Source organism: Oryzias latipes, chromosome 2 (assembly GCF_002234675.1).
Source record: "Oryzias latipes chromosome 2, ASM223467v1".
NCBI classification, from domain to species: Eukaryota; Metazoa; Chordata; class Actinopteri; order Beloniformes; family Adrianichthyidae; genus Oryzias; species Oryzias latipes.
Genome location: NC_019860.2, coordinates 16,680,296 through 16,811,671, shown reverse-complemented (window position 1 = coordinate 16,811,671; position 131,376 = coordinate 16,680,296). Strand labels below are relative to the sequence as shown.

At 41.1% G+C, this 131,376-nt stretch overlaps 5 protein-coding genes across 6 annotated transcripts; 4 read left to right on the top strand and 1 right to left on the bottom strand.

The window, feature by feature from the left end:
• The first annotated feature begins 30,463 nt into the window (after positions 1-30,463).
• LOC111948817 (helix-loop-helix protein 2-like) lies at positions 30,464-33,278 on the top strand. The gene is made up of 2 exons (XM_023963652.1): positions 30,464-31,083; positions 31,541-33,278. Exon 2 carries the CDS (start codon positions 31,575-31,577, stop codon positions 31,944-31,946), a length of 372 nt encoding a protein of 123 aa, XP_023819420.1. The 5' UTR covers positions 30,464-31,083; positions 31,541-31,574; the 3' UTR covers positions 31,947-33,278.
• An 8,796-nt stretch (positions 33,279-42,074) lies between these two features.
• Positions 42,075-95,015, top strand: vangl1 (VANGL planar cell polarity protein 1). 2 transcript variants are annotated; one of them, XM_011484379.3, is made up of 10 exons: positions 42,075-42,185; positions 42,313-42,596; positions 54,031-54,278; positions 62,855-62,981; positions 78,891-79,322; positions 79,653-79,828; positions 88,704-88,864; positions 93,266-93,419; positions 93,505-93,739; positions 94,073-95,015. In XM_011484379.3, the coding sequence occupies exons 3-10, from the start codon at positions 54,208-54,210 to the stop codon at positions 94,331-94,333; spliced, it is 1,617 nt and encodes a 538-aa protein (XP_011482681.1). In that variant the 5' UTR covers positions 42,075-42,185; positions 42,313-42,596; positions 54,031-54,207; the 3' UTR covers positions 94,334-95,015. The 2 variants fall into 2 exon arrangements, with proteins under 2 accessions (XP_011482681.1, XP_020566014.1); XM_020710355.2 differs by having other exon boundaries at positions 42,076-42,185; positions 88,704-88,837.
• A 3,452-nt stretch (positions 95,016-98,467) lies between these two features.
• Positions 98,468-109,980, bottom strand: LOC101163627 (calsequestrin-2). The gene is made up of 11 exons (XM_023963574.1): positions 109,588-109,980; positions 108,514-108,598; positions 103,516-103,616; positions 101,779-101,887; positions 101,171-101,244; positions 100,658-100,788; positions 100,553-100,598; positions 100,417-100,471; positions 100,239-100,339; positions 100,056-100,130; positions 98,468-99,148 (listed from the first exon to the last, which is right to left on the bottom strand). Exons 1-11 carry the CDS (start codon positions 109,828-109,830, stop codon positions 98,945-98,947), a joined length of 1,224 nt encoding a protein of 407 aa, XP_023819342.1. The 5' UTR covers positions 109,831-109,980; the 3' UTR covers positions 98,468-98,944.
• A 3,375-nt stretch (positions 109,981-113,355) lies between these two features.
• Positions 113,356-117,690, top strand: poglut1 (protein O-glucosyltransferase 1). Its single transcript, XM_004066560.3, has 11 exons — positions 113,356-113,443; positions 114,595-114,685; positions 114,768-114,911; positions 114,996-115,131; positions 115,207-115,328; positions 115,413-115,472; positions 116,432-116,531; positions 116,607-116,665; positions 116,738-116,905; positions 116,985-117,041; positions 117,209-117,690. The coding sequence occupies exons 1-11, from the start codon at positions 113,374-113,376 to the stop codon at positions 117,363-117,365; spliced, it is 1,164 nt and encodes a 387-aa protein (XP_004066608.1). The 5' UTR covers positions 113,356-113,373; the 3' UTR covers positions 117,366-117,690.
• Positions 117,691-119,182: 1,492 nt separating this feature from the next.
• On the top strand, positions 119,183-126,541 carry timmdc1 (translocase of inner mitochondrial membrane domain containing 1). The gene is made up of 8 exons (XM_004066559.4): positions 119,183-119,347; positions 121,183-121,484; positions 121,651-121,816; positions 124,040-124,128; positions 124,478-124,545; positions 125,200-125,278; positions 125,761-125,871; positions 126,067-126,541. The coding sequence occupies exons 2-8, from the start codon at positions 121,204-121,206 to the stop codon at positions 126,224-126,226; spliced, it is 954 nt and encodes a 317-aa protein (XP_004066607.1). The 5' UTR covers positions 119,183-119,347; positions 121,183-121,203; the 3' UTR covers positions 126,227-126,541.
• The last annotated feature ends 4,835 nt before the right edge of the window (positions 126,542-131,376 follow it).

Below are 131,376 nucleotides of genomic sequence, written 5' to 3'. Positions count from 1 at the left end.
CGTATACCCTCCTTCTCAGTAAGAAAAAAAACTCCTAACAAAATAACGATTTCGGAAAAAAAAGAAGAAACCTCAGGGGTGCCCACATGGAGAGATCCTCCCCATAACGGACAGGCGATTTACCAGAATTAGAATTAGCTTATCTAACTCTACAACTACATGTTTAAATAGTCCAGCAGATGGGCTTCATCCATCCAAGGTTCAAAACTTGTTCAGTGTTTAGAGTCTAAAATGCTGTGTTTATGTACTAATAGCTCAAAAACCACACAGTAAAAGTACACAAATCTTTGTAAGATAACAGTGCAGGACGTTCAGACCAAGAATATACTAGTGAAGGCCTGGAATTATGCACCTTAATCATCTTCAAAGTTGACAACTTGTAGTATATCTTCTGTCAAAAATACGGCTTATGTACTAGTAACTCCAAAACTACACGGTAAGAGTACACAATTCTTTGTGAGGAGTTGGCTTTGTTGTGTTTATTAATATTATTTTTATAGGAATATATAATTAGAAAGGATAAGACGTTTTATTAAAACCTGCAGCACCCATAAGTGTTAACCCCTGTACATGTGACCTACGTGCAAAGTATTGTGGGTACAAATAAAAAGGCCTCACCAAGTTTTATAGGTTGGTGAATTGTAGTGAGGAAATGCACTTGCCCAGCAGTATGATAGACAGAGTACTAGCTCAGTTTCCTTTTTAGTGTGTTTTTACTACTTTCTTGTCAGTAGCTGCTTTTTCCAAGCAGTTTGGTTCTCTTCGGCCTTTGGTATTTTTTCACCGGGCAAACCAGATTTTGGGGGCCAATTTATCGACGTTACTTCCCACAAAACTGCTAAGAAGAAACCAATCTGAAACTAAACCTCATTTGTCTTGGATCATTCTTTTATCAATGTTTACACCCTCGTTTATACTTTGTAGAATCTCTTATTCATCTTTGAGTGCATTTATCGTTTCCCTCTCAAACCGTCACCCATACAGCAACTGCATGGGGGGGGGGGGGGGGGGGGGGGGGGGGGTCACAGACAGCAGATGTGCAACTCTCATGTAGTTAGCGGACAGCTTACAAATAGTAATAGTTCACAGCTCCCAAGCATGACGCACACCATCAGATGCTGGTATGAGTGAAACGGGCATCCATCACAGATGCTAACAACTCTGATTAAAAATACATAATCTCCAAACGGCCCCCTGGTACCACTGTCAAGCCATTTTGGGTCTAATTGCAATTGGTCTCCGTTATGATCAAAGGCAATTCACACCTGCTCGCTTTCCGCTTTCGTTCCGCTGATTATACTTTCAAATTTCATCAACGTCAAGTGGATAGATTTGAAATTGTGGCATAAACCCGTGTATTGGTGGTCAGCGCCTTCTTATTTCAGCTCTGGACTTTGAGCTCCTGTTCTGCCATTATCGTTGAAATCGAATCCAGACTTTTTTGTTTGGCGGAAAAGAATAGAGGAGGTTGACCGATAACCGTGAAAGACAGTAAAACTCGTTCCTGACACAAACACTTCGTAGAACAGACAGTGAAACTGCTTCTCCCTGTTTTTTCCCTTTTACCTCCCCACCACCTGTATCTCCTGGGGAGTGTGTGACTGACAGAGCATCAAGAGGAGCTGTACCAAGCCTTCACTTGGAAGGTTTTGCACCCAGCGCTCACCCAATTTACACCTCTCTATTCCCTGCAAACCCCACCCTGCATCCCCTGGTGTCAGTACCATGCTAACCATCACCTCCCTGCTGGCATGACCGCAAGTGCGTGTGTGTGTTTGTGTCAGAGGAAACGAGTGTGTTTGAATGTCTGTGAAAAGCAAGTGCAAGAGCATGTGTATTGTCCTTGGGGACGGCAGTATTAGACCTTTAAACAGGGTTCCCCTTTTGGGTTTGCAGTTGGACTTGCAATAGATAAAAAAATAGTTTTATTTCATAATATATTCTCTACAATAATATGTAAATTCTTATAATATTTCTGTTAAGTCTTCAAGAATTTCTTCAATTGTCTCTTAGCCTTTCATTTATTATTGCTTTAAATTAAAATACATAGAATGTGTCTTTTGGTTTGGTTGAAATAAGGGTTGTAGATGGGAACCAAGCGCCAACACCTTTTTGTCTTCCGAAAGTAACGATACAGAAAGGTACATATTGGGTTTGGCCTCTGTTTCTGCTGTTTTCGCTGTCAATCAAGTGCTGAGTACATTTTTATTTTTATTTTAATTGGGGGTTAAAGGGTTTGAGTACCATTTCTGTTCCAAAATGTCTTAGTTTTTTTTTGAAAAATTCCAAACTTTTTTCAATTTTATAGTTTTGCCCTTTTTTTTAAACACAGTGGCCATTCTAACGATTCAGGATGTCAGCATTGAGCTTTTGTTTGTTGCCATTAAAGGCAGATTGTTAGATGTTTGTTTTGTTGCTGTACTAAATGGGTTTCATTGGGTTCAAGCTTGACATGTCATAGTTTATGTTTTTAATTACCGTAAATTCCGGACTACAAAGCGCACCCGATTATTAGCCGCACCCACCCATTTTCACGTGTTTAACTAATTTTATACATACACAAGCCGCGTCGGGGTACAAGTCGCATGAATTAGGCAACATTGTCATCCTGACGGATCACTTCCTGACTCAGAGTGTAAGTGTGATTTATTAGCACACAGTGGGTGGAGTCATTTTTGCCTCAGGCTCATGTCTTTGAGTTTATCTGCATCTGCCAAACAGTATGCACCTCTATTCTGTTCACAAGTTCCTCAGTTATGGTTTTTATTTTTATTATTTTTTTTTAACTTATTGACAATCTAGGTATCATACATAAAATTACAAACAGTAACCATATAATCAACATTACATCCCTCAGTTATGATGAGGAAATTTACATCCCCGATCCCCCATTTCCCATGAGTGTTAGGGGCTAAAGGCGGGGCCAACGCCCGGCTCGCCATACTGTTGTACGTGTTTAAGAATGAGCAGCAGTGCATGGAGGGGTGAACGGGTAAAGCTCTCCTTCCGCTTGTGTCGCGGCAGCGTTATGGGAGTAACAGGGCTGTTTAAAAAACACGCTAGTAAAATAAAGCAGCGACGACTGAAAAGCGCGCGCCTCAGCGCGATACGCGCGCCTCCTCGCGGCGCGTGGGTCAGAAGTTTCCTTCCACAACAAACACTTGCTCCGCGGACGCCTCGAGTAAGCCCTGGCTGCAGCCTGCAGAATGGCTCGACGCCTCTGCGCTCTCACTGAAGTGTCTAAGACCTGAAGTCAGGTCCATGCTGTTTGGCTGCTTAGAGGTGTGTTGAAAAACAAATGACTTGTGTTTGATGTTAGAGAATTCAAACCATTCACTGTGTCCAAAAAGACGTACACGGTGGCCGCCAATAAAATCCAATAATTAGCCGCGTCACTGAATAAGCCGCAGGACTGCAAGCGCAGGAAAAAAGTAGCGGCTTGTATTCCGGAAATTACGGTACATTTTTCTTTGACCAAATGGTCCAACTAGAAGAGAACAGACTTATGGTTATGGTCAACAACCAAAGCAGGTTTCTGCTGGACGCAGGTCATTTGAACAAAATTAATATGTCACGTTCTTGGTCCAGACATGGGTGCTAAATTATATCTTTACTGTCATTCTATCAAAGTTAAAACACTAAAATTATAATGTTTTGCGATTTAGTAAAAGACTTCTAAGGGGGTAGAGCAGATTGGATGGACATTTTAAATTGGCTTTTGTAAAAACAAAACCTGAGGTCTAAATAAAACTTAAGGCGTTTTATTCAATACTGTTTCTATAGGAAACCAAAAATGGAAACAAAAGCAGCTTAAACAAAAAGAGAATGTGACTATTTGCACGTAATTTTCTAAATTCGTGCAGCCAGTGCTGAACTCTTTTCTTGGCTTCATGGACAGGGAAGAAGGGTTAGGGTTATGGTTAGGTTAATATGTACGACCAACAACAAATTAACCTTGGTCACACTTAAAATACCTACATGTATTACGTGTGGCCTACATGAATTTCCGTCGGTTTTTGTGCTTGGTTGCACGTGGATACGTGCAAATAACAGCCCAAAAAAAAGTGGTTTCAGATAACCACCCGGGATGGCGCAGGTGACACCTAAACGATGCTTTCTTTTACACACTATAACTCTGTTTTTGCAAATAATGTAAGCCAGCTGAGTTGCATGTCGGCTCTACTAATGTAAAGTGTGGCATAACGCCGCAAAGCCGCTTTTGTCCACGACTGATTTCTGTTGATTGTATGAACAAACTACTACTTTAAGGTGCTGCATATCAGTACAAAGCTGCTTTTCTCTGCATTTAAATCTGCTGGAATTGCGTTAATTCCATCAACGGTTGAGGAGTTATGGCAGTCAAAAAGGTTCAAGACAGTTTATTTATAATCCACAAGTTCACAACCCGATTTTAGGGTGCTGCACAAAAGGAATAACAAACTTTAAATAAGATTTAGACTATTATAATCCATTTCATTTCAGATCATTCTAACGAGGCCAGATTGTCTTGATTTTATAACCCATAGGTTGCATCAAATGGTTTTTGATGTATGGAATTTGGTTTGTCAAGTGTAAAAGTTATTGGTCTTGTGTGTAACCAACATGTCTCCAACATTTAATGCTGCTGAAAGAGTGCAAACCATTGCCTGTAAGGGGATCTAATTAGTTATTTCAGTATTTTTGTCAGATTTTCCAACAACAAAAAAGTACTTCCTGTACACAAAAGGAGCATATTTAAAAATCTGTTGAGGTTTTCATTGGCAAACACATGCACACCTTAAGAGCAAAAAATGAGCTCAAAACAAACATAAAACTTCAGAACTCATGAATATATCATCTATCAGAAACATTGCATTTAACCAAACAGACAAACCATAAAAGGTGCCCAGCTGTCAGCTGCGGCGCAAAAATTAAAGCCTGATTTTTACAGTGACACGGCTGAATTTTGCAATTACTCGCAAAGAATCGATTTAAGATTGGCACGTGTGTCTGAAGAGCTGAACACAGCAAAAAGAGTCATCAGAAAAGTCCAAAAAGGTTTGGACAAAACCTATCTTAACCTATTGCTTCACAGGTCACGTCCCATAAGGTCTTGGGTTAGAAAGGGCCTTTCCCTGCTCCCAGAATCCACCTCAACTCACAGGAACGCATAATAAAGCAAGCAGAAGAAAAGATAATAAAAATTAATCGTTGAAAAATGTACTGACAGCTATTGAAACGATGTACCTACTGTATGTAAGGCCTGTTTAAACATCTTGACCGGATTAGAGTGGAGTTAAACTGCTTTGCGGGCGCAGTTAATTGAAGCGGATGAGGTTTTTAATAAAGCGTGCAGTGTTAGCAGCTGACAAATGGCTCTGCTGACACACATGGGAAATTGCATTTAATGGCATCAGGTATGTGCTTTGCTGAAGCTCATCACATTACACTGGTGGGTGCACACATGCACGTTTGTACTCGCACCTGCATAGGCGCCTTTTCACGCGTACTCCCTGCTTTATTCGTCCCATCTTCGTGTGAGGAAATGTGCGTGTGATGGCCCACTTACACGCACCAACGCATTAATTTACGCTTACCTGAGCCACTCAAGGTGTTTTCCCTCAAGAATCTTGATGACGGTTCACTGGGATGGCTCATCTGGAGCGGAATGGTCATGTAGGCCGGTTGTTTGGTGCGGACCGAAAGGCTCGCGGAATAACTATTTGAACAGGCTCGGAACGAACTTTTAACAACATATTTGGCTTAATTTGACAAGAAATCCTTTGGAGATCACAGGTGCAGAGTGGAAGTAGCTGAGATAGCAGCAGAACATTTAAGGAGAAGTGTGTGGGATTTCATAACAGAATCCGTGCCCCTCATCTATGGACGTTCTTCAGTGTCATCAGATTTTGGAAAATGTTAAAGAAAATTACACTTTAAACTACTTCTGTTTCACAAAGTCATGGATTCAAATGTTTTGTCTTTCGAGTTTAGACTTAAAAAAACTTTTTTTTTGGTGATATTATTGATATTCCAGATAAGAAAACATTTGAAACATTTAACGATTACATTCATAGCATAGGATTTGGTGATTATTTATCTGACCAGAAAGATCAAGCAAATGCTTGAGCAGTCAAAGCAAAATAAAATGAAAAGCAACCCCTGATTTAATAAAAAACACATATTTTCTAAATTATCAGTGAAAAATGTTTAAAGCCCCTCTACAATAAAATTTAGTGTATTTTTATTTTTATTTAACATACTCGTGGCTTTTTTTTTTAGGATGGAGGACATATAAATATGGAAAGTGAACTAAAAATGGCATTTCTGAGTATTTCTTTATTCAAATCATTGTGAATCAGGGAGAACGTTTGAACAGACGGGTGATGGGTAGTGAGGGGGGCTAGCTCCTCACCAACAGTCGTGCTTTCATCTCAGAGGCAAATTTCTAATGAACAACTGCAGCTTTGCAGAAACTATGTCCTAGAAAGTGACAGTTTTTTAAATTGAAATGGGCACAACCATAATCAAAAGACCACTAAGGACACTTTGAAAATAGATCAAAAGATGATGGGAGTGGGACTATAACACAATTCTCAATAGTTTTATTAAATATGTGTGTCTGCATTTGTCAATTCATGTTTTTGCTGTATGACAAGGTAGGCAGTTCAAGCAATATGCACAGCAAGCTAATAAAAATGATGTGTTAGTTTTGATTTTTAGATTGTGGCTATCTTCTAAAAAAAAGGTTCAAGTACAACACATTCTGGAGTTCCTTCAAATTTGTCATAAAATATTGACCTAATGTTCAAAATCAACATCTGTAGCTACCTGAAGTCTGCATTAAAGACAAATGAAGTCATGTTGTCTACACTTGTTATCCCATTCAAATCCATTATTCCTCAATTTCCTTTTTCATTAGCCTTTGGTTTTTGTTGTAAAATAATTATTTACTCTTGTAAAATAGTGATTTTAGTGGTGTCCAAAACCTGCATTTGAATACTGTTTAGGATTTAGATTAATCAGTAAATTATGTGAAATCAGAAGTCCCCTACAAATCCATCTCCTGTATTACTTGATCCTTTCCTTTTTATGGATCTTGTTTGAACCTTACAATTTTATCCATGTCTGAAATCAATGTTTGCAACCATTGAAAATCTGGATTTGAAGGGTTTTTAGGCCATTTTTGTTTGTTTTTGAGTTCTTTGAATTAGAATAATTGACTTAAATATTATTCTAATTCAAAGAACTCTTCAAAACCATGTATTATCACAAATCAGTCTTTTTTTTTTCAATAAACTTTTTTTTTTATTTAAATAAATGACTTTTTCCTCACAAAAAAATCATCTGGAGCCATTTGATGTCTTCATGTTAGGCTGATTTGCAATTTAGGTCTCCTACCTATCCTACTTATCCAACTCTTACCTTTTCCATTGAGTCCTTTCCTTTTAGTTGTTCATGAATTATTTATCTGTCACCACAAGCTGCTGAAACAATCTGGAGTCTCCATCGGGAGGCTAGTTTGGATTTAGTGTGAAAGCTAATGTTTAAACCAATAACCCTTTACAAATCCACCTACTCTTCTTTTATGCATGTTGTAAATTATGAAGCTTAATTGTTTGAAAGACTGATGTGAAGATTGAGACAAAACGAAAGAAAATTAAAAAAAAACCTACTTATCAGATTTTCCCGCAAGCAAGCTTTTAAAATATTTTTTTTATTTTGAATAAGTGACTAACTTGGGTAATAATAAATCAGAGCTCTTCTTTTACTTACAAACTTTTAAAGTAATTGATTTAACACCTGCAACCATTCATTTGAACAACAATCAAGTCTTAGCATCGCAAAAAGAGGTTATCTACATGCAGTATTTTCTTTAAAATCATATAATTCACAACTGAGCCTTTTTTATTCCAGTTAACCCTCACTTGTGTTGTAAAATAATGTTTTTAGCTCTGTCCAATGTCAATGGCGACAGAATTTCACAATTGTATTTTACTTAATAGGGTCGCAGCTAGAGTTGTTTCAATTAAATGTCCCTAAAGCTACGTTCACAGCGCCCTCTGCAACACGCGTTCAAGCGACCGCTTCCAATGAAAAGTCTACGTAAACTGCATTTGGCGCATTCTTCAGCACGCGTCACATGCCCGATGTGAACGTAGTATATACAAATCCATCTCCTTTACAAACACAAATTTCTTTTCCCAAATATTGAAAAGCTAAGAAGAAAGACATCTTTTTTTGATTGACAAAACCAGCCACTAGTTAGGTAGACTTAAGGTATAGTCACATGGTTCTGTATGGTGGTGTAGGCCCGTATGGGTGCTGCGGGTTTTTGGGTTGTTGAAGCCTGTGGAGGGTCGTTGAGAAGATTGGCCGGTACAAGGGACATCTTAAGGGGAGCGCAGATAGAATGTACAATTTTCATGTGTAGTAAGTGTATCGTAAAATAAACGTAAGCCAAAAGTAGCACACTCTTATGATGTACAGATGATACTTTCGTACAAAGCCCTTACGTCACACTCTAGTTGTTAGTAAAGCATTAGTCACAATTGCCCGCATGGCTAGATACTGGATGTCTGCAACCAAACTATGGGCAAACCTGCATGGTACACGCAAGAGGTAGTACGCAGTTATCATGTGAACATCACCTACGGGTTCCTTGTGCAGTCCGCAGGATTTGATGGGTGGTCGAAAAGTTAAAAGTTCTGTTTGATATGGCTGCGCCCTCTACTACTTCCCCTTTATTTTTACCCTTTAGTGTTGGATAAGTGTTCACTATGACCTCAAAGCATGCACTTAGAAAAAGAATTTTCATGAATATCTTGGCTCAATGAGCTCACCAAGCAGTCTACGATCCTGCTATTTTATGCACCTGCCTGTCCTGTACAGGTTTGCCTAATTTTTGCCCACAAACAGGTCGTATCCACGTTGTGACTAAGCCATTACTAACACAGTCTGAAGGATAGTGTATTTGAGTGACGTAGCTCAAAGGGTTTAATCAATGCTTTTCATTTAAACATTATACGTTGGTTGTTTTTGAAAATTCTGGCCTGAGATCAAAGCATGTGTACATCCTTTTCCCGCCACTCTGACGGTGTTTACAAAAAAATGGGACATAACTTCTGCACACAATTTCCTGTTTTTTTTTTAAACATGAATGTCTCTACATCCTTAACCATTGTTAGGCCTTTATGTTGAAACGTAGAAATAAAGTCGACTATACCATTAACTTTAAGGTTTATCTTTAATTCAATTCAATTCAATTCAATTTTATTTGTATAGCCCAAAATCACAACAACAGTCGTCTCGATGGGCTTCGAAGTAAAACATGAAATCAAAAGGATCACGAATACAAAGAGTTCAATAGAAAAATACTAAAATGAACTAACAAACTGACTAAGCTATACTGGCATCCCTGCCCTTAGACCCCCCTTCGCGGTAAGGAAAAACTCCCAAAAAAACCGGATTCCGGAAAAAACGAAGAAACCTCAGGGGTGCCCACATGAAGGAGGGATCCTCCCCCAGGACGGACAGGCGATTTACCAGAACTCTTAGAGAAGAATTAACTTATCTAAATCTACAACTACATATATAAAAGTCCAGCAGACGAGCTTCATCCAGCCGTGGTTGTGGGGACAGTCAAAGGCGCGAGTCGAGCCGGAGACAGGAACCACAGCCAGGTGTAGGAGCAGGAGCAGAGACGAGGTACTCGGTCAGGCACAGAGCAGAGACGAGCCAGAGATGAGCCAGAGGCAGGATCCACAGCCAGGTGTAGGAGCAGGAGCAAAGGCGAGGTAAACGGTCAGGAACAGGAGCACGGATGAGCCAACTGGAGTCTGGAAGCACTCCCACTCCCCAGGAGGGGAGAGGAAAAGAGGGACAATACATGAATCGCACTGCACCAAACAGAGGCATGGAGAACTAAATGATAAATTATGATCAAGAATAGAGGAGAGGAAGGGTAGAAGTAAAAAAGGAAAGAGGACAGAACCCCAGTGCACCATAGTTACCCCAGCTTCAACTTCTAGCAGCCTTTTAAAAGAAATAGTTATTATTAAGTTTAATTTAAACAAACTAACATTAAGTTAAATAATCTCTGAATACTAACTAGTCTGACAATAAGCCTGTCCAAAGAGGAATGTTTTCAGTCTAGCTTTGAATGTAGAAACTGAGTCGGCCTCTCTTACATGAGCTGGGAGTTTATTCCATAAGGCAGGGGCTTGGTGGCTAAACGCTCTACCTCCAACCGTACTTTTACTAATTCTAGGAACCACAAGCAGTCCTGCATTTTGCGAGCGAAGTGTTCTGATTGGTTGGTAAGGGACTATGAGGTCCTTAATATAGGACGGGGCCATTCCATGTAAGGCCTTATAGGTTAACAGGAGGATCTTGAACTTAATTCTAGAATCAACTGGGAGCCAATGGAGTGAAACTAACACAGGAGTGATGTGATCTCTTCTGCTAGTTCCAGCTAACAATCTAGCTGCTGCGTTCTGAACAAGCTGGAGACTTCTTAAGGAACTCTTAGGACACGCTGCTAACAAGGAGTTACAGTAATCCAGCCTCGACGTAACAAATGCATGGATGAGTTTTTCAGCATCACTCTTAGAAAGTATATTTCTGATCTTAGCAATATTCCGCAGGTGAAAAAAGGCAGTTCTACACGCCTGAGATATGTGAGCCTTAAATGATAAATCCTGGTCAAGTAAAACCCCAAGGTTTCTAACTGTGGAATTGGGGGCTATACTTATACCATCCAGGGAGACTATCTGAGCAGACAGAGCATCTCTGAGGTTTTTAGGACCAAGTATAATGACCTCAGTTTTTTCTGGGTTCAAGAGGAGGTAATTAATTGTCATCCAGGTCTTGATGTCACTGATGCAGGCATTCAGTTTCTCTATCTGGTCATTCTGGTCAGGCTTCATGGATAAATACAACTGCGTATCGTCGGCATAACAATGAAAATTAATGCTGTGTTTCCTGATTATGTTTCCTAGGGGTAACATATAAAGCGTAAACAGGATCGGTCCCAAGACTGAGCCCTGTGGGACTCCATAGTTGACTCGAGTGCACTGAGAGGAATGGCCATTTACATTAACGAACTGATACCTATCAGACAGATAGGATTTAAACCACTGGAGAGCAGATCCTCTGATCCCTATGTCCTGCTCTAATCTATGGAGTAAAATACCGTGGTCGATAGTGTCAAAGGCAGCACTGAGGTCCAACAGGACCAGAATAGAAAGTAGTCCCTTTTCTGAGGCCAATAACAAGTCATTAGAGACTTTAACTAGTGCAGTTTCCGTACTGTGGTGAGGTCTAAACCCCGACTGAAAGTCTTCAAAGTGGCTGTTGTCCTGTAGGTGGCAGTAAAGCTGCTTAACTACAACTCTTTCTAGGATTTTAGAAATAAAGGGCAGGTTTGATATCGGTCTATCGTTGGCCAAGATGCTAGGATCCAAACTGGGCTTTTTCAGAAGAGGTTTAACAACTGCATATTTAAAAGACTGTGGCACGTAACCCGTTTCCAGAGAGGCATTTATCATTGTTAATATGGGATCATTAATTAGGGGAAAAGTTTCTTTAAAAAGTCTAGTGGGAATTGGGTCTAACAGACACGTTGAGGATTTGGAGGACGTAATAATTGATGTTATTTCCGCTTGATCCACAGCAGTGAAGCAGTCTAATGTTACAGAGGTTTCTATGGATGCCTCCATTTCTACCGCTTCAGCCTGTTCTGGGCTGATAGTAGGAATAACTTGATTTAACTTATGTCTAATATTTGAGATTTTACTATCGAAAAATGTAAGAAAATCATCAGAGCTGAGAGAAACAGGAACATGTGGTTCTACTGAGCTCTGACTGCGAGTTAATTTAGCTATAGTGCTAAAAAGAAATCTTGGATTGTTTCCATTCTCTGATATTAAGGTTGAATAGTACTGGCTTCTAGCTCTACGCAGAGCTTTTTTATAATTTAATAGGCTATGTTTCCAGATATCCAGAGACTGCTCTGAACCGGAGCGGCGCCATTCTCTTTCCAACTTACGGGTTTCTCGTTTAAGAGAACGAGTTTCAGCGTTAAACCACGGTGCTACTCGTATTTGTCTGACGAACTTAGGTTTCAAGGGGGCAACAACATGGAGTGTACTCCTGAGGGCTTGTAAGGCATCATTAACAAAGTGGTCATTTATACTAGGACTGATACTATGGGAGCTGGTCTCAGAGTATTTTCTCAGAATATCACTAAGTACTGGCTGAACTGTGTGTTTAAACTCAGACACAGAACGGTCAGTTAAGGTTCTTCTAAGTTGTTTCTTATTCACTGGGGCAGAAGGATGTTCCAGTGTAAACTGGAAGGTAATCATAAAGTGATCAGAAATGATGGGGTTAAGAGGAAGGACACTCAGCTGGCTGATCTCTATACCATGGGTTAGAACAAGATCCAGGGTGTGCTTATGACAGTGAGTGGGTTCATTCACACTTTGGGTGAAACCAACATCATCTAATAAAGCTGCAAAAGCCTTTCCTAGGCAGTCACTGGGGTCATCAACATGAATATTAAAATCCCCTAATATTATAGTTTGATCAGAATCTAAGACAATAGTCGATAGGAAGTCGGAAAACTCAGTTAAAAATTCTGAATATGGGCCGGGGGGGCGATAAATAATTATGAGTAAAACAGGTTTTCGAGTTTTCCTGTTTGGGTGACTTAAAGACAATATGATGCTTTCAAATGAATTATAAGCATTTTTAACTTTAGGGCTGAGAAGTAAGCTAGACTGTGATATTACTGCCAAACCACCTCCTTTCCCTGAAATCCTGGATTTCTGATAGTTAGCATAAGTGGGGGGGGTTGCTTCATTCAATCTAACATAGTCATCCTGATGGAGCCAAGTTTCTGTTAAGGCTAAAAGACTAAGATTGTTATCAATGATTAACTCATTGACTAAGAGGGACTTGGAGGAAATGGATCGAATGTTTAATAAACCGCATTTAATTACATAATAATTCTGCTTGTGAGTACTGCTGTCTGTCACTTTAAGGTTTCTAAGACGCGCTCCTTTCATTTGTCTTTCAGCACATAAGCTAAAGCTTGAACCTGCTTGACTTTCCCTGCATGGGTTTTGCACCGGCACTAACCCTAAGGGAGGCTCAGAGGAGCGTTTTACACTGCTGCTCTGCGCCCGGGTCTCGTCTCTGGATTGTCAGGTTAACAGACTAAGGCTAGCAGAAATGTTTCTAGAAAGAAGAGCGGCACCGTCCCGGGTGGGATGGACGCCGTCTCTCCGCATGAGACCGGGCTTCCCCCAAAACGCGCTCCAGTTATCCACAAAACCAACGCCGTTTTCTGGGCACCATCTAGAAAGCCAGCGGTTAAATGATGAAAAGCGGCTGTACATTTCATCATTGACTAAGTTCGGCAGGGGACCAGAGAAAATTACAGTGTCGGACATCGTCTTAGCCAGTTTACACACCGAAGTTACGTTTAACTTAACCACCTCTGACTGTCTCCGTCGGGCATCATTACCGCCTGCGTGAATCACGACTCGACGGAACCTGGACTTACTCTGAGCTAACATCCTAAGGTTCCCCTCGATGTCACCAACTCTGGCCCCCGGATAACACCTGACAGTAGCCGCTGGGAGCTCCACGTTTCTAACTTCAGAAGAGCCTATAACCAGAGTTGAGTGTTCAGCGGGTGTGTCGCTGAGGGGGGAGAACCTATTACTAACGTGGAGTCTCGGGTGCTCTAAGTTTTTGCGTTTAGCACTATGTTTCCTCCCAACCGGTACAAACCCCTGACTGTCTCCCGGCTGTTGGGAGGGCGCTGGGGTGCTAGCTAAGTTAGCCCTGGTAGCGCGGCCCGCGCTACGAGTAACGACCTGGCTAGCCGGCTTAGCTTCCACTGTGCGGAGCCGCGCTTCTAACTGCTCCAGCCTGGCCTCCAAGTCTAACACAAGACTACACTTAACACAACTACCGCTATCTTCACTAAAGGAGGCAGGATCATCACTAAACATATGGCACATGGGGCAGGAGAGAGGAGGAGAGGCGGAAGGAGTGGTGGCCATGCCAGGTTTTAAGCTAAGGCTAGCGGTGTTTAAGTAAAGAGAAGTGGTTTATTTAGCAAAATGAGAAAAGTGAACAGCAAGTGGTTTAACAGTGGTGAATTCGCTAATAAAAGGTACTAGATGTGAATATTAACCCAGATAATACCCCATTACTGTCTTGAGTATTAAGAAAATGTAAACATCTAAGAGACGTATTTGTGAGGAAAAACAGAACTTTGTGGTGGCTGATATTTAATAACGAAGTGGGATTTCCAGGGGTTTAAAATGCTCATCATTTTAAAGCAACATAAAGGGAACGAAAGGGGGAAAATATGTAAAAAAACAAAACCAAAAAACATTTGGCATTAAAAATTATGACCAATAGCTTTTAGTTTTTGATGTTTATTTTTTACTTTTTTATTTCTTGTTGATAACTTCAAGGCAAGAACCTGTCAGTTTAGACAACAAAGCCACGTGAATTATTTCAAGTGATATGTCGGGAGACTACTGCGTGGATGCCCTTCAGGAGTTGTCAGTTTGATATCTCACCCAGTAGTGGTTATATACAAGCATAAACACGCACACCCACACACACACACACACATGCACAATATTCAAAATGTGGGTCTGTAAGAAATTCCTCATATGAGGACAATTAGACTGTCTCATTTTTCCCTAATATCAATCACACAGCTCATGAATAAAGACAATTAGGTCCACACCAACCCATACAATTGCATCTGCCCTTTGAGCCCCCCTCCGATCTGGGAGCGATGCCTCTCGGGTATACAGCGCTCTCATCACCGCGACTCAGTGTGAGCCAGCGCAGTCAATAATAGGAGACAAAATAGTGTAGGCAAGGGCCCGGTTTCAGACTAGATCAGATCCTCCGGACGCGTGTCACTCTTCATTAGGGAGGCGGGGTAGTAGGGGACGCCCTTAAGGTGAGGATGGCCACAGAGAGGAGTCGAGTGTGTGTGTGTGTGTGTGTGGGGGGGGGGGGGGGGTAGTCAGGGAGGGGTGGGGTTCGAGCGGCAGCTGTGGAACAATGACAGAATCTGTGTCCGAGGGGCCCTCGGGCCAAACACCAGCTCTCCCGCACCCTCAACTGATCCCTCGCCTCTAGAACCAAAGATGGGAAGAGGAAAGGCAGACAGAAATAGACCAGTCACACTCAGTGGACTTTGTATCCAGACTTGCTGTGCTGCAGACTTGCTGACATTGATGGAACACATCACATCAATGTGTCTAATGTCATATTCATAGAAATGTGATTGGTTTACCTCAGGCATGGGTGGCTTCCCCAACAGCACAGCAGCTTGGATAATGTCAAGTATTAATCTTTTATAGCCTCCATTAAATTAAGCACTTTGATTCACCTATTATTAATTTATACTGATTGCTGGAGCGTTGGTCTACATGCAGTTACTAAAGGACAACCCTTCCTGAGACTGCCATTTGGGTAGAGCCTGGAAAAAGTACAGATAAACATTGTAAACTTTCAATTTAAGCTGTATCCTCTGTACAGGGGATTACACAGAAAATTATTCAATGTAATCCGTTATTTATTTAGTGGCTATTATGTTTAAGATCACGTGACCCTGTTCGAACAATCGGATACATTTTCGACTGTCAAAATTGTGTGTTTTTTAAATATTTGAGTTATAAGAATCACATTTTTTGCTGGTATCATTGTTCATTAAATGGCCCGTTAAGACCACCTCAGTTGGGAATTGGCCCTTTCTCTAAATAAATCCCATTCACTGAATTGTGAACTTTTGTTGACTTTTTTAGAACCAGCATCGGGTTCAGTATACGTTGCATTAAATGACATTTAACATCATGCCTATAAGTCTGATATTCATGATCATCACAAATTGATGTCTAGATCAACTTTTTCCTCTTCATTGTGATACAACTCCTTGTTTTTTCTTGCTCCACCATTGAACTGTTTTACATGCCCACAAAAATCGCACGTGAGCAAATAGATATGTACAGTACAGACCAAAAGTTTGGACACACCTTCTCATTCAAATCAATGGGAAGGTGTGTCCAAACTTTTGGTCTGGAGGGGCCTGGATTTTAAAAGCAATTCAGACACCATGCTCACTTTTTTTTTTTTTTTAAACGGCTAATAGAACATCATCGATTTCACAAAGTTAAAATCTAATTTATATGTGCTCCAATGATGAAAACGTTGATGGTTTATTAAAAAATACATTTAAAAACATTTTTTTCACAAAAGTTGTTTAAATGACATTTCCATTGTATTCTATATTTGCCGATCTAGTGAGCATCGATTCACTCTGGTTTTTTGCAGAGAATTCTGGAAAATTTCTAGGACACTCGATTTTGAAATTGTAGATTCGGACCGCGCTACGAAATGGCAAACGCACTTTATAGTGCACTGTGTAGTGAGTAGAGAAGGAATTCGGATACAGCCATTATTAACACGTTAACGTTTTTTCATCCTAGTTAACAGATTCTGAAGCTTGTTAGTAAAGTGTTGCATAACTTTTGCAAAGCTGCGTTTCCCCACGTCAGAATTAGTTAGAATTACTCTGATTGCGTAAATGGTCGGAGTTACAGTAGTTTCTTAAAGCGTGTGTTGTTTTCCTGAAACGATTGGAGTTTTTTTGGAGTTTTTGGGGGGATTTTTTTTCAGTCCAACTTAAGTTTTGGACTTGAAACCCAAATTTCTAATTAATTTTTCTGAAATCTTGCAGAAATTTATTTAAGACGAGTGAAAGTTGTTGCTAGGATAGACCAACTCTACTGTGAAAAATAGGAAAGCGTCAAGATTTCTGCAATTGTAATCCAAACCCTGAGAGCTTTTGGATCATGACTGATATTTATTTGGATGGCATGTCCATTTTGTGTTTGGTAATCCATGAGAATAAAAAGCTCATCCAAAGGTGGATGAAGCTGGAGGCTGGTGCTCTCCCTCCACATGTAGGTGGCACACACTCGCCTTATTAGCCAGGTCAAACATAATCAGTGATAGACACGGCAGGGCCGCTTAATTATGGCTGGCAGCTGGCAGCGGGGGCCTTCCTTTAGGGGCCGGGTTATGCCCATGCATAAACCTGTCCCCCCTTTCCTCACCAAGCAGCCCCCCCCCCATCCCACCGCCACACACACTGCCCCAAATGAGGAATAAATCTAACCTCCCTTTTGTTCGTGCGACGCATGTGGCAGCCCCTCTGATCCAGACAGGAATAAAAATGCGGACAGAAGTTGGGATTAATAGAGGGGAATGGGGCATTAAATTAGTCTAATTGTGAGATAACAGTATGCACGTGCGCGTCCACGTGTTCTACTGCCTGTAATAAAAATACCTTTCCGACAAACTCGTCTTGAAACAACCCACCAAAGCACCTGAGCTGCCGGAGCGCCGCGATTTGTTTCAAATTTCATAAATTCTTGACAGCTTGTTTGCTGCACTTTGGGTGACACAACAGATGTATTCGCATCCCGAAAAACGGCGCCGGGGCTCCTGTCGCAAGCAGCTTGTAAATCTGCTCCTAAACGAGAGCCCGACGGCGCATGAAGAGCTACGCCCTCGTGAAGTTTGTGAGAAAAGTGCCCTGATATACTGTCTGATTAGATTTCGCCCGGCTAACTGTTGGTAAGAACAGCCTTGTGACTGAGACCCAGTTTGAAGCTTGTGCACTCTGATCCGCACAAACACACACATGCGCCGCCTTTCATACATGCGGAGCCCACTGATTCAGCCCCCTCTGGTATATTGATCCACTTCATTCTGCCTCAATGAGATGCAGACAGCAACCCGGCACCCAGACCGCTCATAATCATGATATAACGCATGGCTGTATTGAAACCTGCCATAGGAGGGGATAAATCGGATAATGCCGCGGCCGGGATAATGAACAATATCAGATGACATATCGATGTTGTCATGCTTGGCCTGTAATGAAACATAAATGTGTAGTGTGCTGCGTTAGCATTGAATTGGCACATCCATGCAGGAGCAGGGGGGACACAGCTGCAAACATGTGTTTTTTTTATTTTATTTATCATTTTGTGTCCTTTGCAGTTCCACAATGAAAGTGTGGAACTTACGAAGCAGGACCTTGGACTTCCTTCCATTCAAGCTCCAGGGCTAACTGCGATGTTACTTTCCTCCCTGCCACACCGTCGCCAAGGCAACTAGTCCAATGGATCCGTCTGATCCCCAAATGTTTTTGCTAAAACTTAAACAATCAGATGAGCGGATCAAGAGGGCTCCATCAGGGAGGTGGGGCGGGCAGAAAACCTTCCTACAAATGATTGTGTACTAGAAATGCGGACAGCAGACAGACAAGTCCTTAAGTTGTTAGGATCCGCTGCTGGGGGGAGGGGAGGGGAGGGGGGTCACACTTTCTTCATGTCAACAGCAGCGCATGGCTAGGTCAGGTTTGCGATACTTCACTGTTTTCCCAAACTCAAATGGTGCCAAACAGGAACGAGAACCTTCTGGAACCAAAGTGAAACAAACGCAGCGATGAGGCAGAATGCAGGGAAAGCTTATTACCACAAAACAGATGGCCCCCCAATTCACTGTGGCCCCACAGGGACCTGGAGGGACAACTCTTTGCACCTCCAGGTTACCAGCGCTGTGGAGAGGGGTGGAGCGCTTGAACACGGCGCTGTGTGTGTGCACTTTTGTGTGTTAACTTGTAAACAAAAAGCAAATTTGGGACATCTTTGGCAGGGTGCCACTCTCAGCGCGATTTCCCCAGTGCTCCTGTTTAAAGACTGTTTCATTTAGAGGTTTTGTTGCCTTGAAAGATGGATGGTGGAGAGGGGGTAAAAAAAAAAACGACTCAGCGACGCCACAGTGCACTCGAAAGCGTGCATGCTCAAACGTGGGGAAATAATAATTTTTTTTTGTCACAAGACCACATTTGGCGTCAACTTTTATCTCATCAGAGGCGTCATTCGGCATCATCGCCGGGCGAGCTAATGTCACAACATCCGTAAAATGAGATCTCGCACGCATCCAAACATCCGCAGCCTTTCAAGGCAGCGCGACTGTCCGAGCGGACACACACAGATGACAGGCAGCGAGTGTAAATGAAGGATTTGGAGTTCCATCCCGTTACATTATGCAGCAGATGGCGTTCAGGCCGAGCCCGGCCAGGCCTCTCCCTGGAGAGAATGAGAGAGGGAAGGAAAGAGGGCACGGGAGAACATGGGGGAGGTGTAGAAAGCAGGGGTTGAGGGACAAAGCTGTGTTTTTTTTTCTTTCCTTTTTTCTTTTTTATTTGTGTGAACACACATGTTTGTTTCCTGCTTTTTGATGGACTCCCTCTTGGTTTTTGCTGCTCCTCTTCTCTTCGTCCTCTCTTCACTCCATCCCCCCCCCTTCCCCTGCTACCCCACCTCCTGCCCAGCTGAGGCTACACCTGAGCCCAGCCACGGAGGCCCCCACATCGACTGACCCTCTGTCGAGGAGGAGGCAAAGGATAGAAGAAGGAAAAGGTGAGAGCAGGAAAAACAGCAAAGTGCAGTTTAAGTGTCGGTGTGGGTGCATGAAAGAGATAGATGATGCTTTTTTTCTTTTGCTTTAAGAAGCAGCTGCCTACCTTAACTAATTTAAAAAAAACAACTTGATCAAACGCCTCAATCAATACACACACACAGACGGATGGACACACACACACACAAACCGCAATTTGAAGTCCGCCAGATCTTTGCCCCTGGCGCTTTTTGTTTTGTGTTTTTCCGAATTAATTGAGCCAACGCTCAAGTGTGGGGCCAGATGTCACTGCAACCTGTGGGGATTATTAGAAATCTGTTTCCCCCATTGTTCGCGTGGACCCCTTCAAACCCGCAACGCCTCGCGCTCCTACAGACAGACAGAAGTCCCAAACCAGATTGCTAATGCACAAAATAATAGTCTCCGGGTTCCAAGAATAAACAGAGCCCACAAACGGACATGTGGGACATCCTCAGACTTTTCTGACTCCACTCCAATGGCCGCGGTCTGTGCCCAGTGGCCACCAGGGGCCCCCTGATGTCCTCCTGGTTTGGTCCAAACACCGCCACGCTCCTTGGCTGAGCTGTGGGCCTAATGAACTCATCAGCCAGCTGGACGCCCTGGATGGAGGAGGAGAAAGAAAGTGGGGCTCAGTGGGCAGTGAGGTATGAGGAACGTGGGGGCGACTGAAGATAGCGATCCAACACCTTAGATTAGGCAGGTGCAGCTTCAGAGGATGACTGGGGCCAAGCCATGGAGGGGGGTCAGTCGGCTGGAGGAGAAGGTAATGGAAGAAGTACAAGATAGGATGGAGACAAAGAAAAATGGAGGCAGGGACTGGATTTATGACTCTGGCTCTTACACAGAGCTCAGATGAGTAGGTGATGGTATAAAGTTCTGAGAAGAGTTGGGTTTGCCAGTCACTTTAGTATTTTTTAACTTTAGCTTAATTTACAACCTCACCTTTTAATGCAACACATATTTTTTTATAAACAAATTCACTTTGATTGTAGAGATCACATTTCCTTGTGATCAGCTGAACTTCGTAGCCTGCTTGTTAACATTAGATAGGATTTTCATTTTGTCGTCAACTGCTTAACACTGACATTAATCAAAAAGTTTGGCCATTTATTGTTCTCTCATTTGTCTCCACTGTCGCCTTATGCATGGATGATCATTGTACCACACAGTGCCATTTTATTGTTCCTTACCTAAACTACCTCTAATTCTAATTCTGTCACTTGGACCTAGATGGACTAGAATGGACTTTGGCAGTCTAAATTGCTTAGCTTATTTTTGCCTGTTTGCTTGTTGTGTAGAAATGCTTCGGATGAAAAGGAGTTACTTTACATTCAGCTATACAGAAAGATGTTACCATGCTAGTAGAATGTAAAGTCAACCCTCTCCATTTAGTCTTTAGTTTACTTTTTTGTACTTTCCTTGTCATAAGCAAACAGATAAGAGCAGAGGGCCTCTTGTGTTGGACAGATTTTACTGTTACAATTTTATCTTCGAAACCACGAGGAGTATATTTGTATAAACCCCTTTTGTATTTGAAACTAAACTTTTTATTTTATTTGTGTGCATTTCCTTTTGGACTCAATGAAAGACAAAGGGGGAGTGTTATAGTAGAGATGGTGGACATGAGTACAAGAAAAAAAAAGGGTCAAGAAGATGATTAAAGAAACGCATATCATTACAGGTAGATGTTGACCCAAAGAGCTGGACCTATCCATCGACACACAAACATACCTATTGGCTAAAAAACTTTCACACGCATGTCAATACCTACGCTGTTGTTTACTTTAAATTTACTTTCTTGGGGAATTGGAAGTTGAATTTGTACTAGTAGTTTAGTAGTAATTAAAACCTTGCATGAGAAACGTATTATTAATTAATACCAAAAGCTTACGTTGCAGATAGCTTTAGCGCAAAGCTAATGTGGTTGAAGACCCACTCCATGGAAAATGGTGTTTTTGGTGTTTTTAACATGTTCTTGTAGCATTTTGGTGCGATGGCTGATGATGTTTAATCCTAATTAAACAATTTCATTATGCAAAAATGCTGCAAAAACCTGTTAAAAACACCAAAAACACCATTTCCTTGGAGTGGTTCTTTAACCGGTACAGGTGCCATGGGGTTGTTAGGTTGCCTGGGCCCGTGGAGCGTTGCAAAGATGAGCAACCACATCTCATATCGTAAGATGCACTTCCCTTAAGGCTCTTTCCGCCCAAGGGACTTCATTATGTTGAAAATGCGATGTAAGATTATCATATGTGTATTGGGAAGTATTTGTAAAACTAATAGAAGTTGCACTTGTTTATTACGAATGGGTGATGCTGCCATTCGGTGCCTTACCCCACACAGTAGTCATTAGTAAGGTGTAAGTGCTGACCCCTTACTGACTGCACACGACTGCACCTATGGAGTGTGCACGTGATATAAAAGTGCCCGTATGACCCCCCATAAGACACCCACACAAACTACATTCTATTTTCTAACAGTCAGGCTCCACAGCACTTTCGGGCTTATTGCGCAGAGCCCAGGATTTGGAGGGGGCCATAGTTGCAGACAAGATGGCACCTACAAATCCTTAGTTGAAAATGAAAATTCTACAAGATTTCAGAATTGTAGCACCTTCTGTAAAAACTTTTTAATGTGAATAATCGGTTGAGTGTGCAGCCTTTCCTTCCACTTTCGGCTTCTCCCATCAGGGGTCGCCCCAGCGAACAAGTCGCATGGTAAATTTGGCAATGTTTTACGCCGGATGCCCTTCCTGACGCAACCTTCTCTAACCGGGCTTGGAACCGGCAGAGGTAGAGAAGGGAACAGGGAGCAGCCTGGAGTCGAACCCGGGTTTCACGGACGGAAGGCGCCGCAAACCAGCACGAGCTAAACTGGCTCTCGGTCGGTTGAGTGTGCAGCATGAGCTCAAAAAGGGGAGAAAAAACGGTAATTGTTTTATTCCTTTTAAAAAGGATATAACTTTCCTTCACAACCGTAACTTTTCAACCCTTACCGCAGTCAACGTGTATGAGGATATTCTGTTGTGTTCAAATCAATGTTAAAAGTATAATATGGTAAACATTGACCTAACTTTAGAATGAGAGAACTATAAATTAACCAAATGATGCTAAACTTCTGAAACCTTTAGGCCAAAACCTTTTGTTTCTCTACACAGAAAGATAAAAAACAAAAAAAAAGATAAAAAAGAAGAGTAACAATGACATCGGCTTTGTTTTTTTTAACACAATTAACCATTTTGGTGTTTTTTGGTGAGGTGTGTTCGCTTGTTTGGCTTCTGATTGTGAGTACAGTTGGATTCTGTTGTACTTTAAAACTACTGTGCAGATTCCACAGTAGCTTAAAAGTACATCACAACCCAACTGTCTATGTGATCTTGTGCAATTTGTTACTTTTGACTCATTTAAGCCCCACATTCACATCTGATCAATGGTCTTTTATGTGTTTTACAAACATATTCCTAGTGAGACTTCATTTCATTTATGCTAAAACATGATCACCTTACAACTCCTGTCTGTGCTTTATTAGATGTCTGAGGTCATTGTTTTTGGATACTTCATGCTTTATGCAAAAGAACATAAATTGGTGTCCCCACAGTGAAAAGATGTCATTTTGAATGCAAGAGCACAGCTGGCTAGTTTGCTGACTAATAGTGCATCTGAAGTCATCACACTTAGATCAGCATCATCACTAAGATGGTATCATCTCCTACACCGCACAATCAACAAACTCATCAGCCTGCCTCTCATCTTTAACCGTTCTTTCCGCGAGGGAGCGTGCACGCACATCCGCTGCTGCACATCCGTCAGGAGGGAGGGAGGGAGGGAGGGAAAGTGTGCACCTTTGTGTGTCCATATGTGTCTTGGTGGCGGGGAACGATGGGCGCCCTGCTGGGAGCGCAGATGGTGCAGAGGCCTGCCACGGCAGCGCTGACGATGGCCACATTCTCACATGGGACCCCCAGCTTTCTGGATCCCACACCTCCTGTTCGAGCCTGGATTGACAGCCTCTCCCCCTCCTCCCTGGCCACGCAGGCGAGGCCGGAACCCAGGCCCATCGCCCCTTTAGCCACACTGGAATAAAAGACGGAGCGCCACACATTGTCTCGTTGGGCGGCCACTCTCCTCGCTGTTTCTTTGCAAGTGTTTGTCTTTCCCCTCTTCATTTTTCTCCTCGCCGTTTCCTCTTAATTTCCCCCCCCCCTTCCTCATCCAGATGCCCCCTGTGGCTCACCATCCACCTGAGTGAAGCCTCATACATCTCCTGACAAAGTGACTAATCCCCCCCATTTCGCGGCTCCATCCCACTGCTCCCTTGAAATGTTCAAACCGGCGCGTGTGTGTGTGTGTCAGTCGTGTCTTTCAGGTGACAGGTGGGTGTATGTCACACGAGTTCAAGGTGTTTCTTTTTTTTCTGTTTTGGTTGTTGTTTTAACAAGCAGCTCAGACAGCTGCAGGGTCTGCCGAGCTCTGACTGATTAGAGAAATAACTCCATCACAGACGCCTCATCAGACTGACATCACATCCTGACTCCTTGTTGACAGCTCCTTCAAAACCAAGTCCACCTACACGCCAAAATGTTGTTTTGAAAGTCTCAAAAAACTGTCCCCAACTTCTGGAAACAATTAAAAACCCTACCATAAAAAAATATATAAAATTAAGTTCTAAATGTACGTAATATTTCTTGAAAATTCAGCTGCAGTATTAGGTCTCAGCTGGTGATATAAGCCCTGGCAAAAATAATCATAACCATAAATCATTGAACTGCTTCCCTTCCAGTGTGTCTACAAATACTGAGTGATTATAGGAAGCACAGTAAGAGGGCAATATAGCCCATGCGAAAACCTGAACCCAGAGGTTGATCTTTTTAAAGGAATATTTCCACCTAAAGCTAATAAATCAACGGAAACAACGACTGCGTGTGTGTTCTGTTTAACTTTCAGGAGTTGCAGCAACAATCATTTAAAACTGGCAAGAGCTAACATTTTCTATTTTCGGTTTCCAAGTGTGCAGCAGCGTGAAAAGAAAACCTCCGGAAAATACGGTTAAATTCTGTTTTAGCTAAACTTGTAATGCGATTTTTTTTCAAATTGAAATTTGATCCAAACTTTTTCAATATATTCAGATACATTTTTTTTGATAGATTTTTCAATTGAAGACAACTAGATTCACAAAGAGCTGAATTTGAATGGACTTTTTTGATCATAGAAAAAAAAAGCACCTAATGTTTACTTAAAAGTTATAACCTAACACCTGTTAAGTAGAGTTCAAAAAAAAATTTTAAATCAGAAAACCACATAAATATTACATTTTGTCATTAAAATTAAAAAATGGATGCTGATTGACTTAAAGTTTGAGTCAAGTTTAGAAAATAAACAAACCAATGTTGGGTCAGTTTACCAAAAAAACCACTAGATACCATGAACAAGCATAGCAGTCTCCGTGTTTTATGATAGAAAAATTTGAAATTTTTTAAGGGATTAAACATAACTTTGGTTTGGTTCCAATTTATTTTTTATATATATATTTGGTGTTACTTTTTAGAACAAATATCCAAGATAGTTGTACAGAGGATACATTTTTATAAATGTTTATTTTTGTAACAGAAGTGTGGCTTTAGCAGTTAACTAAAAAAAAACTCCCGATTTTAGCAATAGTTAGCTACATTTTCAGTTTAACCTTTTAACACGGCGATGTCGCCGGCGACAGCAAATGGCACACGCTCTTGAAACCATCTTTTCTTTGACTTTTTACGTAATTAACCTAATTTCAACGGAAGCGTTGCAACTGACGCACTTTTCCCTGCGTCAGAATCTGCTGTTCTACGCTGATAGCGTAAACACTTCCCTACTGTTAAGTGTTGCACATCACCACAAAGCTGCTTTTCTCTGCTTCAGAATCGGTTGCCATGACATTAATTGCGATTGAAGATTTAGATTAGTTCAAAGAACGTCAACACTGAAGCCAAAGGGTTAAAGGGTTAAAAAAAAGAAAAGGTAACTACGCAGGGACCCCTTTTCTTCAGCAGTGGGGCTCAAAAGTTTTTGCTAGCATGTCTGTTTTTAAGCTTTATTCGTACATCTTAACTTTTTTCTTTTTACTTAGGGGCCATTTGATTCTAAATGGTGTTACTACAGGATAAAAAAAGTTTTTATCACTCAATCAAAAATGACCACGTTCCCACAGGAATTTTTTGTTTTTTTAGGTCTATTTTTGCAGCGTTTAAACTTTCTGTCCTCAGAAGACATCCGTTTAGTATCAAGCATCAGGGGTTTCTGTTGGTGGGTTTATGTTAAAGAGCTAATAGGAAAATGTAAGCTAATTTAGTGGTACTGTAAGAGAGGAGAAGGCACCATGGCTAAACACCATCCATTATCGACTCTCTGGTGACTCCACCACCCTGCAGTGCGCTGCCTGTCTCCAAACCTGGTACATCAGCTGTGGGATGTAATTGCAGCAGGCACTAACAAAACAGCCTTGGAGGTGTCCTTCACGTCTTTGGCTGGGAGCCTCGCGGATCGAGGAGGGGTCCGGGGTGACCACCAAGCACAATCTAACTCCACTCCTCCGTCTTTGGAGCAATTAGGGAGGTGGTCCGTGTGTGTGTGTCCGTGGGCTCCAGCTGTCAGGAGGCCTCTGTCTCCTGGTCCTGACATTTCTCCAGCACGCCCCGCCGCGAGCCCCTCCGTGTCACACACACTTCATGCAGCCGACCCGAGCCCGGGGCGAGCTGTCCGTCACTTTGCACAGCCAGTTCCTCCCTCTCTGCTGCTCACACACACTCTGGCTGTTCATCGATACGCTCCTTCTGGTCGTCCCTCTCCCGCCTCGCGGCGTCTGTGTGGGATGGCAGGAAGCATGGCGGTGGCTGCGGGCCACGTCAAGTCATCCGTGCTTCCCCTTATCGTTTTAATCACCTCGTTAGGCGCAGCCAGTCTCCTCACTTACTGGCCGCCGCTCCTGCTCTGGAACAGTGCCCTCCTGACCTGACACTGGTGGTGCCACCGGGCATCGGGATGCGCGATGGGATCCAGTCAACAAACCGTAGCAGCAGCAACTACTTCCTCGCATCCATTTGGAAAATGAGAAAAGTGCAACAAATGACAGGGAGAATTGTGCAAAGGTCGTTTCACATTGTCATCATTGCTATCTTAAGTCTTTTGACCAATCCTGCCAACAGACTTTGGCTGCTTTTTAAAGTAAACTTTTTGAAGATTTAGTTTAAGGCTTTTATCTCACCTGGTCCTGAGGATCTTTGGTTAGATTTGTAAGCTGTGTTTTTGAATTTATTGTTTGGTTTCTTGTTAGGTTTAGGTTCCTCTTCCTCATACTTTGTTTACGAAGTTTATTGGCTCTGCTTCTACTTTTTAAACCTTCATATACAGTTTACATGCACTTCCTATTGTTTTATGGCATATCAAGTCAGACCACGATAGTTCCCTGGACATGAAAAACACATAACGATGGATGTTGTCAATAACACGAATCCGATTGATCTATTAGAGCAAGATTTTTCAAGCCAGTAACTGTAAGTAAGCAGTTCAAAGTTGAAATTATTATGTTAAGAAGAAAAAAAAGATAGATTAAGGATTTGAATCCAGGTCCAAGTGTCCTTAAACTCAGAAAGTGATGTTTGTTGTTGAGAAAAACAGCAAAAAAATGAAGTGCTAAAGCAGGAACTCAATCATTAGAATTTAAGTTTTATTGTTATATTGTCTTGTATTCATTAAAAGCTATGATTGTTTCTTTATATCTCTATCATGCACTTTAAAACAATTTTTTCCGACCTGTTTATCCATTTAAAAGTTGCATTACTCACGTTATTTTTCTACTTTTTTTTAACACAATAAAAGTATTCACGCTGTCAATTCTTTTTTTCCATCTTGATTCTTAGTTCCGTCTCTAGAAATGCCTGATCTGGTCTGAGTTCAGAAACTAAACGCGGTTAGACCAGGTCAGAACACCTGGGACTACAGACGGCTTTATGGTACTGCAGCCACACTCCCTAGCATTTATTGTACACATCCCAAATCTGGGTAAACGAAGGGAGTTTTATCAAGACAGACGTGCTGTACAAGTAAATGGAAACAAGGTTTTCCACTTTAATTAACTTGATGTTCTTAACCCTTCAAAGAACAGTAGTAGAGAGGTCAAATTATCACTTTATTCTAGTCCCAAATGATGACCTTTATGTGTTTTAGTCCTGCACATCTGAAGAACCCTCTGGATGAAAGGGGTTGGATGATGTGCAGCATTTTCTACTGCGTTTCGCAGTAAAAACATACTAGCGGGTTTATTCAGAATGGGGCTTCATGAAGCCTGAAACATTGGTTTGGTTTCACAATGCACAAGAGAGGACTTCATGTCATTTTTATTTCTTACTTACTTTGATTTTTATTACTTTTAACAGGCTTTATAAATAAACTCAAATTGAATTGAGTTTTTTTTATTTATTTATTTAGACTTTTCTTTTCCAGCAGTTTAGAAAGCAGATATGAGCAGATGCCTCAGCTGTGACTGTTACAATAGGGGGTTATGATGCTTCAGACACACGTGGAGTATATTTGTCTAAACCCCTTCAGTGCTAAAGGCCAAATTTTATATTCTATTTACATGCATTTCTTTTTTGGACGGATGATGGGGGGGGGGGGGGGGTATCAGGGATGGGGCAATTGTACATGAAAGAGGTAGGATTACAAAGAAAAAGAGGTAACAAGATGCTCAAAGTTAATGAATTGATTAAGTTTTAGACTTTAAGTTACATCAAAATGTTAGTTAGCGTTTGAGCAGTTACTTTTTTCTCCTAATTAATTTGATTGTTTTACTTGATCAGCTTGATTAATCTTTTTCTTTTGCATTAGTAATGTTTTTTTATATTTTCAGCTAATTTCTAAATGTTCAGTTCCTTCAGGTTTTTATAAGGCCCTTTTATATCGCAGCAAGTGCGTTCTTCTGGGTACATGACACAATCGTGATGGATGATTTCATCTTTGGGATCCATCAAACTGATGTAATGCCATCACACTTCCAATATAATCCACTGTTTTTAGCACAGTGACACCTTGCATAACATTTTGCAGTTTGTTCCAGTGGTGCGTTCGTCATGTACGGTAATAAACGCTTAAACGTGAAAAATCAAGGAAATCAGGGGGAAAAATGAGGTGTTACTTCAGTAAAAACACTTACTGAAGCATGAAATATCACAAAAACACATTAAAACAGGTAAAAAATTATACAAAAAAACGAGGATAAACATACTTCACAAGATGCAACCTGTTAGGTGAAGCGTCTTTTATTTTGGAGGAAAATTACACAGCCTTAGCTCCAGTGTTGACTACTTTCGACTACTGTACCCCTTCACTTGTTGACGCAATTAACTCGGAAGCGGAGAAAAGCAACTTTGAGCTGATACGCAACCCTTACATTAGTAATGTGTTGCATGTCGGTGCAAAGCTGACATTAAAAGTGGCTTTTCCCCGTGTCAGGATCAGCTGATTTGTGTAAACAGTTGAAAAGTTACTGTACGTCTGTGACGGGATTCTTCACAGCAGCCAATAAATAAATCACTCAGAAGCCAGCAGACTCCAAATTTCAAGTGATGGGATTTTATTGATCCCAAAACAATAATCAAAGAATAAATTTAACTGATTCCAGGAGAGCCCGTCGCCACCACTGCAACCAAGGCTGCTCTCTCTCAACTGGAAAAAGGTCGCTCATTATAAAGGCTTAGCCCCTCCCACAGGCAAACTAACAAAACACGTCCTTAAAACGAGTCACTGGGGGATTCTTAAACGTAACTCTGAAATTACAGATATTTAGCAGAGAGAAAGAATAGTAACAATTGAAATACAGAAAGATGTTTGAAACAAAATCAATTAGAAAGGGGAACAAACAATTCTGACATGTGAAGTCACTTCCTGTTTCCTGTGGATATGTATGCTGATGTGTACAATGATCTGGTTTGGCTGTTTGTGGAGGGAAACTTAGATGGCGAGTTAGATTCTGTTCAAAACCAAGTGTGCACCCTAAGAATGAAACAAGATGGGAAATGTGCGTGATTTTGTTTGTCTGGGCGTGTGCATGTGTTCGGTGAAACTACAAACTGCTACTGGGCTGGGAGAAAAGGGACAAAACAAAGAATTTAGGCTGGTGTTCAGGCACTGTCCTGCAACCCGTGACGCTACGTCGTCACAACGTCAAAGAGCGTGTGTTCTATTTAGGGGTCACCGCTGACATCTCCAGCAAAACCCTTGACAAGTTGGGGAAACAACACACAGGAACAGAGACAGACAAACACTTATGTCTTCATCTTTTGGATGGAGCTTCTTTTAGTTTGGATGAAAAGTTGAATTTTTGTGTTTGCATGTTTTTAATGATTGAAGTTAGTTTTGTGAGGCTGGTGAAGGATCTTTATGCTGCTAAATCATTTAGAAGTTCTTTTACTTTGATTTAGTTTTGGGCGACTTTACCTGATGGAGCTGCCTTACCTCCACCTGCCACGTTTATTACTTCATTGACATTTCTTTGCACAGGTTTATAACTCAGATTAAAAGTCTTTTTGTTAAACTTTATTTCACTTCTTTTTTTGTTTGTTTATCAAAGAGTTTTCGGGTAAAGTAGACTTTCTGAAACCTGCTGCTCACCAAACTGCTTTTAGTTTTTTTGTGGGTTTGAGGGTTTTTCTTTTGGTGGAAAATCTTATCAAAATATTTTAGCGCAAATATGTCGTTTGCCAATTTTAGTGAGACTCTTTGACAAAAATTTGCATTTTCAAATTTTCTCTCACCCCCCCCCCCCATCCCTCTTGTTGATTTGACAACTGTTTCTGTTTTTAATCGTCTCCTCAAAAAGAAAACGTGCATGAACATGACCCCTCCCCCTTCATCACGCACATCCCTGCTTTCCCTTTTGCCCACTTCTCCCACGGGGGGCAGAGCGCTCGAGGGCCGTGGGGCGTGAGGAGGGGAGGAGGAGGAGGAGGAGGGAGGAAGAAGGCGGCGTTAGACAATACCATTCCTCCAACACAACCCGTCCCTCCTTCCCGTCCGTGGAGTGAGCCTTTATTAGCACGGACCGCTCAGATCCGATCTCGCATATGGATGGAGGAAGAGGAGAAGGATTTACCCGTGAAGCTGCCTTCAGAATCCGACACCCAACCCGCCCCCACCACCCCATCATCCTCATCCACAGGCGGATGGACGCACTTTCTCCGCTGTCTCCCCATCTTTTGTGTCTCCCGGATCACGCAGCCTGACTGATCCTCTTCCTCTATCTCTATAATCTTCATCATTTTTAGGCGCCTCGGCTGAGCTGACCAGGGTTCAACAGCACAGGAGAGTGGCAGGGGGCGGGGGGGTGGGGGATCTGATATTTGGCACACTTTGGCCCCCCTGCTGAGATGTTGCAAGCAATAAAGTGAAGGAGCAACAATTTATTTTTATTTTTTCATGCCTTTTTGGCTTTTTGGAGTTGATCTGGAGTTAAGGCTTTGCTCAAGAGCACTTCTACATTTCACTGCGAGGAAAACCTGCAACACCTGTCAAGGTAAGAGTCAAATAAATCATTTATTTACTCTTTTGAATGTGCAAAACTTTATTTTTCGTTTTTTTTTTTTTTTTTACACAAAATGGCATCTTACTAACAAAATATTTATACATTTTGTGTGTTTTGAAATTTTTTTCTATTTATCGCTAATGTCAAGTCACTCAGGCCTGAGCTGAACAGATGTGTTCATCACACATTGACAGATGGCCAATTCTGATTATGTTAATTAGTAATGGGTTGTTTTTAACTCAAAAATTAGATTTATTTGTGAAAAGAAACAGAATTCTTTCAAAATGTATTTATTAATAGATTAAATTAATGGAAATGTAATAATTTAGGTGTTTTTTTAGATGCAGAAAGGTGTGGAACTTTTTTTAACATTTCAAAATAAATCTCTCTTTTTTTTGTTTTTTTTTAATTGTGGGATGACTTTTGTGGAATTTCCTCATTATTCCAGGTTCTGGAAAAAGGGCCAACTCCAAAGCCTGAAGATGATGCTGAGTCCGGATCAGACCGAAACGGACCTCTCCTGGACTCAGTCCGACCCGGAGGCGATGCTGAACGGCCTGAAAGCGGCCGGCTGCGCCTCGGACGAGCCCGCGGAGGGCGAGGACAGGGCCAAGTGCAGAGCCGAGCAGCCGCTGAGCCGCGAGGAGAAGCGGCGGCGGCGGAGGGCCACGGCCAAGTACCGCTCCGCGCACGCCACCAGGGAGCGCATCCGCGTGGAGGCGTTCAACGTGGCCTTCGCGGAGCTGCGGAAATTACTGCCCACCCTGCCTCCGGACAAGAAGCTCTCCAAGATCGAGATCCTCAGACTGGCCATTTGCTACATCTCTTATCTCAATCACGTGCTGGACGTCTAGAAGCGCGAGGCTTTCTTTGGACGCGCGCGCGCCTAGTTGTGTGTGGTTTTGATTTTTTGCGCACACAAGATTCGCTCCTCTTTTAAGTTACTGTTTTAAAACGTGAACGGATGAGTCATTTTACAGTCTAAAATAAAATCTCCTAAAAGAGTTTCTTTTAAGAAGCCCTGTGAAAGCGTCAAGAAAATGTAAGGCCAAAAGCACAAAAACACACCTGTAACGCCTGCGCACGTGACGCATTTTCACCTGATTTGGGCACAAAAAAAACCAACAAATCTTTCTTATCTCCGAGCCCTCCAGAGGAGTCAAGCTGAAAACTTCCTAATATCCTGTTTTTCTCTGCGATGCAAGAATAAAGAAATCAAAGCAGTATTTTTTTAGACGCATCAACTCAAATGTTCAGTTTCTACAAACAGAGGAGCGTGGTTTTATTGATTTATTTATTTATTTATTTTTTACTAAAAAAAAAGTTAAATTAAATAGCTGCTTTAGATATAGTTTAGATTTTGTTTTCTTTTGATAAAGAAAAAAAATGCAGGAGGAAATTAAAAAAAAAAGTAAAGATCTACTGCTGTAAGTGCCACTTATGACATGAAAAATTGTGACCTTAATTTTTTTTATTGTAATAAATTATTTATTTAATTGTGTTAAATATTTACTGCTAATTTATTGCTGGAGCCCCCCCCCCCTTTTTTTATTTAAAAAAAATTTTTTTTTGTATAAATGTATATGGATTGTTGCTTCTATATTTTAGGCTGTGAAATTGGAAAGTGATGGTGTTTTAGTTTTATTTTTAAAAAAAAGCACTTTCTGTTAGATCCATATTTATTTGTTGTTTGCTTGTTCTTATTTTTCTAATGTTTACTGTTGACTGATGGCAACAAAAGCACTTCGAGGTTGGGGTCAAGTGGCCTCAGTAATGTTTGCTTCTCTAAAAGGTTTTCAGTTGAAAAAAAAAGAATTACAAAACAAAACTCCATTGGCAGTTTAATTATTTATAAATTCCTTTTGTTGTTGATTTTTTTTTTTGCTATGACCAAAAAAAGTCAAAATTCTCCTTTGGTGTATCTGTCATTTTAGAAAACGCTTTTTTATTTTGTGTTTGTATCTCGAAGGTCCAATAATTTTCTAGTGAAATGGAAGAAAAAAAAGGAAAGCATATCCTCTATCCAAAGATTTTGTCGTCTTTTCAGGGTTGTGTAGGCTAAACTTGTTGCTTTATGCAGATCTTTGTAGTAGAGTGTCTGTGTGACCGCTGGTTTCTAATGGACAGAACTTTTTTCATATTTTTTCTGTGTTTATTTTTAATTAAAAAGCAAATACCTAAAAGGACTCCTCGTGCCGTTTTGACCGGCACCGTTTGTCGGGAATCCAACGTTTCGGGGTTTTTTTAGGGTGGGGGAGAAAAAGTTACCTTCAGGGTATGACGCCCCTGTTTGGGAAGCACACAAACCGATGGATGAAGCAACCAACGCGCAGGTCTGTCTGCACTCTGTGGTCAGCAGCTAAAGGCGGTTGTAGAGGAGGCTGGATGCCCGCTCCTGGCTGAAAGGCTCTCCCCAGAGAGGGGGCAGGTGTTACTCCAGACGAGCCACGACAGAGCCAAGACAACCAAATTACTGGCCGTCTGGCACCTCCCGTGGGAAACCCGGCAAGGAAGAAGGGATGGGAGAGTTATGAGCAAGCAAGATGTAATATTGCCAAAGCGGTATGACCAGCGAGGATCCAAATATTTATATTCGTTGGTGGCATATGCTGCTAACTATTGACCGCTCCATAAATGGCCTGTAGTTGAGTTACAGAAATAGGAGGTGTGTGATCACTTCTCGTCCAGACCACATCAGATCACCGGGATTGAACCTCTCCTGTGTTGTGAAGCATGTTTGGCCCCAGCGAGAGTTGAACCCTTAACCCTGGAAATGCCATTGTTAAGCCGTGCCAATGGAGCAACAGAATGCATCAAATATGCATGATCAAAACATTAAAAAAGAAAAAAAGCTGATCCTCCCGACCGTCTGTCTGTCCCAAGGAAGCAAGTAAGGTTTTATAGCGTTTGTGCCCCCAGATCCGTCTGTAGATCGGAAAATGTTTCTCTCAGGACCCGAAAAAACAAGAAAGTCGTGACCTTTATCAGCATTTAATAACCTGTCCTCACCAACACTTCTGTAACCTAAATCAAGTCCAGCTCATGCCCTTTAAACCACATTTGACCTTTTAGGGTAGAAGCAGTCCTTTGACAGCACACTTAACACCTATATGTCCCAACATAAACCCAGAGGGTGCCCTTTTTAACCTGGTTATAAACTGTTTCACAAAATCCTTATTTTCATTCATCTTCTGTTCTAGCAAATTTCCAATAGACCCTGCTATTATTTTGTTTCGAGTTTGATCTTTTATTTTGTAAAATCGTAACAGCGAGTCTAAGCTAGGTTCTTAATAAAGAAGACGAAACAATATTATTTGGGGGCAAAAAGCAATTATGTATTAATGCTGTCCTGGTAACTTGAACGACCAAAAAAATGATGTTTTTTGTAGGTTAATAGGCCCACAAAAGGCTTGTGCTAGCCACCAGTTAGCCTAACAAATAGGAACATTTAAAAATGTATGCAGACTAAAGCTGACTTTCAAAAATCTTTTTAAAAATTCTAACTCTAAATAATCTTAAATACTAGTGTGCAGCTAAAATTTTAAGAAGATGACGCTGTTGCGGTGTGCTAACAAGAAGTTAGCATTAGCTAATCGGTTAAAAATAGGATAAAAAAAGGTTTGCATTTGGATAAAAAGGAAAATCTTTCACATTTTTAGGTAATACCTGACCAGTCCATTGACAGCACACATAAATGTCACAACATAAACCCATACGGCACCCTTCTAGCCTTTTTCTTTAGGTAGTTAGAAACACCGCTGTCCAAAAAATATGATCGTTACTTTTGTTTGTCTTCAGTTTTGGCGAGAAATTTCAAATTGAGTTTACTCTTTTACCCTTTAGTCTTTTATTTTGTAAAAGCAGTAGCAGCTAATGTAAGCTAGGTGCCCAATTAAGACAACAAAACTATATTCAGTAGCATCTATTTGTAAAAGCAAATAGACGTTAGAGGTTTTCCCTGTTTATAACAGGAGTTGTAGTCTAAAAATAACACCCCAAAACGGGAAATCTGTGAAGTGCGATTCTAAACGTTTGAACCCTAGAACACTTTCGCTATAAAAAGTTACACCATTACTTTTACCGGATAATTTTTTTCCCGATAAAACATACCCAACAAAAAGTACTAGTCAAAAATAGTGACAAAAATAGTAATAGTCAAAAATAGATCAAAACATGACAACACATGATAAATTAGAGTGGGTTTCTTTTACATTGAACTGTGGTGTGTGTTCCTAAAAATAACTGAAAAATTAAGAATTTGAGAACAAAAAATTCCTAACATAAAAAATGAAATGATACTAGAAACTTGGTCTTTGGTTCACCCATTCCTGGGACATGTGAGACTTTCCTGGTGAAGGCACAGACTCATGGACACGCGAAATATTGAAATTCATGTGAATAGTTTTGCTCGAGTGAAAATAGGACTCTAGGGTTAAGGCAGTAAAACCCCTCACTACACACTTTCTAGACTTTTCTCAGACAAATATGGACTTTTTCACCCTTTTTTTGTGTGTTTAAACTCTTGTAGTTCATACCTTCATAATGCCAATATTATAGAATGAAAACAATCGCAATCAAACATTGATTTAGCAAGGGAACCACTGTAATGTTAGCCTGTTTTTGACAAAAATCTTCCTTGAACGATGCGCTAACACGAAGTAAAAATGACTGTTTAGTTTAGTTAATATGCTAACTAACAACTAAGCCACCTAGCCTGAAAAAGATAATTTAGCAGACTAAATCTGAAGGGGTTAAACACTGGTTATTTTTGGATTTTTAACAACCATAACGTGAAACGATCTCAAATACTGGTGTGCAGCTCAAACTTAAAGAAGAAAAAAGAACGCTCATATTTAATGAAGTAAATCAGGGTAAAGTGATGTTGGCTCTCCTTTAGGGGGCCAACATTATAGCCAAGTTTGACATTGACAATGCTATCTTCATACAGCATTTTGAAAGATATCCATTTGTGTTTGGTCCCTAACAGGGAGTATGTTTCCCTTTAGGCTAATGGGTTGAAAATAGACGGAAAAAAATCCAACCACATTATTTGTTTATGCACTTCTCTAACAACTTATATGAAACACAACCACTGGACATGATTTCAACAGAGAAGCTGTTGTCTAAAGCGGTGAAGTTGTACAGATCCTTAAAGTTTTTTTGGTTTAAAAGGTCATTTTCTTCAAGAAAGAGATTGTAAAAAGAGCAAAAACAGTCATAGATCAAACTATTTACTAAAGAGATGTGAATCGCTTTCATCCATGGAGTCGATAATGATTTATTTCCTTAGTTTTTACCTTTAAAACTACTTCAACTTCAATCATCCTATCCCTTTTAATGATTTCCTTTTTATGTACGACATGTTTTTAGAATTTAAAGATGTTTTCCTTGTGTTTTCTGGCAGTTTTATTTCTGTTTTCTAAATCTATTTCTCCAGGATTTTGACAAATCCTAAAAATCCATCTGTCGGGAAGTTTCCTTCTGGCTGTGCATCACATCCAAAATTTCTACATGTGATTCTGGCAAAAGACGCTTATCCAAACCTGAGAGTCCCAATATTTCAGACAGAGCTCCGATCAAAAGGAGCGTCCGGAGAAGACAACCAATATGTTGCATCAACAGATTGCCCTCTTCAGAAGACAAAACAAGCTCTGTGGTTCTGGCATGGCGTGGGGACGGACAGGCTTTTGCTTGAGCTTATTGAATGGAGGGGGTCCATCTGTACGCGCAGAAGCGAAGCGCTCTTCATCCCAGAAGCTCCCAATTTATTCTTTACAACCCCCTGAAGAAGGGGCAGGGCGGAGAGGAGTGACGGACGAAGAAGCCCTAACTGCTGAGAGCGCAGAGCAGTTGGGCCCGACAGAGCGGCCGCTCTGGGTGAGAAAGTGCCACATTTCACTGCAACTACCCCAACCCCTCCTCCTCCTGCTCCGCCTGCCTCCATCCATCCATCCGTCCTTCTCCCATCTCTGTGGTGCTTACGTAACGACATGGGCTGACGAGTGACCATATGTCAGGAGGTGTGTACAGACGGCGGGGGATTATACGCCGGCCATTAGCAGCATTCGGGCTCCTCCTCATCATCATTCAGGTAGAGGCCTACTTGAAGCCCACAGCTCACTCGCTCCGTGTAAATTGGACAGGGAGGAAGAGTATGACAACAAACAGCCATATGTTCACAGCACGAGGAACAACATTTGGGCCTTTTTTGTGCTGCCTCATTTTCCCCCCACCGCCTCCCTTTATCCTCCCGTCGTCAGGCATTAGGAGAACTCCCCGCCTCCGTTGGGGCGTGTGTTCCCGCAGTTCTGAAGGGGTTCTCGTGCTGCCGGAGTACAAAGCCAGGTCCATGTGTTGAAATGCGGCCCCCGGGATGGGCCGCATTATCCCGGCCTCCTTCACCAGCAGGGTCCCGGGGCTCGGGCTGGCTCGTGGCCCTTTGTCTGCAAACAGATGGAAATGGGCAAGAGGGTGGAGAGTGAGGAGAATCTGAGAGGATGTGTGTGTGTGTGTGTGTGTGAGCGCATGGGGGGGGGGGAGTCAGTCTGTTCTCAATAAGTGCACCCTCCCCTCCTCTGCTCCCAAAACAATGCGTCAGCAGCCACGCTCTGACCATCTGTATCGCCTGTCAGAAGGTGCGAGTCCAAAAAAAAAAAAATTATTTTTTTTTTAAATGGCCCCCCCAGCCCGTTAAGACAGTCAAAGTCACTGGGTTCAAATTTGGTTAAGATTCTTTAAATCCAATTGTTGGGCTTTTGTGGAGGATGTCCCACTGGAGGTGTGAGGATGCATGGGGGGGGGGGGGGGGGGGTTCACTCAGCAATGTCCTGCTGTCTCCCTTTTTTGGAGCCAATTTAGAAACAGTGATTCATGAAAACATTAAGGAAGCATTACCTCTGCTTTAATCCCCTGTTTTTAATAGCCGGGAAGAGAATTATCTTCTTACGTCCGACTCGCTTTAAGCCTCTTAAGCTAATGATTCACAGTTTTAGTCTTTTTTTATTTGTATTTTCTTTTCTTTTAAAAGATCAAAAAACAATTTTAAGAAGTCTATCACAACCAAAGACGAATATGCTCAGTTTCTTTTCATTAAAAGGGCAGAAAACACTGTTAGTCAAGAGTTTTTACACGACCAAATACAAAATAAAAGTCATAAAAAGCAAGTTTGGGCTTCACAAATGCTGTGCATCTTTTCATTAAAAGTTATGATGCTCTAAAAACCCACTTTGATTATCTTTTGAGCTCATTTAAAATCGTTCTCAGTGATCCTTTCATTATGATTATTAAATGTGTCGTTTTCTAGTACATAGTTTCTGCAGAGCGGCGGTAGTTCACTAGAAATTTGCCCTCTGAGTTGTGGGTTGGGCCTCCCTGAGCTTCCTGTTGCTGAGAGCTCTCTGTTTACATGCTGTCCCGCTAGCTTACAGCCCCTCATCACCCCCACCTAACATTCCTGGTGCAGCACAATTGTAGCTATCCAGCCGTACAGTTTTCATCCAAATGCCAGCTCAGACGAGGAAAACAAAGATGTTCATGGATCTAGTCGTCTACAAATGAAAGCATCAGAATGGAGCAGAGCTGGGAGCTCGTGGGACACCGATTATACTTTCTACGTCACAAATACGATCTTTTTCAAACTGCATTTTTTCGTCTGCTACCGATTCACAAAAAAAATACTCAGACATAAAATGTTTAGCTTCAATTTCTTCCTGTGTCCTCCATCAACAATAATACCTTTTTTTTCTTTTTAAACTTGTCTGACGCTTTTTCAATTATTTTTCCATCAAAATATTTCACCTTTAATAAAAAAGATTTAGCTTTTTCTAAAAGACAAAATAAAAACTTCATTCTGGTAATGATTTTTCTTACACAAAAACATCCGACTTTTAAACAGTAGAACTTTTGTAGGTATTTTTTTCTTTTCTTCCAAACATCTCCATGAGAAGTTTGGCCTCTCTGGCTTGTGGTCTTCCTCCTCCTCTTCCTCTGCTCCCGCAAACTGCATCTCCTCCCACTTCATCTTCATTTTTTTACGCACTTTCATTTTTTTCTCTCACCATATTTACCGACACCCCCCAACCACCACCACCACCAACACCCTCGCCGCCGCCTCTAAACTCATAAAGTCCGTGTCTTTGGGGAGGGATCCATCCATCTTCAGGACACCAAATCGAATTGACCCCCCCACCCCCCACCCCCACCGCCCCGCTTCCTCTGTGCGGGACCATCTGGGTGTGCGCAGTCAGAGGAGGCGCGTGGATGAAAATGGGGCTCATTTAGATGTCACCAGGTTTAGATTTTTATCCAAAATACAACTTTAATTGATCCTAATCTGACTTAACACCATCTTTTAAAACTTTAGCAGAAAAATGAAGTGATATTTAAGACAAAACCCCTCAATGAAGTAGTTTAAAATCTTTTGTTTTTGGTAAAAGTGGCCTCTGTTTGCCAAAGCTCCTCGCAAGCACTGATGGCTTTCCGCCACACGGTGGCACTATAACCTCAAACTACACTCCTTGTTTGTTGGGATAAACATGTATTCAAAACGCAGCAAAAAAAAACATTTTTTTGGGAAAGTTTTATCCCAACAAAACAAAACAACAACTTTGTTGACGCTAAGCTGGACTTGAGTACGCACCTCCCACCCCGCAGATCGGTGTTTGTTTGGCTCTTTACAGAGTGAGAGGGGTCGTGCCCCAGTCATGACCCCCTCAGTGTTCTGGAGGGGGTGAATTATTGCTCACGGTGCGTGAAGTGTGTTACTAAAGATGCATTTCCAAGGCGAACGAAATATTGATTCATACACAGTTGTGTAATTTGCTGGGGGGAAGAGGGGGGTCTGTTGCTTTGTTACAGAGATGATGATGAGCTGCTTTCGTTTTGTGGCACAAAAGGATGAAGAATGGCAAGGCAGCGCAAACCGGTTGGTGTCAAAGCATAAGGGGAAAAAAAAGAAAAGCCATCACATCCATGTGCAGCCAAAGGTCACGTGTTAAAAAAAATCATCAGCGGCACAAAGAAACTTTTTTTAAATCTAGCATTAAAGTGTCTGAGGACTAAAATCCCAAATTTTTCAAATCGCTCCATAAAAGTCTTGATCTAAAAGAAAAACAGTTTTTTTTTCTTTTCTTAAAAATAATAAAAATGTAATCTTTTGCAGCTATTATACTAAATTCCAACCAAAATATCATTCCCATTGTAATTCATGGTGGTGGCAGTATCATGATATGGGAATTGGCATAAAAGTTTCCTTTTTGTTTCAAAATAAGATGGCACGGATAGTTATTTTTATTTTACCTTAGCTGCAGCAAAATGCTAAATACTTTTAACCCCTAACCTTACAAACAAACCAATTAAAATGAAAACCAGGTTGTTTATTTTTGATGAGTTTTTACTGTCAGAATTGTCTGATTTGTTTGCTAACTTGCAAAATTAGACTTAAACTATGGTGTGAACCAAACAAGTACAATTGCTACGCCTGAAAACCAGCTTCTACTGTTCACATGTAAGTGAACCCTACTGCGGGTCACTAAAATGTGAAAGCAAGCGCACTACCTGATGTAACACCAGCAGAGTAAAACAAAAAAAGACTTTTTATTATTAATCTATGTGGTAAAATGACGAAAAAATATATTGGTCAGAGAGAAATGATTTTCCTTGTTGATTGCCTCAAACGTGTCTAGCAAAACCGTAAAAAATTTGTTCGTCAGAAGTACGACAGTGGAAGGTATAAAAAGCTGTTCTCTTTCCAATTTAGACTGTGTAGTGTGCATGTGGTACAGTGGACCCTCGCTACGTCGCAGTTCATCTCACAGATTTTTTTCAGTGCACTTTTGTTTGTTTTTTTTGCTTTTCCACTGTCCACTGTGTTCAGCGTCGTGATTGGCTGTAGATTATTGTCAATCTCTATGCCGTTTGTCTTGTGCAGAATGCTTTCAGTTTGCCAATGTTGTCTAGATCTTTGATCGCAAGCAGATCCTTTGTTTCATACTGTAATACTTGATTTATTTTTGTAAAATAGGTCGAAACTTTGAAAGAATAGACAAAAGAAACAAATGACAAAGTGTGTGATGAGGAGATTTAGAGTTTTCAAACATCTATAATCCTATTTCGCGGATTTTACTTATCGCCAGATATTTTTGAGAACACAACTCCAGTGATAAATGAGGGAACAGTAGGGGTCTGGCGATACGATGCGTACCGCGATATGACCGTCACGAAATAATATGTATCGCAATACATCTCAAGTGTCACTTGTCATCTGGAGCCCACTACAAAGCATCACAATCCGCGTTTTCATATGGTACTGGCCGCAACGTGGCACCGATGTTTCGTTTGGTTCCCCGTCCCAAGCAAAACCTAAATAGTACTTGTTTCATAGTAACAAAAACCGCGAGGCTGACTGAACATTTAGCATTTAACACAAGCTGATTTTCGGGAGATCTCGTTTTGCTGCTCACAGAGGCTCAGTGTGCGGCGCTGCCAACTAGTGGTCAGCGGTTCAAGTGGAAAACGAGAGTCAGACGCTGGTAAAATATATATTGATATAAGTTTATAAATAAGTATCGCGGTATATCACGGAATCGCTTAGGGAACACTGTATCTGCACTCTGCCCTCCGATTGTTATGGACAGGTAGAAGTTGGACTTTTATCACGGATGGGTACAAAATATGGGGTGAAGGTTACAAACAGAATGTGGTTTAATTACAAAGCAAACAAAAACACAGTCAGATGTAAAGTCAATCCACAACCATAAACCTGGCTGTTGGGTTTGGGTTTGGTGTTGCTTTTCACACCAACTTCCGACCTTTTTAGAGAAGAGCTGTCTTTGAGCAAACAATGGATTTTCAATTGTGGTTGCCTTCAGTATCAAAGGAGGAGGAGTGTTTGTTTCCATTCTCCTCTCAGGAGCTGTCTCAAGGCCTGGTTGGCCTTATTGTGTGTCTTTCAGTGACTGCGTCTGCAATCGCACCACCCGTTTGTTTAGTTCCAGCCAGCGAGTAGCAACTGTTTACCTTGTTCGGCCTCGTGGACCGTAACAAAAACACTACCTTGAAGCAAGAAAAAAAAAGAGTCACACTGAAATAACAGGGTAAGATGCACAAACATGTGTACATTGGGTTCAAACAGGGAGTCGCAGTTCTGGATAAAATCTAATTGTTTTTATGTTGTGCATAAATACTATTTTATATATGTTGTTTATAACCTTTTGTGTGCAGAAATTCCTGTAAAAGCTACAGTTACCTGTAAATTCCTGAGATGAAATATCTCCTGCAGCATGCTCACTTTTATCTGAGCTCACGACAGCCCCCTAGCGGATTGTTACGGCACTGCATCCGGGAAGCTCAGCCCCCCCCCCCGTAGAAATTCCTCACTGCCAGGGTGATTCCTGCGGTTTCCAAGGGCTACTTCCTACTGTACCTAATCTGGAGCTGTGGAGGAACTACTTTACAACCTGTGGATGAATTATCAACCAGAGGGATGATATCTCCCCCGATAAAAGGTGAGTTATGATTTAATTACTGCCCCCTTTATCATGTTTATATACTGCAGCGTGAGCGTGGACTTGCCGTCTTGACGGCTTTCACGTCCCGCTTCAATTTCTAAATTGCTCAGAAATGCGTTTCGAAATGGATATGTCCCCCCCCCCCCTCCTGTCTTCTTGATGTTTTGGCGACATGCCGGATGCGTGTATTTGCTGGAAAACATCCGGGAACACGCCCTGGCCGTCTACCTGTGTGAACTTCGTTTGAATCCCCCCAAAGTCACTGCGGTGTGATCAACGGTCAGGCACGAGAAAGTTAACGCGCTCGTGTGCCGCGGCGTCGACTTGCTACGCTCGCCAGTGAGGCCATGTATGCCGAATAAACGCCCCCCAATGGACCCAGTTTGTGTAAAGACACCGGGTTACAGGGGGAGAAGTTGGCCGTGCTTGGCACGGGTGGGCTCGCTCCGCTTTGCTGGAGTACCGCAGCTCAGCTGTAAACTGTAACCTGCGGCGGCACACTTCACGCGGATTGATACACCGTATCTGGGGAAAGTGTTCCCAAGCACACCAAACACGTGTTTTTAAATTCATGTTTGGCCGTTTTTTAATAATATATATATTTTTTTATTTAACCAAAGAATTGATTGCTTTGGTGGGGGTTGTCAGGTAAGGAGGAGGAGGGTGGGTGCCGTTGAGGCCAAAAGGGAAACCGGGGAGTTTCCTGCCTTGGAGGTCCGCCTGCTGGGTCACAGGTGGGGACGCATCAACCTGCTCCACTTGTGGCTCTAAAAGTTCTGTTTTAGCGGCTCATTTCGAGATTTATTTATTGACTTGAACATTATTTCAAATGCTGAAAAGTTGTGTAAGAAAATAAATAAAATAAAAATCGTAAAGATAGGATTTATTATATGTTGAATTGTCAGTTAACTAGTTCCTCTCAGATCATGAAAATTATGTTCTTGTCTAGCCTTTTTCTGATAATGGAGGACATATTTAAATGAAGTTAGCTCAAAATCGCATATCTGAGTGTTTCCTTAGTAAATCGTTGTGAACCAGGAGCAGGTGAAAAAATGCAGTTTGAAAAAACTTGTAGGTGTGACGTAGAAGCTACTATGGCAAGCCACAAGCTCCTTGCTCTGCTCCATTCTGATGCATTCACTTTTAGACGACAAGATCCGTGTACGTTTTTGTTTCCTCGTCTAATCTGTTGTCTGGCTCAAAACTGTACTTCTTGATAGCTCCAATATTCCCCACTGTTTTTGTTGCACTGATAGGTTGGGGGATGTGAGGGGCTGTGAGCTAGCAGTGTAAACTGATGGATGATGGGATGATGATGATGATGAGGCGGGGTCACTCCTTGCTAACAGTCCCGTGAATTTCAGAGGCGAATTTCTTATGAACTCCTGCAGAAACTGTCCTTAGTAAAACAACAGATTTTTTGCATAAAACGACCTAATCATAATTAAGAGATGACTCTTAAAAAGAGATCAAAACGTGATCAGAGTGGGGCTTTAAAGAGAGGTTCTCTGAGGTCAATAGAGTTAAATTCAGGAAGCCGAAATACAAACTGCAATTATCAATTTCTCGTCCACAATGAGTTGTTGAACGGTCGTCCCTTCTGTGAATAAAAGGGGACGCCATCCATACGTCATAACCAAATCTAAATCCCTGATCGGTCAAAGTTTGATCTGGTTTAACTTTCAACAGGCCTTCAATGGCCGCACGTTTTGTACACCCCAAAGACTTTTCATTGACAGTAGTCGCTTGAATGCACTTTGCCGTAGCTTCAGAAGCATAAAAGCATTTTTCGTAGCAGAAATATGCATAAAAACATGTTTGCAATACTAACCCCAATGTCAGTGTTATTAAAAGCAACGTTTCAGACATGTGCTGTTGTTGTGAAAACCCAGGCCTTCATAAATTTCTTAATTTCCTCATCATAAATGATGTACGGTCATCAGGTGAGACTTTTACGCTTGAAAGCGGGCGACCATAGGAGAACGTTTTGTTTCATGTCAACACAGCTTCTGTCTCAGTTTCCGCTCCTGTAAAAGTATGTCAGGTTTGTATGAGATCAGATGGCTGACAACACCTTCAGATTTGGGGTTTTTGCTCTGCAGTGGTGCAGCTGTACAAACTATTTCATGCAGTCAGCCATGGTTTTTAATTCAGGAAGCGGCAGAAGCATTTCTTTAAAGTTTAACCTGAAGATGTTTTTCTCTCAGTCTTAGATAGAAAATGAACAAATATACAAGTATGATTTTTTTTCCTGTTACTTATTAATAATTCTATTTCGAACTGTTGATCAGTTTATCCAGGGTTGGTTTTTGTGTTAAAAAAAATCTGCAGGGAATAAACAAAACTGTTGTGTTTATCCCCTCAGTTTCTGTTTCCAAATGAACACAAGTTGAAACCCCCCAAAAAGGGCTAACAATTTATAGTTATGCAAATACAGCACAGCAAATGTTTAGCCTTTTGAAAAGCAACACATCATTTTATTATTGAGTGCTTTGACTAATTTGGCTTATTTCAAACAATTTCATCAATTAAAAACAATTTACATTTTAAACAGGAAGTGCCCACTGGTTCCAAGAGGACAAAATCCCAAAGACTTCTAGTAAAAAATCATCAAAAGTCATTCTGTTTATCAGAGTAAAGATTCTTGCTCCGCTTCTTTTTTTAACATGTTCTTCATAATCATTTTTTTCTCCATTATATATATAATTTTTATTGCAAGTTATTAAATTTATAAACTGACCCATCAGATGCCTCAATTATAGTCTCTCGTCGAATGTTCAAAACGTTCGATTGACAGATTTCGTGTTGCTGATTGGCTGATTTGTGACAGTATTTGCCGTAGCAACATTGACTCGGACCAATCACTGTCGACTATCTCCAACATGGCGATGTCAGTATCGTGGAAAAATGGCGACTGAATTGAGTTTATGTTGTTGGAGCCGGAAGTAATGTGAGACCTGGACAGGTCGCGTGTGATGTCACCCATTAAAAAATGCGTGACATCACATGCGACCTGTCCAGGTCTCTCCTGATTGACGAAAGTGGTTGCCAAAGAAATGAGGACTTGAACCAACTCGGACCAATCATTACTTACTGACTATTTCTGATTCCAGCATGGTGGCATTTGTTTTTACAAAAAAGGCATTTGACTTCATTTTTTTAGTGCCAGAAGCATGATTGGAGACATCACATTCACTCAGTTCAGATCTCTTATACAGTCAATGATCAGATCTCTTGGGCAAACTGGTTTGCGTTAATATAAAAGTTATGGTTTCCCTGTAAACCACCAATGATTTGGTTTGACAAAAGTGTGAGGAAAAACATCTATTTCTTTCTGATTAATCCTCCTTTCATCAACACCAAATTGGTTGGTGTAACTGTGTGATGTCTTCATGCAAAATGATCTGTTAAGTTCAAAAGCAAAGGTTTTTTTTTGTTAAACGTTTATTGCTTTTTTCTACAACACTAGTTTCAGATCAGACCTTCAAATCAAGATTTCTTAACTGCAGCTGGTCTATTTGACTGATCAGGAAGTCTAAGCTTATTATAACTGCTTATTTAGTCAGAGTCATCATACTTAAGGCTGTTTTTTCTTTTCTTATCGTGATCAGTTATCAACAACACGGGATCATCACAGTCAACACTGCACTTATCTCCCTGAATAATAGTAGGAACTCTCTTTTTTTCTTCTCCATTCATACCAAACTTCTCTGGGCCTTAATCAGTGAAACTGGAGAATGTTTATTAGATTGCACAAATCTAGCAGCCCTCATTAGCTCAATCATGGCCAACAACACATGCGCCACGTGACCGGGGTCAGACCTCCTTGGGGACTCGCCCGAGCACGTCTTATGACTGTCTGCGAGTTCTCCTCTGAATCAGTAAAATTATTGTTTTCAACATCCCGGTTGTCTCTTATTACACCCTGACACAGAAACAGGGTTTCTTATCATGGTCGCCGTGGTTACAGAGGTTGAAAGACCCATAGTAAGCATTGTTTTTTTCTTCTCTACAAGGTGTTGAGTATTCATCTTAAACACAGGTTTCATATAAAGAGATGGCAGACTGTCTTAACTTCCTCAGTAGAAGCTTAGCCTTTTAATACAGGCGACACAAAATAAATAACAGTCTTCAAATTACCGTAACTCCTCATCCATTTACGTAATTTCCATAATTCCAGTGGATTTCACCACTTCGCAAAGCTGCTTTTCTCTGCATCAGAATAAGTTGGTTTATTTTATTTGCGTAAACACGTTACTACTGAAAACGTTTTGCGTATCTGCGCAAAGCTACTTTTCTACACGTTTCTCCTACATTGTTTTTACATTAATTGCTTAAAAAATTTCTGAGTCATGGTAGTTCAAAGAACATCAACACTGAAGCTAGAGCTTTGCTATTAAAGGGTCAATCTGCTGTTGCGTTCCGGATGCCTAAAGTAAGTAATCGTCCCCTCTCCTTGACTCCTTCTCAAACACCGATCCTGTCTGTAGAAGTTCACCCGCTCATCTGCTTTTTAGTGAGGTATCTATAGGAACTGTAAATAATGTAGCCACAGCTGACTGACTAAAAGCTGTTGAATCTGTTGCTCAGCTGTAAAAATTCATTGCTACATTTATGGGGGATCAGTAAGCCCACTGCTTTGATTCATCTATCCCTAATGGCCTCAAGAATGCCAGTCCCTTAAAATGTTCTTATTCATCGCTAGCTAGTACTCCGAGCTACCTGCCAAAATCCAATGTGATTCTTTTGATCAGAAGCAGACTTGGAGAATAAACTTCTTTGGGTTAGCAAATCATTTAATCATCATTTTGATATCAGCAACTTTTATAATTGTGATATAAAGTGGAGCAAACAAGTATCTGATAGCTTTTGACAATTCTTCTGGACGTCCCATGAAAAGAAATAAGAGGTCTATAATGTTAATCACTGATATCCTTAAACTAAAATAGATTTTGAACTCAATACTTTGTAATGGAACCATGGTCAGTAGTGAAGGTTTCCTATAGATCTCCATCAAGTTTGGACGCACTGTAGCTGCTATATTATTCCATTCCCCTCTTGCAGATCTTCTCAAGTGGTGTAATGTTTTGCTTGGCAACACAGACTTTGAAATTCCTCCACAGATTCTCAGGTTGGATTGAGGTCCAAAATCTATCTTGGCCACTCCAGAATCTCTAAATGCTTTTTTAAGGGGCCACTCGTTTGTTGCCCAGGTAATGTATTCAGGATCATTGTCATTATGGAAGATCTAGCCATCTTTCCTCCCAAATGCTCTTACTGATGGAAGAAGGTTTTTGCCTAAAATCTTAACAATCACTGCCCCATTGATCCTTTCCTTAATACCAATAAGTCGTCCATGATGCTTCCACCCTCATGCTTCATAGTAGGTTTGGTGTTCTTGAGATAAAACTCAGCATTCCTCCCTGTCCAAAGATGGCGATTGGCGTTTCTACCAAAAAGTTCCATTTTGGTCTCATCTGACCATATGGCATTCTCTCGATTGTCCTGTGGATCATCCAGATGGTATATGGAGAACTGTAGACAGGCCTGGACATGTGTGGTTTCAGCTGGAGACCATTCGGGACACTGCAAGATTTGAACCCATGACGGCATTGTCTCTTAATAGTAACCTTTGGTACTGTAGTTCCAGCTTTCTTTAGGTAATTCAGTAGTTCCCTTTGTAGTTCTGGGCTGATTCCTCACCTTTCTTTCAAGGCACGTTAAGTTGGGAGTTGGTAGTTGGGTCATCTAGACCCCACAAGACAGTGCTCTGAACCTTTTTTTCTTCTTCAATGATTCTTGATCTTCACTGGTGTCCATGGATTACATGAAATCTTCTCCACCTTTATCCACCTTTGTCATTGTAGGGAGAACACGTTAATGGAAGGGTGGGGTCATGTTGACCCCACAAGATGGCACAAGAATTAAGAACATGTATACCCCACAACCTGTCAAGTTGCTGGCTCATTGGAGATTGGTTCATGCCAGTCTTGTTCAGGTGTACAATCTTCTCCCTGGTATCCTTGGATGGCTTTTTGGTCTTGGTAGAGAGGGACTGTTAAAGGTGTGGACAGGTGTCTTTTTATGCTTATAATCAGTTCAAACAGGTGACATTATTACCGGTAATAATTGGAGGATAGAAACGCTTTTTGAACAAGAAGTAACAGATGTGTGAGAGACACAAAAGTTTAAAACTTATTTTCAAAATCTATTTTACAAGCAAAAGTGAGTTTAAAATATCGATTTGCTCTGTTTTGGATTAATGAAGGTATGGTCAGTGACATTTTAATATAGGGTTCCATTTTATTTTCTGTGTTATTTAATGTCCATTATAGTATGTAATGTATTCATGAAATCCTAAATGCCTCTATTCCTTTAACACTGCTCACTGCTGCCGTTCTCAAAACAAACGAACAAGCCCTCAAGTCAGTAGGAGTCCTCGATTTCTGCAAATATCCTGCCAGCCCCCCTTCCCACCTCTCTTCAGGCTTTGGGGATTTCATTTCATCTCCAAGGTCAAGAGATTTAACTGGCTCTGTGGGCCAATTTTCTGTGGCTAGGCAAAGACAAAAACCACATGTATTATGTCCAGCTTGTCTTCAGAGCCAACTTTCTCTGTGACCGATTAAGAACTGGTTAAGACTCAAAATCCATCTTATTTTTTTTTTTAAATTTTTGAGGGAGAGGAAAAAGCTAAACACTGAAACAGAAGATGATGTATAGCTTTTTTAACCTGCTTTTCTTCTGTGTATTTTTCTGCATGAACGTAGACCCCCAACACTTATTTAGCCTCACTCATCTCTTATTTCTCTGCGGCCCCTGATTCTTCAGTGGATTGAAGCAGATGTTGGTACAGGAGACGGCTCTGAGATGTTTTAGCAGGGATTAATCACTGCATGACCCAGCACGGCAGTCTCGCCAATCGAGTCATCAAGATTTTCTTGGGCAGTGGTTAACAAAGAAACATGTTGGAGCATGGATGACACTGTTTTACACATCCCAGTACAGTACAGTAGGTGACAGTATGCATTATTTTACTAGTTTGCCATCCACAAATTAGTGGAAAGATGGTTAAAGCTGAAAACGTATCTGGCCTTTTTTTCCGTTTGTCCAAAAGAAGATAAACTGACGGAATTGTTTTGCATAAGTGCATCCTTACATGTTTAGCGATTACAATAGAAGCTAATTGGGCCACAAACCATACATTAGCCCAACACTGTACACTGAGTTGTGCCAAAATATTAAACTGAACATTCACAATAGCCCGATAAACCAATCCTTGGGAAAACAGGAGTACTTCAGGATTGGTAGTCCACTAAGTTTGCTTTTGTCTCTGGGTACCTTAACCCTTTAACATTGTTTAATTTACCATAACTCCTTGACCGTTTACACAATTAGCGTTACTCCAAGGGGTTCTGAAGTGCAGAAAAGCAACTTTGCGCCAAAATCCAACAGTAGTGAAATGTTTACATTAATCAACTGATTCAGATTTACTACCAGAACGCGTTCAGTATTGGTGCAAAGCTACTTTTCTCAAGTTGTGAATTCTTTTGAATTACGTTAATTGCGTAAACAGTTACGGCATTTGAAAGATATCTCCTGTGGCTGGCAATTGCTCCGGTATTAAGGGGTTAACACTACAAAAGTCTAGTGAACTCCTTTTTAGAGAGGTGAGTATGCAGAAAAACCCGTAATTTGTTATCACACTGTACTCTTGAGACTTGCGAACCATTTAGAAATCTTTAAGACCTAAACATTTATTTTGTTTGTAACAAGCACTGACTAAGAAAAGCCCGGTAGTCCTGTGTTGTACATTTGTGATCGCCTTCTTGATATTCCCGTTTGAAATAATTGCTGTTGGGAACATTATTTTTTGTACCAGTTCTAGTATTATTTAAAATCCCTACCACACGTGATACCATACTGTATCGTCTGCTTGCTTTCATATTGTAAATGAACCGCACCATGGTTCATTTGCAGGTTAATCTAGTTTTCAGTAATTTTGTTGCCAAACAAATATGTGTTGTGTGAATTTTCTTGATTTTATCTTCTTGTCCACTCCTAAAAAGTGCAGCGTGAAAGTGAACTAAACCTAAAAAGGTATGTAGATGTAAATATGGGTCTATTTTATAATTTGATTTACTTAAAAAAAAGAATGTATTTATTTAAAGGGCCTTTCTTGAGCTTTCCAGGGTAAACTATATCCATATATATTATAATATATTATCATTTAGTAAAGAACGATATTTATACATGAAATATTATTTCGTGAGTTCTTTTCCTACCCAGAAGTAAGGCGACTCAATATCTGACTCACCGGCTTTCGCGCCTTGTGGGTGTCGCCCATTTCATGTCGTCAACCTAAAGCCGGCCTCAGCAGCGTTTCGCCCACGAAAAGAAAAAAACATCAGAAATTTTATAAAGATGGGTGTGCATATTGTGCATTTAAAAGTAAAGCGTTTTTGTCAAACAAGGCTAGCTCCGCAGAGAAAGTGTGTTTGTGTTAGCCTGGGGGCGGAGCTTCCAGCGCAGACTCTTCCTGGAAGTGGCTGTTCTCACTGGTCAACGTCAAAATATTTGACTCGCTTGTTTCGTGGATTGGGAGGGGCTGGTGCTCAGCCATCAAGTTTTTAAAGGAATACTCGGAGATGCATGAATGGATAAAAATATCGCTTTGGGATTGTTTATAGCGAGGAGTTAACATTAAAATACTCTTAAAAGCTTATAAGCCGTTTAAAAATGTTTTAACTTAGAGAATATGCTCTTAGCACAAGGCTTTATAACACCTTAGCTTCTAAAACCCAGGTTGGAGTAGATGTATCACCCTATGAGGTTTATTGTTTTTAACGTATTTGTTGAAAGAAGTGTCGCAATCTTTTTAAAAATTAGTGAAGCTGCATGAACATTCCCACAAAACACGTCTCTCGGTCTTCACAACTGGGTCACGTTAGTGCCACATTATATTTTTGGACTCACTTAGGTGTGTTTTTCTCGAAGAGCTTGATAAGAAGTGCCGTTTGTGTGCTAAATGAGTCTTAGTGCCTTCTTTCTGGGAATTCTGAAGGTAGCAGAGCAAGTGAGGCTGTCGGTTAAGTTTCTCATCACCTTTAAGGCAACTGCAGCCATAAATCAGCAATAAATCAGTTTGAGTTAAAGTGTTGTCTGTCAGCTCAGCTGCTAAATCCAAGCTTTAGATCAACACAAATAGGACATGTGACCATTTTCCATTGGGGTGTGACTCAGAAAAGTCAAAGTTCAGATATAGACGGTAGAGAAATTCAGATTAAGTTCCAACTTTAGTTAGGTTTTAACTACCCGTGTCTTAAACCTTTTGTTTACTCGTCCCGCAGGTTTAAGACATGAAAGCCTCGAGGGTCGATGACTCACATCTCCTCATCCCTCCGCAGTCGTGCATTTTACAAGTCTTAGCTGTAGTTTGCCTATGTGACTATGTGACTCACGCATACAGATCACAGAAGGTTTATGAAGTGTTGAAAATCACCCATGATCAAACACGTGACATGCATTTGTCTAAAAAAGTCTTTAGTAATGGAGTTTTAAAGGAATCTAACGATAGACATTTTCAGATTAAATTGGTTGTTGGGCTTGACAAGGTGGGCTTAGTTTTGTTGGGTCTACCCACCTACCAACTTAACTAACACAACCTTAACCCTTTAACACCGATGCTTTAGCTCGGTTGTAGTTCCAACAGATCCTAAAGCGGAGAAAAGCAGCTTTGTGGTGATACGCAGCATGTTACAGTAGTTTTGTTTTTATGCATTCATTCTTGACCAACTGATTCTGACGCAGAGAAAACCAGTTTTTTATAACTCTTTGACCATTTAAGCAATTATCGTCCAAAGAGTGTGTGTTATTTGCTGTTACCGCTGACAGCTCCAGTGTTAACACTTAAACATCATAGATGTCGGCTGCTACACCTAAATAACACATGCTCTTTGACCTACCGCAACTCTTCACCGCTTTTGCGATTCACATGAATTAGCAGATTCTTACGTAGAGAAGAGAGGCTCCAAATCTGCTAGAATTACGCTGAATGTGGGTCGAAAAGTTACCAGAATGCAAACACAGGAGCTAAAGCCCCGGTTTTAAAGGGTTGGTAATGCAGAAAAAAAAGTTTCTAATAAAAAATACAATAAAACCCCTCCATCCCCTGCACCATGACTAGAAAAAACGTTTCTTTTTTTAATTAGGGTTAAAAAAACAGCATTTTTGGCATGCAGTCGTGACTTCCTTAACTTGGAAATCAATGTGACTTATTTCTTTTAAAACCAGCCTCTAGTGGTCTTGTGAGGAACTGCAGCTTTTGAAGTTAACCTTAAATTCGAAAAAAACAAAAGTTGGGAGGTTTAGATTCAACAACTGTCCACAGTTGTTGCTATTAAGCTTTTTCATTTTATTTTAAGGACGTTTGTTGCTTAATCTTTGCTTGAAACAGGGCTGATTGATAAATAATCCAAAACAGATCAATTTATTCAGTATTCCTTTCATGAAAATAAATTAATTTAAGGCTTTTTCCAGATTAAAAAAAAACAAACTCTAACAGCATTGTCAACCCTGCTTTTAAATTATGGTCTCGTTTTTTGTTTGTTTTTCTGACCTAAAAAGTCGTTAAACCTTTTGGGTTAGGCCCCTTTGTACCTAAATAAGGCCCAAATAAACACTGACCTTAAAAAACGCTTTTATACCTTAGAAACTGTCAGAAAAAGTCTGATTAGGCCTTTTTTTGTGATTGATGCTTTGGATTTGTGCTTGGTGGATGTTTCTTCTGCACTAGACGGTGCAGATTGAGGTTGTGGTTGGAGCCATGGCTACCAGCTGTTTCAGAGCACTTCCTGTGGTTATTGTGGCCTCGTTCCTGCAGGAGTGTCCTTACGATAAAAGCTTTCCTGTATTGGAAAAAGGAAAGATGCCCTAAACCAAGCCTTCATTTTGCCGGAGTATCTTAGGATCTTAAAGCACCGTGTCTGTTAATCGTTTTAGTTCTTGTTGCAAGAACGTTCTCATTTCCCCTAAAACTGCAACTCCTCTCCTTCAGTAAACTTCCTGCTGAGAACCGCTTTGAAGTCCTCGGCGCGTTCATCTGATCTTGTTAGGTGTTTGAAGAGCATCTCTGCCGCAGAGCAACAGTCTCCAGTCAGATGGGAGTAAGAACAAATGACTGTTTCAGGGTTGAAGTGTGTCTTCCATGTGGAGTCAGCTGCTTATTGTCGCCGTGCCGTTAAGAGTGGGAAGCGCTGATTGCGATGCAGCAGGGACCTCTGAGGCAGGGCTGAGTGAATGAAAGAAATCGACGTGTGATTTGAATGCCGATTTTTGTCTTCAGTCAATCAAGCACGTCTCTCCTGCTTAAGTGTCAGAGGCAGGCTTCCCGTTCTTGCCGTGTTCATGTCTGGCTCTTCTCCCCCTGCAGGTTGATGCGTCCTCAGCGGGCGCCCGCAGGGTTGCTTTCAAGCCTGACTGCCGACGGCTCTCAGACTCCACCGGGCTCCTGAGCCGGCCCATCGATCGCACCTCGCTCCACGAGACGGCCCTCACCGTCTGGCCGCCTCCCTTCCAGCGGTCAAGCAATCGGCGGGACTGCGTCGCCATGGATACAGAGTCAACCTACTCGGGCTATTCCTACTACTCTGGACGCTCCCGGGGATCACACAGACACGGGTAGACTCATGTTTTTTTAACTGCTTATATGTTTGGACAAAGAAATTGATCCAATTAAGCTAAAATAAAACTGTTTTTATTTCAATATCCGGAGGTTCAAACTGTGAGAAGCTGTACAATTTTAAAGAAAATACGTTGTCGTTCCAGATTCCACCGGGCAGGAATGTTTCTCCTTTAAGACTAAAGAAGTAATTTCTTACAGGTTCGGCGTGTACGTCCCACAAAAACCTTTTAGATTTAGCTTAAATTTAACAAATTTGATCTAATCTCTTATTTTGACTGGGGCAAATCATTTTGAGAGGTGAGAATTTACTGGTAAAGAGCAAAATGCGGTGCTTTAAATGTGAAGCTCTAAGGAGTTTTTCAGTTTTTATTTTTATTTTTATATATATTTTGGGATTTATGGGTGATCACATGTTTTTATTTTTTCGTTATCCTCTGTGCTTAACCTCCTTATTTGAACTTGTATATCTTAGTGGATAAAGATGAGAAAATGTTTGAAAAATCCTTTTTAAATATTGCGAATGGTGGTTTGACTAAACTGATATATGCCATTCAAACCTCATCTGTCTCAAACAAAGAATCAAAAATGACATCCCAAAATATTAGACTGGTCTTTTTTTTCGCTTTAAAGTCCCACTTCACTCATCTTTTGATCTAATAAAAAAAGTTCCTGGTGATTATGATATGATATGATTATGCTGTTTGTAGCCAAAACCCCAAAACCTGTCATTTTCTAGGACATACTTTCTGCAGAGCGGCAGTAGTTCATTTGAAATTCACCTCTAAATTGTGGGCGGGACCAATGCCAGGGAGCAACCCCACCCCCCTTCCCCTCCCTATCATGGAGTGGAGCAGGGAGCTTGCGGCCTGCCCAGCGTATTTTCTACGTCACACATACAGGTTTTTTTTCCAAGCAGCATTTTCTTCCGTCTTTTCTTGATTCTCAGCGATTTGAATACTCAGACATGCAATTTTAAGTTTAATTTTCTTTATACATGTCCTCCATCATCAGAAAAATGCTACAAGAACATGTTAAAACACCCCAAACCTTCTTTTTTTATTTATTTGAAAAATCAAAAGCTTGTAGACTGCTTTAAACAATTATACTGTTTAATTTATTGGTAGTTGCTAAGAAATTTGGGCAAGAACTTGTTTTTATCTGTTTGATTAGAATTTGTTCATGTACTGTCATTTGACTCGGATGAGAAGTTAAATGGCTGAAAACCTAAGGGGCAAACACTGAGTAACCCCTCCAAACTGACCTTCATTTAGTATCAGCTTGACAGAAAAAAACATGCATTTGTTTTCTGGAAATAATTTCAGACATCACTGGTTAAAAGGTAAATAAAAGTATTTATATCTTGGTTAGTGATGCTCATATTTTTATCATGATTTGTTTAAAAGACGGTTTAGGCATCAGGTTTTTGTGCAGAGTTGCAGAAGTCATCTTGGAAAGGAAATCTGAGTTAGAAATTCATGAAAATCTTGAAATAATGTAGTTTAAACGGCTAAAAAAATGGAAAAACATGACAACAGGGGCTTGAGGTCTTATCTAGAATACTGGTTAAAATTTCTTTTTCAAAGTTTTGGAACAAATATTATTTTTCTACACCCATTTTTATTAATATTCCCATTCAGAATAGCCTTTTTTTCTCTCATGTATAACATCTTTGCAATCACATCAAGCTTTTACTTAAAAAGGGTTGGCTAGTTTTTTTTTTTAAATTCTAAAATCAAAACTTCACAAATCGAAAAAGGTTTCTTTTTTTTTCTTTTAGTAATTTTTGCCCCAATTTCTGACTGTTTTCCTCCACGCTGGCGCCCGTGCATGAGTTTGTCATCAGCCTACTAGCCTGGGCTGACAGACCTCAGGAAGGCAGCAGCAGGACGGTGCCGGAGACGCCGGCCTGATTGAAGGCTCCGAGGAGATGAGAGGAAGTCATCGAGGAGGAGGCTCCGGTTCCTCAGCAGCCCCTCCCGGGTCACCGCTCATCGTATATCTGTCGCCGTGCCACCTGTTAGGAGTTTGGAGCCTCTTCATATCATCGTCCGCGCTCCATCACTGTCTCATTACGCCCCTTCACTTTGGATCCTTATCACGCCTGTTTGTTTCCTGTCCTCACCGTGCCCACGCTCCATTTTTCTTCCTCTGCTCACGCTCATATCAGTGGAACAGCTGCTGGTGTTATGATTCATTCCAGGACCCCCCCCCTTCTCTCTCTGAGGTTTGGAGGATGGGTCGCCGTGGGGGTATCGTCCGCATTCCCCAGGGCAGGAATGTGCCCTTGAAGCTCACAGCAGCGCCAATGAAAACTGCCTTTTCTTTGGAAAAAGCTCGAATCTCGCTCCGCCTGCCTGCGGTTTTTTCAAATGACTGACAGTCCGTCGGAACATACGGGCTTCCCTGCCAGGCGCTACTGCTCCACTCCAACTGTGACCGAGCCAGAACCACCGGCTGGCCTCTAATTGCAGACACAAAAACCTAATGGCTGTCTTTAAAAACCCCTGGTAAAGGTGCTCTTTCTATGCCAAACCCTCCGTCTATGAGACTTCCAACTGTAATCTGTCAGCTCTTCCATTCTTCTTTTGTCATTTTTGTGTGCGGGGCCAGTTTCTGCAGCATTACAACCTGCTCTGCTTCTTCATTTTTGAGTATTTAAGTAATTATTAGCCCAAAAATGTCGTGTTGGGAGCAGCTCATGTGGAAAATTGGCTCCTTTGATTGCTATAACTCCAGTTACAGAGCCAGCAGCTGGATTTGCAGGGGGCTAAGTGAGTCATTGAAGTTCCTTCATGCACAGTTCTGGTGTCATACAGAGGCTGGCGGATGACCCTGTGCTTGAAACCTACTTTTGTTTTTAAAGGGGGAATACAACAGTCCAGGCATTTTCTTGGTCATTTTAATGCCGTTTTAATATTTGAGCTTTTTTTCTCCTTGGATGCCAAACGATTATTTATCAGACTGGTGGGTGAAATGCAGCCGTGTGTGTGTGGGGGGCCAGCCATAAAGAGAACAAATTGATGCAAAATACCAAGTCTGTCTCGTCCATGTCCTCGCCTAAACCTGTTAACCTGCAGCATGCCCATAGAAAAAACAGGCATGGACACTTCCCCTCTTCAAGCTCAGCGGGTGGTCTACGTAGATTTGCTAGTAGATTTCCGGTTAAATCTTCTGTCAGACAGAAGAGGGTGAGGTATATAAAAGAACAATTATTGTGCTGATTGGGTTTTTTAAATTTATTCGTTCATGACTGAGCTAAACTAACTGAACCATAGTGAACCTTAGCCCTTGACTTGATCAAATTTTGTTTGTTTAAAACTGATTGACCTGCTGGTTTTGCGTTCACTAATGTATTTTATTTTCTGGGGGGGAAATCCCCAACCTCAACCTTAAATATGGAATACCTTTTCTGGGTTGTTAACATATGAAGGTTTTAACTTATTAAAATGGATATCAGATAACAGTATTAGAAATCGCATGTGTGCAAATATCAGCGTTATCCCTAGACAATGGAAATTAGCTTCTTTCTTCCCTAAGTGTTTTTGGAAGGAATTTTGGTACTACCAAGAGTGAGTTGTTGGGTCATGTTTCAGGCCAACCAAACGTCCATACTTCCATTTTAGTTCAACTTTTTGGATTTGATCCAAACAGTTTTTTTTTTTCATTTTTAATCTGGACCATTTTACACTGAAATGCAATCTGACTAGTTTGATTTTGCATCCAGCTACCTAGTGGCTGCATAAGGAAGTGCATTGGCTCCACTGACTTTTTATATCAAACTGGCTTCAAGGAGGAAGTGAGAGTGTTTCTACATGGTCCGGCCCGTTTTCTTTGTTTTCCCTTCCTGATTAAAGCCTGCTTTTACTGAATGGCACTCAAAAGTGTGTGATGTTTGGACTCGCTCAAGCGTTAAGGCAAACCACAGACGCAAACAGGGTTTACTAGACTTATTTTAGTGTAAAATCTCAAATCAGAGCACAATAGCTACAGAACTGTCTACATTGGAGGTGGACTCCTTTAGTCACCCCTTTGCTTCCCCCTTCTTCTTTGTGTGATCACACTCATCCTCAGGTGTTGGACGGAAATGATCCTTGACAGGATTCTGTCCCAGCTCGCCAGGTTGCTCTGCCATCACAGAACAAACCCCCACCCCCCCACCCCCACCCGTTAAATCTCTTCCAAAAAAAAGGCCTGATCCATTTCAGGGATCCACACCAGAAGTCAAATTCCATTAATCTAATCATAGCGCAGCACGCTGCTGGAATACCAACCAGCCGGATGGATGCGAATGAGAAGGAAGAAGATGTAAGAAGGGGGAGGAGAGGGTCTGTGCGCTGGGAGGGAGGCTTTCACGCGGCGTGATTACTCTTGTAGCTTGCTGTGATGGTGGGGGGGGGCAGAATGGAGGAGGGGAGGAGCTGGTTGACAGAGGCCAGTCTGTTTGTATCACACCTTTATTGACTGCAGGTCTGCTCTGATCCCCACTAACAATTAATGCTAGTTTTTTTTAGGAGGTATGGAGACCAGCTTGCTTGACTTTTTATTTTATTTTATTTTTTTCAATTCTTTACCCCCCACACCCCACCCGCCTTCCAAACAGGAAGTACCCGCTTGCTCCAAGAAGTCGAAATCCAATAGACTTCTATAATGAAATAAACACGGAGCAATTCCTGCTTGTTGACGATTTCTGGTTCCAACTTGAGGACGTCTGTTCAGGGGAAACGTGGGGAATGACTTGACTTCATTTTGTTGGAGCCGAAACCAAGTCATTTTCTAAGGGTGATGTCACTCAATCCAGTTCTCCTATACAGTTGATGGTTCTGACCCAGTGTTGAGCTATGTTTACAGCGCCCTCGGTGACGCCACTTTCATTTAAAAGGCAATGTAAAGTTGCCTAAATTCACTTTTTGAGCGATCCCTGGCAGTGGAGCACGCAAAGCCGGACAGCCGAGCTCGTTCGCTCGCTATGCCGGCAGACGGACAGCCGCTGCAGGATGGAGAAGCAGCCATCTCTGTGAATGTGAATGAACCCAGACATGGAGACGTGATTACCAATGCTTCTTTGGAGCTTTTGAAAAGAAATAAATCCGATTTCTAAACATCCTCCGTGTCTTCCATGCACTGTAATGAGATTTACACAGACAGAAATGTGAAGGTATCGGCACTAAATCCAAGTATTTCTCACATCCGTGTTTATGAATGACTTATCACGTGAATTATTATTTCGTGGAAACAAATTAATTGTTTTTTTTACCCATGTCAGGTCATGGGCTCCCTGTATATTAATGTTTTGGATATTTACTTATATTAATTAATATTGTTTTTATGTTGTTTTAAATAAAAAAAAGCCTTTTTTTGTTTACTAAAAAAAAGTAAAGAAAATCCAAAGTCATAAAAACATTACTATATTTTCAAATTCTTTCAAATATTATAACATTACAGCTTTAGGTTAATTTTATGAAAGTGAATTCAAACTAAATTAGATTTTTCTGTTAAATGTAACACTGTTGTCGTCATTTTACCAGCAGAGAAAATGATCTATTGGTGTTCTAGTAGTGGAGTGGAGGTGAGAAAAACCCAAAATAAGGGCTTGTTTTTCTCTTATGTAACCATTTTCATTGCTTATTTGTTCTTTAAAATTGGATTTCTAAATAAAAGAGCTTCTCGTCTTGCACAAAGCCTTTTGAACCTCACTGCTGGTTCTCTTCATCCACAGGAATAAATGCAGCAAACATCAGCTCAACACATTTCCCAAATGTCTGTTTTGCTTCCCTTTCATCTCTGTCATTATTACACCACGCTCCTTTTTTCTGCATAAATGCGGCTTTTTTCTGAGCAAACTGCTCGTTATTGTACTGACTCTGAGGTGTGATCAATGCTTTGGGAGCTTCGCTGCTCCTCCCTGTTTCCTCTCTTCCAACGTGCCCCCCCCCCCCCCCCCCCCCCCCCCCCCCATTAATCAAACGAATCAGTGCCAGTTTTGACAGATTATTGCTTCTGGCAGATTACTAAACGACACATAATATTAAAAGTCATAACGGCCGTTTAATTTGTTCTCATCTGCTTTTTTTTTTCACCTCCAGGGTTTATCTCAGCAGACTTTGTCACTTCAAGTGAAGCAGGCTGCTGAGCTGAGCTTTTTCTTACTCCAGGCAGAAAACAATTGTTGCGCTTATCTCTTACAGGAAATCCCAGAATAGAGACGGAAAGCGGGCTGGGTAACACCCTTCAGTTGCCACACGCTGATCCAGTCCAGCTCTGTTATACTATAGTCAATTCAGAAGCTGTCACGGCGTCTCCTCCTTCACCTCTGTGGGCTCCAAATTTAATTTTGACAAAGCTGTGTTTACTGATTTATTGAATTAAATGTAAAAAAAAACTCAGGGTTTTGCTTCTTTTTGATCTTTTGGAGTGGTTAACATACTCTTCGAACGTAAATAATATTTTTTATTTGTTGACTGCGTAAGCATTTTATTACCTTAAGGTGTTGCATATCAGCTAAATGGAGCTGGAGTTCAGTTCATCGCATCCACGATTGGAGAGTTGCATAGTGGAAAGAATGGAAACACTGGAGCTAAAGTTTCAGGATTAAAGGGTCAATACTGTAGATGCTGCCAGCGACACGAAATAAGACACTATCTTCGAACTACTGTAAACCATTTCATTTTTTTCTAATTCAACCAGATTTTTAAGCAGCCCAGAGCTGCTTTTCTTTTTCGTAAATTGCGTAAACCAGTATTTGCAGGGCAGCAATCACCTAACGTCAGACAATATTTTTTTTTACAGGACAGCCTGTAGGAGGCTGAAGTGGGTGTCAGATTTTTATTTTTTTAGCTTCCAGTTTCATTTTTCTTCTTCCTCTGTAAAATGTCTGCAGCTGGTTTAAACTTTATTTGTGTAAAAAAACAGTAAACTAGGGTTTAGATTTTCACTTAACCCGTAACTGTCAAAAATATGTTAACTTTGCCAGTTTGGAAGGGAGGGAAGGGCATTCCCTTTAGCAGTCAGAGCAGCGGATGTATTTTTAACACGTGACCGATCGACTGGATTTGTATCAAGAATGAGTCTAAAGGCCCGTACACACCGGGACGAATTTCGCGCGCGATTTTCGCTGACGTTTAGCGCCTCGTGACTAAACAAAGGACACCAATGAGAGTGTGCACACCGACGCGAAAAAAGCCACGCGTCAAAGCGTCAAAAAAAAAAAAAACGCCTCGGGTTCGTTTTTTTTTTTTTTCGAAATCTATTCGACCAATGAGAATGGCGCTTTTGCACACGTGTCTGGAGCTTCTGAAGTTACAGTAAAACACAGCTTGGGGGCGCTCAAACACAAAACTGCCTTGCTGAGCACACATACCAGCGAAGAAGATAGACGCCAAGTAGCGTCTACACTGCCGCGAAGAAATAATGACGGACATTCTAAAATATCCCCGAACCAAGCACCAGTTGGAGCTACTGGTGCTTGAAATATTTATGTTTTCTTTGTTTGATTCTGACAAGCGCGTAAATACTTGCTCTCTTCTTCTGAGTGAAAAGCGACATTAAGAAGCGTAAAGTTGCGCAGCGCCACCTTGTGTACAGGAGTATTTCTGTTTACATTAAGCGCCATCTAATGTCAGGGAAGGAAATTGCATGTTCGCTCGGCTCATCGTCAGCGAAAATCGCCTGGGTGTGAACACAAAAAACGTGGCGAAAAACGCTGGCGAATAACGCCTGGCGAATATTCGTCCCGGTGTGTACGGGCCTTTATGTGGTCGACCATCACCGGTTGCACCACCGACCAGTACGGGTCCGCGGTCTGTTAGGGACCACTGTCTTAAACGGTTAAAGAGTTACAGCAATGAAATAGAGTTAAAGGATTAAAGTTACCCCCAAAAAGCAGATGATTGACGTTTGTGAATAAAGGGTGGGAGCATAATAATGTGGGCTGTTTAGTTGCTTCGGGCAAATTTAACCTTGTTTGGCTGCATAAAATAATGGAAAATGATAATACTTTCAGGATATGTGAAACAATCAAGTAGCATTGTTTTTCTGACATGAACCTACCAAAGTAGGATTTATTATTTTACTTTGCTACTTAAGAAAGAAATAGACCAAAACATTTGATTTTAGGAAATCGGATTTGGTTCAGATTTTGTTCTCAACGGATTCATTTCAAATCAATCAGCCATGTTAACCTCTAGTATCTATTTTTTGCTAACTTTTTTTCCTTTTAAGAGTTTTTTTTTAAAAACTTTTACTGCGGTCTGTCTGCTGAAACAAAGCGGGAAGGAAGCAGATTAGGGATTAACCGAGGCTGCAGAGCTTTTCTCTGGTAATGGAGCAGCAGAGTGGGCGAGGTGCCATGTGGCGGGGGGGATATTTGGTCTAAGGATGGGGTTACCTGCTGCTGCTGATGCTCTGCAGTAGGATTTAGCCTGGAAATGCATTGTGGGTGGTGGCCAATCCAGCGAAATGCAACAGAAAGGATATAGAGGGTAAATGTACAGCAGAGGTCATATGCAATTCATCACCATTCTTCAAATTATTGATGCCAAATCTATTGCTTGTTTTTTTTTGTTTATTTTTTTAGGGAGCGAAGCCGGGACCGCCACAAGTCTCGCAGCAAAGACAGCCGCTCGGAAAAATCTGTAACCATTAACACGCCGCCTGCTGAGCCACTACTGGGCGACTCGTCTGTCAGGGGGGAGCCAGTTCAGGTAGGCCAATCCTTCACTTTTAAAGGACCTCTTGTTGTACTAACAAACTATTTCTGTGTAGAGGAACAAGTGGGGCTAGTCTGATCTGTAAAGGATTTGGGGAGATTTATTAGTCCAAAAGAGCTGGAATGATAATTGCTTGTCGGCCTGGGCTGAGACGGGCCATCTGGTAGTTCAGGGCTAACGCCAGCTAGGGCCGGTCCACTCGTGGTGAGATTTGTAGCGTGTCAAAAAGTATGTCACTACAGACTGTCTGTAACAAGGTTGTGGAGAGCAAAGAACTGCCTCAGTGGCACTTCTGAGGTTTCCAGAGCAAACGGTTTCCCTGCTCGGATTGGATCTGTCAGAATAAGGACAGGTGCAAGCCGACCGGTCCCCCCTGGAAATGGGTCAGGCTAAACCAAATCAGCCGCAGCTTGATTTCATGGCTTGTCAATCAGAATTCAGACTCTGCGCTCCAGATCATGCAGACCTGGACTAGAAAAATATGGATTTTGTGGTGGACTACTTAATAAAAGATAAACTTTACAAGGTAGGAAAAGCCATTATTTGTTTGCTCATTGGGTTTTTGTGCCAACAAGAAAATCTGGCTCATTTATTTACTTTGAATCACCAGACAGACATTTGACTATGTTCTTTGGATTTACATTAAAGAGATCAAATATCCGACAGCTCGATCAGATAACGCAGGGTTGTTGGGTTGGTTTTTGCTGCTTGTTTGGACTTGAAAATCAAGGCAGCACTTCAGAAATCGAGTAACCCTCATTTCAATACCAGTGAGAGGGAAAGAAAGTGAGCGGCAGCCAGTTTTTTTGTGGTATTTTTATTGTCTGGCATCACCTTTTTTGCGGTTTCCAAAAAATCTGTCGAAAAACAAACAAATACAGATTGGTTAATGTAATGAAATGTGTCTTTAATTAGCTGAACATGAATGACCAGAATGTAAAAAATTAGAATTAGGACAAACTGCTGTTATTGAACTTTAAAGCGAATAGTTCCTCGGAAAATTGGTTGTTGCTTACTGAAGAACCATAGATTGGGAGCAAGTTATTAGGCTACAAAAACTACAGAAGTTTTTTTTTTATGAAAGCTTGAACACAATTGAGGTTATGTTTTCCCAATTGCCCACCCGTTGGGCCGTGTCAAAAAGTTGTACTTTGGCCACAAAGTTGGCCAATGTACTTGAGAAGGAGAGATTGCTGCTTTAAACCAGAGCCATGATGGATAGAACACAGAACGCTTTGGCAACAACTGCAGACAATGTATTGCAACTGTTTTGATTGGTTGGCTGATCAATTTCTATGCCCAAACTAAAAGCATACAGCGTAAAATGGAAAAAAGGAAGACTGTGCACAGATATACTGTAGTCTTTGGATTATTAAGTATTTATAAGTCGCACTTTTGAGTGAAATCTATTTACCAAAATACAGGACCAAGAACATTTCATCTAGAACTGCAAATCAAAATAACAAAATAGACAACAATCATAGACTGAATTACTACTGTAACATGAAACAACGAAGGAATCTAGTTAGTGTTCTTCTAATTGTGACCTCGCTAGTTACTTTTTGTTAAAAGAAATGTCTGGTGTTACTTCAAGGTTATTTAGTGTTGCATGGTAACTTTTGAAACAGGCCAGACTCCACGGCCATCAGTGAGGGCTGCCATCGGCCCCTACCACATTCCATACGGAACTATAACCTTATAAGCTAACCAATCCCCCACAGTCACAGCAGGATGTTTGCATTTTTTTGTATCCTAATTAAAGGATTTGAGTAGTTTTAGTAGCAAAACGTTCAAATCAACAAGTCTGCCCCATCTTGGATTTTTGGTCTGTCTGTCATTCCTGGCTGCGACTCGAAGAAAGGGAGTCATTCTCATTTTGTTATAGGCATCACATGATGCCCATCATAATTCCCCAAACCTGATTCTTCTTCCTCTTTCGGCTTCTCCCATCAGGGGTCGCCACAGCGAACAAAATTCCCCAAACCTGATTAAAGTTTTTTTTTTAACATGTCAGATTGGGAGGAATTCTGCATTTTCTCTTACTTGTTAGACGTCAGAGCAGGTAGCTAGCTTTTTGTAAGATACAGATTAAAAAACAAAGCGTCTGCTAACAAAAGATCAGTCGGCCGGGAACCAGAGTTGACCAATTTTATCTGAGCTGCTCCAGATTTTTTGGAGTTTAAATAAAGTTTTAAGTCAAAGGAGGTGATGCAAGTTATGAGGTCACTGATTTGCACTCAACTTATGATAGATAGTATGATAATACGATTAGCCAAAACTCTCTGTGTTGCTTTATTTAGCATCGTCTCAGACGTAACATTTTTTTGTGATTCCGGGTTGCTTTTAAGTTGAAGCCCTCAGTGCTTTATTTTGAAAATCCAGTCAGTAAGAGAAGGCTGTACTGTTTGTTTTAATTTATTAAAAAGAAACCTTGTTTTTTAATTGTTGAAGCAGTAGTTGACATGTGTGTGCCTGCTCTCATTGCAGTTTGTAGTAAGGGTGTTAAAAAGTAAATAACAAAAATGATTTTGATGGCCGCAGATAATACTTCAAAGAAATAAAAAAAATGTACTCCTGTATTTTAAAGATCAGGTTTCTTGCTAGAAACGACCAAATGAACTATTAAGATTTCAACCCAACCCCTGGAGCCACTTCCAGCTTGGACCTCAGAGGTTCACAGCACTGCATCGGATCTCCCTGCCCTCTATTGTCACATCTGGGACACCATTTATTGCTGTAAACGTAGCTGATCCAGATGTTTTCTGACTTCTGAGCTCATAAAGGACTGAGCTTCAGCTCAGCTGACTTTTGAAAGACAACAGAGATGATTGAGCATCATTTCCTGACCTACTTTGAGCGGGAGCAGTTAGCAGGCTTTATGCGCGACAGCGTTTTTGTGTCTAATTTTAACGCGGCAGGATTTGCCACACAGTGAAGCCGTGCTTAGTGTTTTGCTCTTGGTGTCTCATTCATGCCGCGGCCTGCAGTGCTGCTGCTGACAGAGCGGGGAGCGTTTGGCTGCGGTGTGAGTAATCACTGCGTTCAAGCCTTCCGAGGACGAGGCTCAGTCCAAATCCCCGTCTCTCAGCCTGGCATATGCTGCGCGGATGCTGTTTTTGTACGAGTGCATCAGAGTCGGCCTGTGCTGCGCTGCTCATTAGTTCGCCGCTGGGGCCGAATCCGAGGCTGGAAGGGTGACTCGGTGCTCGAGGCTGCAAGGGAGGATGAAAGAAAGGGTGTTGCTTTAAATGAGATTATAATTTACTTGTATTTGTAGGTATATTAAAAAAGAGCAATCGTACACCACATTCCAAGGGGGAAGAAACACTGTGTTTCAGTGTTCTTTTATTCTCCACACACCCCGTTTATGTGACCACGGGCTAAACGGGCATACTAGAATGTGCATTTAGCCCATGGTGTTCACACTGGACTGTAGCTACCTGACACTAGATTGGTGTGAAATGTTGTAGAGTTGCAAATCTTGCCCAGGCTTTTTCTTCCACAGCTCTATTTCAATACATGAAATACTGCCGTTGGTTGACACTTCAGTGAATTGGTAGAGACGCCGTCCATACTGAATCCGAGGCCGAGGCCGAGGTTGGTCTGTACGTAGCTTAAATAGTAGTAAATAAGTAGAAATACTAATAATGTTTTACTTTTGAAATGGTATTATCAGTCATGTGTCATGGTATAGACGATAGCATCTTCTAAAATAACAACAATACAGTGTTTCCTCACTATGACGTGGTTCACCTTTCACATTCTTGCAGACTGTTTGCTGCAGATTTCAGTTCCGTCGTTGGAACATACACATATCATGTGCATAAAATAATGTCGCACACACAGGTATGTGTGTTCCTTTAACAACACAATCAATTTTTTGAGCTTTTGGGTGTATCATAATGTTGATTCCTCATGCAAAACAACCCGAAAGCAGCATTTTGAGCCATTCCCGCACTTCCAGCACCACCCCCAAGCTAACACACACACACTTTCTCCGCAGAGCTAGCGGTGATCGGCTAAGCAGTTTAATTTTATATGCGCAATATGCACATCCATCTTTGCAGAAGTTCTGATGTTTGTTTTCGTGGGTGAAACGCTGCTAAAGCCAACTCTAGGTTGACGACACGGAGCGAAAGGCATTAAAAAATTGTTCTTTAGTGTGCTAAAGATAATATATTATGATATAAATGCATATAGTTTACTCTGAAAGGCTTAAGAAAAGAGTGAAATGGACCCTTTAAGCTTTAGTCACAACTGCCCTTACAGGTGGATACGGGATGGGTAAACTTGTGGGTGGTCCACACAAAAAAATCAAGGTCGTAGACCACTTGGTGAGCTCGTAGAACAAAAATGTTTGTGCACATTTATTTCTACTAGCTCACTCGTTCGACTGGCTGTAGTGAAGATTTGTGCGACATGCACAGTATGCAGTCACTTTAAGATGCGGCCGCTTCCTCCATTAGCCGGAACAACCCCAAAACTAGCAGCACCCATATGAGTCAACCCACTATACGATGCATGTAACTAAGTCTCTAGTCTTATGCAAGTCGGAGTGTTTGAGGTTAAAACCACAGCTGTAATCACGTTTTTATGATGTTTGAACGCCTCTGTTCCAGCTTGTAGCTTCAGCTTGCTCCAAAGCTCCAGGCTGAATGCCAGAAATGCGTCCTAAAACCCAAATCAGTCTTTTGAGGTGTTGTGATAAGTGTCTGTCTGCTCTATGCTGTGTGGGAGTCCGTATCAATGGTTGCTGAGGAATACCAGTAAATACGTCACATTCTCCCTGCTGTGATTAAAACACAAGTTGGAAGAAGAGGTGTTTTAATGTGTGAGGCGTCAAACAGATGCAATACTTAAAAGTCTGGCCTTTCAGCCCTAGTGAAGCTGCTGCTGAGTTTTTTTTGGATTGGTGTTTAGTGGGCCTGCACAATATGAGGAAAACTTGCAGGGATGAATATTGCGATAACGATATCACTTGCGATACATGAACAAATAGGAAAACAACCAAGAACATTGCTATTGTCGCCGTCTTTTGCGAAATGCGTATTGCGCAGCTTAATATTTCGATAAGCTCGTGATTTATTGTGCAGGCCTAGTGTTTAGTAAACTTTGTGTTGAACAGTCACTCAGAGAATTGATGCCCAACAGTGAGAGGCACTCTTGCTTGAAATGCACTTAATCTTGTTTGCTTTGCATGGTTTGCATTTGATTGCATAACCTTTTAACTTGCAGCTGTATTAAGGTCATTTAACACCTTTTGAACTGTTTACACTGAATGCTCGTTTCCTCTAGAGGCTGTAGGTGCCATCTTTTTCCGTTTAATGTTTTAGGTCGTATATTATTAACAAAATATCAAGGACGGGACAAAAACCTTTTATTCTCTGTTTCTCATGGCTCCCCAAACTCCTGACACTTGGCTCTCGCCCTCCCTCCGGCTCATCCATTCAGCCCAATTAATCTCAGAGTAAGTTTGGTCTCAGCTGTTTGCTAACTAGAGCTGAAGGTTGAGCTCGCAGTGAAAGCCGCACCGCCTGTGAGTTCCTCTGCAGACCAGGTAGCTTGGACGATCCGATTGGAAGAGGGACAGCCATGGCGAGTACATGGAGAAGGCGCAGAGCTTGCGTTCACGTTTGGGACCCCTTCTTTTTGGTGAGTGCCTCGTGGGTCGCCATCGTTCCTCTGCTGCTGCGTCTGTATCTTTAACCTTTTGAATCTGTCGTTGATGAGTCGATGGCAGTTCCCAAACTCCGACCATAAAAAGGACTTGGAGGTATCGTTTCCCTTTTTACTGTACCCTCAAAATGTGAAACTGGGGAAAAAACTTTCTTTATTTTTTTAATCTTGTATTTTTTTCCTGTTCCAACTGCTAAATTGACCACTATAAGACTTTGTATTATCAGACAGTGACACTGCAAAATAATTGAAAAGCTGCATTTTCACCTAGAATTGGATTTTGTACTTATTAAGTTGAACACTTTCCAATTTTACTCTTTGAACTCTTAAAGCAGAGAAGCTTCACTCATTCTGAAAATCTTTTCCACATCTTCACGTTTATCCAAATTTTTTTCCTTTTTGGGCATTTTTATGGGAATACACTGAAGGCTCTTAAGTGGATTCAGCTTCTGAGGTGTAAAATTATAGCTCATGTTTGAAGGGAATCTTTCGGATTTAAAGCCCCTTAAATATAAAAGAAGATTTCAAACTAAGTGGTGTGTTCTTTTTCTGCATTATGGCCCGTACACACCGGGACGAATATTCGCCAGGCGTTATTCGCCAGCGTTTTTCGCCACGTTTTTTGTGTTCACACCCAGGCGATTTTCGCTGACGATGAGTGGAGTGAACATGCAATTTCATTCCCTGACATTAGATGGCGCTTAATGTAAAACAGAAATACTCCTGTACACAAGGTGGCGCTGCGCAACTTTACGCTTCTTAATGTCGCTTTTCACTCAGAAGAAGAGAGCAAGTATTTACACGGTTGTCAGAATCAAACAAAGAAAACATGAATATTTCAAGCACCAGTAGCTCCAACTGGTGCTTGGTTCGGGGATATTTTAGAATGTCCGTCATTATTGCTTCGCGGCTGTGTAGACGCTACTTGGCGTCTATCTTCTTCGCTGGTATGTGTGCTCAGCAAGGCAGTTTTGTGTTTGAGCGCCCCCAAGTTGTGTTTTACTGTAACTTCAGAAGCTCCAGACACGTGAGCAAAAGCGCCATTCTCATTGGTCGAGTAGATTTCGACGCGATGCGTCGGAAAAAAAAAACGAACCCGAGGCGTTTTTTTTTTTTGACGCTTTAACGCGTGGCGTGTTTTCGCGTCGGTGTGCACACTCTCGTTGGTGCCCTTTGTTTAGTCACGAGGCGTTAAACGTGGGCGAAAATCGCCGGCGAAATTCGTCCCGGTGTGAACGGGCCTTTAGAATCTTTCAAATGTCGAGTTGGTAATTAGCTTCCACATCATCTCACCTGATTTCTATCCAATACTATAAAAGATCAGCTGTTTTCATTACTAGTGCAACACAAATGGTGAGCAATATTGGAGCTATCCAGCCGTCCCTTTTTGAGCCAGATTCCAGCTCGCACAAAGAAAACGAAGACGTACACGGTTCTAGTCGTCTACAAGTGAATGCATCAGAATGGAGTGGAGGAGGGAGCTTGTGACCTGCTGTTGCAGCTTCTACGTCAGATCTACAAGCTTTTTTAAACATGTTATATGTCTGCTCCTGATTCACAATGATTTGAATAAGGACATACTTAGAAATACAACTTTTAGCTTTATTATTGCAACAAGAGCATGTTGGAAACACCAAAAACGTAATTTTAATTGAAGTGAGTCTATAAAAGCAATTTGCTAGTTTGGGTTCAAAACCATTTAGATGTAGTTGGTGGGGGGGGCATGCTGTCAGTTGATTTGGAAGGCAGGTTGTGTTTTACCTCCCCACACATAAACACACATGTGGCCATGCCAGCGACACCACAGTGCTCACTGGGTCAGAAGCAATGGATGGAGAGTGGTGCTGAGGCGAGAGCCAAGAAGGGAAAGGGAATGGATGGCCTGAAGGGAACAAGGGGGGGTGGGGGCGTTATGGTCTACGAGGAGAGAAAGAAATGCAAAGGTGTTATATTCCTGATCTGCTGGTCGAACTTTGAGTTTTTTATTTGGCGTTCTCCTCCTCTGCCCGCATCAGTCAGTTTATTCCTCCCTTCCACTCCAGCTGCAGCCAGGACCTCCCATGCCTCATCACTCCCCTCATCCTAGCTCTTTTTCATCCCACTGCGCTCCCTCGCTGTGTCCTTTTTCATAAATCCATGTGCATTACATGCCAAGTGGGCGCATAGTCCCATACAATACCTCCCGAGGCATGATGGGAGAGATGTCTATATAAAGACGAATAAGGCAGGGGGGGTCAAACCTCATATCAAAGGAGTCCGTGAGGTCACTCGGATTCACACTGCTGAGAGGAAAGCAGCGTTTCTTTGGGACGGGATGTTCGCGTGAGCCGGACCGAAGTCTGGGTTTTTTGGCTGCAAACAGTGATGGAGGCGGGAGACCGGATTCTGCAGGTGCTTGAGGTTCGTGAGGCTTCAGAAGAGATAAAGGAGGTGATTGTCACCACAGAAGAAGACTCCAACACCAACTCGCCTCCACGGGCCAGCTGCAGATCAACAACTAAAACAAGCCAGGTACGACTGAGGCGTCCAGGTAGATGATGAGCATCCTGACTCAAAACAAACAGCGGCAGGATTATCTGCCGGCTAACAACAGATGTTTGCTTTTCATGCTTGGTGTCGCTTTAATTCCTAATGAAATCATTTGCATGAGCTGGGATGTTTGTGTGTCCAAGCATAAACAAGACATTGTACGGGATGTCTGCATGCACGGCAAGGGGGTTTTATGAGCTCTCCTTGATGGAGCTCGTATAGAAAACACTGCTTGATGACAGGATGTCTGTAAAAGCATCTCTGGTGTTTAGCAATCTGCTGACCACAGATGGACCTTAAATGTCCTGTCGTCAACACTTTTATTTCCGAGTCCTTCCATTTGAAACCGCGTTTTTATTGAACCCAAACGCGTTTACTAATCATTTAACATCTGAAAAAGATTTGTCGAGCCTATTTTACATTAGTGCTTTTTGGTTTATGCTGGGATTGCCCGCTACATTTCATTGGGTTAGCCTTCTATACGTGGTTATTTCTCGCAATTTGACATGGCTTAGAAACGCACATCAGACTCTCATTAGAGAAGCAAAGACTGAATCCGACCAAATTGTCTGGACAAGTCGCAGTTCCAACATCTGCTTCTTTTTGGGCAGTATGGCCTAAAAATGACCTCTGACAGAAAACTGTTTTTTTTTTGGAGGGAATGCTACAAGCAACAGGTTGTCGCAAATACTTATGCAACACGCCTTTTATGGCACGTAGGCGAGATGAAGCCATATTGTACAGATTTTTTGTTTTGTTTTTGGCACCCCCTCCCAATCTCCAGGGTGATGGGTCATAGGTTTAGGCTTCTTGTGTGCTGTCTTACTATTTAGAAATTATGAATTTAGACAATCAGATTGTATCTTGTGTGGGAATCCTACAGGTGTTTTATGGGCACTTACACAACGCAATTACGACACCAAGTCTTTCTTATATCGGAAAAGCCTGAAACAAAATTTGCGGGATTTGCACCACTTTGACATTTCACACTAAGCCTCTTCCGACTGTGAATCCTTGCTCTAGTATCGGGTAGCTACAGTCCAGTGTGAACACTATGTGATAAAAGCGCTTTCAAGAACTCGCGTTCAGCACACTCCTGTAAGCGCTACACATGCCTGGTGTGTACGCAGCATTAGGTTATTGTCCATGTTATTTGTACTTGACATTTAACTAAGATAGCATTGACTAAAGGTAGAATTGACAATAGAATAACGATTCCATTTCTCTCTGTCGTTGGTTCTACCCAGCAACAAACATTCCCCACACTGTTTTCAAAAATCTGCGTGGAGCTCTTTGGGAATACACATTTCTATTTTCCACGCACTTGGACACACCTTGCCTCCCTGGAGGTAAACAAAGTGCACTTGTTCCCTCACAGAGAGGCTTTGTTTGCACTCCACTTACCGCCCAACAACAGAAAAACAAATTTTCACTGAACGCTTGATTTACTAAGAGACAATAGATGCTATTTATGTTTTGGCAGAAGTGGAAAGCCAAAAATACACAAATAAAAAGCTTTCCAAATGCGCTCTGGAGCTGTATACCTCACTAGAACGCAGTGTGGCCAAAGCAACCTTTGCCTTTTTGTCAGAGTGAGCTTCTCTCATGTTCAGCACGCGATGGTTCAGATCGCTGAGCTCACCTTTTTAAGGTTAAACTTCATGGACGTTTTGTTTGAGTAATTCTTAATGGTAAAAATCAGCTTTTGTTGTGACCAGGATCTGGATGTTGTGGGACTGAAAACCTGAAAAATGTTATTTTATTCATATTAGTTAAATCAATGCTAGACATAAGATTGATCAATGACAATCTCAGCTACTGATGTACTTTGACCAGATTTTCAGATATTTAAATTTTAAGCCAAACACTCTTGTTAAATATGGGAAATAAAATGTTAATAATTTACAAAGAAAAAATAGAAACAAAAAAAATTATCTTTGTTATTTTATTTATTTATTATTTTACTAGATCATATGCTACAACATGAAGCAAGCAGTAGGGGATGGGTATCTGCCAAAATACTTAAGGGCTTCGATTTCTGGTTTTCCATGTGACTCAATTATATATTAATTTATTTTTTTAAATATCCACATAAGACCAATTTAGTTTGGTTATGGAAAACACTTATATATATACCGATATAAATTAGACAAAGATGTAACTTTTGATCTATCTATTGATTCAAAACCCAAAATGCATGCTGTACTTTTGAACCATAAGCTGCACTTAAAATACTTTATCTTCTCAAAAGTTTACATGCCGTCTTCTATATGAATTCTGGTTGTGTTCGCTGTTCTGGAACGTTTTTTCTTTTTGGTACAGGGCGCTCAAAAATTTGTCAAGCTGATGTAGTATGACTTGTGGTCAAAACTGCCTGATGGATAGCTAGAGCATTATGGGTACTGTAGTCGGGAACCTGGCAGAGTGATATGTACTTTATTTCAACATAATGAACTGACAAAGTTTGAGTATTGTTTTGAATTTCATGTTGTGTTATTGCAAAAAAGTTTTAGCTTAAATAGTTGCTATAAAACATGTATAAGAACACAGTTTGCAAGAAAAACTTCCCATCAACTCCTCTGACCAATCGCCTGCCTCTTGGTCCGTCCAGGCATTCTGGGTAGTGTAGTTAGACGACATTATGTGACTGTTTTGTTTCACCTTTGCCCAAAAAGTATTTTTAGTTACTTTGGCAGTTATTTAACAAAGTAATAATAGAAACACAATAGATATCTCTTAAAATCAGCACATCTTGGACATGCCACCAAAAACTACAACCAAATATCACAGTATGTGTTCCATTGTAGCGTTCAATTAATCCTTCGTTGTTTTGGATGTTTCTTTTGAGACATCAGACACACAGCAAGATCCACTGCTTGTTAGGAAAAGTGCAGGAATTTTTCAAAAAGTCTATTTGATCTAAAAAGTGTTTAGTCTACATAAATTTAGCAATAAAGTTATCAGGTTGGCAGCATAAAAACAAAATAACTGCAGGTTTTTAAATGGAAAAAGGCATATTTGATTAGGTTAACAGAAAACCTGAGAAGCTAACACCTGTCAGGTCTGAATGATGCATAATTCAAAAATAATATTTGGCATGAGAGTTTGGACGCTTATTTAACACACCAAGTAGGTGTTAATGATAAAGAAACAAGCTATAAAGACCAATTTGGAACTTTTTAAAAATCAGCAGCAGCTACTGCCTTAGCTTTTGAAGCGGAAACAGGTGGCAAGTTTTATCAGACCCTCTTTGCAAAATGTTGTTTTATCCTTCACAAACTCAGCAGTGGAGCTCATTCTTTCAGGTGTACTTCCTCCATGCAGGAACGCTTGCAAATCTGGCCAAATAACGGCAGATGTAAGACAAGAGCAGACCTGACACGTGCTAGGTCCTCTTGTTGTATCCATGTCGGAACAGTGGTAACTTCCTCTCTGTACTTTCTCAGCCTCCAGATCATTAGTTCTGATTAATCATCTGTCACGGTTGACATTGCTCTCCTCTCCTTAATTAGTGCTCTTGTTATTGAGCCGTTCTGAAGCGCTCCTTCACTTCCTCCTTTTGTTCTCCTGGCCGTTTCACTTCTTCTGCTGTGATGAATGGAACAGAGTTGCTTCGAGGCTGTCGGCTCTGCTCCAGGGCAGCCCGCAGGGATCGGTTAATCCCGAGAGAAAATATGGGTCATTTACGTCTATTTTTAGTAATGCTGATGGAGGGAAAGACCAGGTCCTGTAAGAAGGATCAGATTTTTTTATTTTTACACCGAATTTTGGTAAAAAAAATACAAGCACACAGAGCACAAATCCTTTTTTTATGCTTCGCTGATACAATCTTAAATCAGAGTCATCGTTTGAACTGTTTCAGAAGCTTTCCCAGTTTTTTTTTATTATAACTATGCCATTTTTAGCCAAAAACTTAAAAAACCTCTCGTTTTTGTTTGGGACATAATTGCCGCAGGGCGGCAGGAGTTTATCAGAAATTTGCTTCTGAGTTGTGGGCGGGACTGTTGATGCGGAGCAACCCTGGGCCCCTTCCTTCCCTGTTGAGAGCTCTCTGTCTACATGCTCTCCCCGCTAGCTTACAGCCCCTCACACCCCCAACCTAACATTACCAGTGCAACAAAAAGGGCGAGCAATATTGGAGCCATCCAGCCGTTTTGAGCCCGGATAAACAATGACGTAGACGGATCTAGTCGTCTGAAAGTATATGGATCAGCATAATGGAGCTGAGCGGGGAGCAAATACAATCTTTTTCATCCGCTCCTGATTCACAAGGATTTGAATTCAGCAATACTCTTTTTTTTATTTTTATTTTTTTTTTCTTGGAGTGGGTCTGTAAGGATTGGGGCTGAAAGTGTAGCCAAGAAGCTTCCAGAGGCGTCACCCCCACAACAACCCTGAACAAAATGGAATTAGTGTCAGAAACAGACAAGCTGAGTCAATCTGTTAGCAGACGCGGGCTGCTGTGAGTCCTGTGGGTGCTGTACAGGTTCTCTGCGGTCAGAGAGGCACTCTGTCTTGCACATAATGGCTATTGATTCTTTTTTTGTTGTTGCTTTGTTTTTCACACTCGGTCACATGCAGCATGCTTGTTCACCAGGATTAAGCCTTAAGAATCTGACAGGACTGAGACAGCAGAGCCGGGCGGGAAGCTCATTATTTAGTTGCTTTTCTAGCTTCCCGCCCGTTCCTCTCTGTTGACCAAACGGCATGTGGCTCCACCTTTTTTACAAATCACTTAGCTTTGCTAATGCAAAAAGAAAATCAGGTTGCACTGATTTTAGTGTTCTGTAGGGAATATACGGCTCATGCAAATAAGATAAAAAAAAGCCTGTTGCATCTGTGAAGAGGCTGAGGGCTCTCCAGTCCTGCTCATTAACAGCAGAGAGGCTCCCACTCCACTCAGACTACTTCTAAATGCATGTGCACAAGCAGCTAATTAATCTCCTTTAATCTGCTTAATAAAAACAGACCACTTTAGTCCCAGTCAGATTAAACAAACAAAATTCATTTCAGTCTTTTTTTTTTCTCCTTTGCACCCATCAATTAAAAAAAACGGTGGGACTTCACCGCCGTCAGCTCGGCGAGTTTCTAGTCGCCCGAAGGAATGCGGTAACTCGTTCACCCGCTGACACTTTGAACCCCAGCCACGCATTCCTCAGTGTAGTTTGGGAAATGCGAGCCAGGTCAGTGGAGATGTTTGGACGCGACAGCGTCACAACTATTTACAGCCTCGTGTCAAAGGCCAGGAGAACTCGAGACGGCTTTCAGGGCTGGTCCTCATCAAAGGGACGCGGTTGTTGCCGCGCCCGCCGCTTAACTGCTAAGGCATCCTCACCTTTGAGGGTAATGGTAGTCATGTATTTTAATACTTTCAGACAACGAATAATTCAGAAACAAAGAAGTCTGCGTTTGAATTTCGAACTAATAAACACTCTTCTGGATACAATTGTACCTTTTTTGGGGGGGTAAAACCTAACTTGATTGTGCTCCATGTGTCCTCCCATTGTTCTGCTTCAGCTCTGTGGTTTAAACCTGGAGGCTACCGAGAGATTTTCTGTTCCAGTGCATCCTCCTCCTCCTCCTCCGCCTCCGCCTCCCAAACCCCCTGTCTGTACTGTTCATAATGCATCCTCTTGATAAACCCCTGCTGCCAGTGTGCGGTTCTTCTCACTGATGTGATTCCTAAATACGGCTTCATTTCAGCTGGATAGCTCTTGGCTGATAGAAGAAAAGATCTTTGATTGCATTTTCTTGCAGCTGATGACTGTTGGTCATGTGGCCTTTTATGGCCGGCTTTGTTATCACATTACAAGCTTGTTATGACTGTCATGTAAAGAGTCTTTATCTGTGTTTTTGTAACGGTGCCGCTCCGTCACTGCTGACATTCATTATCGACGGATGCAGGAACGCTCTCTCTGACCTTTTCCTCTCCTCGCCATTTTCCGTGGGGGGAAAGTAAACTCTGCGATTTGCTTTTTGTGCGTCTTTAATATTCTGGCTGCTGAAGCATTGTTAAAGGAGGAACCCATTGTTGCAACTTATTGTGGTTTCTGCACTACCCTATGTCATTTGATAGTTCTTAAGGCCCGTTCACACCGGTACGAATTTCGCCGGCGATTTTCGCCCACGTTTAACGCCTCGTGACTAAACAAAGGGCACCAATGAGAGTGTGCACACCGACGCGAAAAAACGCCACGCGTCAAAGCGTCAAAAAAAACGCCTCGGGTTCGTTTTTTTTTTTTGACGCCTCGCGTCGAAATCTATTCGACCAATGAGAATGGCGCTTTTGCACACGTGTCTGGAGCTTCTGAAGTTACAGTAAAACACAACTTGGGGGCGCTCAAACACAAAACTGCCTTGCTGAACACGCATACCAGCGAAGAAGATAGACGCCAAGTAGCGTCTACACAGCCGCGAAGAAATAATGACGGACATTCTAAAATATCCCCGAACCAAGCACCAGTTGGAGCTACTGGTGCTTGAAATATTCATGTTTTCTTTGTATTATTCGGACAAGCGCGTAAATACTTGCTCTCTTCTTCTGAGTGAAAAGCGACTTTAAGAAGCGTAAAGTTGCGCAGCGCCACCTTGTGTACAGGAGTATTTCTGTTTACATTAAGCGCCATCTAATGTCAGGGAATGAAATTGCATGTTCACTCGGCTCATCGACAGCGAAAATTGCCTGGGTGTGAACACAAAAAAACGTGGCGAAAAAACGCTGGCGAATAACGCCTGGCGAATATTCGTCCCGGTGTGTACGGGCCTTGAGTCATGTGACGTGTGCGATGATCATGAAGGCAAAACAGCAATCCAAGATGGCGGCTGACACCCAAAAGCCAGTCAGTTTTCAGATATTTTCTTCACTTAACCAAAAATATGCAAACCATGAAAATATACTTTTGAGTTGTTGACCTATTTTCAACACCCCTACAACTCTTAAAAATGGACAAGCGATGAACTTTAATGAACATGTGATGGAGAGTTGATCACCTTTCTTGTCTTGACAACCATAATTCTTTAAGTGTTCAGGATGGGTCAACCCAACTAAGGTAATTCCAGAGGGTTTTGAAGGGGACAAAAGCAGCTTTACACTGATAAGCAACCCTTTACAGTAGTGAAGTGTTTAGGCAATCAACGTCAGTCGGTGGTCGCCAAGAAAAGCAGCCGGATGCCATTATTGGTGCAAAGCCAATATGAACAGCCACTATTCTCCACGTAGGAATCAGCTGACTCCCATTGATCGCGTTAAGCGGGTTACTGTTTGGTATTTAGGTGTCTCCAGCGACATCTCCTGTGTTACAAGGTTAAAAAGGCCTGTTTGCTCCATCCTGTGTGGTTCATCTTACCTACTGTGGTGGTTAACCTTGCCTGAATGTGGTACTCAAAGCTGGGACTTCCAACTTATTGTTATTCATGGTAACTGGATCTCTTTGGTCTGCGGCTTCAGTAGTGATTGGTTAAAAGAAATCGCACACTGGAGCTCCAGAAAGTATATAATATTGTTGTGCGTTTCTCGATGTCAAAGCCAGTTATTCTACACAAAGGTTGCAAGCAAGTTGCTTAAGTTAAATGCATGCCTATCACGCTTTCCGTTTTTGTAAACAAAATTCACTTTACTTCAAGAAAAGACACATTGATAACTTATCAGAATTAAAAGGTCCTTTATTTTTGCATCATATGTCCTCCTTGTATTTCCAGGATGATAACTGGGGTGAGACCACCACGGCCATCACAGGTACGTCCGAGCACAGCCTGTCCCAGGAGGACATCGTCCGCATCACCAAGGACCTGGAAGACAGCGTGGGGCTCAACTGTCGTCGCTACCTCACCCGGATTTTGGCCGTGATCCTGGGCGTCCTGGTGCTCCTCACACCGCTGGCCTTCCTGGTGCTGCCCCACCTCCTCTGGCCAGACAAGCTGCAGAATTGCGGGACGGCCTGCGAGGGCCTCTACATCTCCATAGCCTTCAAGCTCCTCATCCTCCTGCTGGCCGTCTGGGGACTCTTCTTCAGGCCGCCGCGAGCAAGCCTCCCACGGGTCTTTGCGTTTCGGGCCCTCCTCTCTGTTCTGGTGCTGCTCTTTGTCATCTCCTATTGGCTCTTCTACGCAGTCCGGATACTTGAAGCGCAGGTGTGTGGAGACAATAACCACAATCTTGACTGAATAACCCAAAAAAAGCTAATTAGGCGGGATAGCACTCATTATATGCACACAGATTTATTTCTCCTGCCTTCGGGAGCCTCGCTAAATCACAAAACACAACCCAAACACCTAATTTAAACTCTGGTGGCTTCAGCATGCTTGAAGAAAACACAAACACGAGGTCCAAAGGCTTTTTCTCTGAAACGTTTCTAAATATTTATGTTCCTAGGGTATCCAGCATTTCAGGGTCTATTTTCTTTTCTTCTGAAAACGTTGATTTTGTGCTTTGCTGCATGCGTCATATTGTCCCATTTGCAGGATGCAGACTACCAGGGCATCGTTCAGTACGCCGTCTCGCTTGTGGACGCCCTGCTCTTCATCCACTACCTGGCCATCGTGCTGCTGGAGCTCCGCCAGCTTCAGCCATGCTTCTCCGTATGCGTCACGCGCTCCACAGACGGCGAGACGAGGCACTACAACCTGGGACAGCTCAGGTGAGAATCCCCGGCGACGAGACCCTTTCAGTTCTGACTCCTTGCGTGTGCTTCCCAGAGTGCTTTGTGGTTGGGGTCAGTTGTAAATTCTCTAGGATAAACGGGCTCCTCAGGTTATTCCAGGAGGAGTTTTTGAACCTCTAATGCCACTCCAGTGCTCTAGAAGTTTGCCGTCATGAAAAGAAAAGACGTGAGGAAGTATTTTCTGATGCTAATCTTCCTCAGCAGACGTGACTTTTGTGCATAGAGAGGTGCAGGTGAAGAAGATCAGGAGATAAAGGAGAACTCGTAGAGATTAGTGTGTGAAGTGAAGTGAGAGGAAAAGATGGGACGTGTGCCATGGTAGGTTTTTAGAAATGTGGAAGTGAAGAGAAAGTAACAGTTTCTTCATCGTAAAAGAAAGGAAGCTATTATAGATAAAATATGGTTCATCTGGTTTTCGGGTTATTTAGGGCCCGTGGAGGGTTGTATTAAGGAGCGTAGGTTTCCCTGTGGCTCGTACGTCCAGCTCAAAGGACATAATGTACGACTGTCGTACGGTTGGTAATAGGCCTGCACAATAAATAGCAAATTTATCGTCATGGCGATATCAACTGTGCAATACGCATATCGCAAAAAGGCGAAAATTGCAATAGATGGTTACCTTTAATGTGCTAAAACAATCTTATGGCAGCTCGAAGCATTTAAGTAATCAAATAAATCCCTTTATGCAGTTGACCAATCAGATGGACCCCTTCATGTTGTTGACCAATCAGATAGAAACCTTTTATGTTAAATGTTCACCTCCTATGTAGACGAGGGGCATTTGGAGTGTAATTTAAGTTATGTCGACTCTTGTTTAAATCAAACTGTTGGAGTGAAATGGGAATGATGTTTTTGGCTGTTTTCTTATTTGTTTATCTATCGCAAGTCGTATCATCATCGTAATATTGATCATTAATATCGCACATTGCAAGTTTTCCTCATATTGTGCAGCCCTAGTTGATAAGGCTAATGTAATTTGTATGCGTTTTTGGCGTACAGGTAATATGACACGCAACACTTGTCATTAGTAAGGTGCGAGGAGGGCTCCATACTGACCACACACGAATGTGTACACATGATACGCCTGTAGGATGCCAATGGGATGCTTACACTAACTACGCTCTGAATGTATAATTTCCTCCAAAGAGCCCCTAGCAAAAATGTGCAAATGTCTCAAAAATCCTGCGTCTCACCTTCTACATCCTCGTGTGTTGGAAAAGGGATCTCACAGCATGCCCATAGAAAAAATGTGCATGAACATTTTCACTCTACGGGCTCACTGATCGGGTCACGACCCTGATATCTTGCCACCTGGATGCCCAGCTCTTGTGTTGGACTTATTTTACTGTTACAATAGGGGGTTATGATTTTTTATTTTGTTGTTGGACCTGACAGAAAGGAAGAAGAGAGAGGGATGTTCTAGAAGGGGTGTGTGCCCATTTCTTTGCCCACAGACGGCTGGTATCCACCCGTAAGGGTAGTTATGAATAAAGGTAAAGAGAACCGACAACATACCAAAGAAGTCGCCCATAAAATACCAAATAAAAAGCTTTAAACTATTAGGTTTAAAACTGTAGAGCTGGATAGCTCCAATATTGCCCACCATTTTTGACGCACCAGTAGGGTTAGGTTGGGGGTGTGGGAGCTAGCGAGAAAGTTGACGGATGACGAGAAGTGGGAGCGGGCTTACTCCACCCACAACTCAGAGGTGAATTTCTAATCAACTACTGCCAAATCCTAAAAAGCGCCCCAGGTTTTTAAGGTTTTGGCTGAAAAACGTCAAATTCCTCATGAAAAGACCACTGAGAATGCTTTGAAAATAGATTTCATTTTCATTGACTGAGCATATTAACCACGGGACATGCCCACTTATGGTCAAAGTCAACACGTGTATATATATAATAAAGATCAAAAGACTATCGAAGTGGTTCTTTAAATCTTTTAAGCATCCCACCAGCGAAATCTAATCTGCCCAATCCTGGTCCTCAAAAACCAGCACTGCTAAATGCTTCCAGCCACCTCTGCTGTACCTGGGATCATGTGATCCAGCCAATCAACGGCAAGTAGGCAAACATAGCTGAAATGAATGACAAAACCACAAAAAAAAAGCTATTAATGAAAAAAAAGATTAAAATATTCAAAGAAATAAAGAGATTTTATTTTTTTCAATTTCTGCACTAAAAAAAAAGGGCAGAAAAACAAGGATGTTCAAGGATGAATTGGAGAAGGAGAGAAACTGAAAGAGGAAACACCCAGGGGACCTAGACAGAGGCAGCGACAGCCAGAATGGAGGAGGAGGATTTAATAGTTAATGTGAGGTTAGTGTTGAATGCTAATGCTCGTAAAAGAACAGCTCCGACCTGAGCCACCAGCTTTTTATGACTGAGGAGCATCTGAATGATGTCAAAAAGATTTTTTTTTTGTTGAGGTGCAACACTGCAGCAAATCCTGTTTCTTTCTCTAAACTCCCGAACCAGGCAAGTCCTGCATGGATCTGCTGTATGACAGATAAATCAAATAAATCATACATTGCCTCTAGGATGAAGACGGTGTGAAGGAGCGCCCCCAAAGCAGTTTAATGTAGTCTTAATTTCATAGATGTTGCTGATCTTGGACCATTTTTAAATTCAAAAATGAAATCGAGCGGCAGCGCCCACAGCCAGAACTTGTTATCGACTTATTGCATATTGATTTGCTTGGGTGTAAACATGTCAACCATGGGTGTAACGGTCTGCTGAGATGCTGGCTGCCTCAGGGTCTGTTGTCCTTTTGCAAGCTGCGATATTCAACGTTGCTGAGTCCGGCAGCAGCCCGGCCGTCCTTCTGTGACTGTAAACACGTTGCTAATGAATGCTCCCTGCAGACTGCATCCAGGCAGCTGCTCAGACCCACACACACACACACACACACACACACACACAGACAGGTTACACAACAGCAAGCAGACGCCGGGGTTTTTCTTTTTTGTTTTGAGTCTCCTCCGCTGCTCACATTTTTCTTTTTCTGGCACGTCCACTGTCTGATCACAAGGCTTTCGCCTGGAGGCCAGAACGCTTGTTGGGACGCCAAACTAAAAGCCCCAGGGATCTTCGTGTGTTTCAACCCTTTTATTTAAGCATTCACTGCTTTAGGTCACTCTTCAAAGTTTTGGTGAAATCAAATCATTTTCCTGTCTTGGTTAAACAGTGATCAGGTCTGTGCTTCAGATCTGCCGTGTATTCTGCACCACAATCCGGAGTGTGGGTGTGTTTACTGATGTTTGAGAGGTACACATTGCTCTTTTAAAACGGCAGTCTGTTTTTTTTTTACAAGTTGCAAACATGGTTGGGAGTTAGCGTAGTCACGGTAACGTTTGTTTTAGCCGTATCAGTCTGTTTTTTGACGAGTTCAAACAAGGCTGGGACTTGCAGGTATTCTTAATACTCGCACATGTAGCGTGTTACAAACAAGTTTGCTAATTAGTGTAAACACATTAAATAACTGATTGATTTATCCTTCTTATAAATGACTAAAATTTGTATTTGTATTTGTCTTTATTTATTTTAGGGACACTGCATACAACGAAAAGTGTGGAGTGCTGTAAAACAGTGAAACACTGTAAATATGCAGGATTGTAGTCTAGGCTAATTTCCATCCTCTGTCCCGTTCTGACCATGGCCAGCCACCAAGAGACTATAGATCAAATCAAATAAATAAATAAAAATGCATTAGTAACGGGAAATTGCATAAAATAAAATGACATAAAATGAACATAACTTAGATTTCGTTAACTGTTTCTGTAGGAGATGACTGTTTTTAGATTTCGTCGTAAAACAGTGTATACATCAATAAAATCATTAAAATTTGAAAATAGACCATTCATTGATGGTGCGCTCCATACTGCGGAAAATATAGACAAGTTGTAGTTCTTTGATGTTGAACGTTTTGTTATTCTTGATTTCACTATTTCACTCAAATATATCATCTAATCTTGAAGATGCCTATCTTTATACCAGCATGAGCCAGGAATCGCTCTGCAATGTTAGGTGCATCTATCACCCCATGTGAACTCTGCAAGCATATTTGCATAAAAAGCAGCTGTTGCATCACAATGAAGTTATTTATTCATATTTTTGCTCTAAAAGAGCAGAATGAAAATACATCTTTACATTACTCTCCACACTGGACATAAATAAATGATGCAATTGCTGTTACATTACACCAAGCTTAACCATGGAGAACCCAAGAACAAAGCTTTTCAAGTGAATTTGACCTTTTTTGGGGGTGTTTTTGGGTTGCAGTTATTAGCAGCAGGCAAAAAAGTAGATACAAAAAATTATTAAAAGGTAAAATAAAAATTAGAGGCCAGAAAATAATTAAATAAAAGAGAAAACAAATATTTATAGAACAAAATATATTATATACAAAACCAAAAAAAAATTATAGACAGGCGCATTTGATTTTGGGTTCTCCATGGTTTAGGTGTAACAGAATTGGTTGTCATTTTTTCTTTTTCAGCAGACTCCTGGCAACTTGAAGCACTTAATGTATTAAGATGCAGATTTGTTGTAGTCCATATTTATCCATTTATTTCCAGGTACAATCAACTGCATCCACTGCTGACTTTTAAAAGCATCATTAGCCACAAAAACAAACTACTGTCATTCAAAAGCAACTAAAAAAAAATAACCAAACTTAACTGCTCAAAACTAAAACTAAAATAAACGACATCCCGATCAATCTGAAAATGTTACTCCCTCTGCATGATACATTCTCACTTGTATTACTGCCCCCCCCCCCCCTGTGGAAGCTTGATTGATCACAGGCCAGGATTTTGTGACATCACACGTTTTATATTTTTTTTGAAAACAATGCCCAAATGAAACGTCGTTTTTTTCCCCCTTTATATGTACAATTATACTTTTGTTAAAGCTGATAGTGAACATCTGTTGCCTTTAGCTAGAGTGCAACAGTCTAAATGAGGAAAGAAATTTACAGTCTATTGTCACTTTCAGCCAAAATCTAAGTGAATTCCTAAAACTGGTGATTTGTCATTTCCTTTTAGTTAATTGTGTTAAGATATGCAACTGTATGTCCAAACTGAACTCTGTTTAAAGTCCAAACAAATGAAATGTTTTAAACTTCCCACTGATTCTGCATGAGCACACAGACTGTAATGTATTTCTAGTCTTTTAGAAGAGTTTGAAACATCTGTGTGGTGACGGCCTCCGATGGCATTACTGTCAGCTTACGGCCATGTGACCGTCACCAGATGGTAGCGCGGTAAAACAAAACGAGGTCTTAATGCTGGCTGGATGCCCGTGTGGGTTTGTGTGGCGGCAAATGAGCCGTTTTTTTTAATGTGAGCTTTGTTCAGAGGCAGAGAGGTCAGAAACGAGCCTCCATCAGCGGGTCAGAGCTTCTTCTGTTTATCCTCTTTGGGAGTAAATGGGAAGCGCGCGCTGCAGGCCGCTGTGTGCTGGACCCATGTCATGGAGTTGGCGTTCCACGCGGACGAAAGGATGACACAGCGAGCGCTAAGGCATCTTTTGTGTTGTCACTGGCAACAAATGCGCACAGTCTGAAAAGAGGCCAGTGAGATGCAGTTAACCCGTGAGACGAGTTAGCTAACAGCTGTCCTCCTGTCAAAGAAATGCGGCCTGTGCAGACACAGCAGTAAGTACAGCTGCTGAACCACTGCAGCTTTAAAGCCTTTCTGCTAACATGAGGTCAGGCGTGGTATGGGTTCGGATTCGATTGAACTCTTGAATCTATTCATGCTACGTTCATTATTAAATCCTGTTAGCATCTTTATAAATAATGAAATAGTTCCTGCATAAATTAGGTTTGTTTTTTAACCCATAAGACCCATTTTTCCTTAAAATGAAAATAATGTTTTGGGAGGAGGTTTGAAAAGCAGTGGAGATGATTGTTTCAAAAACTGTTCCAACAAATCCTGTTATGTTTATTCTAGGTATATATCCTTCAAATCCCAAGTTTACTAAAAGCGAACAAATTATGATTGACATGTGTTTTTTACAAGCAAAAAGAACCATTGCATTGTTTTGGAGAAGAACCTGTAGGCCCAAGTTGACCCACTGGGGGAAACAGATGCTCGTAGTTTTTCCATTAGAAAGGATGACATGTATTAGGAAAGGAAAGTTGGAACGGTTCGAAGACATGTGGGGTCCTCTAAAAGGTTTTGTGAGGAGACTTAATTTGGAGAATGGATCTGTGGATGACCAAGACTAACTAAGAATACTCTGTAAACCTTCACTATTTAAAATAAAATAAAATTAAATAAAAAAATGCAGTTGTATTTGAAAAATGTGTCAAAAGATGGCTTTCCTTTAATTTCCTGATTAGTAGAGGTTGATCTGTTTTTTGTTCTTCTTGTTATTGTTGAGTTGTTTTTTCTCTGTTCTATTTTATTTATTCTATTTTATTTCACATCTACACATTGGGTGTAAAGCTTGTGATTATGTTTGATAAAAATTTAATAAAATCAATATTACAAAAAAAAAATGAAAATATTGTAGGCTTATACCACAGACCATGTGGGTTTAAACCAATGTGAAACCTAGATTATTCAGTTGTAAATGCAGTTTGCGGTTGAATGTTACGTCTAATTAACGTAGATCCAGTAGTGCCACATCTGACAGAAATGGCATTAACCTCATCTGCCATAAGGTTGGGTCAGTATACCTTGGATATGGAGCACCAAACTCTTTTCATCCATATTTAAATGAGCATACTGTTTTGGACAAAGGATTGTTATTGTTTGTGTTAAAGATGCAACGATTTTCCCAGAAACGGATCAAACCTTGATTTTTTTACTCAAGGTTTTGCTTTGGTTTGGGATAATTTGTGCAATATCAAACTAAAACTTCTGAAAAATTCTTTGCTGATACGCAAGTAACAAAACAAAGCTTTCAGTTGGTCTATGCTAAGCTTCTAAACATATGCAAATCTGTGCAGTAAGGAAGAAACGATTCGGTTCAGTGGTTTAACATACGGTTCAGTATTAAACTGAGAATTATGGCATTTCTAGTTTTAATTAAAAAAAGCCAAATGTTTTCACTTCAGACCTTCAAAAATATGTTCTGAAACATGTCATTAAATGGGTGACATGAACTCCTCACATTCAGTCACTGTGAGCCCATGAGTCCTCACCTATCAGCTGAATAATACAAAGATTTCCATTTAAAGTTTCTCCCAACTGGGCATTGTCCTCTTGACAGGATGTGATGTCACCATTTTCTTTTTTCCTTTTTTAAATGGGCACGAATGACAAGATTTGTTGGAGCACGCCCACTAAATGTTGCAGTAAAGAAACGAGTCGATGACAACGCCGCCCAACCTTTAGAACAGGTTAGCATCAGCTAAACGCTACAGAACAGCGTTCTCATGGTGGCATGCAGGACCGCTGGGCGCTGAACTGAGGCGCGGTCGCCTCGGCTGATCTCGATTTCAGGAACACAGAGGCGGCATGTCATAAAAGAGCTGGTGATTTATGACGCGTGACGTGAAAACTCCTCACTGCGCGGTTGGTGTAATACTGCTGGGACGTGGAGGACAAGAGCCGACACGCACCAACCTCCGTTTGTCCATTAAAGATCACCTCCCGCAAGATGCAAGGCCGGGTTTAAGAAAAAAAAAACGATTCTTTGGTTTCAAAATAAAACATTCATAAAATTCAAGGTACAAAAAAAACTTTTTTTATATATAATTTTATATCATTTTTGCTTGATTTGCATGGATTTTCCAATTACCCAATACATTTATTTAAAAAAAATTAATTCAGTTTATATGAACTACTAACCGAATCATCGACTTATGAATAATGACTCTAAGTTTGGCATGAAAGCACTGCTTTACAGCAAAATTATGAAAAGATAAATACATATTTAGGTAAATCCGCAAATCAGATATTAGAGATATTATTGTGCTTTATGGAACCAAATCCCTTTTTTTTTAAAGTTTATCAGCACACCTGAGAGGCAAACAGAAATAGAAAAAGGAAGGCAACAACCTTTAAAAAACCCACTCTGATAAAAATGTTGTTCTTGTGGCATTTTTTGGGACGAAGGAGGACAAAGTTGAGCTTCAAATTAGATTCCTGAGCAGTTTTGGTCGACTCGCAGAAGCGCAGAGCTTTGCACAAAGGGCAGAGGTCGAGAGAGAAACGTGCAGCTCATTGTAATGGAGTACCTACGTCTTCAAAAACTCAACATGAAGGCATTAAAGAGTTCCCTGTGTTTTCAAAAGAGTTTCTTCATCTCAGATTTGATATGAATATTAGCGCAACAGTTTTTTTTACACAGTTGTCTGAATTCAAATGAAGCCTGGTCATGTCTTCAACCAGGTTCATTTCAAAATAAAGTTAAATGAAAGGGGCTTTCAAAATAAAGTTAAATGAAAGACAAGAGGATCTTGTTTGGGCTGTTTTTTTCTCTTGAGAATCTGTATATGAGAGGAAAAAAAGCGAAGTAATGAGTAGTGAATTACTTTTGAGTAGAGTAATTAAAGTACAATTTTTAACCAGTAACTAATTACTAGAAGTATTTTACTAATTACAGTTTTACTTCAAGATGTTTTGTTGTCGAGCACAAACACCAAGTTCATGCTAATACTACCCTCAAGAATTGCTAGGATTTATTTATTTGTTTTGTGTGTGAAATCTTTTGAAAGAAAGCCAAAAACATCTCTTTCTGTAGGCTTCTAGACGTTCTACAGGGATTTCCCCCCAAACACGGGAGAGGGGAGGGTGGGGGGTGCAGTCTTGTGGCTAATTTCTCTGATTTTCCAGCTCAAGCTTTGGCCTAAAGCCGTCTTGATTCCCCTTTGGAATAAAGCTTTTCTTCCTCTCCAGTATTCAGCAGGCTGCTCTGGCCATCATCGAGCACTACTACAGCGATTTCCCGGTCCACAACCCGGCGCTGCTCTCTGCCTCCAAATCCCGGGCCGCCAAGCACCTGGCCGGCCTCAAGGTCTACAACGTGGATGGTGAGTTCCCAGCAGCCTCTGCTGAGGGTGAGTGGGAATGCTTTGTGTTCTTTTGCCGTCTATTGTGTTGTGCTCTTCTGGGTCTTAGAGCGGTGCCTTCAGTGCTTCACGGACAAATGAGGCTTCATAACAGAAGTGCGGGTACGGCTTTATTTCTCCGTATTTACCGTAATAAAAAAATCATTTTTTATTTGTTTTTATTGATATTTCTTTGTTTTATAAGGTTTACCATCCAAGAAAATTAATATAATCTTGGTTTGATTCTAAAATAATCAAAAATACTTCACTTTAATGTTAAAGAAGTCTGAGCTCTTATTTAAGTGAACTAAAAAAGAAAAAAAGAAAAAATAGACAGCCTCCACAAGCGTCCATCCATTTTCTTCACATGCTGTATCTCTGGGGTCACGGGGTCAATGTTGGGCGAAGGTGGGGGTACACCCAGGACGGGTCACCAGACATGAATGATATTAAGAGATCACATTCATTCATTATCGTACACTATGATCATATTCTCCTACATATTGGAGGATCACCTGCTGATTACATCATCAATGTGTCATGGGCCAAAGCTCAGTTCCTGATTGGTTGACGAAAAGTGAATTCTTTGCCAAATTTCAGATATTTGAACAATGGCTGCACGTCAGAATTTTTGCCATACCGCCTAAAACGCACTGTCGCTAGAATGCCCCCCTTGACGCTCAAACCACTCCCTCTGATTGCGTCTGTACCTTGACTCAACATTGAAACTGGACGCCCCTGCCACGCCCCGGGGCGTCCCTCGCTGTAGCGCAGTCGTCCTTTCACGGTCTTGCTGTGCAGCTGAAGTTAGCGGGCTTTTTTCCTGTGACATTTCTCCTGTACAGAATGCGTAAATCTTCGATGGTGATCATTTGTTGTTGATCTATAATACTAGACGTATCTTGAACTTTGAGCATTTGAGAAAAGTGTGACCGTGTTTGTTTGCTGAACAGTGTATAGTGAGGCGTTTTTACATCCTAATTGTTGTGAGCAATTTAAGATTACAACTTGAAGACTGTCAAAAATCGCAGGTTACTTTTAGATGGTAGCTCCTGCATTAAACAAGGGAACAATGTAAATTTGCCTTCCAATTGTTCTGTTTTGTCAAAAAAAAAAAAGGTTGCCTCTAGTGGTCATTAGAGGTACTACAATTTATTGAGTTATAAGGAGAGTAGTTGAACCAAAATGCTGTTAGCGTTAAGGCCCGTACACACCGGGACGAATATTCGCCAGGCGTTATTCGCCAGCGTTTTTCGCCACGTTTTTTGTGTTCACACCCAGGCGATTTTCGCTGACGATGAGTGGAGTGAACATGCAATTTCATTCCCTGACATTAGATGGCGCTTAATGTAAAACAGAAATACTCCTGTACACAAGGTGGCGCTGCGCAACTTTACGCTTCTGAAAGTCGCTTTTCACTCAGAAGAAGAGATCAAGTATTTACACGCTTGTCAGAATCAAACAAAGAAAACATGAATATTTCAAGCACCAGTAGCTCCAACTGGTGCTTGGTTCGGGGATATTTTAGAATGTCCGTCATTATTGCTTCGCGGCTGTGTGTAGACGCTACTTGGCGTCTATCTTCTTCGCTGGTATGTGTGCTCAGCAAGGCAGTTTTGTGTTTGAGCGCCCCCAAGTTGTGTTTTACTGTAACTTCAGAAGCTCCAGACACGTGAGCAAAAGCGCCATTCTCATTGGTCGAGTAGATTTCGACGCGACGCGTCGAAAAAAAAAAAACGAACCCGAGGCGTTTTTTTTTTTTTGACGCTTTAACGCCTGGCGTTTTTTCCCGTCGGTGTGCACACTCTCGTTGGTGCCCTTTGTTTAGTCACGAGGCGTTAAACGTCGGCGAAAATCGCCGGCGAAATTCGTCCCGGTGTGAACAGGCCTTTAGTGTTTTTTAAGCCGCCTGTGTAGTTAACTTTGAGCAACATTGCCCCCCAATGACTAGCCGTGGGTACTGCACTTATCCTGACGACACTCGTCAATCCTTTCTGTTGATTAGGCATTTCTCTAGAAATTTTGTTTATCGTTTATTAAACATGCAGCTAAATTTATACTTGTTTAGTCTGGATTTACATGAACAAGAACACCAAAGAGGTAAAGATTACTGTGAGATTAAATAGAACATGGTTTTATTATCTATTATAAAGCAACTGGAAAAGTATGGATTTAATACATTTTACAGTAAATCAGACGTTTCAATTTGCTCTAAAGGGACTTTTTAGGTTGCTTTATGTCCATATTGATGATTGTATTGATGCAAGTTTCATCTCTGTTTTGATTAAAAATGCTAGTTTGGAAAAATGTATATTTATAACAAAATTTAAAAAAAGACATTTTGTTTATTTTACTCTGGAAAACTAATCCTCTGTCTCAGAATCCATTGCGCATTTTTCTTTTCCAAACTGATGCCGCGCCATCAGCATCTCTTCTACATGAAGCTTCGAGCTGCGTTCAGGTCTCTACAGGTTGCCTGGAAGGGGGGTAAATTTAAGTTGCAAAAATCGTCGGGGATCAGAAACCGTATCCGTTTCTGTCGGCCCTGCAGTGCATTTTACCCTGACTATGCTCCTCTTCTGTGTCTCCTCACTCAACCTTTAAGAGATGTTTAAAGCTAAGCTGAAAGTTTACCTGTTGGACAGTAAGTAGAACTGCTGCTCACCAAACCGCCCTCGCGCACTTCACATTAATAACCCCCACCCCTCTCTTCCTCACTCCTCTTCCCTCTTTGCATGCCTCAGGTTTGATGAAAAGTCATCCTCACGACAGTTGGAAGAATGTAACTCAAACCCTCTATTAAATTACCACAGTCCCTGAAGTGTCCTCCAGTTCCACCTCGGCGTGCTAACTCGCCACACTCCTCTTCTTTTCTTCCCCCTCCTGTCAAACATCAAAGGTGGGGGGGGGGGGCAACGGAGATGGCTGATAAATCAATAGGCAGTTTTGTCGTTTTCCTCTCGGGTCCTCCATCCTTCATTTTGGTCCGGCAGCAGCTGCGCGGGGACCCTCGGCCTCTGGTGCCTCTGGTCTCCAGCAACGTCCCTGTCTGTGAGGAACTGTCATCTCAGCTCGATTGGATGCGTGAAAAAGCCTAGAGCGCTGCAATTCCACTGTATCCAAATGCATTCAAGGGATTTTATGACACCTGGCAAGCTATTCTGCCACTCTGTGCTTTGCTTGGGTTCTTTCTATCCTCAGGTGCGCTGGATTTATCAAAGAGAAATCAGTTTATGTAAAGCAGTTGTGCCTAGAATGAGGAAAGGAAGTACATTTTAGTGTACTTCCTGTGGAAACAGATTTGTTGACTTGCAAAGTTTTTTTCATATTTTCCTATCTTCTACAAACCAATTTAGGCCAATAAGATAATAATGGTCTCATTGCCATTAAGAGTTTGAGGTCTGCTTTGTCAGAAACGTCAATAAGATGCTGCTCCTACAAAGTAAGACTCATCCTTCAAAATAAGATGCTGTGTTTGGTCCCTCCGTCGTACAATAATCAACTAATGATGGAAAAACACACCAGTCCAGACCATTGACTGTATATGAGAACTGAACTGAGTGACCCCTCCCCTCCCCCCTGGCGTTCCACACAGGAAGTACCAGTTGGTTAAAGGAGCTAAAATCCCATAGACTATTACGCATTCATTCTATTTGTCAGAATAATCATTCTTGCTCTGATGCCTTTTTTTTTTACACGTTCTTGATAATCCTAATTTTTTCTTCTTTATTTCAAGTGATTCAAGTTATAAACTGACCAATCGGATGCCTCGATAAATCCATCTGGTCAACGGAGCCGACTTTTAAGTGGTAGAGGCGTGGGCTTCCAACAAACTGTTTAGAAAGAGCCGGTTACCATAGAAACTCAGACCGACTTGGGATGACTACTGGTTACTGGCGATTTATGGCTTCGACATGGCGGCGTCCGTTTGACCATAAAATGGCAACTGAATTGACGTCATTTGATTGGAGCCAGATGGGTGACGTCACACTCACTCAGTCCAGATCTCTTCTACAGTCAATGTTTTTGAGGAAAGGGCTGGCCCCGCCCCCTCATTGTGTTGTAAAGATTGATATAAAATTTCCCACAATTTAAATGTGTTTCTATTTGCACTTTATTTTGAGGTTAGAGCGGTTGCTGAATTGCCTTTCCACAGGTTATAGGTGGAAGTCTTAGAGTATGGGTGACAGCGTGTGGGGAGGATTGTGCTGAAATTTCACAGCCTTTCCTGTCAGCTCCTGGGGTTTTAACGCTGCAGGTGATGAAAGGACGGGGGCGGGGGTTTGGTGGCAGCTTGTTCGCTCACGTTGCACTTTATGTCATCATCAAAGGGCTTGTTTCCCCCCTCACCATCTTACCCGCTGACACTGTCGCAGCAGCCGGTCCTTCATGGTGCTGATGTCATCACAGGTCCCGGACCCGGCAACAACCCGGCGGCAGGGCTCGCCCACTCCCAATCTAGAGCTATGATCGCCGCCGCCGCCCGCCGCCGCGACACGAGCCACAACGAGCTGTACTATGAAGAGGCGGAGCACGAGCGGCGGGTCCGGAAGCGCAAAGCGCGGTGAGTTCGGTTCTCCTTTCTCCAGATGGCCCAGTTCTCCCAGACAGACCCCCCCTGACCTACAGGGTCTGGTTTCTTTCCTCAGGCTGGTGGTGGCGGTGGAAGAGGCCTTCACCCACATCAAGCGGATGCAGGAGGAGGAGCAGAAAAAGTCTCCGGGGGACGTGATGGACCCCCGAGAGGCGGCCCAGGCCATCTTCCCCTCCATGACCCGAGCGCTGCAGAAATACCTGAGGACCACCAAGCAGCAGCACTGCCACAGCATGGAGAGCATCCAGCAGCACCTGGCCTTCTGCATCACCAACAACATGACGCCCAAGGTGCGCCCCAGCAGCCATCTGAACACGACTTCTTGAACGCGCTTCAAGCGTGCAGTACTCTAGTTCAAAGGACGCTACCAGATACTGGCACACGGCACGAAATGTCGAAGCGGTGAAAATCTGGTGAATCTTGCTCCAGGCTTTTTCTTTTACAGCTCTATTCCCATATAACGTTCAGCACACGCTCAGTAGAGCCACGTTTTGTACGTAGAGCAGAAAACAGACTTAAAAACTTGGAAGCGGCCACTTGAACGCACCTTTCCAAGCCCAGTGTGAACATAGCACGAGGTTCTTCGGGGGTCTTGTGCAAAATAACACGTTCATTCTTTACAGGCGTTCCTGGAGAGCTACCTGACCCCAGGACCCACCCTGCAGTACAGCCGGGACCGATGGCTGGCCCGCCAGTGGACGCTAATCAGCGAAGCGTCGGTCACCAGCGGCCTGCGAGACGGAACCGTCTTCCTGCTGAAGTGCGTGGACTTCAGTCTGGTGATCGCCGCCAAAAAGATCCCCTTCGTGCAGATGTCCGAGGAGTACATCGACCCCAAATCCCACAAGTTTGTCCTGCGACTACAGTCTGAAACCTCGGTGTAGGACCTGCTTTTGTTCGCGTCTCACTCTTCGTCACGTCACCTTAAGTGTTTGAAGGTTTTTATTTGTACTTTTTCAGATTTTTTATAAATATTATATATGAATCTATTTACACACTCACATTTAAATTTATTGATCTTTTGATGTTTGGCTGGGAGGATCTGGACGCCTCCTTTTCTTGTGTCCACTCAATCACGTATAACGCTTGAGACGCCGACCCGAACTGAAATAAGAGGCTCGCTGGGAGATTACGGGACTATCAAGGGACTGCGGCTCCGTCTGGAACCTTCCTGTCGTCTTCTGCAGCAGGAACTTTTTAAGTGAAACCCTTTTTGGCGGCTCTGCACAGCGGCGTTCCCGCCATTTCACTGTGAGTCACTCTGTCCGCAAGTCATCCATGGACCTGCGTCGCTTTTAAACGCCTGTTTAAATGTCGTCAGGGTGTGTTTTTCACCTGTGCCGATTTTAACGGGCAAAGAAATAAACTTGGGATGCCAAATTTTCCTTAAAAGTTCAGCACAAAAGAAGCTTCTTTTGTTTATTTGGTTTCAATCCAATTCTGCAAGCAGGTGTGTTCGAAAACGCACAACACGGTTTCCATCACAGACGGCTGACCTCAAACCAAACACGGATTTGCATTAAATGCACCTTTTTTTTTTCTATGAAAAAAAAAAAAAAAGCCACAGGAAATCACCTGTTTGTAAACACATCACAGCTCCAGGACTTTGGCAAACCTCCAAACTGTATTCTCTATGCTGCTCTCAAAGCATCTCTGATCACTCCAAAAGAAAAAATCTGAATCATTTCCACACAAACGTCAACTCAAGTATAATGTGGATAATAAGAAATGAACTTTATTATTTGTCTTTGTGGTCTTTGTCACCTCACCCGTCTGCGATCGTGAGTAAAAATCCCTAAAATGAGCTTTGATTTCTCCTTTAGGGCTCAAATATTTAAGATGGAAATGTTTTCTATTTCTAAATCTGACCTTTCTACTGCATCCAAAAATCCTTATTTTCTTAAAATAAGTTTGAGACTTTTTTTTAAATAAAAAATAAAGAAGTGGACTTGAACTGGAAAGAGAATCTAAATAGAGAAGCTTTAAGATAAAATTAGGACAATAAATGAAATGAAGCAGAATTTTATTTAATAAAAACTCAACGAATATGCTGAAACGTTAACTGTGAAAAAAAATTTCTCTCCCTTTTTCGAAGGATTTTGATTTTATCATCATCACTGATTATCAAAAAACAACCGTAGATTTTTAATAAAGATGCACCTTGTTAAATGTAAAATGTATATCTTAGCTTATGAGATTTTGTCTAAATACCAAAAAGAGTATTTTTAGAACCTTGTTTTTTGAAAAGATGAGGCCGGAAACCAAAGGTATTTCAGCATACACACCTTCTACAAACTTTCACGCATGGTGGTGGAGAGATGGTGGTCTGGGCTGGTTTGCATTCACTTAGCTGACTAAAAACATTGTTTTCACATAGAATTATCCTAAAAAAAAAACAACTCCTCAAAGCACATTTTGCATATTTAACATTTTATGTCTTAAATTTTAACAGATAAAACATGGAAAAAAAAACTATTAAATTAAGAGACTTCAGCAGCAGGTAACAAGGACATGAAGGCTTTTATTGTGAAAAATGCAGCATTAATTTTAGACTCGAAAAGAGCACTTTAGCCAAGTGAAGGAGTTTACAGAGGCTCCTGTTTTTTTCATATTCTTAACTGTATATATTTATAAAGAACAGATTTTACTAACAGATTTGTGTCACGTCTCAGAAAACTCCTCTATTCTCTATTTGTCATCTGTGAAGACCAGTTGAAGATCCGACACTCCCTCCTTGTGGCCACATCCGGTACTGCAAGGGGTTGACCCTCAAAGGTGGAAAAAAAAGCAGTTCTGCTTTTATTTTGTAGGAAAACCTCTGTTTTTCCACCAAATCAAGAGATGCTGATAGTGGTTTAAGTCATGTGACCAGGTAGCTGTAGTTTTCTACTTTCTGGAGGATTCACTTGTTTGCAAACTGTCTTTGTTTATGTAAACCGTGTGTTTGTGTGTGTGTGTGCTTCGTCTCCTCTTCATCCTCACCATCTGTCACTTTCTGGTTCTTTTTCAGACCTTCTCACCTTTAATTGACAGATTTCTGAAGCTGGTGTGACGTTTCAGCACTAAACATTTTAGATTTCTGGATCATTAGCGTTCGTGAAACATTATTTCTATTACTATTTTGTTGTGTTGAAACAGTACAAAAATAACTATCGTAGCCTAACTTCTTTAAATTTCTCTGGAGACGTAGATAGCAGGATTTTTTAGGTTCTAAATACCTTTAAAACATAAACAAAGTACCTTCAAATATTCATATTAAGCCTTAGTTTAGTGTATTGATATTTTAATAACACATAAATTCAAACAGACTTAAATTAATTCAACTTGGCGACTAAACAAGGAAGTAAACTTTATAAAAAAGAGAACTGTGTTGTTTATATTTAAATAAATCTATAGTATTCATTTGAACAAGTGGAAAATCTTGAGGAAAATGAATAATTTTTAAAAATCCTTATTTTAAATAATTTTTATAATTAGAATAACAGAAAATACATGCATTTTTTGAATTTAATATTAAATTTTGTATGTTTTGAAGTAAATAAAATAGTTGTAAAATGGTGTAAGGCAAAAAGAAAAAAAATGGTTTTAATTACTTCACAGGAAATAAAATGTTCTAAAAACATTAAAGACAGGTCAAACCAGTTACATCTGACCCTGGATTAGCAAAATTAAGGAATAAAATGTTTGCTTTTGCCATTTCTCCTCCCCTATAGTTTTCTCAACCACTCTTGACGAATTAAAAAAAGACTTTTTCACATCCATGTAGCTTTTCACTCGTCATCCATTAGGAAGTCACCTACAATCTTGGATTTTTCCTCTTTAGGATCAGCAGGACTTTATAAGCTGTGATTATTTAGTTGCTGTTCAGTTCAGTCACTGCAGACAAACATCAGTCTGTGCGTCTCCAGTTTTTCTTCCTCTTGTTTTTTCTGAAGCCAGCCCGCTGTTGAGTTTATCAGCTCCTCCATATGTAGCACCTTCCTGGCCCGGCTGGGGGCTAGCTAACGCTCTCATCTGTCGCCTTGCATTAGGTGTCCTGCCCCGCCGAGTGACATGCCCAGGCTGAATATCGGCTCCTGTTTTTTGGTGGGGGGGGCCTTATTTTGGTGGCATTTTGTTGTCATGGAGCTCAGCTGTAATTGGCTCGCCGTCAGCCTGTCAGAGCCGCGCAGCCGGCCGGGGCTTGTGGGTAAATGAATGTCAGCGGCGCAGGACCAAAAAAAAAAACCCAACAACCTCATCGCTCCCTGAGCCTGGGGAGCGAGGCGGCTTGTCGGAACTCATCTGTCCTCCGCTTAACGTATGTAACACCCCCCCCCATTCCCCACTTCCTAAAGAGGAAGAGGATGGATTGGGAGGAAAATGAGGAGCATTTGCATCTAAATGGAGTGTTTTCTCCCCCGTTTCTGCGTCTCCAGTTTGTCTGTGATGACTTGGCTTTGAGCTGAAGATCAGCACTAATACATCTGGCCTCCTGTCTGTTCTGTGCCGCCTTACATTCCTCCCTGCAGTCAGCGTTTATGAAGGATCCCAGCAACCCCCCCCCCTTAGGTCCCGCAGAACATTTGCACCATGACTCTGCCGTCTTTTCGTTTTCTTCCTCCGCCTCAGGTCCGGTTGTAAACACATCCAAAGCCGACGCGGTGATGCTGACGCCCCGTCGACCCGCAGCATCACAGCCGACTCCAGGGGAGCAATGATTCTCACACGGCCTTGGAATTATTTATTCATGTTCAGCGGCTCCGTGTTTGCTGTTTTACGGCCGGTCTCACCCCAGTTGACCCCCCCCCCCCCCCCCCCCCCCCCCCCCCCCCTCAATGTCCAAGACTCGGCTTCCATTAGCAGGCAAAACATTTCTGAATTATTTACTAGGGTTTGAATAATTCAAGGGGAAAGCGCTCATGACAGGGGAACAAATCTCCCGCTTTGGTAAGAACTAATTATGCAGATCTTCTGCGACTTTTCTCACACTTTGATTGTTTTAATTATTAATGTTTACCAAAGCCTTGAGCATTTAGTTTTAATGTATACAGGTTTATTTATCCTTTATGACAAGTTAGAATAATGATTTTCCAAAGTGAATTCAACATTTCAGCCTCTTGGGGGCATCAGAAGGCTTCAGTAAATCTTTCAGTTTCATCGTAAATAACACCTTTAACACTTTCATTGTATTCTGCGTCCTAAATGACTGTTTTTTTTTCTTCTGTAAAACTGAACTTATTAAGGTTTAAACTTTCATGTCCATGTCTGTCTGAAAAGTGTAGGAAGTGTGTAGTGAATGTTTTTACAGCCTAAAGACATCTATAATCCTAATCTATGGATTTCACTAATAAATCCCGGGATAAACGGGGAACTCTGTGATTTCCCAAAATCCTCTCTTTAAAAAAAAAAAAATCTTAATTTCCTTAAAAAACTACCAACTGTATCAACTACTTTCTTAAAAGATGCTACATTTTCAACACAAAAAGATTTGGAAAGGGATCCGGTTTCCGCCTTCATTCGTCGTCTTCCTCGTCCGGGTCTTGATCCCCCTCCTCTTCATCTTCTGGAACCAAGTGGTCGTTGTCGTGGTCGTCTGCAAACTCGTCGTCGTCCTCTGTGTTTACTCGCCCGGAGAGAACGTCCTCGATCCAGTCCTCCAGCTCCTCCGCCGTGGGCAGGTCCTCGTCGTCGGACATGTCCAGCCAAACGCTGTCGGCCTAAAAGGCAACACCAACAAGTCAGTTACTTGTTCCTTTTGGAGAGCGCTCTGATCCTACAAGCCTTAAGCCCTGGTCACAACTGCCCTTAAGTAGAGCGTGAATGTTACTCTACAGCAGGAGGGGCCAAACTTTGTGACTCGTGGGGCATGAAGGGTTCTAAAACCTGTCAGAAGGGCCGCACCAGGGGCAGGGAGGTAAAGTGTTTGGTAGCCCAACTCACAAGAGAAAGAAGGAAAAAAAAGACAAATATTTAAAGTTGATGTAAAACAGAACATCTTGGAGGTCTTTGATTTAAAACTGGAGCTTTTGTTCTCATTTTGGTGCTTATTCCGTCGTTTGGTTGAACGCTGCTCTCATGGGGGGTTGGAGTGATCGGAAAAAGGCTACAACAAAAACTAGACTACGACACAAAAAAAGTTTGACTCGGAAAACAAAAAACCTCCAAAAAAACAAAAACAAACTCTTCCAACACGACATGAACGCAAACTAAGTTTCTGCACCCAAATAAAGGGCCATTTATTTATTTGTAGAGCCCCATCTATGGGGAGACACCAGAATTACATGGGAAATAAAACATTATTATCATTAAGGATTATCTATATAATTGACTCCATCTTGACAGGCCAAATTAAAGAGATTAACGGGCCGCAGTGTGCCCACCCCTGCTCCACATGCACACACACGAACACACACATACACGTCATGTGTGCAACATTTGTACTTACCTTACTAACGACCGGAGTGTGGCGCAAGGGTACCGTACAACATCAGCATCATCCCTACATCATAAGTGCGCGCACGATACATTTGCATCACACACACAACAATCCTACGTTTCATTTTCAGCGAGCTTCAAGAGAACAGAAAAACACACCTGGGTTCGTGTGACCAAAGCTTTACTTACATCAGTGACGTTGACGACACCAATTTGGGGTCTGAACAGATCCAACTTGAAGGTCTTTTCCCAGTAAGTGGTCAACTAAAGGACGTACCAAGTTGGCTTATCAGTTATTCAAGACCATGAGTGGGTTTCTGAAGAGCAAGAAATGTATGTAGAAATATTTTAAAAAAAAAGGTGAGGCAGAACCAGGGGGAAGTCATCAGGGTCGATCCAAACAATGCTAAGCTCGGGGTTGTTGGTGTTGTCCCGGGCCACATCTTTCAGGATCTCCAGGAACTCGTAGCCATCTGAAGACAAAAGAGAGGGGTTGTGTCGCATAAAGAGCCAAGCTTCCCCCAAAGAGCAACAAATGTGGCTTTGGGACCTGGATCCTCTTCCTCTGCAAAAGCAACAATATGGATTCCGTCCATGTCATCCTCCTGTGGATGATTTACAGAGAAGATTCAGCATAAATGAGACTGTAGTCGTACCAAAATGCATTCTCCGTCCGCTCTACTCACCCAGGTTTCAAACATGTTCTCCGCCCGGAGCTTCCTCAGAGTCGCCCTGCAAGAATCAACCGTCAACAAAGTCCTCATTTCAACAGGACGTATTATTCAATCCACCTTCTGTGTTGGGTGACAAATTCAACGATGTCCATCTCTGACAGAGGCCTGCCGGGCAGGACAGCTGGCTCCTCCATGAACGGCTCGTAAAAGTTAACCGCATTCATCTTCAAGGAGAGATGTTTGGCTACCTAAAGGAAGAAACATTGGAGAAAGCTGTCATGAATTCACTTTTTGGTTAAAAAGGTGTAATGTATCAGTTAGCTTTATCATGAAGCAACTCTTAGCATGGAAACAAAAAAACTGGTAAAATGTTATAGTTTCTATTTATACAACGTTACATTTAAAAAAAATATATTTTTTAGTTAATTTTCTAAATGTTTTTTGTAATATTACCACTCCCTTAACTTTTCAGTAAATAAAAAAACAAACAAAGGTTGATAAACATTTTTCTATATCTATTTTTTACTTTTTTTCTAAACTTCTTACGTATTCTTTACGTTAGAAGTTTTGCTTAAATTGAGATAAAAACAGAGTTTCGTGAAGATGAATCAAACTGTTGTTTGGACTTACAGATTTATCAAACGTCGCAAAGAATTTGATGTAAGGTTGAAACCGCTCAGACGCCTCCTGAAAAGCTTTATAGTCTGAAATTCAAAAGAGAAATCCGCAACGAGGGGAAAAGAAATGCCAAAAATTCAAGTTTAGCATTCTGGTCATCCCTTTCTAGAAACGTGATGTGGAAGGTGAGCAGTAAAAGTAATTCTCTTCCTGATTTTAGACGGCTCCCTGTAAATCAGGTGTGTCTTAATGCACTTTTACACACTTGTAACATGCCCCTGCCTTAACAAGGTCACAACCGCGGAGCAACCTTTCAGTGAACAGATGTGGGCTTCATGATGAAAATTCCAGCCGCTGTCATGTCAGAGCAGATAGCATCTTGGATTATCTCCCCCTTTCTTGTGTGAAAAAAACTATAATTGCGGTTTGACCTATTAGATGGAGAACTGGAGGCTATTTAAAGCCTCTCCTGAGACGGAGTGAAAGTGTCTGGAGTCTGGTTTGTCCCTAACTGGGCTCCATCATTGGGCTCTGTTCACCTGTGGGGTTTATTTGCATTTGGGGAACACAGCAGTGCATTGCAGGCGTATCGGATCGTGTGCGAGAGTGTAAAAACTGACAGGAATCCTCTCCTTTGAAGTAACCAATGAGGCGGATGTCTTCCTCCATTCTCTCGAACGCTCGCAGCTCCATCGCACTGTTGATGATCTCTACTGGGTCCTCCAGCACCTAGAGGATGTTAGGAGAAAGTTAGCTGGTTTCTAAACTTTCATCGTGTTTATTGAAATTTTTTTGTAAGTTTTTTTTACTGAATTAATTATTTGAGTAGTTATTTTAAATACAATCTGATGATTTTGATCAACATTTGAGATTTACTGCACAGTATGCAGTGATTTTGATCCAGAATGTCATTCATTTAAAAAAAAATGCTATAAATAATAATTTCTAGTTTATTACATTAAATGTGCCTAAAAACAATTATTAACAAAACAGTTTTTAAAAATAAAAGCTTTCCTTAATTTCTTTATTATTTTTTTCATTTTAATCCAATTTCCTGATGAAAAAACACTTCCTGTCCACTATAGAGGCACTTGCTTAGCGTATAATGTCTCCAGACAGCAATAAAGGTATGAACAAAGAAACAAAATGTCAGTTTGAATCAAAGTTATATAACTTTAATCTGCTAAACTGAATGTTTTAGTTTATAACTAGGGTGCCAAAATGTTACAGATTAAACTCATCACTCTGTATTGCAGGTATACGATGGAATTTAAGGGCCACGAAAGAAAAAAGAAAATTACGAGATTTTAAGTCGTAGATTTACAAGAAAAAAAACTCGTAAATTTACGAGAAAAAAACCTGTAATTTTACGAGATTAAAGTGGAGGTGAGCATACAGAGCAGCTAGTGAACGCCGCACAGCAGCAGAGCAGAGCGACTAAACTTAGTTGAACAGGTGAGCTGAATGTTTATTGATAACGTTCCAAATGTTTGGAAGCTCATTTGTTTGATTTCTGATTTATTAATGTTTTATTCATTGATGGTTGGTTTGCAGGATCTCTGCAGCCGTTGATGAAGACGTCGGTATCCCTGCAGCTGTCCACTTCAATCCTTTCTTCCTCCACCAAAGACAAGATCTCTATGTTTGTGTGACGCTTCTGAGGAGGAGTAGCACTTTTTTGGCATTTTCAACGTCCTAATGCTAATATAACTGATTATCTTTATTCCTCTTTATTGTTTTATGCTGAAACGGGATGTTTCATCTGGAGGAGGGGGCGTATGTAACACTGTTTACTTCCATTGGTGTTCGGATGACAGGTTCTTGACGTAAAGGGACAAATGAACTTCAGGTTATGTGAATGAAAAGGAGAATAAAGGCTGCAGCGGTTCTCTACACCCAAACGTGTCTCTGAGCTCCTTATTTTACAGATGAAACTCCGCTTTACCAACACCGAACCCCGGAAAGCCTGCTCCACTGAAAATAATCTGGTTTTGAGTCGCTAAAAGGTTCCGAATCTCTTTGTTTTTTTTAAACCCATCCGGTAATAAAGCTTCACAAAAGGCTCCACATTTCATCTTCAGGCAAGGCTCTAATAAACAGAAAACTTTGGTGTTTTTTCCTCTTTAATCTATGACTTGTTCTCGTAAATTTACGGGAAAAAAATATATGACTTAAAAGTCGTGATTTAAAAAAAAATGTTTTTTTTTGTAAACTGGCCCTAAAACTCCGTCGTACAGGTGAGATTGCAGTAATCCACACATCCCTGCTTTAAAATAAGCACAAAATATCCCTTTAATCTGAACTCCAGGGGTTCTAGTGAAGCTGCAGCTCTTTAAAGCAAAAAAACCCCAACTCACATCCAACAGAAACTCCACCAAAGTGTCTGCTGAGAGCTCCCCGTCAAACTCAATGACACGGTCGTCCTTGAAGACGTACAAGCTGCCCACCTCCTCCAAACCTGGTTTACAAAGCAGATCGATTGTTTGTGACAAGGAGGGGCTTCAGCATTGAGAGGGTCTTGTGGCGACTTCTGCTGAAAGATTTCACACATTTATTGGTTTAAGAAACGAAGCCAGTCAGAGACGTCTGATGGTTAAAGCAGCTGCTCATTTAGAGAGAGGGTGGACAAAAATAGGCTTGAAACCTTCAAAACGATGTTGTGCTGGTATGAACTAAAGTGCAACTTGACATTTATATTCTTACAAGTGAGGCATTCCACATATACATATGTATGTATATGTATGTATATGTGGTGGGGATTTCAACGCAATTCTTGATTTAAAACTCGATACAACAAGTATAAAAAGAAGCAATAGAAAAGCAACTAAAATGCTCAATACCACGCTTGGGGAGATTGGGATGGTAGATGTTTGGAGAGGGCTTCACCCGACAGATAGAGACTACACATATTACTCAGCACCTCACTCTGTACATTCCAGAATAGATTATTTTTTTATTGGGAAAGAAAATTATTACAGAGTTGATGAATGCAGAATTGGAGTAGCGGATGTGTCAGATCACAGCGCAATTTATTTAACTCTAAATCTTGAAAGTAAATTGAAAAGCACAGTCTGGAGACTAAATGTAGGACTTCTTAATAATCAGTCAATAGTTGATCAAGTCAAACAAGAAATTAAGACATTTAAGGATGAAAATGATAACGGCCTCGTGAACCCATTAATACTGTGGGATTCATTGAAAGCAGTGATGAGAGGGAACCTGATTGCCAAGGCAACACATCTAAAGAAGAAAAGATTGGAAACATACAATAAATTATTGCATGATTTAAAAGTCCAAGAAAACGAATTTAAATTAAATAAAAATAATGAATCACAAAAGGAAATCAAAAAATTGCAACTACAAATTGAAAAACATTTAGATTTTGAAATTGAAAAGAAAGCCCGATACATGAAGCAGACACATTATGAACTTGGCCCAAAATACACTAGATTGTTAGCTAGAAAGCTACGCAAGCAGCAAGTAGATTCTGCAATCCCAAATATCAAAGACCCACTCTCTCAAGAAATTCATTCGGATCCACAAAAAATAGAAAACACCTTTTACTGTTATTATAGCAGTTTGTACTCACAAGAGGGCGCCACTGACAGGGGAGCAATTAAAAGTTTTTTAGACAAACTAGATCTACCTTGTATAGGACAAATCCAAAATAAAATAATAACAAAGGAAATAACACAACAAGAAGTTGAAAAGGCAATAGGTAGATTTAAAACAAATAAAGCTCCAGGTAGTGATGGATTCCCCATAGAGTGGTACAGAAAATTTAAACTGGAACTAATGCCACTTTTACTAAGAGCCCTAAATTATACCCACAAAGAAGGTAGGACTCCACCTTCATGGAAAGACGCAATAATCACTTTAATCCCCAAGGAAAATAAAGATAGACAGAATTGCACTAATTATAGACCAATATCAATGCTAAACGTGGATTATAAAATCTATACATCAATCTTAACTAAAAGATTTGAAACATTTATTGCTGAGTTAATTGATGAAGACCAAACTGGTTTTGTGAGAGGCAGACAAACCCAGGATAACATTAGAAGAAGCCTGCATGTAATTCACACCATAACTAAAAACAAAATAAAAGCAGCTCTAATTAGCCTTGATGCAGAAAAGGCTTTTGATAGGGTGAACTGGGATTTCCTCTACCAAACCCTAGAGAAATTTGGATTCACACAGAACTCAATTAAATGTATAAAAGCCATCTATGACAAGCCTACAGCTAGAATAAAAATAAACGGCTCCCTCACAGACCGATTCGAGTTAAAAAGAGGAACGAGGCAGGGCTGCGGCATCAGTCCGACTCTTTTTGCTCTATATATTGAGCCACTGGCCCAGGCCATCCGGCAGTGCGAGGAACTAGAAGGAATTAAAATTGACGGCAGAGAACAAAAAATTGGATTATTTGCAGACGATGTGTTACTGTTCTTAAAGAACATAAACACTTCCATGCCTAAACTAATGACACTCCTGAAAGAATTTAACTCTCTTGCGGGATATAAATTAAATATTTCTAAAACTCAAACCCTGCTTTTCAACCACTCCCCATCAGAAAAAACTGCATCTAGCTACAATATTAAGTGGGACAATAAAAGAATTAAGTACCTTGGAGTCTTTTTACCCAAAAATTTGTCACTCCTATACGAAGAAAATTATAATACAGTTAACTTAAACATCAATCTGGATATTAAGAGGTGGTCAACTTACCCTTTCGATTTAACAGATAGGATAAATGTGGTGAAAATGAACATCTTACCAAGGCTACTCTTCCTATTCCAGTCACTTCCAATAGAAATACCTTCCAAGCAGTTCATAGAATGGGACAGGATGATATCCAGATTTATATGGGAAGGGAAAAAACCCAGGATTAGATATGTAACATTACAATTGCCTAAAGATAAAGGGGGAATGTCTCTCCCCAATCTGAAATTATATTTTTTTGCAGCACAGATACGCTACATTTGCTGTTGGTGTGACTCTGAATACTATTCCAGGTGGAAAGAGATTGAGATAGGTGTATCAGGACACCCGATTCAGACCCTTTTAGGAGAGGAGGACTTACCAAACAACATTACTACATTATTAAATCCAATAACAACATATACTATGGAACTTTGGCAAAAGGTAGTACGGCAATTAAGGCTGAAAAAGGAAAAGAAAATACTTAAATGGATTTATCTTGACAAAGACTTCAAACCAGCAAAAGACGATTCCACATTTAATCAGTGGAGAACAAAGGGGGTTACAGCCTTTGCCACAATCACAAACAAAAATAAGATGAGGGACTTCCAGGACTTAAAGGTGGAATTTGGACTCACCAACCATGATTTTTTTCGATACCTCCAGGTGAGGGAATATTTTAACAAAGCAATTAGATCAGAAGAGGGGAGTGAACAAAACCCAGTCTTAGAGGTAGTAATTGGAGCGTACCAGCATAAAACATCCAAAATGATCTCTAAACTGTACCACAGCCTCATTTCATGTCAGAAAAACACAACTTTATATGTTAAAGAAAAGTGGGAAAAAGAAATGTCCATCACTATTTCAGAGAAAGAATGGTATTCAACATGTGCATCAACTCAGTCCTCTACCACATCAATGAAATGGAGGGAATTTAATTGGAAAAACCTCATGCGTTTCTTTATTACACCTTCAATTAAAAGTAAACTATCAGCAAATCCACAGATGTGTTGGAGACAGTGTGGTGCAGTAAAGGCAAATCATTCTCATATCTTCTGGAACTGTTCGCAAATAGGACCATTTTGGCATTCCATTCATCATTTCTTAACAAACGCTTTGCGCTACACAATCCCCTTCAAGCAGATAGTATTACATCTGGGCAACATTTCTGAAACAGTCATTTCTCAAGATCAGTATTTGATGAAAATATTCCTGATTGCAGCAAGGAAAGCAATAACTAGAAGATGGCTTAAGCCAGAACCACCAACCATTACAGACTGGACTGAAATAGTGGAGGAGATTTATATTATGGAAAAGATGACTTTTGCTTTAAGATTGAGAGAAAGACATTTTAAGGAAAAATGGGACAAATGGACTGTATATAAAAACTCACAGGCCAATGTATAACGTGTTTACATTTCTGGAATGGTGGCTGACGTGTTCAATTTTCTTTTTTTATTTTCTTGTCTTTTTTATCTATTTATTTTTAGTTATTATCATTCTTTTTCTTTCGTTTTCTTCTCTTTGTAAGATTCAATTCGTTTGATGTCATGTTCAAGTGTCTTATATCTTGTTAACAAAAAAGAAAAATAAACTTAAGTTATAAAAAAAAAAACAAGTGAGGCATTCCAACATTATTAACTCCACTTTTCCTTTTTCTACTTGATAGGCACCCTTATATCATTGTCTTTGACTTTTTTTACACCATCTGCATTAACACTGTAGCAAACTGCATCAAGGTTCACTTGCAAATAAAAAAATGTGATATTTGACTATTCAAAAACAAGAAACTATGGTTGAATAACTTTAATGAAATCCAAAGAAAGGTCTACGTAAATTTGCATTTATGCGTGTTTTGCGCTTCTGTTTCAAACTATCACGTTCAGGCGTCACTATGCAAGTCTTTAAGTCTGTTTTCAGGCTCTACAAACAAAACACACTGACATTGAACACACGTTGCAGGTTAAAAAAGCTGAACTTTGACCAATCAGGGTCTTGGATTTGGCAGTTAGCTTAGACTTTTCAATTCAGTTGGTAATTGCGGGTTTGTACTCGGCAGGAATTCTATGACACAAAGTCTTTCATATATCGAAATAGAGCTGTGAAAGAAAAAGCCTGGAGCAAGACTAAGAAGATTTACACCGCTTCAACATTTTGCACCAAGCCTCGACCAACTGTGAGTGCATGCACTCGTATTGGGTGGTGAAAGTTCAGTGTGAACACCGTATGTTAAAAGCATGTTCAAAAATCCCAGTTTAGCATGTTCTTGAAACCGCGTCACATGTGTACGTGACATGAGATTTGAGCCCCACATTCTGTTGCTAATTTTGACCCAGAAATACCTGCAGTTCCTCAAGTGGCCACTGGTGGCTGGTTTCAGAAAAAGCAGCTTTTTTTTTTTTTTTTTACTTGTGTTGGAAAGTTTGACTTTAAAGCAAATAAAGGTATATAGAGCCTGGTTACAGAAAGTTTCCAATTCTTTTTGTTTTATTTTCTATTCATGTTAGGATAATAAGGAATGGGCTGTTTTTGTTCTTTTTTTTAACGCTGTGGAGTATACAACCGACCCACTTCAGGTTTTATTTTCTCTAGACAGAATCCTTCAGGAGACTAGTTCAGATTATGCCTCCACTGTTTTAGTTCACAGTACATACCGAGCTTTTTCGCGACTTTGGCGTCCTTCTGGGAGTCCACCATTCCAAACGCGATGTCTTTGTTCTCCAGGACTTGAGCTGTAAGCTAGGCGGTTAAACAAACCATTCAACAACAGAGTGACCTTATGAAATCCTTTTAGACAAAACAGGACAAACATTGCATTCACATTGGATATGTAAAGGTATAATTTTTTTGGATGGAAAATACGTTTTTTTGCTTCTGAAAAGAAATATAAAGTTAAATAGTTGCTAAAAGAGATTTGGGTCAAAGTTGTTCTGGTAACCTTTTTTTCCCCCCAACAATACACTGTAATGCTTTTGATAAATGAAACATTTTTGATGCAAAAGGTGAACACACTTCCATCTCACAATAAAGATGTTTTTTTTTATATTCAGATAGTAAATGGTTTTGGGAACAGGCTATAATTACCAGAATGACCTAGAAACTGTCTCTCTGGGTGCGTTTGAGTCACAAAGGAATGCATGGAGCGGGAATGAAACCGCGCACTTCCGAGCTCGCGCAGGTGAAACGGCATCAGAGTCAATCAAACTGACACCAGACAGCAGTTCTTCAGCTTCCAGTTAAGCAAACACGTCAAGGAGACAGACAGACAGGAGGAGGAACGAGGATGCTCGCCGTCGAGGGATCGTTTACCGCGCGGTGATCATTCTTCCGACAGAACCCTCCCCGCGGGGATTTCAGTTCCACTCCAGCGGGATATTGTTAATTCTCGTGTAATCGAACCCATCAAAGTCTCGTGTGTCAGAACGCAACCGCGTTTGCTCTAATCGGCGCTGACGTCTTCTTGGCAGGTCTCAGGTAATTGCATACCTGAAGACGTCGGCTGTAAATGTCACCCGGGAGGTTTGAGGAAAATAAAGACGAGCGATGATGATAAGATGGGGAAAGTTCTGCTGCCTCCTCAGTTCATACTAGAAGAATAATCTATCAAACCTAGTTGTTGGGGGGAAAAAGCTCCTAACATCTCAAACTTGACATTTATCTTTTACATTCTGACCTTAAGAAGGTTCATTTTTTGGGGGGGGTCCCCCCTCCACTTCCCTTCTCCTCACCTCCAGCACCAGCTCCGTCATCTGGAACCGCTTCTGCAGGCCTTTGTTGGCCGGCATGGGTTCGTGGTAGAACAGACACAGCAGGTCGTACCGCTTCAGAGCCTTCTTGTAGTTGCGCTCGCTGATGTCCAGCACCCTGTCCTTGCCGTCAAAGTTGGGAAACTCCAGGCCTTCCTCGGCCCCGCCAGGCAGAACCAGACGGAGGCTCAGGGCGGACAGAAGAGAGAGCCAGATTTGCTGCATTGCTGCTCAGCTGTGAAGGAGTCTGCCAGCCTGATATTTGAGTCAAAAGTCCAAACTCTGGGAGATGCACACCAAAGTGAAACGAGTCCTCCTGTCTGACCTCAGTTTTAGAAGTAATAAAACAATCTCTCTGACGTCTTTCTTCCTCTTCTCCATCTCTCTCTCTCTCTTTCCACGTTTTTCTGCTCTCAAATCCCAGGTGGTTCTCTTTCCTTCTTTTAATCTCTCCATCTATTAAAGGGAACATGGGCAAAAAAAAAACTGGAAATCAATCTTTTACGGGTCTAAATAATAGTCTAAATTTAAACCCTGAATGTTTGTTTAGGACTGATGAGCTTTCAAAATGGGTCTACTTAATGAATTGTACACATGATAGGGCAAAGTGCTGTACATTCACAACTCGGATCTTAGAATTTATCCTATTTTGGCTCTTCTTTAGCTTACTGCTGTCTGGGTCGATAATGAAACAAAGCTAATCTGGTGAAAATGGGGTTTTTAACATGTTCTTGTGGAGTTTTTCCCATTTTTAGAGACTTGTATAAAGAAAATTAAGCTCACACCAAAGGTCTTGCCCTCAACTCGAGAACTCCTGCCGCTCTGCAGAAAGTATGTCCTAGAAAACGACAGTTTGTTTAAAAAAACAGCATAATCATAATTAAAAGACGGATTCTAAAATAGATCATGACTGGAGTAGGACTTTAGGTGGAGTGTGGTTCCTTCAGCTGCAGTCAGAACAGATCTCCACTGCTCCACTTTTCACCAGCCGTCAGTCATAAAGTGATTTCCTTTTTTCTTTTTTTTTTTCCAGAATTTTGTATGAATACTACCAGGCCAATCCAAATTTAGACCACTTGCCCCAGTTTATTTTTCAATGCATAACAGAAAACTCTATTGTGGCAAATAAGAAGTTAAAGCATAAAAAAAATTAATTCAATTCATAAAAGTAGAAGCTATCAACAATGCAGCGGCTGGATAGCTCAGTTGGTTGGGTGTGGGACTGGCACACAGGACAAATTGGGTTTGCTTTGCAGGACTTACAATGAGCCTAATCCAGTGTGGGTCCTTAGGCCAAGACCCTTGGCGTTGCTGCCTATCAGGGTCTCCCAGTGCCTTGAAGATTGTGGTTGTGTTAGGAAGAGCATCCCGTGTAAAAAAAGATTCTGCCAAATCACCCGTGCAAATCAGTGAAAGCTGATTTGATGTGGCGACCCCCTGACAGGATATGCCGAAAGGTAAACAACAACAAGCTATGAACAACTTTTAATAGACAGTTCCCCCATAGTGTAACCCATCGTGTTCTCTTTGGAGGCATGTAAACGTGGAAAGAATAACTTTGTGTTGAACAATTTGTAATTCAGCAATCAGATTCTTTATCAATCATATTTTCCTCTATTTTCAAAGCGTTCCCAGTGGTCTTTTTTAATTATGATCATGCTGTTTTAGGCGATATATGTGGAGTGCAGCAGAAGCAGGAGTTCATTAGAAATTTGCCTCCGAGTTGTGGGCGGGGCTGTAAGCCTCCCTGTGTTTACACTGTCTTCCAATGAGTTATATCGCTAGAGGAGACATCACGTGGTTCCCTCACGGGAGGAGAGCACCGCCATCTTGGTGAGGTCAAGTCACTGCTGCAGTGCATGCATGTGAACACATTTTTGCAAAATGCCACTTCATTGTGCGAGTTTCAACCGCCAAAATCCGAGAAATTAATCCACGAAGGAAAAAGGCATAACATTTCACAGGAAAGTACTAAAACTTCTTCTTTTAATGCTGCAGGGGCTTCATTAATAGAACACATGTTGACATGCATGATGCTGCAGGGCTATTATCAACATGCTGCATGATGTACGTATAATTTGCTGTCGACATAAATGTACACTTTATTTTGTTACCTCTATACAGTATACTAGGACTAGGCTGTTATAGTAATATAGATTTATACATTTCTGACTCAGTGACTGAACTTTTCTTGCAGGTTTCCAATGGATTCAGACTTAAGGAAAAAGTGGATCTTAGCTATCACAAGAGCTAACCCAGATGGATCACTGTGGTACCAACTAGTAATACAGTTTGGCTATGTTCAAAATATTTTGTGGAAACAGATTTTGATAAGACTGGCCAGACTGTTGGCTTGAAACCCGCCACCATACCATCTGTGTTACACCAAATTGATCACTCACATGAATCAGTAAATCTATTGTTTTTCTTTGGGTAAACCTATTGTTAACTTTTTGACTTTTTGTTGACTTATTAACAAAAAGTATATATATTATTATTGAATTTTTATTTGTTTATTGCTATTTATTATTTTTATTGACTTATTATTGATTAATTATTATTGACTAATTATTTACTTTTGTTATTGTTATTTTTTATTGGCTTATTGATTTATTATTATCTATATTATTATTATTATTATTATTGACTTATTGTTGGGCTTTTCTAAATAATTTAAATTACATGTCAAAGAGGTCTAAAACTTCTAAATGTTTAGAAATTATTATTAAAAAGTATTTGTAATAATTTTTTTTATTTGTAAGGAGTCCTGCAACTATGCATTTTTTATTAAAGTTTGAGCCTCTAAGGCTAACAAATGATGTTTGTGTGTATATATATATATATATATATATATTACATAAAAGCTACTTAAATGCCACTAAAGGCTATATAGAGAGCATTGTCATGTGGGCGCCGACGACCTCACCATGATGGCGTCGTTCTCCGCCAGCGGTGGCCAGGCTTCCCAAGCGGGCATGTCTCCTCTAGCGATATAACCCATTGCTCTCTCTCGCGCTAGCTTACAGCCCATTACAACTCAACCTAACATTACAGGTGCAGCCATAAAGTTTGGAGCCAACTCAAACGAGAAAAATAAAGACGGGAATAGATCTATTTGTCCGCAAGTTTATGCGACAACGTGGATGCGAAGTGGTGAGGCTTTGGCCCGGCCGTTTCACTCACTGCATCACAAAAGAGAGCTTTTTTCAACTGGATATTTTCATCTGCTCCAGATTCATCTCGATTTAATTTAAGAAAGAAATACTCAGATATGCTGTTTTAATTTTAAATTATTTTATTTTTATCCTCCATCGTGGGAAAAGAACATGTTAAAAACACCATTTTTGTTGGAGTGGCTCTTTAAATGAACAAAATATGATTAACCAAACAATTAAGTAATTATTTATTTAGAGAGTTTATCATTTTATGAACTGGTTTGCTTTAGAAATCAAACACACTACACAAAAAACTAGATTTAGTGCCAAAAAAGTAGATTTTACAAGGATGTTTTCTACTTTTTTATTATTAGAAATAGATGTATATCAAAAATTACATGTGTTCTCAATAAACTTTAAAATGTATATAATTATTTTACATGAATACATTTATTTGCGACTTTCTTCGACATTTTACGGCAAGAATTTCTTCTTTTTTGCGCCCACCGCCGCAGAAACGGTGGTCAGACAGAAGCAACAGAGCGCAGATCAGATCTATGCTTTTGTTTTCATTTATTTTTCTCTCCAGTCAAAGCTAATCAACGAGCAAGCGATGGAGTGCCGGTGTTTGTGGGTCTTTCATCTTCTGCTGATTTATGGCTTAAATTTAGGCGGTGCATCAGGTAATAACGTTTTTTTTTGTGTCTTTAAACCTACTTTTGAAAACAAGTTCTGATTGATTGAAAACACGACCTTTCGCTGCACGTCTTAAAGAAACTTAATGCTAAATGGCTAAAATGCTGGGGGGCTAAGCCGAGCTGAGCTGAGGCTGAGTGCTAACTTTTATGGAGGCTGGGATTGATTTTATGAATGAACATAGTGAAATTGTAACTACACGAGTGTGTTTATTCAGTGAACCAGACCTGCTTTGCCGACAGGAGTTTAGCACAAATCAGTGTAATCCCAACCATTTCACTTCTAAAGTTGGTTACAACGAGACAAAAAAAAGTTTATCTAAGATTTACTAGTATTTTATTATTTGCCTGTTTTATTGTAAAAGGTCAGTTTAAGCTCTTATTTTGAAGCTTTTTGATGAAGCCGGAATGTTCGTCTGCAGGGGCGTGTTTGGTCATTTTGCAGCTCGGGGCGACGCAAGTCCCCCCTGAAAAAAAAACGTTACATTTTTGTTAGTAGTTTTCTACCAAATGTAGCTTAAAAAAAGATGTTTTACTTTTTATTAATTGGGCCATTTTGTTAAAAAAAAAACTTTTTACAAATAACTAGTTTGAAATAAATTACTCGGTTTAGCCGTTAAGGGGCTTGCTTTAAGCTCGTCCCTATTTACTTTATTGAAAAATAATCTAATTTGTACAACGAAAGCAAACGTTCCAACTTTGGCTCCATTATGATGAATGCTATGAAATTTTGAAATAAACAAGATTTTTATTTAACGTTTAAGGATTAAAGTCGTATGTATAAGTGGTCATGACCTTTGAGCAACGTAAAAGTAAAGGATCATGTGACAACAGGTTTCTCCCATTTCTTATTAATATAGTTTACAAACTAAAGGAAGACCATTTAAAGTTGAAAGAACATGAAAAAAATCACAACTTTTGGATGATTAACTTTGCTAATAGCCTTTTAGCTAACTGAGTATCCTAGATGATGCTAAAAGGCTTAATGGTTAATTTTTATTGTAAAAATATGGTCTTTTGATCGATTCTGTTCAGTTTTTTTTGTTTGTTTTTTTGCTCAGCCATTGCAAAATTTGTTGCAAAAAGAAAAATAGGTGTAAAAACAACAACACAAATTTACGTCTGAACGTCTTCTTCAGCCCAAAAGTGGAAGAAAACCCGCGATCGTGTTTCTGCAGCGGTCGGGAGCTACGTCTCGTGTAGCTCTGTCAACTGCAGCTGTCATCTGAGGTGAGTTTTTTTTTTTTTTTCTTTCCGGTCTGCCTGCAGATCCAACATTTTCACAAAACTAACCAGCAGCTCTTGATTTCAGCGTTCTCCAACAGGACTTGCAGCCTTTCAGAGGTGGGATCTCAGAAAGCCTCATGGCTTCCACGGTTCAGCGAGGCATGGGCACCCACTACCAGATCATCCAACACAAGCTGTACAGAGAGCAGAACTGCATGTTCCCTGCAAGGTGCACCCACAGGAACCCGCTTTGCCTTTGATCTGGACGCCAAACGTCAGCACATGCTGATTGGTTCGTCTGGTTTTTTTTTAGGTGCAGCGGCGTGGAGCATTTCATCCTGGAGGTGATTGACCGTCTGCCGGACCTGGAGATGGTGGTAAACGTGAGGGATTACCCTCAGGTGCCGAACTGGATGAGCCCCGCCCTGCCGGTCCTCTCTTTCAGTAAGGTCAGGATCATGACGGGGGGCTTCTTCATGCCTCTAAACCTCTTTTGATAACCCGCGTTTGCTCGGACTGAACAGACTGCCGAGTACCAGGACATCATGTATCCCGCTTGGACGTTTTGGGAAGGTGGCCCCGCTGTGTGGCCCATATACCCCACCGGACTGGGGAGGTGGGACCTGATGAGGACGGATCTTAAAAAGTAAGATGGAGCGGCAGTGCGGACATCCTGGTAGCTGCGAATGTTATTTAAACGTTTGTGAAATTTCTCTTCTTGTGTCGACAGGTCTGCAGCTCAATGGCCCTGGAAAAAAAAGGAGCCCAAAGGATTCTTCAGAGGCTCCAGGTGGGTCAAGCTAACGGGTCATTTGGGACTTTTTACAAATCAAATCCGGTCCACTTTTCACATGTTTTCTGGGAAAAAACAGATTCAAGAAAAAGTTAATTAAACAAATTAAACAAAAAACTACAATAGAGTTTACCTACGTTGGTAAAATGTTGTTTTTTGCAGAAAGAACTTTTTTTTTATTAAAAGAAAAGCGGTTTTACTACCAAACTAAAGTTGCCTTGAAATAATAAATCCTTTAAAAAAATTAAAATGTATTTGATAAAATCTTAAACTAATTGAAATTATAATATTTTTTATGGCGATACCCAACCTTATCAAACACAACAGATTAATAAAACTTTGTTTTTCTATGTTAATACAACACAAAATATTTTTCTGAGGTTGCTGTTGCCTCATTTGGCCACTAGATTTCCTCGTTCTGTTTTAGAAAGAAAACTACAGCTGTGTCCAAATTCCCTAATAAAACTTATTTTACTATATAGCATTTTTTTCCGGGGTTATTGAATCTACAATTCCAAAATCCAGTGCCCTGAAAATTTCCCAGAAGTCTCTGCGAAAAACCAGTGTGCAATGATGCTCATAGACAGAAATGCATTGCATTGTTACGATTTATCATTTGGAAAAGAAAACATTACATTGATTAAAAAAAAAAATCCCAGGTTTTCATCATCAGAGCATCACATGTTCATTAATAGTTTTTGTAAAATGTTTTTTTTTATTAGGTTTTACTGGGTGATGTCATTTGAAACAATATTTTTTAGAAAAACAACAACAAAAAAGGTTTTTGTAGGGGCTAGTGAGATAATACAGATACAGTTTTCCGAGGTGGCGTCTCGGAAAATCGTGCTAGTTTTAGCAGGTTTTGCCCAAGAAATCCTTGTTTTTTTTTAACCTGTATAAAACATTTAGTCTTTCCAGAGTTCTGGATGACCTCACTAAGAACCTTTGTGTTGTAGAACCAGCTCGGAGCGCGATCCGCTCATCCTCCTGTCCAGAGAGGATCCAGAGCTGGTGGATGCAGAGTACACCAAGAACCAGGCCTGGAAGTCAGAGAAGGTCTGCTGGAGGGGGGCTGGAAGTCAGAAATAATTGGCACAGGGGTGGGATTTGATTGTTGTTTGTCTTTGACAGGATACACTGGGAAGACCTCCAGCTGCAGAGATCCCCCTGTTGGATCACTGCAAATACAAGTAAGCTGCACGCCCGACATCCAATCCCCCGCAGCTCTGGTGCATCCAACCACCTATGAACTTCTCCGACAGATATTTGTTCAACTTTCGCGGCGTGGCGGCCAGCTTCCGCCTCAAACACCTCTTCCTCTGCGGCTCCCTGGTCTTCCACGTCGGGGAAGAGTGGCAGGAGTTCTTCTACCCTCAGCTCAAGCCGTGGGTCCACTACATCCCAGTCAAGCAGGATCTGTCAGACGTTCGGTACGAGAAGCTCCGAAAGATTTTATTTTATTTTTTACCTTTTCGTCGGATTCTTAATAATATTTTTTTTTACTTTCAGAGGACTTTTACAGTTCGTCAAAGAGAACGATGATGTGGCACAAGAAATCGCAGAGAGGTAACCCTTCACTGTTTGTCTGAGTTTTCAAAGCCTCCACACAACTAAAAAAGACGTTTGCAGCAGACGCAGCGACTACAGATGTTTGAGTTCTGATCACTTCCTGATGGTATTGTGGTTTCACCATTATTATTATTATTATTTTTTATTCTCCTCATCGTCCTCAGAGGTCAGGAGTTCATCCTCCAGCACCTCCGCATGGAAGACGTCTCTTGTTACTGGGAGCAACTGCTGACCAACTTCAGCCACCTTCTTACCTACAGACCCAGCAGAAGGAAAAACTACAGTCAGATCGTCCACAAATCGCGGAAAACTGAGCTGTGAGGAAGAAACTCAGACGAACCGGGGGCAGCTTAGGCGGGAGACGGATGAATGTAACCGCCACTGTTTTTATTTCCCAAAACTCTATGTTCAGGATCTTTTTCGTTAGTTTTGTTTAGTTTTTTTTAAATAACTGTATTCGTTGATGAAACTTTGTTTGTCTGATTATCTTTGACTTTTTTTCCCTGCAGTTCCTTTGTCTGTAAACCTCTTTTTTTGTTTTTAAAGCTTAAATTCTCATCCCATATGTTTTTCCTAATTATCAAACCAGTAGAACTTGATTTATTTTGGTTTTACACTTAATAAAGAAACGTTTAAATGAATCATATTTTCTATATACCGTACTTTCACGGCTATATGGAACACTTAAGTCTTAGATTTTGTTCAGAGCGCCCTATGGAGCGGCCCTAATGTCTTGTTGCGTGACTCTGATAATGAGGACGTAGGAGAGGACAGCATGAGAACCGGAAGAAGGGAAGTGAGGACGTGAAAGAAGACCCCCCCCCCCCCCCCGAATAGTACAAAGGTGCAGGTACCCTGAAAATACTGCAAAGAGACACGATTATGAAGTGCAGTTGAAACTGCGAGCTATCAGCTACGCGGAGCATCATGGGAATTCAAGATGAATGAATCCATGGAGGAAGCTGATAAACTCTGACAAGTCAAGAAGAAGCAGCTGAGTTTCTGCGGAAACAAGGATTACCACAAAAACATGCTAATCCACGTTACATCTGCAGGTTTTTTTAATTCTAACAAAGTCCGCCGTATTTTAGATGCAAATTTCGGCCAATCGGATCAACCAGAAAGGTTACCGCCCCCTGAACACTGTGCGCAGGAGCGCCGCTCAGTCGATGCGGGGTCGCTCGGTCAGCATTGCGCTTGCGCGGTTGTGAGGTTTGCTAAAGTATGGAAGCATTTGTGTAGCATCATTAAAAATAAAAGTCAAAACCATAAACGCTTTTTTCATTTTCCGAATGAAGCTGCATTTTTTTTTCACTCGCTCAGTTATCTTTGTGCTTCATGGCAGCCATGTATGTAGCCATTAAACATCATACATGAGTTTAAAAAAACATCATTGAGCTTTTAGTTTATAACAAGCCATTTATCCTTCTTAAACGGTCAAAAGACGTTACCGACAGAAATAAAAAATCTATAAATAATAGGTTATATATAATCTGGACCTAAAGTTAGTATGAAATCTTCCGTTGTGCTTGAAATTGTATTAAAGTCAATTTGCACTTCCCACAAAGTTCTATTTTACAAAAGTAGAAAAGTCTAGAAAAAGTCTATTAAATCAGTTATAAAAATAAACAACCGTGTATATTATTCTTTTTTTTTCTTATTAAAGAGCTCAATTTTAATAGGAATTAATTGTTAAAGCTATCTAGAGTTGAAACACTAGCAAAGACAGCAGCAAGTTTCATTCTGACCTGACCTAAAAAGCTAATTCGTGTTGGGTTTTTTTTATTTAAAAGTGACTAAAATAATACTTTTCGGTTTACAATTAACTCAAAAGAACTTAGTATTTAGATCTATAGTTTTCCTACTGCAGGAACTTGTTTAATTTTTTCAGGTTTGTGTACTGATTTCAACATCACGGCGGTTTTTAGCAGAGTTTTCAATAAATAATTCAAAAGCATTTCATACTTTGATATCAAACTGATTAAAACACGTTTTATCATAAAAGTCTATGCAGGTATTTTCTTTTTATTTCATTTTTGCTGCCACGTATGAAAACTGATTGATTTCTCCAGTTTATTTTATACTTAGTCCTCCTAGCCGCAGGGGGCGCTGGCCACGATTGAAGTGCGCATGACAGCAGACATGCGCAGATGTGGGTTCTGCCTGCCAGCTCTGAGTGGAATGAGTGAACCCCTGAAGGAAGGTTATGGAAAGACAAACACATTAATGTGTTTAAATTATAGTTTGTAATTTACAAAGACTAACGCCCCTTTGTGGCGGGATTTCAATTGTAGCCGCTACTGGTAAGATTCTCTTTAATGCTGAAACTAAGAGTTAAATAAATGCCAGCCAATGCTAGCAAATGCTAACAATTAGCTCTATTAAAACTAATTTAAAAATCAATTCAACATTTCCGAGGCATTTTAACTTAATTAAATGTTAGTTTGTGGTTTTGTCGTTCGTTTGAGGAGCCTTTTCTATTTATTTTTTGGATATAAAATGTAACAAATTGGAGTTAAACCTCATAAACCCTTTTTGACTAATTTTAGGTGAAACATTTTGGAGCTTTTTCTCCAAAAATACTTGGGCAACGGAAGTAATTAAGCTAATAAAATGTGGAAATAGAAAAAATAGGTCAGTTTGTAATACTACACTGGCTGAAAATAAAGAAAACAGCCAAAATGGATACAAGTTGATTAGCTGGCAGTGTTAAATGTTCTTCTTTTTAGTAATTTGGTTTCCCTCTTAGTTTCATAGATTCTTAGCCTTCATGTTTTCCTGCTCCAGTACAAACACTGAGCTGATTGGTCAGTATTAGTTTCAGGTGTTTCTTAAAGCAGGAACTCAGGTAAAGATAATGCCCAGATATATTAGTGAAAATCACCTGTTTACTTTATTAAGGCAGATATTGTAAAAACATCATAGTATCATTCATTTCTGTCAATTAAAACAATAAATTCAAATATTTTAATGTCTTCAGAGACGTTTGGGGCGACTCAAATTAATCTTTAATGATGTGAAAATCAACTTTCTTTTTTTCCCCTCTAAAAACCATAAAATAATCCATAATTCTTGCTTTAAATGCAACCTTTTCAAATGTCACTAACTTTAAAATAATGACTAAACGAGGCTCCTGCTCGGTTTTCTGAAACCTTTACAAAATCAAGTGAAAATTGCTCAATTTGTGCTAATTATAATTACAGTTTTTACTAATACAGTTATTTTATTTGTTTACTCTGGAATCTTTTCACCTCCTTTTAGGAACTATTATGTCAAAAATATATTTTAATTATTTTTAAACCAAATTATGTTTTAATATTCTAAATAGATCTGATATATAGTTATTTATTTCATTTTTTATTTTTAAATCTTATTGATGAATTTGGCTGAATTGAACCAAATCACAGAATTAAAATCAACATGTAAGAGGTTGCTGTTACCCCATTTGGCCACCAGAGGTCCCTGTTTAATTTGAACCGTTGCCAGCCATTTGAAGCTTCATGCATCCTTGAATGTTCAGTTTTTTCCCCTTTTCAGTTGATATTCTGTAAAAGGGTAATTTTCTGCATTTTAAAGAAAATGTTTTTTGTCTTATTACTTATTTTCTTTGATGCGGTGTGGACTCTTCAGATCTAAATGTTAAATTTTCATCATAGGATTTACTTCAGGAAAACAGTTTTTTCACCCAAATTTTGTTTTTGCTGTAATTTTTTCTTTTACTATGGGTATATTTGCTAAAGCATGAAAACAGAGGGCATTTATTTTTGTTTATTTTGATTATTTATTTTAAAATCTTCAATACAGATATAAGGAATGATTTGTATGGCTGCTTTTCTTATTTATTTTATGAATGATAATTTTATGTTTTACTTATTCAATGTAAAATATGTTTTTACTCTGCTAAAAAGCAGAGTAGAATGAACCAAATTCAATAGATCTTTTTAATGTTTACCTTTTAAGCGGATAGCGTGAGGTTTCAGCCTCTTTACTCTTGAGTGTTTTGGCCGCCGCCTTTTCCAGCTGCTGAGTTTTGGACGCCGTGTGTGTTCCTGCCAGCGTTTTGTTTGCCCCCCAGCTGTTTGTTCTGAGAGTGCAGCCTTTCAGCCCACAACCATGTGTTTGTGAATCCCCACTGAAGCCTGGCGCCAGCTGAAGTGCGATGCGTCCAGATCAGCCGCTCAGACGGCGGGCAGATTCGCCTCCCCAGGGCGCGGCGAGCACCGGCCCGCCGCGGGGCTCCATCCGGACTGCGAGGCCTCGTTTTTTTGTCTGCTGCCTGCTCCCGAGGGTCCATGCAGCTGACATGACTGCTGGCCAGCATGCACAGACGTGCTCCTCCTCCTCCTCCTCTTCCTCGACCAGCACCCTGCCAGCTAACATTAGGAAGCCAGAACTTCCCGACACAGGATGGGGGCGCATCAGGGATCTGTTTGACAGAAAGTTTGTCTCCTTTTCTTTCCTCACATCTGTTTAATAAACACCTTTTAACATTTTAAACACATCTTCAGCATCAATTACATAAATGATAAATGAAATAAATGTAAATCAGACGCATTGTAACCCCTTCTGAACGTCTCGGGTGTCAAACTTGTGGGTCTCCCTGCAGTGACGTACAATCTTACCCGGAGGAGCTGACCAACCTGATCAAGCACGGGATCATCGGCGCCACCGCCGGCCTCCTCTACGGAGGCATCCCAGCTGCTCGCTTCGCCCGCCAGCGTTATATCCAAGTGAGCCAGGCGGAGTTGTACACCAGCCGAGTGGATGCAGTGGTAGGTTGATGTTCCCGATCAGTAGGCTTTTATTTTCTAAACTTTAATATTTGATAAGACAATTGACTTTATTAGCTTTTGCAGAGCTATGAGAACATTTACAGACCCTCTCTGGTGCAAATGGTGTGTTGAACATGTTCTTATGACATGTTTCCTCATGATAGAGGACATATATAAGCTTAAAGTAGCATTTCTAAGTATTTCTTTATTCAAATCTTTGTAAATAAGGAGCAGATGAAAAAATGCAGTTTGAAAAAGAGCAGTTTTGTGACGTAAAAAATACTCTGGGCGAGCCACGAGCTCCCTCTTCTGAGCTCTCATGAACAAGGAGGGGAAAAGGGGGCGGCGGGTGTGTCCCGGGCCAACGGTCCCGCCCACGTCTCAGACTACAGAAAACAAGAAAGGTTTTTTGATTTTTGGCAAAAATAATCATAATTCAACATCAGGCCAAGTGGTGCAACAACCTGGTTCTCAACAGCAACAAGTCAACTCATTGTGGACTTCAAGGAGGAGAAAAGAGGCTCACGTGACCCAGACAATATCAAGGCTCAGCAGCAGCTGTTCTTTTAAGGCTCCTCTAAAAGAGCCACCTCTTTCTGGTGAGCTTTTCCCGCCGCACAGTAGAGCGGATCCTTCGCAGCTGTGTGACAGTTTTTGGGATGGGAGCTGCTCTGCTGCAGAGCGGAAGCATCTATAGCGCAGGGGTCCCCAAATCCAGGCCTCGAGGGCCGCTGTCCTACATTGAAGCTCCTTATTGGCTAAACACACCTGATCCAGGTAATCGGCAGCAAATGAGGACACCGGCCCTCGAGGCCCCCTGCTTTAGCGGGAGGTGACGCGTCACAGGGGCTTCACTTCCAGCCATAGAGGACATTCAGAAGAAACGCACATAGTATTCTTTTTTGTTTAAAAATCACTTTTTATTTGTTTCCTTTTCCATTGTCTGATACTAGAACAACATTGAAACAGTCTGACATGAAACAAAACAAGGGGGAAAAATATAAAAACAGGTACTGGCTGCAAAAAAAAAGTTGGACCTTAAAAGTGACACAAGGTCTACGTTCACACTGCAGGGCCTTATGCTCAATTCCGATTTTTTTTTTGCAAGGCCGTTCACATTTCCAATTAAATCCGAATTTTTGTGATCTCCTGTGTGACTGTGGAATGACCCAGAAGTGACTCGCATGCGTAGAAGAGTCAACGGTGAACGACGTCACTTGTTGTCTGCCGAAGTAGCTAACGTTAACAATGGATGTCAACAACAGTGTTGTCAACAGCGGAGCTCTTTTTGCATTAATAAATTAATTTTCAAAAAGGAGCAGCACAATTACGATCTTCTTATTTTGAGAAGGCATTGGAGCCAGGATCGTCTGTACCCACTGTTGTGGAATGGGGATGTGAATGTGCTGGGGCCGTGTGTGTGTGTAAGAGAGAGCGTGTGCAGCGAGGTAGAGAATCGGGGGGCCGCGCATTCATTTTGTGTGTTACGAAGGAAGGAGAACGGTAATAAAATAAGGCTTCCCCCAGGATAAATGCTATTGACTCTTTATTAACCCGCTCTGGAGAATCTGAGGGTCCGAACAGGGAGGTGAACCCCGGAGGAGGATCCGCCTTCGGTCCCCTGCGCTTCTGACCACAGTCGGAAAGGGAAAAAAAAAAGTCATTGTGGGAAAGGTTCAACACCACGCTCGGCCATTTCACTGGAAAGTTTTTCAAAAACCGCCTGGTTGCGATAAGAGCCCTTGAGTTTGGCCTAAATAGAGCTGTCACCCCAAATATTAATCCAATCGGGGACATCGCTTCCCTTCCACTGACTGGTCTCAGCAGCATCGTCCGCCATGGTTGATGTTTACGTTCTCGTTGTCACTTTAAAAGTTTTTGTGGTTTAAAAAAAACAATAAAGATATTATTTTGATGTTTTTAAAGATGTTTTCTCTGCTAGATGGTGAGTTTAAATGCCGTTGAAACCAATTGGATCTTTGTGTGGGAAGAGTGACAAAAACAAATCAGTACATTAAGACGTACCAGATTCAAAAAATGTTGCGTTCTTTGTCATTTTCTTGTCTTTTTTTTCATTCATTTCCGACCAAAATGAAGATAATTCAATGTTTCAGTCTAAAACTAATGTTGACCACATGATGCAGAATTTGTACGATACACTTTAAATGTTCCACAAAAATAGTTTTAACGTCTGCTTTTTGTTTTTTATTCCTTTTTCTGTAGCGCTCTTCTCATAACGCAGCCATCCGTGCGTTTGTGCGTTACGGATGGAGGTGGAGCTGGAGAGTTTCTCTGATCGTCACTTTGTTCAGGTGAGCCGCCGGGAGATGATCCGCCAACGTGAGGTTTTAAGATTCAAACGGGGACACGTGTGGTCTGGAGAGACTCTGGCTTCAAATTAAACTCATGTTCTGTCCTTTGTGCCCATTCTTTATCCCTTCAGAGGCTGCATTTAGAACATTTCGTTAATTGACTTTACATTTTAGAGAAAGTGTGTCTTGTTAGTCTACAGTTAGGCTGTAGGCCCCTCCCACAAAAACATCTGACAGCCAGGACAAAAATACAGATTTTTTTTTTTACATAAACTGTTTGTTTTTGGTTAAAGGTTCAGAAGGTCTGGGACAATTTTCTGAGTGTTGTTGGTCTTGTCTCCCGCTGCAGTTCGGTCAGCACCGGCTTGTCCGTGTACCGAGACAAAGACGCCCTCAGCCACTACGTTGCAGCAGGAGGTGAGGACTGTCGGAGCAGAAGCTTCCTGCTCTTTCTAAACTTTAAAGACCCGCTCCAATGAAAACAGTGTTTTTTAACATGTTTTTGTAGTGCTTTTATTGGGATGGTGTGTACAGAAAATTTAGCTTAAAATTACATTTCTAAGTTTTATTTTATTCAAATCAGTGCTCCACTCCATTCATCCACTTGAAAATGTCCAAACTGGACGGCTGGATAGCTCCAATGTTGCTCGCCACTTTTTGTTGCACTGCTAAAAATGCAGGGTTGAGTGATATATTGCTGAATGAAAATCAAATCTTAAAGGGTAATAATTGGCACAGAAAAAATAAAATAAAGAAATGATTAAAGGTGACAAAGTGAAAACAGCTGAACAACAAAAAAGATATTTTAGTGAAAAATGCCAGCGCCGGGTATCGAACCAGCGAGTTTCCCCATGTGTTTCAATGGAGGCAAAAATCCTGGAATATCTTGAAAAGTTCAAGGATTTGAAGGACCAGAAGTCATAGCTAGAAAGAGCTGAACATTTTAATAAATGAATAAATGTTGAATGATTTAAAAAAAATGGCAGAAGATATAATAAAGAAACAGTAAAACGATGTCTTATTGCTGACTGTTCCTTCGCTAACTTCTCTTTATTTCTTCACGTTGAGAAGCTGCTACCGTTGGCCTCTTCCGGCTGAACCTGGGTCTTCGAGGGCTGGTGGCGGGGAGCGTCATCGGAGCGGTTCTGGGGTGAGTTAGACTGAGTCGACCCGCCTCGTTGCAGTTGAACGTCGTTGGCAGAAAACCTGCGTCTCTTCCTGATTGCGGCGAGCGATCTGGCAGCCAGCTGCTCCCCTCCCAGCGACCCTCTGCTAGCCAGCTGAGCTGACCCCCTCCCCCCCCCCTTCCCAAACTCCCGGGTCATTTCTCAGCGCCAGGGGGAGTCGTGTGCAGCGGAGGGGGGAGGGCCACGGCCTCAGCTGGCTCCCCACATGTGAACCATCACGAGTCCTAAAGCCTCCAGTTCTGCTCTGAGCTGCAGATTCAGTCTCTGTTGGCCCCCCTCCTCTTCATCAGCGTTCGTCTGAGTGACCGCCCACCTGGAGCGTTAGACGTGTGCGAACATCCAGGGCAGAGAAAGGAGTAAAGAGCGTCACGCTTCACCGCTCGCCTCCATGTCGTCACCGTTAAAAAAAACACTGCTGCTGCTCAGTGAACTGGTTTCCCTGCAGGATTCCCGTCGGTGCTCTGGTCATCGGCCTGCAGTCTCTGACGGGAGAAACCTTTCGACAGAGGAGGAGGAGAGAGCGGCGAGAGCTGTACGAACACAAGCTGGCTGAATGGTAAGGCGCCATCGCACACGTTCCCCGTTTGATCCAGTGAGGATCAGAGACAAATCTGACATTTCTCTGCATTTAAGGCTCCTGAAGGTTAAAACAAATATCTTTGTGTGGAGAAAAACATAAATGGATCCAAATTTGGTTGAAAAATTCCATCAAACACCTGATGAATAAACACTTTTGAAATGTCCCGATCAGGACGGCGCGTCTGGAGATGACGGACGAGCTGATTTCCAGTCTGGACGGCGCCGCTCAGGAGGAAGAACTACGCAGAGACATTCAGAGGATGCAGGAGCTGCTGAGTTTACCAAAGAACGAGGAGAAGGCAGCGTCCAGCGCCGCCGAAGGTGGGACTTGATGAACGGCGTGGACTTCTTCTGATCCCGACGGACTCGAGTTCAAATCTGGATCTGACTGAATATCTCCTCTGGGGAAAAAAGAAAAAAAAGGATTTTAGGAGCTATAAGTCACTGAAACTTGTGTTATCTTAAAATAGTACAAAGGTTTTTATAAATTGTTGGATGATATTGTAAAAAAACCAGAACAATACATTGACAGTAATGGAAATAAAAGGCACTTTGGAGGATCAAATTAGGGGGAGAAGTTGTGAATGTTTAAGAAATCTGTGTTTCAATGGATTTTTGTTAAGCTGTCATTAAAATATGAAGCTGCTTTTTGTTTGTTTTTTCATATCTGGTCTAAACAAAAGGGAAATTATTTAATGCTTTATGTTCTTAGACTCAAATCATCTGATTTCATTTCTGAGGGAAGAACAACCCTGTAAACGGTACGATTTTTCCCTTTTTAGCTCAATTTAAGTGGTTAGAAATAAGGTAATCAAAAATAATGCAAATAAAAAGCATTTTTAATTTGGGATCTTTTCTGTCCCACTGTTTGGCCAACAAAGAATCCATTTTTTTTAACTTGATGGAAAATCAGAGAAAGTTGTGTTTTTAACATATTTTTGTGATGATGGAGGACATGCATGAAGTTTATTAAGAATAAAATGACATGCCTGAGTGTTTCTTAAATCAAATCGTTTTGTATCAGGAGCAGATGAAAAAAGGCCGTATGAGAATGTGTGATGTAGAAAATATAGGCTCAGTGAGGGGAAAGGGGGCGGGGTTGCTACACACCAACAGTCCTGCCCACAACTCAGAGGGGAATTTCTAAGGAACTACTGCTGCTCTGCAGAAACTGTCCTAGAAATGAAACAGGTTTTTTAGATTTTGGCCAAAAACGGCATAATCATGATTAAAAGACCACTGGGAACGCTTTGAAAAAGGATCAAACACAAACTTGTGATGACTAACTTTTTATTTAGAATAGAATTTCTGCTCTTTGCATGTTGAACCATAGGCAACTTTGAATTTCCCAACTTAAAAACTTCATTTTTTTAATTTAGAGGAAGCAGAAATGTTCTCTGGAAATGTTTAAGTAACCTGCTTAGAATAAAATAAGTTTAAGGTAAAGAACAAAAATCAACATAAAAACTGATTTTCATTTCACTAAAAATATTAAAACTGTTAATCGGTGGTTTGATTTAATTTAAATATGCATCAATAATAACTACATGGCTTTAATGTCAGAAAACAGGAAAACGGAGGCAGGAATCTCCTAAAAGAGCTGAACCTTTTCTTTTTTAGCATTTGACAAAGAAAAAGTCCAGCAGACTCGGCAGAACGTCTCATGAAGTTCTGTTCTTAAACCTTTGGTCGTTTATGCAGCAGCATCTTTAAACACTTCGTCTGCAGTTCGCCTCTCAGGCTTCCCAATAACTAGGTCAAACGCCGCTTTGGGCCCCCGGTGTCAACAAGACGGGAATCTGCAACAGCTGGGGCCTGAAATCTGATGGACGGCAGGCAGGAAGTGGAATCCTCACAACACATTTCAAAACAAAAGTAAATTACCTTTTAGTATTAAAAAAATAAATAAAAACGAGGCAATGAGTGGACGGTGTGACGCTCAGCATCAACACTGAAGAGCATATTGAAGCACCTGAAGTTTGACTTTAAAAAGAGGAAATGCTGCAACAGATGTCACTTGTTTTAATTTTTAGGACTTATAAGAATAATTTAGATGACTCGATTATATCAGGGGCAGATTTCTTGAAACCATCTGTTTAAAGCCTTGAAATTATGGGATGGAAGCAAAGCTCCAGTAATTCTCCAACTTCACTAAAAAAGTAAGGATGATTTATGAATCCTGAGTGGAACTCATTGTAAAGAACAGGTGTCCATCATACATTATACATTTCCTGACATCTGTTCTCTTTTTGTCTGCTTATAAACTGGCTTTGAGCGCCCTCTGCTGGTGATTTGGAGGAATAGAAATGAGATAAGTGGATGTCATTTTAAATAACTGGGGGGGAAAGTAATCTCAGGCAAATGATCAAAGCTCCAAGTCGTGGGGAATGATTTTTTGGAGAGGACAAGAAATGTCTGTGTGATTTATGAAGACTCGACTGGAAATGTATTGCATTAAATAAAAAGAAAGATCAACCTTCAGCCTGTTCTTCAGAAATGTGGCGGTAGCTTTAGAAGTGTGTTTTGGATCATTGTCGTGTTGGAAATGGGCTCGACGACCAAGTGCATGAAGTGATGGCAGCATCTCCTCCTTCAGTATGGAGCACTACATTGTTGAGTTCATGATACCATCAATTAAATGCAGCTCCCCCACACCAGCAGCACTCGTGTAGCCCCACATGAGGACACTACCACCACCATGTTTCACTGTAGTCTCCATGTGTTTTTTGTTTTTTTTAAATCCTCAGTAGTCTTCTTTTTTTTCAGCAAGGGCCCTGGCAAATTCTAGGCGTGTTTTTTTGTGCATGGGCATTAGGAGAGGACGATCACTCCAGTTTGGCTTTCTACTGCTTTAGCTAACTGCAGTGAACTTGCATGGCGGTTTCCTTCAACTCTTCTCATCAGAAGACGCTCCTCGCTTCAGTGGACGGCCTGGACATGTTATAGTGTTTTGACTGATATGTAAAACATTGCTGATCCTCACCTTTTTTTGTGCCAAGCACTGATTTCTTTTCCCAACCCATCTTTAGTGCTGCAACAAAAATGGCGAGCAATATTTAAGCTATCCAGCCGTAAAGTTTTGAGTTCGATGCGATCTATTTTTCTGCTACTGGTTGCATCAGAATGGAGCGGAGCAGGAAGCTTGTCCACTACAAAAAAGATCTTTTTTCAAAGGCATTATTGTGTCTGCTCCTGATCTACAATAACTTAAACAAAGATACTTAGCAATGCAATTTCTTTATAGATGTCCTCCATAATCAGAGGAATGCCAAGACTATATGGCAATTTGTATTTATGTATTTCATGTACAAATTAATAAAGTAATATGTATTTTTAACTGCAGTGTATATTTTTTGTTTTGGAAAAAATCTGTTTTGGTGATAAATATTTATCTAATGGCATTTCTTAGTGCAGGCAGAGACTTACCCAGCATGCAACAGGCAGGACAATCTCCCCAGACATGCAACCAAAGTCATTAAGAAGCATCACACAGCCTTGATCTCAACATCCTCATGAAGACACAGAAAGATGTAAGGAAATCTGCATCCACGGAAGATCTGAACGCTTCAGATCAAGACCAGATCCGTTCGAGTGCAGACCAGAAATGATGTCCGGAAGTCATCTGGGGCAAGGCCTTTCAGGCTTCTATGATGTGCGTGGGTCAGACTGGTTGCAGCTCTCAGTGTGAATGAACTCCGATGGCCTCTGAGCTGTGGAGGGTCAGCTGTTTGAAACGGTGGATGAAGATGAAGATCAGAGGAGAAGCAGCTGATCCACAACCACACAGCTCCCAACAAGAATCCACAAACCTCCTAACTTCTCTACAGCTCCAACTCTCTGCAGAAGACACTGCTTCTGGTTTAAAACCAACAGGACGACCCTCCGACCAGTCCTGGCACAGCTGGGTCCAGATCCAAGTTGGTTCCTGTGAAGAATGCCGTTCTGACACGGTGTAGAGTCATGGCTCTCCTCTTCCCCTCACTGAGAGCTTTCAGAGCCATAATCAGCTTTCCAACGTCACCTGAACGCATCTTTCTCCTGCAGCTCCTTCTCTAAGTGGTTCTTCTCTCAGGTCCAGGTGAGAACAGTCCAACAGCAGAGGCAGAGGAAGCTGCTGCACTTCTGTTCTCACTCCGCATGATGGCGACATGGTGCAGCAGCAGATGCACGCCGCCGTGGACCAACATTCACTCTCCTTTACTTTGACACAAGCAGAGCAAACTTCCTGTTTCTGCAACCCAGGGAAAAGAAATGAAGCAAATCAAGGAAAACAAACTTGAAATAAAACAATGAGGTGGAAGCAGAGCTTTGATTCAGGCCCGCAGGAAGGTTTGCAACTCCAAAATGAAGCTCCAGAACTCCATGATGGTTTGTGATTCATCAGTCTGTGTGCTCAGGGAGCAGCAAGTCAGCTGATCTGTCAGCAGTTTCTCCTCTGTGAGCAGTTGATTCAGTGAAAAATCTGCAATAGAAAGATCAGCTGATTCCATTGTCATCATAAATCAGTAAAAATTGCAGCTGAACTGGAAGTGAGAGTTGATCCTCAGCTATAAAATCAGCTTTTTCCTTTTGTCAGCAGAGTGTTGAGAGTTTGCAGTGAACTGAGATCCTTTAAAGTTGTTTTTAACATGTTCTTGTGGCACTTTTCTGATGGTGGGGAACATATATGGGAGTATCACGCTTAATATCGCATTGATGTGAATCAGGATTTTAAAAAATGCTGTTCGAAAAAAGATCGTATTGGTGACGTAGAAAATCCGGGGAGTGGGCCACACCTCCCTGCTCCGCTCCAGCCTGATGCATCCGCTTGTTCTGAGCCGACATCTGGATCAAAACTGTACGACCGGATGGCTCCGATGTTGCTCGCCATTGTCGCTCGCCTGCAACCTAACCTAATGTTGGGTTGGGAGGCGTGAGTGAGGGGCTGTGAGCTAGCAGGAAAGAGTATACTGTTATGATTGGCTCTTTTCTTTAATCTATATATATTATTTTTTTAAATTAACCAAAAAAACAATATAGAGATGAAATTCATGGGGAAGGACTTGTATTCAAACCATACAGCAACAACAAACAAAAAAAGATTCAGTATTATGTATTAAGCAAGGTATACATCTGAAACTAAAACACAAATGCTCTTTTAATAGTTGGGGGTTAGTTCAAAAGGGGCCCAAGTCCAAGAAGTTTGTTTTTCCAGGAAATGATTTTAATTGCATAGCTTAAAGGGAGGCTACACCAAATGATTAATACTTTACCCAGATTTAACACCAGTTCATAGCTTACAAATGCTATAACATGAAGCACCTCACTTTTATAATTTCAGAGGACTAGCAAACTAAAGTCTCTGGACTTGGGCCCTTCTTGAATTAAACAGGGGCGCTGCCATGTTGGATAACTAGTGCTGCCATCTATGGGATAAAGCTAAACCCATGCAAGAGAGACCCAAGTCCAGGAATTTGGCACTTAATGCATTTTAAATGTCAAG

Excerpts from the sequence above, each read along its gene's own strand:
- LOC111948817 (XM_023963652.1), top strand. The coding sequence starts at position 31,575 with ATGATGCTGAGTCCGGATCAGACCGAAACGGACCTCTCCTGGACTCAG.
- vangl1 (XM_011484379.3), top strand. The coding sequence starts at position 54,208 with ATGGATACAGAGTCAACCTACTCGGGCTATTCCTACTACTCTGGACGC. Across the intron at positions 79,323-79,652 it reads TCCGGATACTTGAAGCGCAG|GATGCAGACTACCAGGGCAT; the intron begins GTGTGTGGAGAC and ends TCCCATTTGCAG. Across the intron at positions 93,740-94,072 it reads CCAACAACATGACGCCCAAG|GCGTTCCTGGAGAGCTACCT; the intron begins GTGCGCCCCAGC and ends CATTCTTTACAG.
- LOC101163627 (XM_023963574.1), bottom strand. The coding sequence starts at position 109,830 with ATGCAGCAAATCTGGCTCTCTCTTCTGTCCGCCCTGAGCCTCCGTCTG. Across the intron at positions 100,599-100,657 it reads TTTGTCACCCAACACAGAAG|GGCGACTCTGAGGAAGCTCC; the intron begins GTGGATTGAATA and ends TGATTCTTGCAG. Across the intron at positions 99,149-100,055 it reads GTGTCGTCAACGTCACTGAT|GCCGACAGCGTTTGGCTGGA; the intron begins GTAAGTAAAGCT and ends GTTGCCTTTTAG.
- poglut1 (XM_004066560.3), top strand. The coding sequence starts at position 113,374 with ATGGAGTGCCGGTGTTTGTGGGTCTTTCATCTTCTGCTGATTTATGGC. Across the intron at positions 115,473-116,431 it reads GGATTCTTCAGAGGCTCCAG|AACCAGCTCGGAGCGCGATC; the intron begins GTGGGTCAAGCT and ends TTTGTGTTGTAG. Across the intron at positions 116,532-116,606 it reads AGGCCTGGAAGTCAGAGAAG|GATACACTGGGAAGACCTCC; the intron begins GTCTGCTGGAGG and ends TGTCTTTGACAG.
- timmdc1 (XM_004066559.4), top strand. The coding sequence starts at position 121,204 with ATGCGTCCAGATCAGCCGCTCAGACGGCGGGCAGATTCGCCTCCCCAG. Across the intron at positions 121,485-121,650 it reads AGGGATCTGTTTGACAGAAA|TGACGTACAATCTTACCCGG; the intron begins GTTTGTCTCCTT and ends GTCTCCCTGCAG. Across the intron at positions 124,546-125,199 it reads CCACTACGTTGCAGCAGGAG|CTGCTACCGTTGGCCTCTTC; the intron begins GTGAGGACTGTC and ends CACGTTGAGAAG.